The sequence below is a fragment of the Saccopteryx leptura genome, unplaced genomic scaffold (genome assembly GCF_036850995.1).
Source record: "Saccopteryx leptura isolate mSacLep1 unplaced genomic scaffold, mSacLep1_pri_phased_curated manual_scaffold_16, whole genome shotgun sequence".
NCBI classification, from domain to species: Eukaryota; Metazoa; Chordata; class Mammalia; order Chiroptera; family Emballonuridae; genus Saccopteryx; species Saccopteryx leptura.
In genome coordinates, this window is record NW_027095698.1 from 2,156,782 (window position 1) to 2,300,960 (window position 144,179).

Consider the following 144,179-nt stretch of genomic DNA (forward strand, 5'->3'; position numbering starts at 1 on the left):
TACAATGCTCCCTGCTCATTCCTGCAGAGTTCTACCACAGAAACCAGTCCAATCACATATATAACAGACACCCTGGTGAAAAAGCACATACAGAAGTACTGTCACTTCACATGCTCCTATATGACATGGCGTTCATTATTACTAAAGAGAAAACGCACATATTCCATTTATTCTCCCCTTTGAATTTTATTTCATCGAAACGCAAGCAGTACATCCAAATGTTTCATTAATTAAAATCCCAGGCACCTGGCCGCTTGGCTCAGTGGTAGAGCGTCGGCCTGACGTGCAGGAGTCCCGGGTTCAATACCGGGCCAGGGCACAGAGGAGAGGCGCCCATCTGCTTCTCCAACCCTCCCCGTCCCCTTCCTCTCTGTCTCTCCCTTCCCCTCCCGCAGCCAAGGCTCCATTGGAGCAAAGTTGGCCCGGGCCCTGACTATGGCTCCATGGCCTCTGCCTCAGGCGCTAGAATGGCTCTGGTCTCAACAGAGCAATGCCCCACTTGGGCAGAGCCTCGCCCCCTGTTGGGCATGCTGAGTGACCCCGGTCGGGTCGGGCACATGCGGGAGCCTGTCTGACTGCTTCCCCGTTTCCAACTTCAGAAAATAATAATAATAATAATAATAATAATAATAATAATCCCAGAGATCCCTGTATCCAATTCCACCGGAATTGTCTAGAGCACAAAGGGGGCTCCTAGGTCTTTCTATGCTAGAAGAAGTAATATGCTTTCCATTTTACTTACATTGTAGAAAACAATCACTGTGTTAGAAACTCCTGTGAGCAGAGCTGAAGGAAAGTGTGTAGTTATATCATTCGATGATTCGGAAGAGAGAAAACACCAGTCTCTATCCCATTTACAGAGAAGCATCATAAGCAAAACCCAAGCACCAATGGTACTCACTGACACAATATATACCCTTCTGAATTTAAAAGTCCCTAGAAAACATATTCACTAACCATGAAGATCGACCCATGAAGTTTCACTCAACTTGTCACAGAGCAGACTGCTACTGTTTGTCCCATGGACCGATAAATATACAAGTAACATTCAGGGACCACTCCCTTATTGTTGCTACTTAATTTCTCTGCAGGCTTGTACTTACAAGATGATTCCCTGAAGCAGCATTACAAGGCAGTGGCAGCGCTTCAATCCCAGCATGTTCGGAAGGTCTCTGCTCCTTCAGATGACACAATTTTCCTTGCCTCTCCGGATGACCTGATAGGTGCTGGTAAGGAGGAACTACTGAATAGCATGCAAGAGGACGTGGCGCCTACACAGAGCACAGATATGAGCTGCATAGTTCAGCCCAGAACTCAGCACTAGGCTGCACAAGAAAAAAGATGCTCTGAAAGCTTCTGCATCTTCTTTCTTGTGATCAGCACTGAAAGCACTAACTATGGGGTAACCACTTACAGGACTGGAAATGGACAAGGAGAACACAAAAGAACAGTGTTATGTGTGAGAAAATAATGGACGGGGACTGAGGGGATGAAAGTTTTATGAGAGAAACGTGGGAGACTATGGTACTGAGTCAAACAAGGACTAGTTTCTTTACCAGGATTATGTGAAAAGAGACAGGACTTATGAGAGGCGCAGCATGGTAGGTCCTACGCATAGACTGAGGTAGTGTACAACATATCCAGTCGTACACCAACTTGTAGTTGCAGCAAACTACGTTTCAGGTGTGATTCTAAGGTTCTGACATCTCAAAGACCTCACAAAATATTATGATACATGAGTCATCACACTGAATTCCATCAAACACAATATTTTAATATGTGTTACTATATATTTTGGAGTCGAGAGGCTTTCATATAGAATGTCATATGGGAAAGTCACCTTAACTTCTATGACAGCAAGAGTCATGTGCGGTAATGAAGACTCATGTATAATATCACCAGCAATATGTAAATTTCTTTTTGGTACAGACCCGGATAATGTCCAACTTAATATTTTTTTTTTTACTCCATTTCCTATGACTGAATCAGTGGTGGAGATCGAAGCATCTAGTGAGAGAGAAATAGGGAAGAGTTTACTCTCCGATTACTTAACACAGGACGACTCTCCATCCAAGCGTCCCCGTCCTAATGAAGACGGTAAGAAACACACACAGGTGGGATCTGAGCTTAAATAAGCGAGGCTGCTGAGCTGCTCAGCCCAGTGTCTACGGATGTCACTGTCTGCTTCCTCTCTCAGGAAAGGATACTGGACAGAAGGACTAGTTAGTACGAAAGCTTCTGCAGAGGAACACATAAGGAGTGGCCTCAAGGAAGGGGCAGGGAACTCAGAATAACTTTCCACCAGGGAAACCCTGGAGCAACTGTTAGTGACTTGGGGGATTAAACTGACATGTCAGTGGGAGGACAGTACGAACCTGCACGCTCAGATGAACACACACTGACATCCTCACACATTCACTACCCTGTCCTTTTTCAACCAGGAATGGCCGAATTTCGCTTTCTTTCCACTTATCCTCTCAATCACACAAGCCTTCATTCCTCCACACCCTTCCGGTAACTTTCCCCTACTCTAGTAGCATCACAAAGGTAAACACTCACATTCATTCCCTCTAAAGATTTTCACAGTCACCCATGTAAACAATAATTCCAAAAATATTTCACATTTCTTCAGTCAGAAACCCTGATTTACATCGCTTTCTGAGCCTTCCCTAAAAACCTCACAAGCCATGATGGAACTGACCTACTATTGGTTGTATATGTAATCTATAAGTCCGTTCAGCAACAGAGCCTCAGACCTTCATACAGGTGTTCATTCAGAGAGATATGCACCGTCCTCCCTACACTAAGTCTTACCTTCTCACTATGCTCACCAGTCTCACTCCTGCACTGTTCCCATGTGCTGTCACACCACATAACACACATGCACACACTCATTCACCATCACCTCTTATGACCACCAGAGAGCTCACGAGTTATTTTTTAATATATACACTCTGCTCTCGCAGAACATACATACAATGCTCCCTGCTCATTCCTGCAGAGTTCTACCACAGAAACCAGCCAAATCACATATATAACAGACACCTGGTGAAAAGCACATACAGAAGTACTGTCACTCCACATGCTACTACTACATGGCATGGCTTTCATTACTACTAAAGAGAAAACACTCATATTCCATTTTACTTCTGTTAGAGATTTGAATTTCTTGAAATGCAGTTTCATCATAATGTTTCATTAATTGAAATCCCAGAGATTACTGTATCCCCTTCAACCAGAAATTCTAGAGCACTAATGGGGCTCCTTGGACTATATATGGATATGCTACAAATCACTAACATGGTTTCCATTCACTTGCCATTGTAGAAAAACAATCACTTTGTTAGAAATTCCTATAAGAAAAGCTTTAGAAAATTGTATAGTGATATTTTTCAGTAGAGAGTAAACTTAAGTCTATATTCCATTTACAAAGAAGCATCATAATGCAAACTTAAGCACCAATGGTACTCACTGACAGAATAAATACCCTTCTGCATTTAAAAGTTCCCTAGAAAACATACTCACTTCCTTGAAGACACGACACATGTGAGTTCACACATGTCACACAGCATTCTGATACTGTTTGTCCCATGGACTGATAAATACACAAATAACATCCAGTGACCCCTCCCTTATTATTGCTACTTAATTTCTCTACAGACTTGAATTTACAAGATGATTCCCTGAAGCACCATTACAAGGCAGTGGCAACGCTTCAAATATAGAATGTTCAGGAGATCTCTCCCCCTTCAGATGACACAATTTTTCTTTCTGTTCAAGATGACCAGCTAGGTGCAGGTAAGGAGAAATTGTGGAATAGCATGAAAGAACTGGTGGTGCCTAGACAAAGAACAGATATGAGTTGTATCACACACTCATTTGTGAAATACCACATACAGAAGAACTTCCACTCCACATGCTCATGCAAGGAATGGCTGTCATTACTACTAAGGAGGTCACGTTCGTACGGTTGTCCTTCGGCATATTGTGGTTCACTCTTCGTGATCTCACTGAATCATGGATTTTTAATTTGTATATATTTAATTTAGTATAGTGGATTTTTCCCTGTATCACGGGATTTTGCAGTATATAGGTATTTTTATATATTTATTATTTTAATTATTCTTGTGGCAAAATACATGTGGGAAAAGTTAATAACAGTGTGGAAAGCTTTAAAAGAGTGTAGGAAGGGTTCATAAAGCCTTAAAATGTATATTAATGATAAAATAAATAAAAGGTCACTAACGAGGATTTTCACTTATAGCTGCGGGTTCTGGAACCTAACCACTGCGATAGAAGAAGGACCGCTGTAGTTTTTCTTCTGCTTGAAATTTTATTTCCTAAAAATGAAAGTATTATATCAAAATGTTTCTTGTATGGAATCACAGAATTTCCGTATCCCAATTAACTAGAAACATCAAGATCATAGAAGGCCACATTGGAGGTTTTATGGATGCTATTATGACTCACGACATTTCCATTCACTTTCCATTGTAGAAATACAATCGTGTGGTAAGAACCACCTGTGAGGAAAGCTGAAGAAAACAATATAGTTATATCTTTAGGTAGAAAGAAAAGATTAGTTCATTTTCCATTTACCAAAAAGCATCCTAATGTAAACCTGGGCACCAATGATATTTACCAATACAATAAATACCACGTGCATTTAAAAGTTCCCTAGGAACCATATACTTTATTCATGAAGACGCTACCCAAATGGGTTCACTCAACATGTCACACAGCAGACTGTTATTGTTTGTCTCATGGATAGATAAATACACAAATAACAACCATGGACATTTCCATATTATTGTTATTTAATTTCTCAGCAGTTGAATTTGCAAGAAGATATTCAGCAGCTCCATCAGAAGCCAGTGGCCCGGTTTCAAACCGAGGATATTTTGGAGGTCTCTGCCGTTTCAGATGACACAATTTCCATTTCTTCTCAAGATGACCTGATAGATGCTGGTAAGAAGGAAGTACTGAATAGGATGAAAAGGGAAGTGGTATCTAGACAGAATGCAGAGTTGAGCCCATTAGCCATCCAAGGCTGCCTAGGACACAAAAAAGCTCGGAATGCTTCTGCATCTTCTTTCTTGTGATCAGCAGTGGAAAAAGAAATCCGAAGAGAAAACACTTACAGGACTGGGGAAGGCCCAAGGAGATCAGAGGAGAACAGTGTTATGTGTGTGGAAATAATGAGACTGAGACTAAGGGGATAAGAGTTTTCAGAGAGATACATGGAAGATTAGGATACTGGGACAAACAAGGACATGTTACATTACCAGGAATATGTGAAAGGACAAAGGACTTAAGCAAGGCCCAGCGTGGTAGGTCCTACACACAGAACTTGTGGTAGTGAACAAGATATCCGGTCGTAGACCTAACTTAGAGTGCTGACCAACTACCTTTCAGGCGGGATTCTAAGGTTCTTATATCTCTATTGCCCTCCTGAAATATGAAATACAAGATGAGTAATCCCACCGACTTCTATCAAACCCAGAATTTTAATAAGTGTTAATTTATATTTTGGAGATGGACTTTCATATAAAATTTCATATGAGAATGTCACCTTAACATCCATGACAGCAATAGTCATGGGGTTACTGACGACTGATGTATAATGTCACCATCAATATGTATATTTTTTATTGGCACAGACTCAGAATATGTCTCATCTTAATATTTTGTTTTTACTCCATTCCCTATAACTAAATAGTTGTGGAGATCCAAGCAGCTAATGAGTCAGATGGAGGAAACTATCTATTCTTAAAAGATTCATCAGAGGACTACTTTCCATCCATGCTTCCCTGTCCTGTTGAGGATGGTAAGGAAAACACACAGGTGGGATCTGAGCTTACACAGCAATGCAGCTGAGCTGCTTACCCCAGTGTCCACAGATTTCACTGTCCCCTCACGCACAGGAAAGGGCTACCGGGCAGAAGGACTAGTACTAAAGCTTCTTGACAGGGACAGATAGGTAGGGGCCTTCAAGACAGGGCTAGAAACTCAGCACAAATTTCCATGACAGTCACACTGGGACCACTGTCAGTGACTTGTTGAACTGCACTGATATGTGAGTGGGAGGACAATCCGAACCTGCATGCTCAGATGAACACAAACTCACAGCCTCACACACTCACTACCCTGTCCCCCTTCATCCAGGAATGGCCCATTTCTCCTTCTTTTCACATTTTCTCTCAATTACACAAGCCTTTATTCCTCCGCTAGCTTCCCCTACTCTTCCCCTACCACAGTACCATCACCGAGGTGCACCTTTACCTTCATTCTTTTCCACAATCATTTTCAGACTCGCCTGTTTACAAAATCATTTTATAAATAGTTCAATCTCCTCACTCAGAAACCCTCTTGTGTGTTGCTCATTCTGAGCCAACTCTAGAAAACCCACAGGCCATGATGGAACTGACCTTCCATTGGTTGTATATCTAATCCATATGGCCCTCCAGCCACATAGCCTCAGACATTCATACAGATTATCATTCAAAGAGGTATACATCCTCCTCTAACACTGTCTTACCATCTCATTCTGAGATAAAGTCTCACTCTGCACTGTTCCCAAGTGCTGACACACCGCATAACACACATGCACACACTCATTCGCCATACCCTCTTACTACCATGCAAGAGCTCACGAGTTATTTTCTAGAATATAAACACAACTCCATTAGAACATACAAACAATGCTACATCCTCCTTATTCCCACAGAGTTATATCATGTAAATGACTCAAATAATATATATCACACACATTTATGAAATATCAAATACATAATATCTTTCGCTCCATATGCTCATACAAGGCATGGCTGTCATGACTACTAATGAGGTCACACACAGATTCTGTTTCTTATTCTATTTGAAATTATTTTCCCTAGAATCAAGCACTACATCAAAATGTTTCATGTATTGGAATCCCAGAGATTTCTGTATCCCCTTCTACCAGGAACATCAAGAGCACAGAGGGGCACATGGAGGTTTTGTGGCGATGCTAGTAGTGACTCACGTCATTTACATTTATTTTCCATTGCGGAAATGCAATTTAGTGTTAAGAACTTCCTGTGAGGAAAGCTGAAGAAAATGATAGTCATATCTTTAGGTTAAAAGTAAACATGTTATTTTCCATTTACAAAGAAACATCTTAATGTAAACCCAGGCACCAATGATATTCACCGACACAATAAATATCCCGTGCATTTAAAAGTTCCCTAGGAACCATACACTTTACTCATGAAGACACAACCCATGTGGGTCCACTCAACATGTCACACAGCAGCCTGTTATTGTTTGTCCCATGGACTGATAAATAACATCCATGGACCACTTCCATATTATTGTTATTTAATTTCTCAGCAGAGTTGAATTTGCAAGAATATTCTCTGCGGTACCATTACAAGGCAGTGGGCCCTTTCCAAACCGAGGATGTTTGGGAGATATCCTCCACTTCAGAAGACATAATTTACATTTCTTCCAGCGATGATGACCTGACAGATGACGGTAAGAAGGAAGTACTGAGTAAAATGCAAATGGATGTTGGGATCTAGAAATGGCCCAGAAATGAGGTGAATAATTCTGTCCATTAGTTGATATAAGGTTTTAGGAATGGTTCTAGGTTTTGTTAATTTGTGTCTATCTTCAGGAAATCACACCCAAAATTCCCAATCCTACTAATATCCATGAAGCACAAAATTTTGATTGGTGTTTATTTACATTTTGGGATACATAGAATTTTTTTTAACTTTTAAAGAGAGGAAAGATGACATAGATACAGAACCCCACATGTATCCTGACCGGATCTACTTGGGGACGTTAACTGGGGCCAATGCTCTGCCCATCTGGGGCCGATGCTCATAACTGGGGTATTTTTAGCACTTGGGGCATATGTGCCACAGAGTCACCCTTAGCTCCTGGGCCAACAAGCTCAAATAAATCAACTCATGACTGTTGGAGCAGAAAAGAGAAAGAGGAGGGGGAGGGGATGAGAAGCACGTGGTCGCTTCCCATGTGTGCCCTGACCAGGAACGGAACACGGGACTTCCATATACCAGGTACATGCCTGTACCTAGAAATTATTCTTAATATTTATTTATTTATTTATTATGTATGTATGTATGTATGTATGTATGTATGTATTAAATGAGAGGCAGAGACAGAGTACTTCATGTGCTCCAACCAGGACCCACCTGGGAAGCCCTCTGCCGGGCAATGCTCTGCCCATCTGGAGCCACTGTTTCATTGCTCAGCAACCGAGGTATTTTAGTGCCTTAGATGAGACCATGGAACCATCCTCAGCACTCAAAGCCAGCTAGGTCAAATCGAGCCAAGCTGTAGGATGGGAAGAGAGAGAGAGAGACAGAGACAAAGACAGAGAGAGGGGAGGGAGGGAGAAGATTATGGCCTTTCCTTTATACCCTAACTGGGAATTGAACCTAGGACTTTGACAGGTTGAACTGGCTCTACCTTTGAGCCAACTGGTCAGCACCTCTGCAACTAGAATTTTAAATGGAAAAGTCACCTTAATTACTAAGGTGAGCAAGTGCCATGTGTGGTAATATTGCCTGACATAATGTTCAACCATTGTGTATATTTTTAATTTATGCAAACACCAGAAAATGTCTCATATCAATGTTCTTTATTTATTCCATTCCCTAAGAATGGAATTAATTGTAGAGGTCTTAGCATCTAGTGAGACAGTGCGTGAAAACTCTTTATTCTCAGGAGATCTAACGGGAGATTACTCTGTATCCACGCATCCCCGTCTTGATGAGGATGGTAAGGAAAACACACAGGTGGGATCGAGCTTGGACAAGAGATGCTGCTGAGCTGCTCAGCCCAGTCTCCATTGACTTCACTGTCCCCTCAGACACAGAAAAGGGCTATTGGCTCACTGAGTGGTATCATAGCTTCAGCCAAGAGACACACAGGGAGAGTAGCTTCAAGTACAAGGCAAGTTACCTCAGCACAAATCCAAGATAGGGACACTGGGACAGTGGTGGACTGTGGTGATATGTGAGTGGGAGTGGAATCAGAACCTGCACCCACAGTTCAGCACAAACCCACATCCTCACACTCTCTCACACCAGCCCTCCTTCCACCAGGCATGATCCCATCTCTCCTCTGCTTCACTTTTCCTCCCAAATACACACCCTCATCCCCCGTCCACCTTCCTCCTTCTCCAGGAGCATCACATAGCTACACCCTTTCCACACTCCTTCACAAAATCATTATCAGACTCAACCACTGACAGTTAACTCCACAAAGAATTCTCATCCCCTCACACAGATAACCCGTTCTAAATCCCTCATTTTGAGCCAACCATAGATTACTCACCTGATGGGATGATAATAAACTTTGATTCGTGGTGTTTAATCCATGAATGTCCCTCCCAGCCTCAAAGCATCAGACCTTCATACAGATGCTCCGTCCGAGTTCTACACAGCTGCATTCTAACAATCTAAGTCTTAGCATCTCAATCTGAGAACAAATCACTCCTGCCCTGCTTACATGTGCTGTCACACCACCAACAATGCAGTCATTCGCCATCCCCTCTTACCAGGATCAAAGAAGCTCATGTGTTATGTAGTAGAACATACACACAACTCCCTAGAACATAAACAAAATTGCACATTTTCATTTCCACAGTTATACCAGGTAAACAGCTCAAATAATGCATACTACACACAGACTTCTGAAATATCACATACAGATGAACTTTCACTCCACAAGTCACACAAGGCATGGCCTTATATACTACTAAAAATGTCACAAATATATTCTACTTTTCTTCTGTTTGAATTTTTTTTTCATTGAAATCCAAGCATTACATCAAAATGTTTCATGTACTGTAATCCATGAGATTCCTGTATCCCTATCAACTACAAAAGGCAAAAGCACATAGGAGTTTTATATGGTGATGCTAAAAGTTTCGTATGGCACATGTAATTTCCATTAACTTTCCGTTTTAGAAACACAATCACGGCATAAGAACTACCTGTGAGGAAAGCTGATAAATACAATATAGTTATTGTTTTAGGTAGAAATGAGACAGCAGTCTCTGTCCTGTATACAAAGAAGCATCTTAATGCAAACACAGTTACCAATGATATTCACTGACACAATAAATATTCTTGTGCATCAAAAGTTCCACAGTAACCATGAAGGTGAAGAGAGTGTGCATGGAGAGTTCCACTGTCCATGAAGATGAAGGCCGTGTGCATTCACACAACAATCACATAGCTGATACTTACTGTTTCATTCATGAACAGATAGATACACAAATAATAAACTTGTGTATGATTTTATTATTTTTATTACTTTTGTTTAATTTTTTATTATTTTTGTTTAATTTTATTATTTTTGTTTAATTTTTCTACAGAGTTGAATTTACAAGAAGATGCTCTGCAGACCCGGCATGTGGCAATGCCCCAAACTCAGACCCAGCTAGTTTGGGAGATCTCTTCTAGTTCAGATGATATAATTTACATTTCTGATGATGATGATGTAAGATATCCAGGTAAGTAGGAACTATTGAGGAAGATGCAAAGGTAGACTGGGATTTAGAAATGACTGAGTAAGTTTGCCCAGCAGTCGGTACAAGGCTGCCCTGGAAAAAAGGACCTCAGATGTTTCTGCATCTTCTTCCATGTTATCAGCAGTGGAAACAATAAATTTCCAGAAAAAATAAACCCACTTTAAAGGACTGGACAAAGCCCAGACAGATCAGAGAACAATGAGTAATAGACTAAGGGCATGAGAGTTTTATCAGAATAACATGAAAAAATACGTTACTATAAGCCAGACAAGGGCATGGTAAATTATCAGGAAGGTGTGAACGTACAGACAACCTGAAACCGGTGAAAACTGGAATGATCGTCTAGAACTGCAATAAAAGGAGAGTACAGAGATGCTCTGTCAATGACCCCATCTCATCCATATATTTTCATAGCAAAGTGTTCCCATTGGTCTTCTTCCCTCATCGCCCCCACTGGCACTCAGAATACCCGTCATTTATTTCCTTATACTCTCCCACACGAACCTAATTCTCCACGGCATATTTTTCTCCTACCATACAAAGAGTTATACTTTCTCTGACTCCTGGGTCTACATTAGTTATCCTAGTTTTTAAATGTTATAGAAATAGATGGGCACAATGCATATATTGTGTCTGATTCCTTTCACTTATTATATTTGTATAATTTATCCAAGATGCATTTCAATTTAGTTTGTTCATTCTTGATATATGCATACTATCGCATGAATTTAATTTCTTTATTGATTATATTTTTCTAAAATTTGGATTGCTTTCACTCTGGGACTACAAGGAATGGAGATGTTTTAACATTCTATTATATTGATTTGCAATATGACTATTTCTGTTTGATGAATGCTTAAGAGTTAGATTGCTAGATCTTAGTTTCTATACTCTACATTACCCTTCAGGACTCAGTATTCCATTCTTTTATTTCCTAATACAATCACGTGTTATTGCACACATAACCTTACACACTCTTCTCTAAACTCTCATTTATATTGGCTCTGCACACAAAGTCTTTTTTTCAAAGCCCATGTATTGTGTGTCTTATAATCCTTTATTTTCACATCCTCATATTCTTTAATTACTCCCTCACATATACAAATAAATTAATTCCACTGGTCACAAAATGAATAGGCTCAATAATAACATTCCCTATCTAATCCATATAATATATATAAAACACATGCAAAACAATAGTTACAGAAAACACATCAAACACAAAATATATGCTGAAGTAACACACAGAGAAAAATTGCTAACCATCCTCAGTCATATAAAACTCATCTATATTCAGATTCACAAACACCAAATTAATCATCATTAAGCCTTATCGCTGTATTAACCAAAAATTTATTGACTTAAACAGCAAGTATATTGCATTCAAATACAATTTTGCTACAAATCTGAGTAATATACATGAGATACATTCATGACAGATAATAATTTTATACATTTCAATAATGACCAGTGAGCATGGTTGACACTGATATGATACAGTGACCTGGTATTAATGAATAGTTAATTTCTGTAACAATAAAAATTTATCTTTAAATCTCTCTATACATATACGTATGTTGAAAACAATATAACATCAATATAAAAAGGTAGACATGCAGAAATCTTCATAAAAATTACACCACATGTCCCCAATCGTACACTTTTTTATGGGGACATTGAGTTGAATTCCAATTTTTAGTTCCTGCACACTGTCCTTCAGGCATGATTCTAGTTTTGTTATTTCATGTAGACTTTCAGAAAATATCGTATCCAAAATGACTTTCCCAAAGGCATCCATCGAACACAAAATTTTAATGGGTGTTTATTTATATTTTGGAATAAATGAATTTTTAAATGGGAAAGTCACCTTAATTTCTATGAGAACAAGTGTCATGTGTGGTAATGATTCCTGATATCAGATTTCCACACACTGTGTGTTTTTTTTTAATTAACAAACACTAGAAAATGTCTCATATCAATCTTCTTTACTTATGCCATTTATAAAACTGGAATCAATTGTGGAGGCCTCAAAATCTGGTCAGACAGTACATGAAAACTTTTCATCCTCAAAAGATTTAACGGGGCACCTCCCTGCCTCCTCAGATGAGCACAAACTCACATCCTCACACATACTTACAACTGTCCTCCTTCAAACAGGTATGGCCCTGTTTCTTCATCTTTTCACTTTTCCCCCCCAAAACACAAGCCTACATTGCCCATCTATCTTCTCCTTCTCTAGTAGCATCACAGAGGTACCCTCTTACCTTCATTCCATCACATGTTATTTTCAGACTCACCCATTTACAACTAATTTCATAAATAATTCACATCCCCTCACACAGATAACTTGTCTCCTCATTATCGAGAAAACTAAAAGATATTACATGCGCTGATGGAAATAAACTTTCATCAGTTGTCTGACTAATCCACGTGGCCCTTCAGGCACAGAGCCTCAGACCTTCATAGAGATGCTTATCCTGAGAGCAACACATCCGTCCTCTCACACTCTGCGTCTTACATTTCACGCTGAGCACAGGTCCTACTCCTGCACAACAATCACATAGCTGACACTTATTATTTTTTTATGAACAGATAAATATACAAATAACAAACCTAGACCACATCCCTATCATTTTTATATAATTTCTCAGCAGAGTTGAATTTACGAGAAGATGCTTTACAGAGCCAACACATGGCAGTGGCCATAACTGAGACACAGAAAGTTTGGGAAATCTCTTCTAATTCAGATGACATAATTTCCATTTCTTCTAAAGATGACCAGACAGGTGATGGTAAGGAGGAAGTACTGAATAAAATGCAAATGGGGTTGGGATCTAGAAATGGCCCAGAAACGTGGTGAATGATTCTGCCCATTAGTCCATTAGTTGATACAATGCTGCCCAGAACAAAAGAACCTCAGAAAGCTTCTGCATCTTCTTGCATGTGATCAGTAGTAGAAGCAATGAATTTAAAACAGACAAACACACACTTTAAAGAACTGGACTAAGCCCAGGGAAAGCAGAGGAGAACAGTGTTATATTTGAAGGAGTAATGGAAGATGGCCTATGGCTTTGAGAGTTTTATCAGAAGGGCAGGGAAGATTGGTTAGTATACGCCAGACAAGAGCCTGGCATTTTACCAGGAGGGGTGAAAGCACTGACAACTTCAAACGGGTCAAAGTGGAACGATCGTCTAGAACTGAAAGGAGAGCACAGAGATGCTCTGTCCAGGACCCCATCTCATCCACATATTTTCACAGCAAAGTGTTCCCACTCGTCTTCTTCCCTCACCACCCCCATCGGCACTCACCGTCTTCCTCATTCATTTCCTTAAGGTCTCCTACATGCATCTAAATTCTCCGTGGTGTAGTTTTGTCCTACCAGACAAAAAGTTATGATTTCTCTGACTTCTAAGGTCTAGGTTGGTCCTCCCTGTTTTAAATGTTATAGAACTAGACGGCCACAATACATACTTTGTGTCTGGTTCCTCTCATTATATTTGTGTAACTTATCCAAGAAGCTTGTCCCGTTATTTTTGGTGTATGCATACCATTGCATGAATACAATTTCTTTATTGATTGTACTTTTCTAATCTTTGGCTTGCTTTCACTCTGGGATTACAAGAAATGGAGATGTTTTAATATTCTAATACAGTGGTAGTCAACCTGGTCCCTACCGCCCACTAGTGGGCGTTCCAGCTTTCATGGTGGGTGGTAGCGGAGCAACCAAATTATAAATAAAAAAATAGATTTAACTGTAGTAAGTTGTTTTATAAAGATTTGTTCTGTCAAACTTAGCAAAAATCTGACATAAAGTACTTGGTAAGTAATTATTATTTTATGCTTTAACTTGCTGTATATAACTCTGCTTTATAAATTTTATAAAGTAAAGTTACTTCCCTACTTTATAAATCACCATTACTGTGGAACCAGTGGGCAGTTAGAAAATTTTCCTACTAACAGAGATACAAGAGTGGGCAGTAGGTATAAAAAGGTTGACTACCCCTGTTCTAATACATCGATTCACAATATGAACATTTTTCTGTTTGATGAACGCTTAAGGATTAGGTTACTAGATCTTAGTTTTCATTCTCTACACTACTCCTTCAACTCAATGTTCTAAATTTTTTTTAAGTGAGAGGAGGGAGTTAGAAATATACACTCCTGCATGAACCCAACCTGGATCCACCCAGCAACCCCTCTCTGGGCCAATGCTCCAATCAATGGAGCCATCCTCATCACCTGAGGTCGAGGCTCAGACCAGATAAGTCATCCTCAAAGCCCAGAGAGAGAAGAGTGAGATGGAGGAAAAGAGAATTAGAATCACTTCTCATGTGTGCCCAGACCAGGGATAGAACCAGGGACATTTGCAAGCCGGGCTGATGCTCTATCCACTGAGCCAACTGGCCAGAGCCAGTATTCCATACATTTATTTCCTAGTGCAGTCACTTGTTACTGCACATGTAACCTCATACACTCTTCTCTGCACACTCATTTAAATTAGCTCTGCACACAGTGTCATTATTTCAAAGCCTATGTATGCTTGTATTATAATTCTTGATTTTAACACTCTCGCACTCTTTAATTATTTCCTCACATATGCTACTAAACTAATTACACTGGTCACAAAATGAATAGGCTCAATAATAACATTCCATATCTAATCCATGTAATATATATAAAACACACACAAATCCATAGTCACAGAAAACACATCAAACAGAAAATATGTGCTGAACTAACACACAGAGAAAAATCGCTAACCATCCTCAGTCATATAAAACTCATCTATATTCAGATTCACAAGCACCAAACCAATCACATATTAAACCATGACATTGTGTTAATCAAAACTTAATTGACTTAAACACCATACCTGTTTCATTCCACACACTATTTTGCTACAAATCAGAATAATATATAGAAGAGACACATTCTTGTCAGATGATGATAATCTTAAACATTTCAATAATGACCAGTAAGCATTGTTAACACTGAAATGGGGGCAGTGACATCATAATAATGAACAATGAATTTCTGTAACAAAAATTAATCTTTACATCTCTCTACATGCATATATGTATATATCTATATCAATATACATATCAAAATAAATTGGTAGATATAAGTGCAGAAATCTTTATAAAGCTTTCACCACATATCTCCAAATTGTACAGTTTTAAAGGGGGATGTTGAGTTCTTATCCAACTTTTAGTTTCTGCATACTCTTTCAGGCATGGTTCTAGATATGTTATTTTGTGTAGACCTTCAGAAATATCATATACAACATTTCTAATCCTACTGACATGCATCAAACACAGAATTTTAATAGTTGTTTATATTTTAGAATTAAGGTAATTTTAAATGGGAAAGTCACTTTAATTTCTATGAGAGCACATGTCACGTGAGGTAATAATGCCTGACATATAATTTCCACTCATTATGTATTTTTTTTAATTGACACAAACCCCAGAAAATGTCTCATATCAATGTGCTTTATGTATTCCATTCCCCAGAACTGGAATCAGTTGTGGAGACCCCAGCATGTGGTCCCACAGCACACGGATACTCATTACCCCCAGCAGAGGACTTCTTTGTATCCAGGCTTCCCCGTCCTGATGAGGATGGTAAGGAACACACACAGGTGGGATCTGAGCTTGGAGAAGAGAAGCAGCTGAGCTGCTCAGTTCAGTCTCTACTGATGTCACTGTTCCCTCAGACACAGGAAAAGGCTACAGGGCAGACGGATTAGTACTAAAGCTTCTGCAGAGAGACACATAGGGAGTGCACCTTCAAGGACAGGGCAAGGTGCCTCAGCACAAGTTTCCAAAATAGCAACAGTGAAATGGCTGTGGGTGGCGGGTGGACTGTGTTGATATGTGAGTGGACCTGCCCCCTCAGGTGAGCACCTATTCATATCCTCGCACACACTCACACATCTATCCTCTACCTTTTCAGTTTTTCCCCAAATACACAAGCCTTCATTCCTCATCTATCTTTCTCCTTCTGTAGTAGCATCACATAGGTACACTCTTAACTACATTCCTACACACACAGATTTCTAAAATATCACCTACAGGTGGATTTTCACTCTGCATGCTCACACAGGGCATGGCCCTTTTTACTACTAAAGATTTCACACACATATTCTACTTTTCTTCTGTTTCAAATTTCCTTTCCTAGAAATCCAAGCATTACATCAAAATGTTTCATGTATTGGAATCCCCAAGATTCCTGTATCACCATCAACTACAAAAGGCAAGAGTAAAGAGACGCACATGAGAGGTTTATATGGTGATGTTAGAAGTGGCTCATTTCATTTCCATTCACTTTCCATTGTAGAAACGTAATCACATGGTAAGAACTACGTACAAGGAAAGCTGCTAAATACAATATAGTTATTTCTTTAGGTAGAAATGAGAAAGCAGTCTCTGTTCCATATACAAAGATGCATCTTAATACAAACCCAGGCACCAATGATATTCACTGACACAATAAATATCCTTGTGCAGTAAAAGTTCCGTAGTAATCATCTACACTCTCCATGAAGATGAATGGCATGTATTTTTACACAACAATCACATAGCAGACAATGTTCCTTTTAAGGACAGATCAATACACAAATAAGAAACTTGGACCACATCCCTATTATTTTTGTTCAATTTCAGCAGAGTTGAATTCACAAGAAGATGCTTCACAGAGCCGGCACACAGCAGTGGCCCTAACTGAGACCCAGAAAGTTTTGGAGATATCCTCTACTTCAGATGACATAATTTACATTTCTTCTAAAGATGATTGGACACCTGATGGTAAGGAGGAACTCCTGAATAAGATGCAAAGGGAGGTTGAGATCTAGAAATGGTCGAGATGAGCTGAGTGATTCTGTCCATTAGTCAGTACAGGCTGCTCAGGACAAAAAACCCCTCCGAATTCTTTTGCATCTTCTTTAATGTGATCAGCAGTAGAAGCAATGAATTTCAAAAAACAAAACAACAACAAAAAACACTTTAAAAAAACTGAACCAAGACCATGGAAAGTAGAAGAGAACAGCGTTATTTTGGAGGAAATAATGGGAGATGGACTAAGGCAGGGGTCGGGAACCTTTTTGGCTGAGAGAGCCATGAATGCCACATATTTTAAAATGTAATTCCATGAGAGCCATACAACGACCTGTGTACGTTACGCATTATCCAATAAAAATTTGGTGTTGTCCCAGAGGACAGCTGTGATTGGCTCCAGCCCCCCGCAACTATGAACATGAGCGGTAGGAAATGAATGGATTGTAATACATGAGAATGTTTTATATTTTTAACATTTCTTTTTTTATTAAAGATTTGTTTGCAAGCTAGATACAGACATCAAAAGAGCCACATCTGGCTCGCAAGCCATAGGTTCCCGACCCCTGGACTAAGGGGATGAGAGTTTTATCAGAATGGCAGGGAAGATTGGTTAGTATACACCAGACAAGAGCCTGGCATTTTACCAGGAGGGGTGAAAGCACTGACAACTTCAAACGGGTCAAAGTGGAACGATCGTCTAGAACTGAAAGAAGAGCACAGAGATGCTCTGTCCAGGACCCCATCTCATTCACATATTTTCATAGCAAAGTGTTCCCATCTGTCTTGTTCCCTCACCACCCCCATCGGCACTCACTGTCTTCCTCATTCATTTCCTTAAGGTCTCCTACACGCATCTAAATGCTCCACACTGTATTTTTGTCCCTACCGTACAAAGACATAAATTTTCAAACCCTTAAGTCCCAGGATTAGTTAGTTATACCTGCTTTTAAATGTTATGGAAATAGAAGGGACCAATATACATTTTTCATTTAACTCTTTTCACTCATTGTTATATTTGTATAATTTATTGATGTTGCTTGTGGTTTTGTTGATTTTTGGTCTACGTGTACCATCCATGAATACAATTCATTTATAAGGTATACTTTTCTGAGCATTTGGGTTGCTTTCAGTCTGCAACTACTTGAAATATGTGTTTACATTGTATTACATTGGTTTGTAATATGGACACATTTTTTCCGATGAAAGATTGTTAGGTCTTAGTGTCCAGATACTGTCTTACCTCTTTCAGAACTCAGACCTTCATACTTTCATTTCCTAATGCAATCATGTTTCACTGCACACTCAACATTACACTTTCTTCTCTGCAGTCTCATTTACTTTGCCTCTTCACACAGTACCTGTTTTCAATGCATACCTACTCTTTCTCTTATAACCCTTGATTTTCACATCCTCATGTTCATTATTTTTCTATCATATTTTACAGACACACTTATTTCACTGTTCTCAAAGGAATATGCTCAGTAAGACATTCCCTATCAAATACATATACTATATAAAACACAATGTATAATCATAGAAAATAGAATCCATACACATAAATAGGTACTGAAGTAACACACAGACCCAAAATATCCATACCAACCCCAATCACACAAAACTCATCAATATTCAAATTCATAAACAGCTAACCTATCACACACACAAAAAAACTGGCCCAGTAAATACAACATGTTATGAATTTAAACACAAAACACATTACATTCAGCAGAACATTACGCTACAAATGTTAATAATGTGTACGTCAGACACATTTATAACAGAGGAGGATAATTTTAAATATTTTAATAATAACCAGTGAGCATGGTTAACACTGAAATATGGATAGTAACAACCTAATAACAAATTTAATTTCTGTAACAATAAAATTTATCTTTATATTTTTCTATATATATCTATATCAACATAGGTATCAATATAAACAGGTATAAGTGCAGAATTCTCTTAAAATGTGCACTACACATTTCCAAATTATACAATTTTTCATGAGGACATTGAGTTGATATCCAATATTAGTCCCTACATAATATTTTCAGGCATGGATCTTATTTTTGTTCATCTGTATCGATCTCCAGAATATCACATACAAAATTCCTAATCCCACTGACATCCATCAAACACAAAATTCTAGTAAGTATTTATATATGAGGAAAATGGAATTTAAATGGCAAGGTCACCTTAATTTCTATGAGAGCAAGTGTCATGTGTGGTACTGATGACTGACATATAATGTCCACTCCACATGTATTTTTTGAATTGACAGAGACCCCAAAATATGTATCATCTCAATGTTGTTTCTTTATTCCATTCCCCAGAACTTCAATCAATTGCAGAGCTCTCAGCATCTGCTCAGACAGTGCATGAAAACTCTGCATCCTCAGATGATTCAATGGGGCACCTTTCTGCATCCAAGAGTCCCCGTCCTAATGAGGGTGGTAGGGAACATACACAGGAGGGATCTGAGCTTGGACAAAAGATGCCACTGGGCTGCTCAGCCCAGTCTCTACTGATTTCACTGTCCCCTCACACACAGGAAAGGGCTACCAGTCAGACAGACTAGTACTAAAGAAGGACAAATAGAGATTATGACTTCAAGGACAGGGCAAGAGCCACAGTACAAATTTCCAACACAGGAACACGGGGACAGTGGTGGGTACGGACGTGGACTGTGCCAATATGTGAGTGGGAGGGCAATCAGAACCTGCCCCCTCAGATGAGCACAAACTCACATCCTCACATATTCAAATATCTATTCCCTTTACCATGTATGGCCCCATTTCTCCTCCTCTTCAGTTTCCTCCCCCAAATACACAAACCTTTATTTCCTACCTATATCTCCATTTCTCTGGTGTTATCACATAGATACACACTCACACCTTCATTCCTTCACACAGTCATTTTTAAGTCACCCATTTACAACTAATTCCATAAATAATAAACATTTCCTCACACTGATAACCTCTTTGAAATTCCTCATTCCAAGCAAAATTCAGAAACTCACATGCCCTGATGGAAATAAACTTCCATCTGTGGTCTTTCGAATCCATTACTCACTACAGCCACAAAGCCTCAGATGGACCTAGAGCTGCTCATTCCGAGAGCCTCACACCATCCTCTGCACTCTAAGTCTAACCACCTCACAGGGAGAACAGGTCCCACTCCTGCACTACTCACATGTGCTGTCACACCACTCACAAATATGCACACACTCATTCACCATCCTTTTTACCAAATCAAACCACTCTTGAGATATATCCAAGAATATAAACACAATTTCAGTAGAATATATGTTCTATGTTACATCCTCTTTTCCACAAAGTCATACCATGTAATCAACTCAAATAACGCACGCCACACAGGGAATTCGGAACTATCACACACACATGAGCATTCACTCCACATGCTCACACCGGGCCTGGCCAGTTTAACTCCTACTGACATCGAGCACACATCCTATTTTTCTCATGTTTGAAATTTTCTTTCCTAGGATTCCTTCAGATGCCTGTATCCCGGGACTTGGAGCAGTCAGAGATTCCTCCTCTCTGTCCACCTGCTGCCTGTCTACTCCACTCGGTTGATAAGAACAAGCCCTTTATGTCCTCAATGCGTGACACAGAGGAAAGGGTCATGACCATTTACTACATACCTGTCCAAAGGAAAAACGGTGCTAATGTGTTATGGGAAACACAAGAAGGTTTAGTGTGCCCTTCTAAAAATACAAAAATAGAGGAAATGACCTATATTGAAAAGGTCCATAAAAATGTCCCCCTCTCTCACATGTCTCAGAAGAGACACCTAACTGACCACAAGCCCAGCTTAGACACCAGAGCCCAAGGGAAAATGAAGAAGGCTGAGACTCTAGCAGAGCCTTCAGGTCTGGACGAATATCCCAGGGCCAAGACACCTGAGCGGCTGGTGGCCCCGGACCGTGGCTTCAAGTGCATGGCCTGCTGCCGGGTGTTCCCCAGCTTACAGGTCCTGCAGGAGCACGTGGAGTACGGGGTCACTGAGGGCTTCAGCTGCCATGTTTTCCATCGTGCCATGGCCCGTATGAACCGCAAAAAGTGTCAAGAAGAGAACAGGAAACTTAAGAAGGCAACATTAAGATGGCAGAAGGAAAACCATCTTGGATTTAAGACAACCCCTTTCAACTAAACAGACTATTTTTCAGCCCCTGAAAGAGAGAAAGTGAAGTAGGTTAGACTACTGAGGGGCTAAACTTTTTTTTAGCAGCCACAGCACCCACCCTTTTTATGCATATCTACCACCTGCTCTACTGCCATAGCACAATATGAGCTGACAACCCCTTTTCATACTATCCACCACCTTCCTGAGGCAGAAGTCAGGTCATAGCCCCTGAAGGAGAGGAAGCAAACCTCTTTAAACTCTACTGAGGGGCTGTACTTTTTTTAGCAGCCATAGCACCCACCCTCTTTATGTATATCTAGCACCACCATCTCTAGTGATGTATCACTAATATGAGCAGACAACCCTTTTTCATACTATCCACTTTCCTGAGGGAGAAGGCAGGTCACAGCCCCTGAAACGTAGATCATACAGAATTTAAATAATACAGATTGTAATTCTCCTTTCCTGTCCTCACCCTCACATTTTCCTAAAAGTGATCTTTGTTAACAACCTTGCATATTTTTCTATATAGTTGTCTTTAAGAAACACATGCCTTTCCCCTAGCTCCCTAGAACATCCTCCCCCACATAGTAGGACTGGAGGACAAACATTCTTATTATTGAGAGAGGAGCAGGGACGAAAGGAAAAGCAACTATGATCTACAGGAAAGGATGGCACACAAAATGCATGCTCATGACAATCTCCCATGAATCTATCTACACAGAGGTCCACAATGCCACAGTGAAGTTCAAAGCTTAATAACTATAGAAGGGTAAAAGCTACCAACTTTTTAAAAACAAAATTTGCATGTTTGCCTCTCATTTACACTTTTTTAACTTTGTAAATTTCCAAAGACACATTTTAATTTTTGCCACTCTGGCATCTTCAGACTCAGAAAAAAATAAAAATTAAAAAAGTATTATTTATACTTCACAAAACCATACAGGAGAAATGAAATCAAAATAGTTCCACTTTTAAATTATGCTCTCTATAATTTATAGCATTTACACTCTTAAAATGATTAAAGTGTACATCTTCACTAGCATTGTGGACACCTGGATGTATATACATTTAGGTTACCTTGAAACCAATCACGTTGTGCTCCATCCCTCCCCATAGATACATGTATGTGTGAAAATACATATAAATGTGCCAGTGTGCACAACTTGAAGAAGTGAACAGGTGGATTATACTAGCTGTCCGTTTTACCTCACTAGTATTTTTACACCTTCCATTGAACAGCGGCTCCGATTTTGAGCCAAATATGTGGGCAAGTCACAAAGACTAGCCAGGTAAAATCATTACTTCACAAATTGGCTTTCATGATCGACCTGGGGGTAAATATCTATCCATGTTCGACCAATCTATATCAATAGCTTGGGAAATTAAAACAGAAGAGACAGAGACGCTGGAGGTAGTGGCCAGTTATCCTTTGTCTGCAACTCAAATTGGGTGTATTCACTGATGAATCCTTTTTATGTTTTGTTTTGATTTGAAAGACCTGGCTGTTTTAAATGTGACTGTAGTCCACAAAACTCTGCACTCACACTTGAATAAATTTTTGATTTCTCTTTCATTAGCCTGAGTCATTTACTGTTGTTTTTAACATGATGTGCCTTCATTGATGCAAATTAGCTTCAATGTGATCATTTATTCCATTTTAATAGTTGGAATGATCTAATCTAGAAAGGAGTAACATTATATTCCTCTAACTTGATATTGAAACATAAGGGATATACTCACACTCAATTTCCTTGATTAACTAGGATGGGGCATTTAAAATGTTTGGGTCTGTAAACCAAATGACTTCAAAACAAAATCAAGTTCCATAGAGTAGACATGGGTTTAGATTCCTTACTGCTACTTAGCAGCGTTATCTACTTTCTGAATCAACACATCTCATCTTGAACATAGAGGCCATAATACCTGAAATAATACTAAGTGTGAGGGTAAGAAGGCACAAGTAAAAGCATCTAATAGAGGGTCTAGAATAGTTATAGGAAACTTTTCTTTCATTCATTTTTGAGATTTTTTAAAACCTTTGATTATTGGTTTGAATGTGATGTATCTAGGTAGGTTTTACTTTCAGTTTATATAACTTGAGATTTGTTGAGATTTAAATTTTTAAAAATTTTTTGAAATATCATAAACTCACAAGACATGGGAGAAATAGTCCAGAGACATCCCAGGTCCCCATCACCCAGCTTCTCCCAGCGTTAAGAACAGTAGTATCACCTCCAGGACACTGACAGGAACACTGCACTAAACCTGAGGGCAGACCCTACTCAGATTTACTATTTTTTCATGTATACATTCCTGTAGGACTTTATGTATGATTAGGGCATTTTATCACTTGTATAGATTTGTATTGTCATCATTACAAACAAGACACAGAGACTCTGTCTCCTCAGCAGTTTTCTGTCGCCTTTATCGTCATATCCATCCTCCCTTTCTAACACCTGGCATGTCTGCTTTCGTGAATTGTCTACAAAACAACAAAGAAATAGCTTTACTCATATCAGAGATGAAGGTTAATTTCCTTAGTGTACAAAAAGGTCCATGGAAATAATACCTAAAAAAAACAAAAACAAAGAAAAAAAACTAAGAAAATAAACAACCTGGAACAGTTTCACTTAAAAAATACAAATAATTGGCCTGACCTGTGGTGACGCAGTGGATAAAGCGTTGACCTGCACCACTGAGGTCGCCGGTTTGAAACCCTGGGCTTGCCTGGTCAAGGCACATATGGGAGTTGATGCTTCCAGCTCCTCCCCCCGTCTCTCTCTCCTCTCTCTCTCTCTCTCTCTCTCTCTCTCTCTCTGTGTGTGTCTCTCTCTCTCCCTCTCTCTCTCCTCTCTAAAATGAATAAATAAAATAAAATAAAATAAATTATAAAACAAATAATTTACTAACCGCCAGTGGTATAGTACATAGAGCATTGACCTGGGATACTGAGGACCCAGGCTTTAATCCTAGAGGTCGTAGGCTTGATTGCAGTCTCAACCAGCTTTAGCGCAGTCATCAACGTGAGTGTATGTTCATAGACATGATCCAGTGGTCATAGAGTCAACCCCATCCAGTCATGTATGTAAAGCAATCAATTAACAACTAACGTGACGCCACTCCGAGTTGATGCTTCTCATCTCTCTCCCTTACTGTAGGTCTGTCTGTCTCTGTCTCTCTCTCACTAAAAAACAAAACAAACAAAAAATACCCAAATAACCTTCATTATAATTAAAGGTACATAAAATCACTCTTTAAAGTTACAATAATGTTTTTATCTATTGTGTATAAAATTATGCAGGAAAATAAAAACATTATTTATTATTGATGAAAATATAAAAATTTTAAATACACATACACTTTACTTACTTTTACTTATAAAGCTATATTTTATATTTCAATACATATAGATATATACAGATACACACTAAATTATGTTCATTGTGTCATTTCACAAAAAAAATTTTATTACAAATCATCGCAACAAGCTAATTATTTTTCATTACATGACTGGGTAAATATATTATCTTTACAGACTGGAATACTAAAAAAGTACTTTAAAAATGAAACAGGTATAGAAAAAACTCCAAATAACTTTTTAAGTGAAAATTATCTTGTATATACTGTATTCCCATGTATGTAAAAATTTTATACAAACCTAGGATCTATCTATCCATCCATTTTTATTTATTCTTTAAAGGCTAGGATCATTGGGTTTTGAATTTTAAAAGGCGCACTATAAATGTGGAGGTTTGGATATCTGATTTTCTGTTTATGTGATTTTAATTAGCCACTGACTCTAGCCTCAATATTTATTAGTTTTCTAACCTTTTGTTGGACTTCTCCCATTAATCATCCTCTCACTGTTGTATCGATGTAATGATAATATGGGCCGACTGAATTGTTTTCCAGGACATTTCTTTAAAGTTGTGAAGGTTAATGTCTAGTTGCCATTCAGATAGAATTTCTCTCCAAATAAAATAACCACATGGGCTCACATAAATCAAAATAGTTTTTATTTTAGCAAAATTAGGTTTGGAATTGAGGGACAGATTTTTATGTTTGTTTGTTTCTTTCTTTCTTTCTTTTGTGACAGAGACAGAGAGAGGGCCAGATAGGGACAGACAGACAGGAAGGGATAGAGATGAGAAGATGAGAAGCATCAATTCTTTGTTGTGGCACCTTAATTGTTCATTGATTGCTTTCTCATATGTGCCTTGACCAGGAGGCTACAGCAGAACAAGTGACCTCTTGCTCAAGCCAGCGAGCTTCAGTTCAAGCTGGTGAGCTGTGCTCAAACTAGATGAGCCCACGCTCAAGCTCAGAGTTTTGAACATGGGTCCTTTGTGTCCCAGTCCGACGCTCTATCCACTGCGCCACCGCCTGGTCAGGCAGAATTTTTATTTATTTATTTATTTATTTATTTATTTATTTATTTATTTATTTATTGTATTTTTCTGAAGCTGGAAACGGGGAGAGACAGTCAGACAGACTCCCGCATGCGCCCGACGGGGATCCACCCGGCACGCCCACCAGGGGCGATGCTCTGCCCCTCCGGGGCGTCGCTCTGCTGCGACCAGAGCCTCTCCAGCGCCTGGGGCAGAGGCCAAGGAGCCATCCCCAGCGCCCGGGCCATCTTTGATCCAATGGAGCCTTGGCTGCAGGAGGGGAAGAGAGAGACAGAGAGGAAGGAGAGGGGGAGGGGTGGAGAAGCAGATGGGCGCTTCTCCTGTGTGCCCTGGCCGGGAATCGAACCCAGGTCCCCCGCACACCAGGCTGACGCTCTACGGCTGAGCCAACCAGCCAGGGCCATTTTTATTTTTTAAATAATAGTAATTAGGCCCTGGCCGGTTGGCTCAGTGGTAGAGCGTCGGCCTGGTGTGCGAAGGACCCGGGTTCGATTCCCGGCCAGGAGAGGAGATAGACTCCTGTATGCACCCTAACTGGGATCCACCCAGCAACCCCTGTCTGTGGCCGATGCTCAAATCAACAAAACTATCCTTAGTGCCTGAGCCTGATGCTCAAACCAACTGAGCCACTGGACTGGTTGCAAGAGGAGAAGAAAAAGAAGGGAGAGAGAGAGGGCAAGAGGAGGAAATGGTCACTTCTCATATGTGTCCTGACCAAGGATTAACCTGGGATTGTCCATATGCCAGGCTGACACTCTATCCACTGAGCAAACCAGCCATGCGCATAAACTTTAAAGTTTATATAAGGAGTCAAAAACCCCAGAATAGCCAACACAGTATTAAAGGAGAAGAGAGATTTGGAGAACTGACATTACCCAACCTCAAGACTTACTCTAATGGTACAGAAATAAAAAAAGCATTGTGGTAATGGCAAAAAAGAAGACAAATAGGTCAATGCAACAGGATTGAAAGACCAGAAAAGAACTGCATGAATACAGTCAACTAAACTTTGACAAAGGAACAAAGGCAATACAATGGAGCAAAAATAGTCTTTTTAACAAATGATTCTGGAACAAATGGGCATACAGATACAAAAATTCTAGACATAATCTTTATACCCTTTATAAAAAATGAACTCAGAATAGATCACAAATCTGAATGTAAAACACAAAGCAATAAAACTTCTAGAAGATAACTTAGAATGAAATCCAGATGACTGCTGGTTTTGGAAATGACTTTTTGATACAACACAAAGGTATAATCAATCAAAGAAAAAATTGATAAGCTGTATTTCATTAAATATTTCTGCTCTATCAAGGACACTTTTAGGAGAATAAAAAAATAAATGACAGATTTGGAGAAAATATTTTCAAAATACACATCTGATAAGGGTCTATAATCCAATTATACAAAGAAGTCTTAAAATTCAACAGTAAGAAAACAGCACAATTTAAAAAATGGGTCTAAGACCTTAACAGACACCTCACCAAACATCATATACACATGAGAAATAAGCATCTGAAAAGATGCTTTACATCAAATGTCATTAGGAGAATGGAAAATAAGTAAGACATCCCAACACTCTTATTGGAATGGTGAGCATAAAGAACACTGACAACACCAAATGCAGACAAGGATGTGGAGTAACAGAAACTCCCATTGATTCCTAGTGAGGATGCAAAAATGACATTCATTTTAGAAGACAGTTTGGTGCTCTCTTATAACACTAAACATCCTCTTATCACATAATCCAGCAACCGTGCTCCTGGAATTCATCCAGAGTAGCTGCAAATTGAGGTCCACATAAAATCTCACACATGGAGATTTTAATCTCAGCTTTATTATAATTGCCCAAACTGAGAAGCAACCAGGATTTCTTTTAGTAGGTGAATAGATAAACTGTGGTTCATTTAAGAAAACAGTATATTTTTTAGTGATAAAGAGAATAAGATATTAAGCCAAGAAGAGACATGAAGAAAATTAAGTGCATCTTACTAAGTGAATAAAGGTAATTTGAAAGGCTACATACTGTATGATCCCAGTTTATGATACTCTGGAAAGGCAAATCTCTGTTATCAGTAAAAAGCTGAGTGATTGCCAGGGGGTGAGGAGAGGGAGGTTTGAATAGGAGGAGCACTGAGGACTCATAGGGCAATGAAGTTATTCTTTGAATGCTATAGTCATGTATATATGTCATTATACGTTTGTCCAAGCCCATGAATTTATAACAGTAAGAGGAATGCTAATGTATATCACGGATTTAAGTGATTACGATTTGTCATTGTAAGCTCATTAACTACAACAATTATACCCCTCTGGTGGTGCATATTGCTATTGAGAAAGGCTGTCTATGTGGAGGCTAGGGCTATATAGAAATCTCTGTACCTTCTGCTCCATTTTTCTGTTTCCAAAAACTGTTCTAAAAATATTATCTATTAAAAATATATATGTGTGTATATATGAATAAATATGTTAGTGAAAATTAATTATTTTTACAGGTATCAATATAACTGTATTACTAACATAATACTGGGTGAAAAAATCCATATAAATTTCAAAACCACAAATAATTACATGATGCTAAAAGTCCTAATATGGTAACTTGGGGGGGTGCCATATTATGTTAACATAAAGGTTTCTAGGGACATTCAGTGTTTGTTCTATTTATTTACCTGAGTGATAGCTGAACTACTGTATTCATATTGTGAAAAGTTACTGCTGTATATACTTATAAATTATGTACTTTTATATGCATATTATAATTTGGCTGAAATGCTAAGATCTTTTATCTTCATATTTTGTTAGAGTTGTATGAAATTTTAAATGACTTAGTTTCAAAAATAGTTCTATTTCCCTTTCTCCTTTCAGTAGAACTCTGTAACTTTCTTATTTGATTGCTTTACCCTTAAATTTTGAGGAGGACTGCTTCTTTTCTTTTTAACTTTTCATAGATCCACTGCTCATAGAAATATAACCAAACCCTTGCAGCTATACTGACAATTATTAATTGAATGTTATTTGTTACTCCTGGACCTTGATATTATAAAGTACATTTATAGAATACAAGGTAAAGAAAATATAAGTAAGTATTCATCTTCCTAAATTTTTTCATTTTATTCTGAGGTATATTTTATTCAACATAAGTGTCTTAAACTTAAAAATTCCATGTAATTTGCATTCATGAGTTTTTTAAATAGTGAAATGGGTCAAGAAAAGAAAAAATGTGATTAGATAATGTTACAAATGATGCTTGCAAATTTGTGGAGAGTGAAGTTTTTAAAATGAAAAATTCCTAAATATTAAGAATCAATGAAAAATATAATCTGATTTGGAATAGTGGGACATTTTAAATACGTTGTTATAAGAAGCAGATCATTCATAGTGAATATAAGTAGACTAGGAAGTGCTGAGTATATATTACAATTTGTTAGGTAAAAAATAAAGCAGAAAATATGTAGCAAAGATAAAGTGATGAAATTATGTGAGGCCTTCTGTCCCATCTACATTGAAGCAAATGACAAAAAAAGCATTTCTAGAAGAATATATAAGAGAAAAAGAAATTTTCCAAGTAAAAATGTAACCAAGTTTAGTCAGTTTTTTGAAAAAAATTTATTTATTAATTTTAGAGAGAAAGGAGAGAGAAAAAAAGACAGAAACATCAATCTGTTCCTATATGTGCCCTTACTGGGAATCAAACTGGCAACTTCTATTAAAAGACACTCTCATTGTTAGAGTCTAACCAACCAAGCTATCTTGTCAAAGCAAGTTAGGTCAGTCTTAAAAAGTACAGTTTTTACCTTCACAGAAAAGATTTTGAGAATTAAATTTACTAACACAGAAAATTGTAAATAACAGGAAAATGATTACCTTACTTATAACATTCTAATATATGTATTTATAAAAACTTTGTACAAGGATTGGAAAATATTGCTTCTCCAGTGGGCTGAAAAATTTGAGCCAAATTGTCAAAGCTTGCAATCAACCCTCTGGGGAGGAACAATCAATATCCCAGCTCCTCCTTGCCAAACTGTAACTCTATTAACAGGATTCAGTTCATAGAAAAAACTGGGTAAGAATGAACACACTTCATTTAATAGTATAAGTTTTGTTTGAATCTAAGCTGACAGCAAGTGTGTCACTAAATCACAGTTTCAACACATTTTTAACTTCCATCACTGATATACAAATCCTCAAGCTCCTCTCCCCTCTACAAAGGAATAAATTGGCTAGTGAGAGATTACCTTTTTTCTAAACAATCCATTATTATGGGCTCTGTTTTGCTAATAAGGTATGTACCATGAAGAATTTGTATCTACCTTTAAAGAGGTTTTTGAAAGGTACTGAATATTATATTCTAGGTATGCTTCCATGTTTTAAAAGCAAAAAAAATAATGTTGAAAATATTTCTTAGAAAATTTCATTTTTTTTATTTCAAATAATCCAAAATCTGCATACAGTATAGGCATTTAGCCATGAAAAATATTTTAAGTTATCTGAAATCACTTGTTAGAGTTTGAAATAAATAATATATAAACATACATATACATGTATTGACATTCTGACTTTAAAAATCTTGGTATGTGATTTTTACTTACATTCGTAGAAGCTACTTTTTATGTTTGTTTCTGTCTTGCAAAAAGATTTTAAGTCTTTTTCTAAGTATTCATGTATGTGTCTGATATGAGTTTTAAGGAACTATTATATTTTTTATCTCTACTTCATGTGAATTCTTATTAACTTCAAAGGGAACTATTTCAAATGTGGAAGATCTAAGTAACTATACGGAGGAAGTGGAAATCACCCTCAGAACTCAGAGAAATGTTAGCTTCTGAAGTTTAATTCTAAAACACAAAAGCTAGTTCATCCAGTTGTGTTATGTCAAAGATAGAAAGAAAAAAAGAATATGCATTACATATATAAATATATACATAGATTCTCTTCCTAGCTACAACTGTTGCATCTACTAGAAGATGCCATTAGAGTATCATGTAGGATTTATCTAACAATAGTACTAACTTGCATCAAATTCTAATAAAAGAGAGTATTTTGTCTGTTGTCAGGCAACCTCCTTGTTCAATCTCTAGGTCCTTTCAAACTGACCCTGTTTAGCTCACACTATTTATTTTAAAAAAAGAAAAAGTTATTGAGAATCTATTCAGTAGTAGGAGACTGCCACAGGGAGGGGGGGGTCCTAAAGCAGTATTAATTGGATGAGTGAATGCATGAACAAATGTATGAAGGAAGAAAAAGTTTTATATTTGGGGTGTGCTACTAGAGATTAAATAAATTAAGCATCCAGAGATCTAACCACGCAGAGATTCCAGTCTGGTAGATTGGATGAAGAAAAAAGGTTTGAGGAAGTTCAGAGAAGACAGCTCACTTCCAGCTCTGGGGTTCAGAGAAAACTTCAAGAAGATGGGGAATTGAAGATTAACACTGCTGGGGAGAAGATTCAGGCTGGGTGGAAGGACAGTAAATAAAATTGGGTGCATTGAGAAGAGCATGAGTGAAACCAGGGAAGTCAGGGAGAACAGGAAACAGCAAACAAATAATTCAGTTAAAACCAGAACACAGGTTAGCATGAGAATCAAGGGTAAATAAAATGAAGGTAAATATTTATCTACAGATAAATAAGGTTATGTCTTACACATCAAACCAATGTGTGGAATTTTATACTGTAGTCAACAGAGAACCACTAAAATTGGAGGGTAAGGAACAGATGGAGAGTGGTTGACATAATAAGCTTCCACTGCTATGAGCTTTCTATTTTAAGTAGGATGTATTTTAACATTGTAATATTTATTCGTGAACTATAGCAATTAATTTTAATAAAAGGCTTCTCTCAATTTGCTGCCATTTCACCTCAAGAGGCAAGGTGAAGAAAAAGAAAATAACTTAAAGTTAATCAGTTCTGAGACATTGGATAAACTCATTCTGCACTCCAAAATAAAATTTTGTAAAAGAGAGGATTAGGCTCAAGAACTCTTAGGTTTCTTTCAATACTAATATATTCAGTTTATAAAATCCTATTATGTTTAGCCCATTCTCTGAAAAGACACTGTTGCTTTGACTCTGACATTTGTTGAAAGTGACTGTAGAACTTCTGGGACTAGTCTTAAAACACTCCAAGGTTAACTGGAAACTTTAGGTTCCTTATTTTTGTATTCTATTCAGTTTGAACTAATGAAGTTTTTACTTAAATGGTGTATCATAGAACTCTGCTTAGGATCAGGTAGTTTCAGTCAATACACAAATTTCTCAGCATTGAATGGGTCACAATTTTATTATATTCCACCAGCATAATAATGAAATATACATGAAAACCTAAGGTATTCAAAACAAAAATTTATAAGACTATATATACATGTCCTGTCTCTGCATGCTTTCACCTACACAAAGAGTTTTGTTTATGGTATTATAAGAATTTCACAATAAATTATTTTCTCTATAGCTTTTACTGGCAAAAAATAAAACTAAAGTAATATATGATATAAGAACCCTTTCTTGATTGAAAGTGATAAACTGAAAATATTTAAGAAATGGTCTTACCCACTTATTTAGTTTTCAGAAATTAGGAGTTATTTTTAATTTCCCTTAATGCCTGCATACATTGTATTATTTGACACTGAATTTCTCATAGCAGGTTACAATAGGCTTTCCAATTAAGTTGTAGACAAGAGGGTCCTTCACAAAACACTTAATTTCAACTATTTTAGTAAATCCACACATCAGTTTATAGAACTGCTTCTTAACTAAGAAAAATACACATGACCTGAATCTTTTGGGCAATTCATTAAACTGTCACTTCTCTACAGTTCTTTTTTATCCCTAATCTCTAATAGAGTCATCTTTATTACTGAGGAGTTTTTACAAGTGAAGAGGCCAGTGTCCTTTGTTTCACCTACCACCTTAAGTGAGAAAGTATTGTCGGTGCTATTTGGATATCTGAGTTTCAATACAGAACACTACATTCTACATTTTTATCTTAATTTCCTGTTTCCAAACAGAATGATTGAAATGTCTTCTGACTATAGACCTCAGTGAAAAGACTAGCCCATTTCATGTTATTTCCCTCTAATGCCATACACATGGAGGTATACTAAGCAAAATCCCTTAACCTCTGTGGTCCTGTATTTTTTAAACTGCAAAATGGACACAATAAACTTGACTTGACTCCAAGGATACAACCTATGGAACTCAGTAATTTATTATAATTCATTAAAATGCACTTCCAAAATAGAACATACCACCAAAATGCAAAATATTATTAAATATTCAGAGTGAGTTTTTTTCTCTGAATTTATATCGTGGTGCTCAAATGAATATCAATAATGTGAACTCTGTGGGAAACAATTTCAATTATTCATGGGAGTAACGTCTATAATGCGTTGTTGGTGGATATGCTATGCAACCTATTTTAACTTATTCACTATGATAGTTTCTGACAAAAATTCCCTCTCTGGGTAATGTGAAATGAAATGCTTTAGGCAGCTATTTCTTTTAACAACTCTTCATCTGATATACAATTTTATAGGAAAGTTTCTGCAATCTGTTTCAAACTTTTTGTCTTCAGGGAGGCCAATTCACCTGCATCAAACTTTTGTATCCTCAAATGAATGAGAAAGGCTGGAAGACGAGAGGGCTGTGCTAAGAAGGAAAAAGAAAGCGACATAAATCAAGAGAGATAACAGGAAGGAAGATGGCAGCGGAGTAGGCGGACGCACAGACGCCCAGCTCTCACCACCAAACTGGAATACAAATCAATAAGGAAAAATCAGCATGAAAAACCAACTCTGAACTGCAAGAACAGCTCTCAAAAACCAAGGAGCAAAGAAGAAGCCACAATCCTGGTAGGGAGCGCCTGAATCTCCTTTGCTTACAGGAATGGAGCGGGGGGTGGGGGGAGCAGTGAGGCTGAGAGCCCAGAGAGGATCTCACATAGGGAAAAGAGCAGAAACTACTGCTCACAGCCACTTACCTGGCGACCAGGCAGGTGTGTTGAAAGACCAGCTTATCTCCCAAGTGGAAAGGACAGGGAGAGGGACAGACTGTGAGGGGCTAAGGAATGCAGGAAAGGAACTAAAAAAGCTGACTCATCCGTGCTGGAGGCGGCCATAGCTGGGGGAGGGACTGAACCTTTCAAAAAACAGAGCTGAATTGCTTCCGGATCAGAGATCTCCGGACATCTATCCAGCTCCAATCAGCACAAAAAGACACAGCTGAAAACAAGAAGTGGGGAGGAGGGGCAGTAACTCAGGTCTCCATGGAGATCTGAGATACACCTCCCCCTACTGAAACTGAGAAAACATCCTGCCCCCAGTGAGATTAGCTGGCTAAAAAGGCCTTCAGAGTCTCAGGTTACACCCACCACATTCCTGGATACAGTTTCAAGGAAGCCCCTTGCTGAGATCAGTAAAAAGACTATTACCTGTTAAGAAAACAAACAAATCAAGACTTCAGAGCTGCCCAAATCCGAAAGTGGATTACAGATAACAGCTGATACCAACCCAAGAAGACCTAGAAATAACTGAAAACTGGAGGCAGACAACACCAAGCCTAGACTCAAACAACTCTACAAATAAAAATCCCAAAAACTGACAATGAGAAGACAAAGAAGTGCAATCCAAATGAAACCACAAGAGACACCTTCAAAAGATGAACTGAGTGATATGGAAATAATCAAACTTCCAGATGCGGAGTTCAAAATAATGATTGTAAGGATGCTTAGGGATCATAGAACAACAATGGATGGTCACTACGAACACTTAAATAAAGAAATAGCAAGTATAAAAAAGAATCAGTCGGAGATGACAAATACAATATCAGAAATAAAGACCACAATGGAAGGAATTAAAAACAGGATAGATAGAGCAGAGGATCGAATCAGCGAGTTAGAGGACAACTGGAATGAAGGCATGAAAACAGAGAAGAGAAAAGAGACTCAAAAAGTCAAAGGAAGCCTTTCTATATGCCAACAATGAAACAACTGAGAAGGAACTCAAAAGAATAATCCCCTTCACGATTGCAACAAAAAAAATAAAATACTTAGGAATAAACATAACAAAGAATGTAAAGGACTTATATAATGAAAACTATAAACCATTGTTAAGGGAAATCGAAAAAGATATAATGAGATGGAAGAATATACCTTGTTCTTGGCTAGGAAGAATAAATATAATCAAGATGGCTATATTACCCAAAGCAATATACAAATTTAATGCAATTCCCATCAAACTTCCAATGACATTTTTTAAAGAAATAGAGCAAAAAATCATCAGATTTATATGGCACTATAAAAAACCCCGAATAGCCAAAGCAATCCTAAAGAAAAAGAATGAAGCTGGGGGCATTTCAATACCTGACTTCAAACTCTATTATAGGGCCACGACAATCAAAACAGCATGGTATTGGCAGAAAAATAGACACTCAGACCAATGGAACAGAATAGAAAGTCCAGAAATAAAACCACATATATATAGTCAAATAATTTTTGATAAAGGGGCCAACAACACACAATGGAGAAAAGAAAGCCTCTTCAATAAATGGTGCTGGGAAAACTGGAAAGCCACATGCAAAAGAATGAAACTGGACTACAGTCTCTCCCCCTGTACAAAAATTAACTCAAAATGGATCAAAGATCTAAACATAAGACCTGAAACAATTAAGTACATAGAAGAAGACATAGGTACTCAACTCAGGGACCTGGGTTTTAAAGAGCATTTTATGAATTTGACTCCAATGGCAAGAGAAGTGAAGGCAAAAATTAATGAACGGGACTACATCAGACTAAGAAGTTTTTGCTCAGCAAGAGAAACTGATAACAAAATAAACAGAAAGCCAACTAAATGGGAAACGATTTTTTCAAACAACAGCTCAGATAAGGGCCTAATATCCAAAATATACAAAGAACTCATAAAACTCAACAACAAACAAACAAACAATCCAATAAAAAAATGGGAAGAGGATATGAATAGACACTTCTCCCAGGAAGAAATACAAATGGCCAACAGATATATGAAAAGATGCTCATCTTCTTTAGCTATTAGAGAAATGCAAATCAAAACGGCAATGAGATACCACCTCACACCTGTTCGATTAGCTGTTATTAGCAAGTCAGGTAATAGCAAATGTTGGAGAGGCTGTGGAGAAAAAGGAACCCTCATACACTGTTGGTGGGAATGTAAAGTAGTACAACCATTATGGAAGAAAGTATGGTGGTTCCTTAAAAAACTGAAAATAGAACTACCTTATGACCCAGCAATCCCTCTACTGGGTATATATCCCAAAAACTCAGAAACATTGATACGTAAAGACACATGCAGCCCCATGTTTATTGCAGCATTGTTCACAGTGGCCAGGACATGGAAACAACCAAAAAGCCCATCAATAGATGACTGGATAAAGAAGATGTGGCACATATACACTATGGAATACTACTCAGCCATAAGAAATGATGACATCGGAACATTTACAGCAAAATGGTGGGATCTTGATTACATGATACGAAGCGAAATAAGTAAATCAGAAAAAAACAGGAACTGTATTATTCCATACGTAGGTGGGACATAATAGTGAAACTAAGAGACATTGATAAGAGTGTGGTGGTTACGGGGGGGAGGGGGGAATGGGAGAGGGATAGGTGGTGGGGAGGGGCACAAAGAAAACAAGATAGAAGGTGACAGAGGACAATCTGACTTTGGGTGGTGGGTATGCAACATAATTGAACGACAAGATAACCTGGACTTGTTATCTTTGAATATATGTATACTGATTTATTGATGTCACCCCATTAAAAAAATAAAATTATTAAAAAAAAAAAAGTCAAAGGAAACCCTTAGAGAGCTCTGTGACAACATGAAGAGAAATAACATCCGCATCATAGGGGTTCCTGAAGAAGAAGAAAAGGAACAAGGAATAGAGATGTTGTTCAATCATATCATAGCTGAAAACTTCCCTAAATTAATGCAAGAGAAACTCTCACAAATCCAAGAAGCACAGAGGACTCCATTAAAGAAAAGCCCAAAGAAACCTACACCAAGACACATCATAATTAAAATACCAAAGCTAAGCGATAAAGAGAAAATATTAAAAGCTGCAAGAGAAAAAAAAGTTATCACCTACAAAGGAGCCCCCATAAGGATGACATCTGACTTCTCAACAGAAACACTTGAGGCCAGAAGGGAATGGCAAGAAATATTCAAAGTAATGCAGAACAAGAACCTACAACCAAGACTACTTTATCCAGCAAGGCTATTGTTTAAAATCGAAGGAGAAATAAAAAGCTTCCCAGACAAAAAACAACTCAAGGAATTCATTACAACCAAACCAATGCTGCAGGAAATGTTAAGGGGCCTGGTGTAAACAGATCAAAGTGGGAAAAGAATACAGCAAAAAAAGGAATATACCTTTAAAGAAGAAAATGGCAATAAACAACTACATATCAATAATAACCTTAAATGTAAATGGATTAAATGATCCAATCAAAAGACATAGGGTAGCTGCGTGGATAAGAAAACAGGACCCATACATATGTTGTCTACAAGAGACACACCTTAGAACAAAAGACACACATAGATTGAAGGTAAAAGGATAGAAAAAAATGTTTCATGCAAACGGAAGTGAAAAGCAGGGGTAGCAATACTTAGACAAATTGGACTTTAAAACAAAGGATATAGTAAGAGATAAAGAAGGCCACTACATAATGATAAAGGGAGTAATCCAACAGGAAGATATAACTATTATAAATATCTAAGAACCTAATATAGGAGCACCCAAATATATAAAGCAGACTTTGATGGATTTAAAGGGCGAGATCAACAGCAATACTATAATAGTAGGGGATTTCAATACCCCACTAACATCACTAGATAGATCCTCAAGAAAGAAAATTAACAAAGAAACAGCAGACTTATTGGAAACACTAGATCAACTCGATTTAATAGATATCTTCAGAACCTTTCACCCTAAAGCAGCAGAATATACATTCTTTTCAAGTGCTCATGGTACATTCTCTAGGATAGACCACATATTAGGGCACAAAAGTGTTCTCAACAAATTTAAAAAGACTGAAATCATATCAAGCACTTTCTCTGATCACAACAGCATGAAACTAGAAATGAATCACAACAGAAAAGCTCAAAAATTCTCAAACACATGGAAACTAAATAGCAGGGTGTTAAATAATGAATGGATTAAGAATGAGATCAAAGAAGAAATTAAAAAACTCCTAGAAACAAATGACAATGAGCATACAACAACTCAAAATTTATGGGACACAGCAAAAGCAGTGCTGAGAGGGAAGTTCATAGCACTACAGGCACACTTTCAGAAGCTAGAAAAAGCTCAAATAAACAACTTAACCCTGCATCTAAAAGAATTAGTAAAAGAGCAGCAAGTAAAGCCCAAATGTAGTAGAAGGAAGGAAATAATAAAGATCAGAGCAGAAATAAATGACATAGAGGCTAAAGAAACAATACAGAGGATCAATGAAACTAGGATCTGGTTCTTTGAAAAGGTAAACAAGATTGATGAACCTTTAAGTAGACTCACCAAGAAAAAGAGAGAGAGGACTCAAATAAAATTAGAAATGAGAGTGGAGAAATAACAACTGACACAACAGAAATACAAAATATTGTAAGAAAATACTATGAAGAACTGTATGCCAAAAAACTAGACAACCTAGATGAAATGGACAAATTCCTTGAAGCACACAATCTTCCAAAAATCAATCTGGAAGAATCAGAAAACCTAAACAGACTGATTACAACAAAGGAGATCAAAACAGTTATCAAAAAACTTCCAACAAAGAAAAGTCCGGGGCCCGATGGCTTCACAACAGAATTCTACCAAATATTCAAAGAAGAACTAACTCCTATCCTTCTCAAACTATTTCAAAAAATTCAAGAGGAAGGAAGACTTCCAAGCTCCTTTTATGAGGCAAGCATAATTCTGATTCCAAAACCAGGCAAAGACAACACAAAGAAAGAAAATTATAGGCCAATATCTCTGATGAATATAGATGCTAAAATCCTCAACAAAATATTAGCAAACCAGATCCAACAATATATGGAAAAAATCATACACCATGATCAAGTGGGATTTATTCTGGGGAGGCAAGGCTGGTACAATATTCATAAATCAATCAATGTGATTCATCACATAAACAAAAAGAAGGAGAAAAACCATATGATAATTTCAATAGATGCAGAAAAAGCATTTGATAAAATCCAGCACCCATTCATGATCAAAACTCTCAGCAAAGTGGGAATACAGGGAACATACCTCAACATGATAAAAGCCATCTATGAGAAACCCACAGCCAACATCATACTCAATGGGCATAAATTAAAAGAAATCCTCTTAAGATCAGGAAAAAGGCAGGGGTGCCCCCTTTCACCACTCTTATTTAACATGGTCCTGGAAGTTGTAGCAATAGCATTCAGACAAGAAGAAGAAATAAAAGGCATTCAAGTTGGAAAAGAAGTAAAACTATCATTATTTGCAGATGATATGATATTGTATATAGAAAACCCTAAAGTCTCAGTCAAAAAGCTACTGGACCTGATAAATGAATTCAGCAAAGTGGCAGGATATAAAATCAATACTCAGAAATCAGAGGCATTTCTATACACCAACAATGAACAGTCAGAAAGAGAAATTCAGGAAACAATCCCCTTCACAATTACAACCAAAAAAATAAAGTACCTAGGAATAAACTTAACCAAGGAGACTAAAGACTTGTACTCAGAAAATTACAAAGCATTTATAAAAGAAATCAAGGAAGATACAAACAAGTGGAAGCATATACCGTGCTCATGGTTAGGAAGAATAAACATCATTAAAATGTCTATATTACCCAAAGCAATCTATAAATTCAATGCAATACCAATTAAAATACCAATGACATACTTGAAAGATATAGACCACATATTCCAAAAATTTATATGGAACCAAAAGAGAACATGAATAGCCTCAGCAATCTTAAAAAAGAAGAATAAAGTGGGAGGTATCACACTTCCTGATACCAAGTTATACTACAAGGCCGTTGTACTCAAAACAGCCTGGTACTGGCATAAGAACAGGCATATGCATGAATTCAGCAAAGTGGCAGGATATAAAATCAATACTCAGAAATCAGAGGCATTTCTATACACCAACAAAATTTCCGATCAATGGAACAGAACAGAGAACCCAGAAATAAACCCACAGTTCTATGGACAACTGATATTTAACAAAGGAGGTAAGGAAATACAATGGAGTAAAGACAGCCTCTTTAACAAATGGTGTTGGGAAAATTGGACAGCTACCTGCAAAAAAATGAAACTAGATCACCAGCTTACACCACTCACAAAAATAAACTCAAAATGGATAAAAGACTTAAATGTAGGCCGTGAAACCATAAGCATCTTAGAAGAAAACATAGGCAGTAAGCTCTCGAACATCTCTCAGAGCAATATATTTGCTGATTTATCTCCACGGGGAAGTGAAATAAAAGACAGGATAAACAGCCCTGGCCGGTTGGCTCAGCGGTTGAGCGTCGGCCTAGCGTGCGGAGGACCCGGGTTCGATTCCCGGCCAGGGCACACAGGAGAAGCGCCCATTTGCTTCTCCACCCCTCCGCCGCGCCTTCCTCTCTGTCTCTCTCTTCCCCTCCCGCAGCCGAGGCTCCACTGGAGCAAAAATGGCCCGGGCGCTGGGGATGGCTCTGTGGCCTCTGCCCCAGGCGCTAGAGTGGCTCTGGTCGCAACATGGCGGCGCCCAGGATGGGCAGAGCATCGCCCCCTGGTAGGCAGAGCATCGCCCCATGGTGGGCGTGCCGGGTGGATCCCGGTCGGGCGCATGCGGGAGTCTGTCTGACTGTCTCTCCCTGTTTCCAGCTTCAGAAAAATGCAAAAAAAAAAAAAAAAAAAAAAAAGACAGGATAAACAAATGGGACTATATCAAACTAAAAAGCTTTTGCACAGCTAAAGACAATAAGAAGAGAATAAAAAGACAAACTACACAATGGGAGAACATATTTGACAATACGTCTGATAAGGGGTTAATAATCAAAATTTATAAAGAACTTGTAAAACTCAACACCAGGAAGACAAACAATCCAATCCAAAAATGGGCAAAAGAGATGAATAGACACTTCTCCAAAGAGGACATACAGATGGCTAATAGGCATATGAAAAAATGCTCAACATCACTAATCATTAGAGAAATGCAAATTAAAACCACAATGATATATCACCTTACACCAGCCAGAATGGCGCTCATCAACAAAACAACACAGAATAAGTGCTGGCGAGGATGTGGAGAAAAGGGAACCCTCCTGCACTGCTGGTGCGAATGCAGACTGGTGCAGCCACTGTGAAAATCGAACTGCCTTTTGACCCAGCTATCCCACTTTTAGGAATATACCCCAAGGACACCATAGAATGGCTCCAAAAGGAGAAATGCACCCCCATGTTTGTGGCAGCATTGTTCACAATAGCGAAGATCTGGAAACAGCCCAAGTGTCCGTCAGAGAACGAGTGGATTAAAAAGCTTTGGTACATATATACTATGGAATACTACTCAGCCATAAGAAATGATGACATTGGATCATTTACAATAACATGGATGGACCTTGATAATATTATTAACGGAGTGAAATAAGTAAATCAGAAAAAAAACTAAGAACTATATGAATCCATACATAGAAGGGACATAAAAATGAGACTCAGAGACATGAACAAGAATGTGATGGCAACAGGGGTGGGGCGTGGGGGGAGGGAGGATGGGATGAAGAAGGAGACAGGGGTTGGGGGAGGGGAGGGGAGGGGCACAAAGAAAACCAGATAGAAGGTGAGAGAAGACAATTTAACTTTGGGGGAGAGGTATATAGCACAATCAAATGTCAAAATAATCTAGAGATGTTTTCTCTCAACATATGTACCCTGATTTATCAGTTCACTGCATTAAATTTAATAAATAAATTTAAAAAAATCAAGAGAGATAAGTCAAACAGAACCTAACAGTGCTGAACATAGAAACTTATGCCACAGAAATGAAATATACACTAAATGGGCAATTTATTTTTTCAGGCAAGAAAGTTCCATATTCTGAATGAGTTTAATCTCTGAACAAAAAACTGGCATTGGGAAGATGCCATACTTTTTAGATAAAAATGATGTCTACAGTAATCAGAATGGGGTTAGAAGATAGAAAAATGAGAAAAATAAAATAGATAATATGCATATGAAGTCTAACGTTCCACACTGGACAAATTATTTGTGAAATTCTTCATAACTTATGTTTCCTAGGTAGGCATTATTGATGATATATGTAAAGAAACATTAAACTAGAGGCACATTTTTGGAAAATACATTACATTGGGCACAGAAATCTGTACCTATGGAATGAGCCCAGATTTCTATTGTGATTTAGTTGGAAATTCATGAGTAAGATGATCGGTTCTGTATTTAAGTGAAGGATTAAAAAAGTAACAGACATTGGCTGAAAAAAGACATCTCCGTAAGGTTTGTCATTAGAAACCTGTTTTAATGGTACTCTAACTTAACACCATTGCTTCAAGTAAAGACGGTCATTACCCCCAAAACCTACTGTTCTTTTACATACTTCTTAAAAGATAGTTATTATCTGGCCTTATTATTTCACTTTAAATTCTTTTTAAAAAGATATGAAAGAGGCTGTTCATAGCAACATTAATTATCATGTTGAATTCAGGAAATATTCTTAAGTTTTCAATAGCAATTAATTTAGTGTATTATGCAACAATAAATACAACAGGTATGAGACTATAAAGAACTCTTGAAAGTATAATTAACAATTTTGAAAACAATATACATGTATATACACACTTTTATATATAATTATATACATTTAAATATTACAAGGAAATGAAAAAAGCAAAATTAGAGTCTATTTACTTATTATATTTTATTTTTAGATGAGAGGAGGGGAGATAGAGAGACAGACTCCTGCATGCGCCTGGACCGGAATCCACCCAGCAACCCCCACTGGGACCAATGCTAGAGTACTGACCTATTTTTAGCTCTAGAGGCTAACACACTTGGAACAACTGAGATTTCATCCTTAGCACCTGGGGCCACACTCGAACCAATTGAGCCACTGGTGTGAGAGGAAAAGAGGGAGAGCAGGGCGAGAGAAGCAGATGGTAACTTTTCCTGTGTGCCTTCACTGGGGATTGAACCCAGGATGTCCATACACTGAGCTGACATTCTATCCACTGAGCCTCCAGCCAGGGCCAATTAGATCCTATTTAGAAATGTGCAAAATTATGGATGGATTTTAGCTTCTGTAATGTTTTCGAGTTTTAATTCTCATCTTTCATAGGAAAAAAACTTAAGAGAATAGGTACTCAAAGGAAAGAAAATTGAAGCATTTAAGAAGGACCCACTTAGCCCACTAGTACAAGGAAATAAGTGTATTTTTATATTCAAGAGAGATGTGTTTGATTGCCAGGTAGAAAAAGTAGAAAATTTAATTAGATGTTGAGTACCTATTGTATGCCAGACATTGAGTACCTAATGTGTGATTTAACTTTTGCTCATTGAACTTTCACAAGCCAAAAAGACTTGTTTAAATCCCAAAACCGACAGAATACAGATTCAAACTGAGGCCTGACTGAGTCATAGGCCTACCACACTGTCCACATTTTCTCCATCCAGATCAGAGGGAATCCTGGGAAGTGAAACATTAGCTGGGCTCTTCAGGAGGATTCTGACCAGATGCATAGCAAGGAGCAAGAAGAGGCGCCCACCACCAGATCCTGGAGTGGGAAGTGACAGGGAAAAGAGATGATGCCGAGCTACACTTTTACTAACTCAGAATTATATTTGGTACCGTGACTTTAAATTTTTAAACCGCTGACACTTTAAGACAAAACATCCAACATTATACAAAATCAGAATAGATATTTTAATTCACAAGTAGCTTGGTTCACCTGGGGCTTCAGAAGCAAGGCCACACTTCTCTCCTGGGGAGAGAGGTATATAAAGTTCAAATTAAGTATGCTAGTTGGCACCTCAAGGGGAACGTTCTTGATCTGATATCCAAAAGTGCTTCCATTAGTAAGGACTGCTGCCTTTTAGGACTGCTTACTTGGCAATAAAAGAGAGAATAGAAAATCAATGATGAACAAATAGAAGTTGTACAAGACACAAAGTCTCTAAAAGTGAAGATTTACAGATATTTGGACTTCACAATTATGAAATAGTCTCCAGAGAATTAGAAGGAACCCACTGCAAATTCTCCTAATTGAGCTAACAAAATCTTAGGCACATTGGAGCTATTGATCCCTTTTTCTGACCTCCCTGGAAATGGGAAACTTTATTTTTCCCAAATAAAAAACAAAGAAAAGGAGGAAAAGGAAAGAAAATAAAAAGGGTAGCATACAAAGAGTTCTCAATAGAAGACAAAAGGTTCACTGACAGGAAAGAATAGTAGTTGATGTGATGCGTCCCGCATGCACGACGGACGGACGTTCCTGGGGTCACTGGTCTGCAGTTATGTCTGAGACATCTGTTCTCCATGTCCGTATTGTCCCTAGACTTGGCATTTTCTGGAGAAATGGGGGTATAGAGATCCTTGTGCCTAGGGATGGATTTCTTGAGCTATACAGTGCCTATACAGTATAGCATTGCCTATACTGAACAGGCTCTGCTTTGATCTGGCCACAAATCAAGATAAGGCTTGTAGAGCTCTATAACCTCAGAGGCTTGCTGTGTTTCTTATCTCCCTGTTTCTCAAAGCCACTACCCTTTTGATAGAGGTTTCTTTGAAACAGCACTGTGGAGTAATGTTATATGAGTAACATTTTATTTCATTAGATAAAAGCAGCATAGTTATATAGGTATACATGTAGAGGGATAGCCATTTAAAATCTTGTAAATACCTTGTACCTTAAAATACCTTGTACCTTAATCTTAATTATTAATACATTAATACATTGTTCAATTTTGTATCAGTAAAGACAAAATTTAGGGGAAAAAACAACTTGTGAAATTCAGATATTTCATAACTGTCTTGAGGTGATAATGAAATAGGCCATCTTAATTAACACATATTTTTAATTGAAGTAAGAGGATAATTAATGTGTTAATATTCATCTTTTCTCCTCTTATCACATGGGTGAATTTTAGTCAAGCTGTATACATATATTGAAAATATGGGTTTGAGGTATTGTTTTAAAAAAACACCATTTAACTGCAAATATTCTAATTTTGCCTCCTAACAGGTTGTTTTTAAATCGATATTCCCTCACAATCAAACCCTTGATCTGATTCAATGAATGTTTGTACTAGTTGCTTCAGGAAAAGTATGTTTTAAGTATTTCAAATTTGCTATTCTTTGTTGTTTTGATTCATTTTTGTGTGCTGGTAAAATCCTGAGATTTAAATTGCTTGATTTTTTTTTTAATGTAGAAAATGCTAGCCATTCTTCTTGAACAAGTTATTTTAGGCAAAGGACAGAATTCAAAACTTAGGGAAAATGGCCCATTAAAAAAGAAAAAAGAACTATTGCTCATTGCAAATACAATTCCATCATTTGTTCAAAGGAGGTGCTAGTGAAGTTAAATTAGATTAAAATTCTTTTCTTTCAAATGTTGTATGTTTCAAATTATTGATGATGTGATAGGATCGTATCTACCAGAATTCACCATAAAAGTTAATTCATTTTAGTTAGAAGTTTGAATTTCTATGTTCAATATACTAGTAATTCCTGATCTTTTTAAAATTAGATGAGTTGAGATTTTTTAAAAATTTCTTTCTTTGCCTAGTTTTTAGAGTATGCCTAAAACATATCTACTGATTTTTTATAAAGAGTTGCATCACTGGGGAATTTTAAAGCACTAGCAATTCAGCATCAGTTTTCAGAAAGAATGCTAAAGTAGTTGCAATTAGCTGAATATAGAGTTTAGTCAATCATACATAAAGCCTTTCTCTCCCCTCCACTCTTTCTCATCTATCTCTTTATCTACCTATCTATCTATCCATCCATCCATCCATCCATCCATCCATCCACCCACCCACCCATCCATCTACCTTATCTATGTAAAAGCAGGATGACCTGCTTTTCCTGAGAGTCTTCCTATCTCTTCAGAGTGAATTATAACATGGTACATGATACTAAGGCAGTATCCCCTCAGTGTAGCTAACACCTTTTTTATTACCTGTTTTTGTAACAGTTGGAGATCTAAATACTTGTTCAGTTCTTTTTCATTTATGTCTTTTTTTCCCCCTGGAGCATAGTAAGACTAAGGAGATAGATTTTATCTTTTAACTAAACATAAAGTGTGAAATATTAACGGAAAATGGTACTCAAGATTTTGTTAACCTGTCAGAAACTTCTATATCATATGTTAAGTAAAGGAATATAGTATTTAAATACAGCACATTCAATGGGTTACACTTCTTCTGTTAGGAAATCTTATTAGTGATAACATTTTGATGCATTTGTAAATACTTTCTATTGCTTTACTTTCCAATTTCAAGATGGCAGAGTAACAATAAAAAAATCCCATTACAATAAATGGTAATGATAAGAAAGATAAAAACACTCTGATGAAAATAAAGTCACACTCAATAACAAGAAAATGAACTCTTGGTGGACCAGTGTCAAAAAATCAAGTTGAAGCAAACTTAGGATACCCAACCAGAGTAGTAAGCTTAGGTTACTCATGGGAAATTTCAAACACATAGATAAACAGACAGTGAAAAATCAACACCAAAGAAGCTGACAAACTCAGTGAAAGACTTGCACCTGAGGAAGCAGATTTATCAGAACAATAAGAAAAGTGCTTATATTCAGATAGGTTTAAAAAATCACGAAATAAAATAAGATATAAAAATAAATGTGGCTATTAAAATCAACAGAGATCTAAAAAAGTGAAAAACAGATTTTCTAAAAGAAACTTAGATAGGCTTAATAAAAGATAGGACATTGCTGAAGAATGCATTAGTGTCTAGAAAATGAAGCTAGGCTTTCTTCTGAAATGAAACAAAAAGAAATGAAGATTAGGAATATATGAAAAGAAAGTTAAAAAAAGTAAGAAGGACTCAGAAGTTCTACTATCTGTCTAATAGGAAAGAAAATAGGAGAAGACAAAATATTTGAAGAAATAAAGTTAGAGAATTTCAAAGAACTAATGAAAGATACAGAAAAACTCCAGAGTCTTAAACAGTATTTTTTAAAGGCTAGATAAATTATAATGAAACCTTAGGATATAAAGAGAAAAATCTTCATCAAAATAATCATTAAAAAAAAATAATCGGAGATGACGTCAGAGTAATGGCGGGGTAGGAAGCGATACCGATAAATCTCCCCCAAAACTCAACAAGATCTTCAACCAGAAACAGAAAAACCTATACTTGGAGCTTCCAGATGCTTCGCAATACACCCAAAGGTATGACTGAGTGAAAAATTGGCTAAATATATAACCAAACCCCGAAGGATATAGGGAGTAAGAAATGCTCCGCTTTCCTCACTAACCTAAACAGGGCGGCTTTCTCTGGTAACTGTGAATATAGAAACTGAGGCGGGCAAAGGGGGTGAATACAAACGGCCGAACCAGGCCGTGGCACGGAGATCCAAGCCGAGGAAGATCTGATCCTGTGGCAACCCGGGCAATACAAGCTAACACTCGCGCCAAACCCAAACAAAGAAAGACAAGCGGCGCGGCCATTTTACCCGGTCTCCTGGTTGGTGCGCAGTTAGTGGGCGAGAGATTTCTTCCTAGGCCCCGGGAGTCAGTGCCCGTGTTGCCCCATGGAGAGGCAGGGTCAGAGGCCTTTCTGTGGGCCGAGGGCAGAGTCTCTGGGCAGCCCCAGCGCCCTGGGAAAGCCACGCACGGGAGGGAGTGAGAACTAATTCCAATGGTGGAGATTTTCCTTGCCAAGGGTATTTCACTCAGAGGGAAAGCGGCCGGCCTCATATCCTGGTTTGCGCGCGCAGATAAGGAGTGAGCGATTCCTCCGAGTGCCTCGGCAGTGCGCGCCCGTGTCATCGCACAGAGGAGCAGAGTCAGGGGCCTTTGTGCGGGCCAAAGCAGAATCTCGGGCCGCCCCAGTGCCTTGCAAAAGCCGCGCACGGGGACGGAGCGAGACTCAATTCCAACGCTGCAACTTTTCCCTGCGGTCGGGGGTTTCACTCAGAGCGTGAGACTGCTGGCCGGATATCCTGGTCTGCGCGCGCAGCCAGTGAGTGAGAGTTTTCTCCAAGCGCCCCGGAAGTGGGCACCCGCTTGTGTTACCGGACAGAGTGGCAGAGCCAGAGGTCTGTGAGTGGGTGGAAAGCCCGCCTGATTATGCTAGCAGCTCTGACTGACTGAGCCTTACCCAGAGCCCTGTGCTGAGTGGAAATAGAGTGGGGAGTTGCCAGCTCTTTGAGCCTCTTACTATCCAGGCAGAGGCAGCAGCAACCCCATAGCTGGATTATCAGGCTACTAATTGAGGAAGGAAAGACTAGGAGAAAGGCTCCAGGAACACGGACTCTCTCACTGTCGGAGCCTATAAATGCTAATAGCCTCGACTGCCAACAAGACTAAAGCACAATACATGACATTGCCATAGAGACTTATCAACTGCAAACCTCCACCTGAGCGTGGCAAAGGGGCAAAACCCGCGGTACAGAGTCACCGACCAGGAAGAGGGAGAGAAAAGAAAAAGCAAGAAGATAACTTCTCAAAATCAAGAATAATCTGCAGACTTTATAACCTATCCCATTTTATTATATTTGTTCGTTTGTTTCTCTTATCTTCATTCTTGATACTTTTTTTTTTCCTCCTCCAATTTGGCCGATTAACTCTCTACCGGTCTTACTCTCTCCTCTCCTTGAACTACACTACCCATAAGTGTTACATCTCCCATTATCTTTTCTCTTCTCTTCCTTTCACTCTATGAGGGTTGCACTCCAAAACCCTTAACTCTCTCTCTCTCTCTCTCCTTTCTTTTTTCTTCTTTTAGTGGTTCCCTCTTTTTTTTTTTTTCTCTCTCTCTCTTTCTTTTCTCCCTCTATATTAGTTTCTTCCTTTTTCCTTTACATCTCCTCTCATTCAAACCTCAATAACAAACAAATTATCTTATCTGGGACTCAAACTTATGTTTGTGGCATTTTGGGGGTTTTTTGCTTCACCTTTTTAACTCACTAGCAGTGCTCCCATCCCTGGCTCTCCATATTATCTAGTTCTTGTTCCACTAAATACAATAGTAATTTTTTAATTTGTCCCCCCATTTTTCCGTTTTCCTCTTAATCCTCTCATCATAACTCTTAGACAACCAACACCTAAAAGCAAATCATTTTATTCTTGACCCAAATTTTTTCCTTATTTGCTTTTTGTGGGTCCATACGCTCTTTTTTTTCTTTTTTCTTTCTTTCTTTTTTTTTTTTTTTGCCCCTTTATTACTTTTCCCCAATTCAGGCCCTCCATCACAGGCATTGTTTGTTATAATTCACAGTCCACCACAAGATTTTATCAAGAAAGAGGGGAGAGGAGAGGAGAGGAAAAAAGGAGGGGGGGAATAATTTCCTTTTTTTTTTTTTTTAAATTTTTATTTTATTTTATTTTTCTTTATTTCATTATTAATTTTTTTTTAAAAAAACAACTCTCGATTTTTTTTTATTATTTTTTTAAACTTTTTATTCTTTATTAAATCTCATTAATACTATCAACAAAACCACCCTCAGATGCCATTAAGGAAGAGAAAATCGAATATCATGGATACAAAAGAAAGAGAGGTAACACAGCTAGATGAGGAAAAATCTATGGAGAAAAAATTTAATATATTGGAAACCTTGGAGCTAAATGACAGAGAATTCAAGATAGAAATCCTAAAAATCCTCCGAGATATACAAGAAAACACAGAAAGGCAATTTAGGGAGCTCAGAAAACAACTCAATGAACACAAAGAATATATGTCCAAGGAAATTGAAACTATAAAAACAAATCAAACAGAGATGAAAAACTCAATTCACGAGCTGAAAAACGAAGTAACAAGCTTAGCTAATAGAACAGGTCAGATAGAAGAGAGGATTAGTGAAATAGAAGACAAGCAACTTGAGGCACAACAGAGAGAAGAAGAAAGAGACTCAAAAATTTAAAAAAATGAGATAGCCCTACAAGAATTATCTGACTCCATCAAAAAGAATAACATAAGAATAATAGGTATATCAGAGGGAGAAGAGAGAGAAAATGGAATGGAGAACATACTCAAACAAATAATAGATGAGAACTTCCCAAGCCTGTGGAAAGAACTAAAGCCTCAAGTTCAAGAAGCAAACAGAACTCCAAGTTTTCTTAACCCCAACAAACCTACTCCAAGGCATATCATAATGAAATTGACACAAACCAACAGCAAAGAAAAAATTCTCAAGGCAGCCAGGGAAAAGAAGAATACAACATATAAAGAAAGGCCCATTAGATTATCATCAGATTTCTCAGCAGAAACTCTACAAGCTAGAAGAGAGTGGACCCCAATATTTAAATTCCTGAAAGAGAGGAACTTTCAGCCACGAATACTATACCCATCAAAGCTATCCTTCAAATATGAAGGAGAAATAAAAACATTCACAGATACAGAAAAGATGAGGGAATTTATCATCAGAAAACCCCCACTCCAGGAATTACTAAAGGGGGTTCTCCAATCAGATACAAAGAACAAAAAAAAACAGAGCCACAAGTAAAAGCTCCAAGAAGAACACAATAAAACCAAATTTAAACTGTGACAACAACAAAAAGAAAGAGGGGGAGAAGATGGAGATTAACAGTAGCAAAGGACGATGGAGTGCAAAAGTACTCACAAAATAGTTCGCTACAATGAACAGGGTAGGGACCCTTTTCATTATTCAAAGGTAACCACCATTGAAAAAACCACCACAGAAGCACATGAGATAAAAAAGATAGCATCAGTGGAAAGATGTATGGAATACAACCAAATAAAAACAAAAGATAGAAAAACAAAAGAGAAGGATCAAACAAGACACAAAACTAACAGAAAGCAAGATATAAAATGGCAATAGGGAACTCACAAGTATCAATAATTACACTAAATGTAAACGGATTAAACTCACCAATAAAAAGGCACAGAGTAGCAGAATGGATTAAAAAAGAAAATCCAACTGTATGCTGCCTACAGGAAACTCATCTAAGTAACAAGGATAAAAACAAATTCAAAGTGAAAGGCTGGAAAACAATACTCCAAGCAAATAACATAAAAAAAAAAGCAGGTGTAGCAATACTCATATCGGATAATGCTGACTACAAGACAGGAAAAGTACTCAGAGACAAAAATGGCCATTTCATAATGGCTAAGGGGACACTGAATCAAGAAGACATAACAATTCTTAATATATATGCACCAAACCAAGGAGCACCAAAATATATAAGACAGCTACTTATTGATCTTAAAACAAAAACTGACAAAAATACAATCATACTTGGAGACCTCAATACACCGCTGACGGCTCTAGATCGGTCATCCAAACAGAGAATCAACAAAGACATAGTGGCCTTAAACAAAACACTAGAGCACCTGGATATGATAGACATCTACAGGACATTTCATCCCAAAGTGACTGAGTATACATTTTTCTCCAGTGTACATGGATCATTCTCAAGAATTGACCATATGTTGGGCCACAAAAACAACATCAGCAAATTCAGAAAAACTGAAGTTGTACCAAGCATATTTTCTGATCATAAAGCCTTGAAACTAGAATTCAACTGCAAAAAAGAGGAAAAAAATCCCAAAAAAATGTGGAAACTAAACAACATACTTTTAAAAAATGAATGGGTCAAAGAAGAAATAAGTGCAGAGATCAAAAGATATATACAGACTAATGAAAATGACAATACGACATATCAGAATCTATGGGATGCAGCAAAAGCAGTGATAAGAGGGAAGTTCATATAACTTCAGGCATATATGAACAAACAAGAGAGAGCCCAAGTGAACCACTTAACTTCACACCTTAAGGAACTAGAAAAAGAAGAACAAAGACAACCCAAAACCAGCCGAAGAAAGGAGATAATAAAAATCAGAGCAGAAATAAATGAATTAGAGAACAGAAAAACTATAGAAAAAATTAATAGAACAAGGAGCTGGTTCTTTGAAAAGATCAACAAAATTGACAAACCCTTGGCAAGACTTACCAAGGAAAAAAGAGAAAGAATTCATATAAACAAAATCCAAAATGAAAGAGGAGAAATCACCACGGACACCGTAGATATACAAAGAATTATTGTAGAATACTATGAAAAACTTTATGCTACTAAATTCAACAACCTAGAAGAAATGGATAAATTCCTAAAAAATACAACCTTCCTAGACTGAGTCAAGAAGAAGCAGAAAGCCTAAACAGACCTATCAGTAGAGAAGAAATAAAAAAAACCATTAAAAACCTCCCCAAAAATAAAAGTCCAGGCCCTGACGGCTATACCAGCGAATTTTATCAAACATTCAAAGAAGACTTGGTTCCTATTCTACTCAAAGTCTTCCAAAAAATTGAAGAAGAAGCAATACTTCCAAACACATTTTACGAAGCCAACATAACCCTCATACCAAAACCAGGCAAGGATGGCAAAAAGAAAGAAAACTACAGACCAATATCTCTAATGAATACAGATGCTAAAATACTAAACAAAATACTAGCAAATCGAATACAACAACATATTAAAAAAATAATACATCATGATCAAGTGGGATTCATCCCAGAATCTCAAGGATGGTTCAACATACGTAAAACGGTTAATGTAATACACCATATCAACAAAACAAAGAACAAAAACCACATGATCTTATCAATAGACGCAGAAAAGGCTTTCGATAAAATACAACACAATTTTATGTTTAAGACTCTCAACAAAATGGGTATAGAAGGAAAATATCTCAACATGATAAAGGCCATATATGATAAACCATCAGCTAACATCATATTAAATGGCACTAAACTGAAGGCTTTCCCCCTTAAATCAGGAACAAGACAGGGTTGTCCTCTCTCTCCACTCTTATTTAATGTGGTTCTAGCCAGAGGAATCAGACAAGACAAAGAAATAAAAGGCATCCATATCGGAAAAGAAGAAGTAAAGGTATCACTTTTTGCAGATGATATGATACTATACATCGAAAACCCCAAAGAATCCACAAAAAGACTACTAGAAACAATAAGCCAATACAGTAAGGTCGCAGGATACAAAATTAAGATACAGAAGTCAATAGCCTTTCTATATGCCAACAATGAAACAACTGAGAAGGAACTCAAAAGAATAACCCCTTCACGATTGCAACAAAAAAAATAAAATACTTAGGAATAAACATAACAAAGAATGTAAAGGACTTATATAATGAAAACTATAAACCATTGTTAAGGGAAATTGAAAAAGATATAATGAGATGGAAGAATATACCTTGTTCTTGGCTAGGAAGAATAAATATAATCAAGATGGGTATATTACCCAAAGCAATATACAAATTTAATGCAATTCCCATCAAAATTCCAATGACATTTTTTAAAGAAATAGAGCAAAAAATCATCAGATTTATATGGAACTATAAAAAACCCCGAATAGCCAAAGCAATCCTAAAGAAAAAGAATGAAGCTGGGGGCATTTCAATACCTGACTTCAAACTCTATTATAGGGCCACGACAATCAAAACAGCATGGTATTGGCAGAAAAATAGACACTCAGACCAATGGAACAGAATAGAAAGTCCAGAAATAAAACCACATATATATAGTCAAATAATTTTTGATAAAGGGGCCAACAACACACAATGGAGAAAAGAAAGCCTCTTCAATAAATGGTGCTGGGAAAACTGGAAAGCCACATGCAAAAGAATGAAACTGGACTACAGTCTCTCCCCCTGTACAAAAATTAACTCAAAATGGATCAAAGATCTAAACATAAGACCTGAAACAATTAAGTACATAGAAGAAGACATAGGTACTCAACTCAGGGACCTGGGTTTTAAAGAGCATTTTATGAATTTGACTCCAATGGCAAGAGAAGTGAAGGCAAAAATTAATGAATGGGACTACATCAGACTAAGAAGTTTTTGCTCAGCAAGAGAAACTGATAACAAAATAAACAGAAAGCCAACTAAATGGGAAATGATTTTTTCAAACGACAGCTCAGATAAGGGCCTAATATCCAAAATATACAAAGAACTCATAAAACTCAACAACAAACAAACAAACAATCCAATAAAAAAATGGGAAGAGGATATGAATAGACACTTCTCCCAGGAAGAAATACAAATGGCCAACAGATATATGAAAAGATGCTCATCTTCTTTAGCTATTAGAGAAATGCAAATCAAAACGGCAATGAGATACCACCTCACACCTGTTCGATTAGCTGTTATTAGCAAGTCAGGTAACAGCAAATGTTGGAGAGGCTGTGGAGAAAAAGGAACCCTCATACACTGTTGGTGGGAATGTAAAGTAGTACAACCATTATGGAAGAAAATATGGTGGTTCCTCAAAAAACTGAAAATAGAACTACCTTATGACCCAGCAATCCCTCTACTGGGTATATATCCCAAAAACTCAGAAACATTGATACGTAAAGACACATGCAGCCCCATGTTTATTGCAGCATTGTTCACAGTGGCCAGGACATGGAAACAACCAAAAAGCCCATCAAAAGATGACTGGATAAAGAAGATGTGGCACATATACACTATGGAATACTACTCAGCCATAAGAAATGATGACATCGGAACATTTACAGCAAAATGGTGGGATCTTGATAACATGATACGAAGCGAAATAAGTAAATCAGAAAAAAACAGGAACTGTATTATTCCATACGTAGGTGGGACATAATAGTGAAACTAAGAGACATTTATAAGAGTGTGGTGGTTACGGGGGGGAGGGGGGAATGGGAGAGGGATAGGGGGTGGGGAGGGGCACAAAGAAAACAAGATAGAAGGTGACAGAGGACAATCTGACTTTGGGTGGTGGGTATGCAACATAATTGAACGACAAGATAACCTGGACTTGTTATCTTTGAATATATGTATCCTGATTTATTGATGTCACCCCATTAAAAAAATAAAATTATATACAAAAAAAAAATAATCAACTCTTCTGTAAAATTTTTCTCAATTCCAAGTCAGTCACTCCCTCCTTTGCATTCCCTGAGCCTTTTACTATCCATCATTTTATAATACTTATTATTTAAGTACTACATCATGTGATGTATCATTTATCAGTTCACATTTGTTTCTAACAAGATTGATTGTAAGGAAGGAGAAACTGCGTGCATATCACAATGTCTGGATTAGGCACTGATCAACAAAAGGCTGCTAAGTAAGTTGTATTGACAAGGGTTTTACTTGAGATTCATTTGCCATAAAGTCTTAAGTTAAAATCTGAAAGGTGGAAAAAGAACCAGTACTCAACACAACAGCTACATGTTTTTTGCATTAAAATGCTCTGTTGTATATAGTTTTTCTAAAGAAAAAACATTCATACTCTGTAACCTCATCAGTTTACTGCAAGCATTCTTAAATTTCACAAAGATATATGGTCTGACCAGGTGGTGGCACATTGAATAGAGCATCAGACTGGGACACGGAGGACCCAGGTTCAAAACCCCGAGCTTGCCAGCTTGAGTGAGGGCTCATCTGGTTTGAGCAAGGCTCACTCGATCTGCTGTAGCCCCCCCTCCCCCGCCCCATCAAGGCATATATGAGAAAGCAATCAATGAACAACTAAAATGCCACAACGAAGAATTGATGCTTCTCATCTCTCTCCCTTCCTGTCTGTCTGTCCCTGTCTACACTCTCTCTGACTCTCACTCTGTCTCTGCAAAAACCAAACAAAAAAACTCAACCCACAAAAACAAAACAAAAAAATTTCACAAAAATATTTACCTGTAGTTATGACTCCCACAAAGGCACTGATATATACAAGCAGAAAGTGAGGCTGCTAAAGTATGCATTACATATACCTGGAAAAAAAACCCAAAACAAAATTAATTATGTAAGGTAACTTTTTGTAAGACCTAATATAATCAGCATTTTAAAAAAGATGAAAAAATAATTTTGCCCTTATAAACTACTTCTTTTTTTTCCCTTAACACTCATTTCTAACTTTTAAGGTCTCACTAGAGACAAAGAAGAAATACCAAGCCTTTGGCAGAAATTATACAGCACATATCTGCTAGCTAATTTCAATTTCAAGAACAAATGGGAACAGATGTTAGCTATTCAGTAGTGTATGAACCATGTATTAAAAGCAAACCCTTTAAGGTTCAACCTGCTTCTTCCTCAACCAAAATATAAAAAAGCACAGACTGACAAAGGACAGTTCACCGATGGACAGGACATTGAAAAATATGCTACCACATATTCTAGGTACTATAGTAAAAAACAATTTAAAGAGGGTTAAATTTTAGAGAAAGAAGAAGATAGCACTTAAAGGCAAACATTTATCTTGGGGAAGAGGTTTTAAATACAGCATGATGAGAAATAACAGAAGCAGATCTGAGAAGGAAAGAGAAGTGTAACCTAGATAAGAAACTAGAAGACTAAGCTCTTCATCTAATTATGAAGCATGACAGTCTTTTATGTTGATAAAAACAGTGAATAACAGAGTAAAATCTCATTGCTATTTCTACTTCAATGATCAGTAAGACATGCAGTATGAATTAAAACCAAGAATATCGCCATGTATTGTAGAATGAAGACAGCAGAGACCACATATGGAATATTGCACAAGTGATCAGAATATTGTCCAATCAAAAGGTGGAGCACATTTCACCACTTATTGAATCTGGGCTGCCCTTGTAACTTGCTTTGTCTAAGAGGATACAACAGAAGTCATATATGAATTCTGAACCTAGTACTTAAAAGGTCTTGAAATTTCTACTCTTGCTGCTTTTTATCAATAAAATCCTGCAACCAGGCCCTGGACGGTTGGCTCAGCGGTAGAGCGTCGGCCTGGCGTGCGGGGGACCCGGGTTCGATTCCCGACCAGGGCACATAGGAGAAGCGACCATTTGCTTCTCCACACCCCCTCCTTCCTCTCTGTATCTCTCTTCCCCTCTCGTAGCCAAGGCTCCATTGGAGCAAAGATGGCCCGGGCGCTGGGGATGGCTCCTTGGCCTCTGCCCCAGGCACTACAGTGGCTCTGGTCGCGGCAGAGCGATGCCCCGGAGGGGCAGAGCATCGCCCCCTGGTGGGCAGAGCGTCGCCCCTGGTGGGCGTGCTGGGTGGATCCCGGTCGGGCACATGCAGGAGTCTGTCTGACTGTCTCTCCCCATTTCCAGCTTCAGAAAAATACAAAAAAAAAAAAAAAATCCTGCAACCATAATGTGAAATAATCTAGTTGTGGTTGTTAATTTTATGTGTCAACTTGACCGACTCGAGGTGCCCAGACATTTGGTCAAGCATTATTCTGGGTGCATCTGTTAGGGTGATTTTGGAGATTAACATTTGAATTGGATCACTAAGCAAAGCAGATATGAGTATGCTTCATCCAATCAACTGAAGACCTTAATAGAACAAAAAGGTTGAGCTTGAGGGAACTTCTGTCTGGCTGCATCGAGCTTGGACATGAGTCTTTCCTGCCACTGAACTAGAACTGAAACACTGGCTCTTCTTGGGTCTCAAGCCTGCTGCTGGCTTTCAACTGGTCCTCAGGACTTCAGAGTTAAACTGAAACTATGTGGTCAGCTCTGCTGTGTCTCCAGCTTGCCAACTGCAGATCTAGGGACCTCTCAGCCTCCATATCATGTGAGTCAACAGCTTATAATAACGCTTTTTACATACACACACACCCCTTATTGGTTCTGTTTCTCTAGAGAATCCAGACTAATGTGCTAGCTTCCCTGTTGGAAGATGAGACACATAGGACCCAGATTCTTTGGTCAGCTCTGCAAGAGTCTGCTGACCATCTGAAATATAAGTGAAGTCATCCTAGGTCATTCAGAATCCAGTCAACCTACCAGTTACCCAAAGATAAATGAAAGTATCCAGAGATCAGCCCAGCTGGTCCAAACCAGAACTGATGAGCTAACACACAGAAACACGGGCAAAAACAAATGATGGCTATTTTAGGCTACTAATGTTTCAGAATGGTTCTTAAGCAACAAAAGCTAACCGATATACCAGTGGTATACTTACTATTAAAGTTATATATAGAATAGAGTTTGGCCAAAATGAACACAATTTGAAGGAAATTAATTCCTAACTGTAGAATACGCAATGGGGACATTTAGTTATATCACAGAGCAGTATAGGAAAAGAAGTGATAAAATGAAATTACAAGGGTTAAGGTTATTCAAGAGGGTAAAACTCTAGGAGAGGCCACCATTAGGTAAAGCAGAAAATCAAACTAGTGTGATATCTCCACCTGTGAGGAATTTGAGAACCAGATGACAGACTGTAAGGCAGGGGTCTCAAACTCGCGGCCCACGGGCCGCATGCGGCCCGCGGAACAATTTTGTGCGGCCAGCAGACTAATCCACGAAATTCAAAATATTTTGGATAAAATTAAGTAAGTCTAGGGGCCTACTTGTATTTTTCATTTCTCTAGCATCCTAGCTAGATATTAGCTTAGTTAACAGCAGTTGTGATGCGAACTACAGTTTCTGGTCGTTTTGTGACACTGAGTAAACTGCATGTACGATTGTGCTTGTTGTACTGATTTTTTTTTTTGTTTTCAACTGTAGTGAGAAAAGTGTTGCATAACAGTTGCCTTTTGTAGACCTAGTGCGGCCCGCCGAAGGGCTGTGATCTTGCTCTGCAGCCCACATGCTGAGTTGAGTTTGAGACCCCTGCTATAAGGGGAAAAAATGTAGATTCAAAAATAGTCAAACTTGGTCATATATTAAAGTATCTCACTATGTTTGGAGAGTAAAAATGATATATGAAATGTGATATTAATGGTAGATAAAGTGGAGTGGTGATGGCTGGGAAGATGAATGGATGGTAACTATCTATATGATTAGTTTTGCATAAGTCACCAAAGGAAATTCTTTTTCTTTTTTTTTTTTACATAGAAAGAGAGAGAGTCAGAGAGAGGGATAGATAGAGACAGACAGACAGGAACAAAGAGAGATGAGAAGCATCAGTCATCAGTTTTTTGTTGTACCACCTAGTTCATTGATTGCTTTCTCATATGTGCCTTGATTGGGGGGGGGCGGCTACAGCAGACCGAGTAACTCCTTGCTCAAGCCAGTGACCCTGGGTCCAAGCTGGTGAGCTTTTCTCAAACCAGATGAGCCCGCACTCAAGCTGGTGACCTTGGGGTCTCGAACCTGGGTCCTCCACATACCAGTCTAACACTCTATCCACTGTGCCACCACCTGGTCAGGGCTAAGGAAATTCTTAAAAATATATATTCTTGAGACTCACTCTCACAGACAAATTCAGTAAGTTTGGAGTGACATGAACAAGCCAAACATTTAACAAGCACTTAAGGTGATTCTGCTGTAGTCAGAATCATGAGTCACTACCTAGCCTAAAGGAATGACAGACAAGATACCTCATATTATTTTGAAAATATGTAACTTTAAATACTAACAAAGAAATAATGTACATATTATAAACTTTACATCAAAATATTAAGTTTCTATCTCTAAAATACAGCCTTCTGGCTAAGCGTACTGCTAAAGAAATTACTCATGTACTGCATATATACCACTTACTCTTATCTTAATAAAATGGCTAAGTAAGACTTAATAATTAGCACTGGATTAAAAACACCATATTGCATATAAGTAACACAAGTAAGATGAGCCTGGCCTACAACCAGAAGTTTTCTTTAAACAAAATCAATATAACTTGGTAATGTAACAATCACTATTGTATGGTCTGATGTTTAAAATTGTTTTTAAAAACCTTAACACTTATATTTTAGTCTTACTGTAGTATATAGGTAAATTAAAAGACTGAAACCAAGCATACTTACTTTATTGCTTTGGATATCAGGATGAGGTGGTGAATCCAAGTCTATTATGGCATGTAGAACATCGTGTGTTAGATTACTAAGGTGCAATAATGGATTGGCAACTACTGTTTTGCCACTGGCTGTACAAGCAAAGAGGAGAGGTACTGAGGTTTGCTCTGACAGAGGATTAGAAAATATTGGTTCTGATGTTTCCTTAAAAACAAAGGAAAAAAAGGTTAACCAGCCATTCATAGTTATAACCCATTAATTATGTAATTCAAGGGTTTCTTTGAAAAACTTCAAAACAACTAATAATTAAAAGCCTAATGGAAACTTTTTATAGTTAGAAGGGACTTGATGAGGTCAACATTCCAGCAATTATATTGAAAAACCGATGGGACATTACCCTTTTAACAAAAGAAGGTAATCACCTTCATAAGGCATTCCTACAAGAATGTGGAGTATGAATTCAGCATAACACCAAACTGTACTTAAACACAGTCCTTTTTCTCTTACTTTCCTGGACACTCCTGCCCAGTCTGCTTTGCTACTCCTCAACTTCTTTACCTTTGAATACAGAGTATTACATACTCTTGCCTCATGCCCTTTTTATTTAGTGAGCCTATGGCCTAAACCACTCTTTACCCAGATACCTACAGGTGACTACTCACTCATTTCAGCTAGGTCTCTGCTCAAAGGTGACCTTATCAGAGAAGTTTTCTTTATCTAAAGCAACACTCCCTCAAATCTGCTCCCAGCCTTCCCCACATCATTTATCTATTTGCTCAAGCTAAAAGCCCAGGAATTATCCTTGATTCTTACTCCCTCACACTTCATATCCAATCCTGTTCCATCTAGGCAACCTTAGCACTATATTCCAAATCCAACCACTTCTCTCTGCCTCCCTCCTATCATCCAGGCACAAGCCACTATTATCTTTCTAGTTTTTTTTCTAAAATACAGGCTAATTTGGCTCTAAAGCATGTGGTCATATATTAATCCCAAATCAAAATACATGTTGACATGAATATGTGTAGGTATAAAAAAAAAGTGACTAAAAAGGCCTTTTATTTCTACCCCTTCATTAGATAGAGGCTTGTTTGGAAATCTACATACAACTCAGACGGCTAGGAGACTAGAACAACTGAGTACATGGCTTTCATATAAAAAGACATATGATAGTTCCTAATTAAATGATGCTATACCAAAAGCTACAAAGTAGAACCTATTCCAATTAGTACTCCAAATGATGTGATACCTACTATACTAGCTATCAGGCAATTTGGTTCTACCTATGGAAAAATATTTGAAAAGCATATTTCATTATTTTAGATAAAGTTATATAAAAAATTCCATTTTATACTAACCTCTAGAAAAGCTTTATCAGAATGAATTTCTAAAACAAAAAACAGAAGTAGACTCAAAAGAGAACATTAAAAAAATTCTCTACCTTACGTATCTCATGCTCAAGTCAAGAATTTAATTAATTGATTTTTAATCACACCACATATATCAACTTTCTTTTTAACAAATACATTTTTTACTACAAAAATTGTAAAACTGCCTGACCAGGCGGTGGTGCAGTGGATAAAGTGTTGGACTGGGACGTGAAGGACCCAGGTTCGAAACCCCGAGGCCACCAGTTTGATCGCGGGCTCATCTGGTTTGAGCAAGGCTCACCACCTTGAGCCCAAGGTCACTGGCTTGAGCAAGGGGTCACTCGGTCTACTGTAGCCCCCTGGTCAAGGCACATATGAGAAAGCAATCAATAAGAAACTAAGTTGCCGCAACAAAGAATTGATGCTTCTCATCTCTCTTCCTTCCAGTCTATCTGTCCCTCTCTCTGTCTGTCACAAACAAACACACACACACACACACACACACACACACACACACAAAACCAAAAAATTATAAAAACTGATTAATATGCTTCCACCTACAATAAACTGAATTTATACCAGTATTTTCTTCAAAACATTTATATTCAAATGTTTATATATTTATGTTGAATATATTGATTTCATAAAAACAGAAAATCCAAAATCCTTAATTTTCAAAAAACTTATTTTTCTGGAAAACAAAACAAAATAAAACAAAAGTATACATTACTCTGTGTCCCCAACCAAACCATAAAGTTTTAGACCATACCTTCACTTGCTTTGTATTATCCTTACTACCCAACAGTGTGTCTGTACCCAGCAAACACTAATAAAACTCATTAACATCTTAAAAACGCAGCTTACCATCATCCTCTCTGATAGGTTGCTTTATTAATGTTTCCAAAGCACTACTATCATCTTCCAAAATCCAATATGCCATACTCCGAAGAAAAGGATCATAATGCATACTGATATTCAATGTATCGAGTTCACTGACAGGAGAAACAATTCCCAAAATTTTTTTACGTAAAATAGTCTTATATGTTGCAGATTTATCAAATTCAGACTCATAGAGTCTTGCTATTACAAGAGCCAACTGAATGTCGTTCAGTTTCTCAAGACATACCTTCAAAAAGAAAAAGAAATGTTTACAAATAAGCAGGAATATCTTCCTTTTAAAAATTTTTTTTATCTATTGATTTGAGAGAAAGAGACATTGATTTGTTGTTCCACTTAGCAGTGCATTCATTGGTTGCTTCTTGTATGTGCCCTGATGGAAGATCAAACCCGCAACTTTGACATATCAGGGCGATGCTCTAACTGAGCTACCTGGTCAAGGCAGGAGTATCTTTTATTTAAGATAAATTCAACGGACTCACTAATAATTATATGAACACAATGTTTTATTACTATTTGAAAATAGTCAACAAGGATGATTTAAAAAACCCAAAACAAACTGCTTGCTTTTAGCAAGTCTACTTGATAGCATTATGTTAATAACTTATAAATCTACCTGCCAGTACAAAATATGTTTGCAAAAAGAATTGGCCTAATGAGGATATACTGAATCATTATTAATAGCATCAATTCAAATGACATATTTGTTTTATTCTTGGAAGTTTTACTCTTCCCATCCACCTTAGCAGACTAGTGTTTCCAAATTTAAAAGTTGTTTGCTTGTATAAAACTCTGAGCAAAAGGGCAATTTAAGATAGACATGTTGTATCTTAAAAGCTCATAATTTTTTAAGGTTCACTGAGAAATAATCTGTTAAAATTTGCTAACGTTTATCAACCGAGACAGAGCAAAATAAATATAGATTCAAATACATGTTTAAATTGATAGGACAAACTTTTTTAAAATCTGTTCTTAAATACTCTAGAGTCAAATAAATTACCTATCTCTAGCAACCAACAAGACCTGGTTCATCTTAATTCTGTGTAAATAGTATCATTCAAGTTATACGACAAAATTTTAGGTCATTATTAAATTTTATCAATTATTTTAGTCTTGTGTTATTTCCACCAGATTTAAGTTAAAATTAAAAAATGAAAATTTAAGCCCTGAATAAGAGGATGACAGTGCTATTTTTAAAAAGGTTTCGTTCATTACCTCAACTGCATCTCTCAGGCAACCAGCTAAAAGAAAAAATGCTGCAGAATGTTCAAATCTCTGTTTGCCTAACAAAGAAAATGCATTCTTTAAAGCTGCTTTACATCACCTCTCCTCTTCAAAATTGTGTCCAAAAAACTGTGTCATCTTGGTATCTTTTTGGGATCTATAAGAAAGAAAACAGTATGAAAATTTTGAAAGATAACGTTTCTATATCAGAAACGATTTTATGAAGTCAGCCACTTAAAAGTTTGTAAGACTCGAAGGAAACATTTGACAGTTCAAAAGTTACTACATATCTTCTTTTCTGAGCAAAGAATATTTATGATATACATTTAGTTTCTCATGTATATCTGAGATTATTTAAAAAATTCTTACAAAGGCCTGGCAAGTTGGCTCAGTGAGTAGAAGAGCATCAGCCTGGCATGTGGATGTCCTGGGTTCAAATCCTGGTCAGGGCACACAGGAGAAATGACCATCTACTTCTTCAACCCTCCTCCTCCCTTCTCTCTCTCTCCTACTCTCTCTCTCTCCCCCCTCTCCCATATCCAAGGCTCAACTGGCTGGAGTGAGTTGCCCCCTCCCCCAAAGATAGCTCCATGGCCTCTACCATAGGTGCTAAAAATAGCTTGGCAGCAGAGCAACAGAGATGGGCAGAGTATAGCCCTATTGGGACCTTGCCAGGTGGATTCAGCTGGGACGCATGTGGGATTCTATCTCTCTGCCTTCCCTGCTCTCATTAATTTAAAAAAAAAATCTTTCAAAAAACTGTAAAAATTGCATTAGCAGCACTATGAGAAATTATTTTTGAATCCATGTGAAATGCATAATTTATATTAACTTCTGTGTGACTTCACCATTTACATCTCATTAATCACCTTAACCTCCACTGGAACCTAAGGATAAGACTTTGATGATCAAACTCTAAAGAATCTGTACTGATTGAAAAGAATCCTAAGAGATCTAGTCTCTTGTAAAACTGGCTAGAACCATGATTTTTCTCCAAAGGCTGCTGTTCATATGGATTTATCTGGAACAAAACCCAAAACAAATGGTAATCATGTTCACCAAGTCTTGCTGAGGACAAACGAGAAACAAAAAATCCTAAATGACTCAAGTTCAATTATGGGCTCTGGGCCCACGGGCAGAGGGCAGTTTAGGAGGACAGCTTGGCGCAGGAGCTTTTATAGGGCACAGGGTAGATGCCTGTTCCAAACTCCACCAATTTATCTTTCACGCTCCAGATGCAAATATCTGGTTTAGTTCTTTGTTCTGTAGGAGTGTCACAAGAAATTCTTAAAAATAAGCAAAAAAAAATATATATATATTTTCTGGACTGATAAAACCTAAGAGCAAACTATTGATAAAATAGCCTCATCAAAATCTTCTGTTCTGGATAACACCTGGGCTTCTTCCCTATGAAATATCTCCTTAAATACAAAAATAACGAAGAATCTACATGAATCACACTAACCAGAAAAACAAATCTTTACTTCATACATTTACTCCTTATGAAAAACTTTCCATTTTGAAGTACAGTTTTCACACCTACCTATATAATCCCCAAATCACAGCCTTCTTTTTCATTGCAAGGTAAAAAATGGCAGCATCTAAAAGGATCATCCTTTCTATAAAAGGATGCCTTGGCTACCTATAATTAGAAAATATAGGTCAAAATTTCACAGAAACCATTTTCAAGTGAACAAATATATAGTTTTCCTCATATATAAAACTGGCACACATTATCTGTATAAATTTTCAATAATATTAAAAAATATGTATATAAATGCATGCACCTGTATATTACAAATATGTATATTTAACAATTACAAAAATATACTGCTCACAAAAATTAGGGAATGTTTTATTGCTTCATATTCATTTTGAGATATCCCCTAATTCTTTTGAGTAGGATAATTTATAGTGGTGGCCTCCAAGGAGACAGAGAGGTGAGAATAGGACTTTATTTTTCATTACAAGCTCTTCTGTACCATTTTATTTTTTCTAAACATGTATACACATTATTTTGTAAATTTCAGACATATAATATTAAATAAATGCATCAACTAGAAATTTAAGAATTAGAATATAAAGTTTGAAATATTAACATATTTTCAAATATAAAGACTTTAAAATGATATTACTGCTTCAAATTAAAATAATAAAAGGAGAGAAAATATGAAATGTCACTGAAAGAAACATCCTAAATACATATTTTTTACACTAACATAACATATGTAGGCCCTGGCCGGTTGGCTCAGCGGTAGAGCGTCGGCCTAGCGTGCGGAGGACCCGGGTTCGATTCCCGGCCAGGGCACACAGGAGAAGCGCCCATTTGCTTCTCCACCCCTCCGCCGCGCTTTCCTCTCTGTCTCTCTCTTCCCCTCCCGCAGCCAAGGCTCCATTGGAGCAAAGACGGCCCAGGCGCTGGGGATGGCTCTGTGGCCTCTGCCTCAGGCGCTAGAGTGGCTCTGGTCGCAACATGGCGACGCCCAGGATGGGCAGAGCATCGCCCCCTGGTGGGCAGAGCATCGCCCCATGGTGGGCGTGCCGGGTGGATCCCGGTCCGGCACATGCGGGAGTCTGTCTGACTGTCTCTCCCTGTTTCCAGCTTCAGAAAAATGAAAAAAAAAAATACGTACTTACCTTTTCTACACATTTGTGTAAGACGCGGGTATTCCGAACCCACCATCCCACACCCATGGCTCTCAGTTCGGACCAAGTGGGATTGTCTTTCTGCATTGTTGGCAACGTGTTCAGCAGTTCTTCTTCTGCTACTGAATGAAATGCCCAGGCAAAATGACTAGTAGACAGGCCTGAAGAAATATAAAAAATAATGATTATCAGAAATGTTTGCTCCATATTTGCAATAAAAATGTCTAAACTTTATGAGACTCAGAAAGTTACAATTAACTGTTTAGGGCTGGAGGAAATATGGGTTTTTTGCTTGCTTCTCTAAAAAATTCTTTCACTTCAATATTTTTTTACAATGAGCATATATTTTCTATAATTAAAATGTATATTCTTAAAAAGATAAAAAAAATGCTATGGCAAATGCCACTGTGCTGGGTAGTTTTGTTCTCTAGCTATTACGCATGACTTTTTCTTAGAAAACATGAAACAAGGTATTATTCTATAACGGTATGACTCTTCTTTAAAGCTGATTCTCATCTTCCTTTGGCCAACATTTGTACTGAAGATTTAGTTCTATGAATTAAAAAAAAAACACACCAACTAGATTTAATAGCTTGGTGAGAACTTAAGACTATAATGATTCATATCAAAATTTTTTCATACTATTTTAATGGTTTTTTTATTTTATTTTATTTTTTATTTCATTTTTTTCTGAAGTTGGAAATGGGGAGGCAGTCAGACTCCTGCATGCGCCCGACCAGGATCCACCCGGCACACCCACCAGGGGGTGATGCTCTGCCCATCTGGGGCATCGCTCTGTTGCAACCAGAGCCATTCTAACGCCTGAGGCAGAGGCCACAGAGCCATCCTCAGCGCCCAGGCCAACTTTGCTCCAATGGAGCCTTGGCTATGGGAAGGGAAGAGAGAGACAGAGAGGAAGGAGAGGAAGAGGGGTGGAGAAGCAGATGGGTGCTTCTCCTGTGTGACCTGGCCAGGAATCGAACCCAGAACTCCTGCACGCCAGGCCAACGCTCTACCACTAAGCCAACCGGCCAGGGCTTTTCATACTATTTTAATTTGCTTTTTCTTTTCTATAAGTATACATTGTTCATAAATTTATTTTTATTAGCAATTCAACATTCTACCACATTAAAATATCAGTGTTTTCACAATAACTTATTCCCTCTATTTGGGACATTTGACTTATATCTAGATTTTTAAAAATAAGTAGTACAAATATAAAAAGTAGCTTTAGCCTGACCAGTGGTAGTTCAGTGGATAGAGCATCAACCTGGGACACTGAGGTCCCAGGTTTGAAACCCTGAGGTTGCCAGCTTGAGTATGGGCTCATCCCACTTGAGTGCAGGCTTGCCAACTTGAGCGTGGGATCATCAACATGATCCCATGGTGGTTGACTTAGCCCAAAGGTCACTGGCTTGAAGCCCAAGGTGGCTGGATTGAGCAAGGGGTCACTGGCTCAGCTAGAGCCCCAGGTCAAGGCACATATGAAAAGCAATGAACAACTAAAGTGATACACAAGCCTGAGTTGATACTTGTCATTTCTTTCCCCTCCTGTCTCCAAAAAAAAGGTTTTTTTTTTAAAAAAAAACTTTCTTTTCATCCTTAAGGTGGGATTAACAGATATATTCCCATTTTGCTTTTTAGAAAGGTTACTGAGTTTTCAGTACTATAACCAATGTTCAAGTACCTTTTTACCCATTATTAACCTTACATTGGATTTTTTTCTTTTACTTTTGATAGTAAATTGTCACCTTATTATTATTTTTAATTCAGTTTCCTTAATTAGTAAAACACAGAATTTATCCTAGCATTTCTTACTCTTTGTAATTTTTTCTTTGTCATTTATATTGGCCATTTATCTGCCCATAAAAGGATACTGATCTTTCATATTTTTATGAGCCCCTTATATATGACAGATAACAAACTTTATTTTATATTTAAAAAAACTCTGAAGATTCTAGAATTAGAATGTATATATTAAATTCCAGCTCCATCCCTAACTGTGTAACTTTGGACAAGTTTCTTAGTCTCTTGTTTCATCAATTTTCTCATTTATAAAGTGTGAATAATCACAGAACCTACCTTATTATATTGTTGTGAGGATTAAAAAGAAATAATATTGTTAAAGCATTTAGAACAATACCTGGCACATAATAAGTATTATTACCCCTATCATCACCGTATTAGTAAGGTACTTATTTTATTTAAAAAGCATCATTTGTATCAACTATTCTTTCCATTTTTTTTAAAATTTGTTTTCTTTTTTTTTTTTTAAGTGAGAAGCAGGAAGGCAGAGAGACACCTCGACCAGGATCCACCTGGCAAGCCCCCTATTGGGTGATGCTCTGCCAATCTGGAACTGTTGCTTCATTGCTTAGCAACCAAGTTATTTTAGCACCTGAGGTGAGGCCACCACTAAATAATCCTCAGTGCCTGGGGCCAACTTGCTCACATGGAACCATGGCTGTGGGAAGGGAATAAAGAGAGAGAAGAAAGAGGGGGCAGGGGAGGGGTGGAGAAGCAGATGGTCGCTTCTCCTGTGTGCCCTGACTGGGAATCAAACCTGGAATGTCCACATGCAGGGCCAACACTCTACCACTGGAACAACTGGCCAGGGCTTTCAACAATTCTTTCAACCTACTGGCACTAAATGGGATGTTTATTGTGCAGCTTCTATTTTCTCTTCACAGTACATTTTGTTTAGTATTACTGGGTGAAGTCAAAGATTAATTATAAGATATGGTTTTGATGTAAATGGACTGAAATTTTTAAATATCCAGTGCCAAAGAACCTGAAATTTTTACTATACCCAAGTCAATGGAAATAAATAAAAATTTTAAATAAAATATATGTTGTGAATGGACTATTATGCTATATTATTTTAAAATTCCTATTATCTCTCAACCATGTTCAATATTTTCATAAATAAACCTAAATGGAAGAAAAGGGAAAAGGAGGAAGTAAAAAGAGAAACAGACAGAAAGAAAAAGAAAGCAGGACACAGAGACCAGTTAAGAAAGACTAACAAGTAGAGTCCTAATAACACCATTTAAACCTGTAGAACCAATACTGCTGGAAGCAAGCTCTGCTCTTGTACTTCCAGGGCACTGAGCCATTAAATATACTGTTTTATTTAAGTTACCTGAAACTTAAGTATTTCTGTTACTTTAAAAGTCCTGATTAACAGTATCTAACAGTAAGTGAAATGTTATTAAACTATATCTAAAATACACATTAATGTTAACAGTAGTTTTGGGAGTACTCATTTTTTGTAAAAATTAAAAATTGAATATGTATCATCTTCTGTAACAAAAATGTTATTCAAATTTTGAAGAAAGATTTGAATTTAGATAAATGTCAAAAGAGAGAAAAAAGAAAATGTAAAAAAAAAAAATTAAAGAGAATAGCCTGACCAGGCAGTGGGTGGCGCAGTGGATAGAGCATTGAACTGGGACGCAGAAGACCCAGGTTTGAAACCCCAAGGTTGCTGGCTTTAGCACAGGCCCACCAGCTTGGGCAAGGGGTTGCTGGTTTCAGCATTGGATCATAGACATGACCTCTATGGTTGCTGGCTTGAGCCCAAAGGTCACTGGCTTGAAGCCCAAGGTAGCTGGCTGGAGCAAAGGGTCACTTGCTCTGCTGTAGCCCCTTGGTCAAAGCACATATGAGAAAGCAATCAATGAACAACTAAGGAGCTGTGACGAAGAATTGATGCTTCTCATCTTTCTCCCTTCCTGTGTGTCTATCCCTATCTGTCCCTCTCTCTGACTCTCTCTCTGTCTCTGTGGAAAAAAAAAATTAAAGAGAATAAAGTGACACTAATTGGGATTTAATGTATGATGCCCTTGAAATATAACATAGAATATACAACTGACCAATTGCTACATATTTCTTTATTCATTAACTCCTTCCATCTACCCAAAATATTCCACTATCTTTTTAAGTACAAGTAAACATTTCTAAAAATAAATTAAGAAAACTTAGAATGTGTTAAATTTGTCATCATTATCATATCTGAGCTAAAGCAAACTTAAACATTCTCAAGCCTTTCTTCTTCTCTTCTAGCCTTACATCCTTTTAAAATATTACTACCAAAATTACCTTGGTGAAGAAGTTGAGCTCGATAAGCTGGGAGAGAAGTTGTAAGAAAAGTATGAAGTCGAACAGCCAAAAGAAATTTTAATCCACATTCATCAAGAGTTTCTCCACCTATAAAAAAAGAAGAAAGTACTTAGTCATTTTTATTTGTAGAACAATATTTCATCAGCAAAACACAAGTAAATGCTAATTCCAGGAAGCAGTGTATGTATGACACAGCAACAAAAAGAGACAAAACATTCTGAAACTGAAAAAGTTATTGGTTTAAATATTTCTAATATTTCTTTTTTCTCTATACTTATACATTACAAAAAGTAGTTGTTAAATATTTTGAAAAATAATAGAGAATAAATCGACTCAGGGTCTGGGATATTTTTGTAATTGGACCTCCTCTGTCTGAATCTTTCTTCAATTAATGTGACTAAATTTTAAAATAGTTTAACTTTCTTTGTGGTATATGTTATAGAAGTTTCCATATTGATTCAAGTCACATACCCATCCCAATAATCTGCTGCTAACACTGAAAGAAATAGCTACACTGTGGGAAGGCCTGATTTTTACTTGAACAATTAAAAACATAATATGCCTATAATATAGATACATCAAAAATTATATCTACAGAGACATTCAAGTAAATACAAGCTAAAAGAAAGTAGGGGAGCATTCAGAGACAAGATGGCGCTGGAGTAGGCGGATGTACCAACATCTACCTCCCAGAACCAGAGTGGATTACAAACAAATTTTATGAACCATCATCTGGAAAAACCAACTTTGGACTAAACTAAGAGGACTCTTCAACCAAGTATCACTGAAGAAGCCACACAGAGCCTGGTAGGAAAAGCGGAAAAGGGGAAATGCGGAGAGGGCTGCCCAGCTCCCTGGAGCAAACAGCAGCAGGGAGAGACTCGCGTGGCGGGAAGTGAGTTTAGCAGAGGGGGAAGGGTCCTGAGCCCCAGGAACAAAGCCCCAGCCTGTAGCCCCAGAGCCCAGAAGAGGCGTAAGGACAGTATTTAGCTGGAAACAAGTCAGGATACTGTTTTTGAGAAAGAGTCTGATTTCTCAGACCCAGGATCCTTCTTAAAGGGACCGCGCAGAACATCTCTCTCATAACCACCCACCCGGGGCTCCTGGGGATGGGGGGGGGAGAGGAGAGGAGCAGAGTAACAGGAAGAGAGTGTAATCTAGGAGGCACAGGGAGAAGAATTTTGGGAGATAGCCACTCTAACCCCTGGGATGAGTCACCCCCCAAAGCTGAAGTGAATATTTCCCCCGGAAACAGCAATACCAGCAAAGGGAAGCAGGAGAGCAGCCAAACAAGCTCCCCCGCGGCATTCAGAGCAGAGTCACATAGAAGGAGGGAGCTTTGGGGTCTACAGTAGTGAGTCTTAGGGTCTGAGCTGCAACGCCCCCACCCACGCGGCTGAGGGCACGCCGGAGGGCGGGCGGCAGCGGGAGAAAAAAGCGCGGTTCTGCTGGCAGGGGCGGAAGCCAGCTGCCACCACTGGGCTCAGGTGTGAGCTCAATCTTGCCCAGCTGGGGAGAAGGGGGCGTGCAAAAGCGGTCAAGCTCAGCTGCCAGCAACTTGTAATCCAGCCTGCCGGGGGAAAAGGGCGGGAACCCTGGAAAGGGTGGAGACCAGCCCCTGAGCAAGGGCAGAGGAGCACAGCCTTGCCCTGCCCGTGCAACCCAGGCTTGCGGTCTGACTTGGTAGCCAGCTCCTCCCGCGGGGGTGGAGCCAAGAGCCCAGTAGAGGCGGAGTTCCGCTACAGAGCTGAGCTTAGGCACGCAGCCCTGCCCAGCGGTAGAGCCAAGGCTAGCAGCCGTTCTTCGAGTGGGCTCCTCCTGCAAGGGCAGGGCGAAAGCCCGGAAACAGGCGGAGACCTGAAGCTGAGCAAAGGTGCTCGCCAGTGCCCTCAGGACCGAGCATAACGTCACACATGGGGGCAGGGCAAAGGTCAAGGCCACCAACCCTTGTGCACCCGAGCATGTGATCACAACCACTCCCGTAAAGAGAAAATGTGGAGGCAGAGAAATACAACACAAATAAACCAAGAGAAGTCCCCAGAAAAGGACCTAAGTGAATCAGATATAACCAAACTACCAGATGCAGAGTTTAAAATAACGATTGTTAGGATGCTCAAAGACATCAGAACAACCATAGATGGCCATTACGAAAACCTAAATAAAGAGATAACAAATATAAAAAAGGACATTGAAATAATAAAAAAGAATCAGTCAGAAATGACAAATACAATATCTGAAATAAAGAATACAATGGAAGGAATTAAAAGCAGCATGGATGAAGCAGAGAATCAAATCAGTGAGTTAGAGGACACAATAAATAAAGGCACGGAAGCAGAGCAGAAAAAAGAAAAGAGACTCAAAAAGTCTGAGGAAACTCTAAGAGAGCTCTGTGACAACATGAAGAGAAATAACATCCGCACCATAGGGGTTCCTGAAGAAGAAGAGAAAGAACAAGGGATAGAGACTTTGTTCAAACATATTATAGCGGAAAACTTCCCACAATTGAGGCAGGAAAACATTACACATGTTCAGGAAGCACAGAGAACTCCATTAAGGAGAAACCCAAAGAAAACAACACGAAGACACATCATAATTAAAATACCAAAGCTAAATGATAAAGAGAAAATATTAAAAAGCTGCTAGAGAAAAAAAGACTATCACCTACAAAGGAGCCCCCATAAGGATGACTTCTGACTTCTCAACAGAAACAAGTGAGGCCAGCAGGGAATGGCAAGAAATATTCAAAGTAATGCAGAACAAGAACCTACAACCAAGACTACTTTATCCAGCAAGGCTATCATTTAAAATTGAAGGAGAAATAAAAAGCTTTACAGACAAAAAAAAAAATCAAGGAATTCACTGCAACCAAACCAAGGCTGCAAGAAATGCTAAGGGACATGTTGTAGACAGATCAAAGGAAAAAAAGAATATATAGCAAAAGAGGAATACAGTTTCAAAGAAAAAAAATGGCAATAAACAATTACATATCAGTAATAACCTTAAATGTTAATGGATTAAATGATCTGATCAAGAGACATAGGGTAGCTGTGTGGATAAGAAAACAGGACCCATGCATATGCTGTCTACAAGAGACATTCCTTAAATCAAAAGATGCACACAGACTGAAGATAAAAGGATGGAAAAAAATATTTCACGCAAATGGAAATGAAAAAAAAGCTGGGGTAGCAATACTTATATCAGACAAAATGGACTTTAAAACAAAGACCATAGTTAGAGATAAAGAAGGTCACTACATAATGATAAAGGGAGTGATCCAAAAGGAAGATATAACCATTATAAATATCTACGCACCTAATATAGGAGCACCTAAATATATAAAGCAGACTTTGATGGACTTAAAGGGCGAGATCAACAGCAATACTATAATAGTAGGGGATTTCAATACCCCATTAACATCATTAGATAGATCCTCAAGAAAGAAAATCAACAAAGAAACAGCAGACTTAAAGGACATATTAGATCAACTTGATTTAATAGATATCTTCAGAACCTTTCACCCTAAAACAGTAGAATATACATTCTTTTCAAGCGCTCATGGTACATTCTCTAGAATAGAACACATGTTAGGGCACAAAAGCGGTCTCAACAAATTTAAGAAGATTGAAATCATATCGAGCACTTTCTCTGATCACAATGGCATTAAACTAGAAATCAACCACAATAGAAAAATTGAAAAACATTCAAACACTTGGAAACTAAATAGCACGTTATTAAATAACGAATGGGTTAACATTGAGATCAAAGAAGAAATTAAAAAATTCCTAGAAACAAACGATAATGAGCATACATCAACTCAAAATTTATGGGACACAGCAAAAGCAGTCCTGAGAGGGAAGTTTATAGCATTACAGGCATACCTCAAGAAGCTAGAAAAAGCTCAAATGAACAACTTAACCCTGCATCTAAAAGAACTAGAAAAAGAACAGCAAGTAAAGCCCAGAGCTAGTAGAAGGAAGGAAATAATAAAGATCAGAGCAGAAATAAATGACACAGAGGCTAAAGAAACAATACAGAGGATCAATGAAACCAGGAGCTGGTTCTTTGAAAAGGTAAACAAGATCGATGAACCTTTAACGAGACTCACCAAGAAAAAAAAGAAAGAGGACTCAAATAAATAAAATTAGAAACGAGAGTGGAGAAATAACAACTGACACAACAGAAATACAAAATATTGTAAGAAAATACTATGAAGAACTGTACGCCAAAGAACTAGACAACCTAGATGAAATGGACAAATTCCTTGAATCATATAATCTTCCAAAAATCAATCTGGAAGAATCAGAAGACCTAAACAGACCAATTACAACAAATGAGATTCAAACAGCTATCAAAAAATTCCCAAAAAAGAAAAGTCTTGGGCCTGATAGCTTCACAAGTGAATTCTACCAAATATTCAAAGAAGAACTAACTCCTATCCTTCTCAAGCTATTTCAAAAAATTCAAGAGGAAGGAAGACTTCCAAACTCCTTTTATGAGGCAAGCATAATTCTGATTCCAAAACCAGGCAAAGACGACACAAAAAAAGAAAATTATAGGCCAATATCCCTGATGAACTTAGATGCAAAAATCCTCAACAAAATATTGGCAAACCAGATCCAGCAATATATGAAAAAAATCATACACCATGATCAAGTGGGATTTATTCTGGGGAGGCAAGGCTGGTACAATATTCGCAAATCAATCAATGTGATTCATCACATAAACAAAAGAAAGGAGAAAAACCACATGATAATTTCAATAGATGCAGAAAAAGCATTTGATAAAGTCCAGCACACATTCATGATCAAAACTCTCAGCAAAGTGGGAATACAGGGAACATACCTCAACATGATAAAGGCCATCTATGACAAACCCACAGCCAACATCATACTCAATGGGCAAAAATTAAAAGCAATCCCCTTAAGATCAGGAACAAGGCAGGGGTGCCCCCTTTCACCACTCTTATTCAACATAGTTCTGGAAGTCCTAGCCACAGCAATCAGACAAGAAAAAGAAATAAAAGGCATCCGAATTGGAAAATAAGAAGTAAAACTATCATTATTTGCAGATGATATGATATTGTATATAGAAAAACCTAAAGTCTCAGTCAAAAAATTGCTAGACCTGATAAATGAATTCGGCAAGGTGGCAGGATATAAAATTAATACTCAGAAATCAGAGGCATTTTTATACACTAATAATGAACTGTCAGAAAGAGAAATCAAGGAATCAATCCCCTTTACCATTGCAACCAAAAAAATAAAGTACCTAGGAATAAATCTAACCAAGGAGATTAAAGACTTGTACTCGGAAAATTATAAAACATTGATAAAAGAAATCAGGGAAGATACGAATAAGTGGAGGCATATACCGTGCTCATGGTTAGGAAGAATAAACATCATTAAAATGTCTATATTACCTAAAGCAATTCATAAATTCAATGCAATACCGATTAAAATACCGATGACTTACTTCAAAGATTTAGAACACATTTACAAAAATTTATATGGAACCAAAAGAGAACACGAATAGACTCAGCAATCTTGAAAAGGAAGAATAAAGAGGAGGTATCACACTTCCGGATATCAAGTTATATTATAAGGACATTGTACTCAAAACAGCATGGTACTGGCATAAGAACAGGCACATAGATCAATGGAACAGAACAGAGAACCCAGAAATAAACCCACAGCTCTATGGACAACTGATATTTGACAAAGGAGGTAAGGAAATACAATGGATTAAATACAGCCTCTTCAACAAATGGTGTTGGGAAAACTGGACAGCTACCTGCAAAAAAATGAAACTAGACCACCAACTTACACCACTCACAAAAATAAACTCAAAATGGATAAAAGACTTAAATGTAAGCCGTGAAACCATAAGCATCTTAGAAGAAAACATAAGTCAGTAAGCTCTCTGACATCTCTCGCAGCAATATATTTGCTGATTTGTCTCCACAGGCAAGTGAAATAAAAGACAGGATAAACACATGGGACTTTATCAAACTAAAAAGCTTCTGCACAGCTAAAGACAATAAGAACAGAATAAAAAGACAAACTACACAATGGGAGAATATATTTGACATTGCGTCTGATAAGGGGTTAATAACCAAAACTTATAAAGAACTTGTAAAACTTAATACCAGGAAGACAAACAATCCAATCGAAAAATGGGCAAAAGAAATGAATAGACACTTCTCCAAAGAGGACACACAGATGGCCAATAGGCATATGAAAAAATGATCAACATCACTAATGATTAGAGAAATGCAAATTAAAACCACAATGAGATATCACCTCACACCAGTCAGAATGGCGCTCATCAATAAAACAACACAGAATAAGTGCTGGCGAGGATGTGGAGAAAAGGGAACCCTCCTGCACTGCTGGTGGGAATGCAGACTGGTGCAGCCACTGTGGAAAACAGTATGGAGATTCCTCAAGAAATTAAAAATCAAACTGCCTTTTGACCCAGCTATACCACTGTTAGGAATATACCCCAAGAACACCATAGCACTGTTTGAAAAGAAGAAATGCACCCCTATGTTTGTGGCAGCATTGTTCACAATAGCAAAGATCTGGAAACAGCCCAAGTGTCCATCAGAGGACGAGTGGATTAAAAAGCTTTGGTATATATATACTATGAAATACTATTCAGCCATAAGAAATGATGACATAGGATCTTTAGAACAACATGGATGGGCCTTGATAACATTATACTGAGCGAAAGAAGTAAATCAGAAAAAACTAAGAACTATATGATTCCATACATAGGTGGGACATAAAGATGAGACTCAGAGACATGGACAACAGTGTTGGGGGTACAGGGTGGGGGAGGAGAGGGAGGGGATTGGGGGAGGGGAGGGGCATAAAGAGCATGGCTTTTCATCATTTGCCATATTCCCCCTTTAATCTATAGACAGCAAATATTTACTTATGGTGTTCCCACTATAAAGACTGCTGTCTTAGGGACAAATGCTGATAAACTATTTCAGCAGTTCCTCCTTCTTCAAAGACTTATATGTCAACATAGAGCTCCATGTTTCATAGGACATACTCAAGCTCACTCCATGCTCCCTGGAGCTTTAACACAAGGGAATGCCTTTTTTTTCCCTTTTTTCCTATTTTCTTTTTTTTGTTGTTGTATTTTTTTCTTTTATTTATTTACTTTTTGTATTATTCTGAGGATGGAAATGGGAAGGCAGTCAGGCAGACTCCTGCATGCGCCTGACCGGGATCCACCTGGCATGCCTACCGGGGGGGAGGTTATGCCCATCTGGGGTGTAGCTCTGTTACAACCAGAGCCATTCTAGCGACTGGGGCAGAGACCATGGGGCCATCCTTAGTGCCCGGGGTGGCTTTGCTCCGGTGGAGCCTTGGCTGTGGGAGGGGAAGTGAGAGACTGAGAGGAGGGAGGGGAGGGAGAGGGGGAGGGGTGGAGAAGTAGTTGGGCGCTTCTCCTGTGTGCTCTGACCAGGAATCAAACCCGGGAATCCTGCACACCAGGCCAATGACTCCTACGGGTCTACCATATCATGCTTTTTACTTTAAAAAAAAATTTTACATTTCTTTTGAAGGCTGATGAACAGGAGACACCAAATCTTTTTCGCCTGCAAACTACTACCTTCTTTATTAGATACAGCTAATAACACTGTTTTGTCTTTTTCCAAATAGCTCCAGATATATGGAAAAGATTTATATAGGCGGATGGGGATCCTCAAACCCCTCAGCGAGATCTTCTGAGCATGGCTTTTAAGATACCTAGAGGCAGAAAAAACCCAATAGAGATCAGGGGAACTACCAGCTTTTAGGATACACCCTTAAAGGCTCCAACGCCCCAAAGGGGTCTCATAGGATGCCATCTGGGTCCTGCTTCAATAGTGGAAAGGAAGGTCATTGAGCTAAAGCCTGCCAGGCTTACACGCCTCTGCTGTGAGGAAAGAGGGACACTGGAAGGTAGGCTTCCCCCTCGCTCCTCTAAGGGAGGGTGCAGTCTCTTCCAGCCCTGCTCCAGCCACCTATGACCTAACCTTGCCCAGAAAGCTGGGGTTTGCCACTGAAGGCTGAAGGTGCCCAGGGCCATCGGCCCCATCTATGACACTGTGGACGAAACTAAGGTATTTCTTCCAAGAAGCAGGTAAACTGATCTCATTTGCACAAGGGCCACTTAACTATGTTTTGCCTGAATAGTCAGGTTTTTTATTCTTCCCTCAAAGATCTCTGTTGTGGGTGTTGATAGTCCTATTTTCTGCTGCTTTGCTTAGTATATAGTGTTTCCTTTATCCCTCCTACCTCTATGCCCCACTCATATTTCAGGCTGGGACCTACTCCTAATGTAGAGCTCTCCTTCCCCCTTTTGCCAACTTGTATTATGAATCTACCTTTGCCACCCAGCTTAGTGTATCCCAAGGTTCTCTTTACCATGCCACAGTCGCAGAGCTCCAGGGAAAAGCAACCTGGCCTCAACTCCCCAGGCAGAGGAGAACAGAAGTTCCATATCCACGCATGCTTCAAATGGCTTTTCCAGTCTACCTGAATCATTACCAGCTAGAAGCAGCTGTCATTGGGACTTGGACATGAGCTGCAAAGTATAGAATGGTGACAACAATTCCAGCACCATGCAGACTTTTTCTGTGTGGACTTTTCCTGGACTCCTGCTCCCTGTGACAGCTCCAAACAGACTGAACTGTGGTTGGGTTGCATTTATCAGGTATTTGGCATGGTGATGGGGCCAACTTGGACTTGGTGAACATGTTAAGGACACTACTCTTTTATGGATTCTTGCTGTATTGGCCAAGAGTTTGCTTAAAGGCTTTTAATCACTGTAAAAAAAAATAGAAGACTGGATAAAGAAGATGGGGCACATATATACCATGGTATACTATTCAGCTAGAAGAAATGATGACATCGGATCACTTACAGCAGAATGGTGGAATCTTGATAACATTATGCGGAGTGAAATAAGTGAATCAGAAAAAAACAAGAACTGCAGGACTCCATACATTGGTGGGACATAAAAGCGAGACTGAGAGACATGGACAGGAGTGTGGTGGTTACGGGGGGTGGGGGGAGGGAAGGAGGGAGAGAGGGAAGGGGAGAGGGAGGGGTACAAAAAAAAACTGAATAGAAGGTGACGGAGGACGATCTCTCCTTTGGTGATGGGTATGCAGAACTGAATGACAAAATAACCTGGAAATGTTTTCTTTGAATATATGTACCCTGATTTATTGATGTCACCCCATTAAAATAAAAATTTATTTATAAAAAAAATTATATCTACAAGTAATACTTCTTAAAGTAAAAGTGTCACAATTCATGACCAACTTTTAAATTAAATTTTAATTATTATTTTCTTAAATTTATCCCATATTTTTGTTTCAAGTACAATTGAAAGGTATAGCAGACTACTGATCTCTATCTGGCACACCTGGTTTGACTTGTTATTTGAGATTTGAAGGAAATTTTACATTCAAGTTTGTTCATAACTCAGAAGATTAAGAAGAAAATCTGTTCTCTAGGCAAGGAAAAGAGCTAATTTTATTATGCTTATTTTTGTTATTCGAAGTAGGAGTACATATTAATGCTAATTTTTATAAGAAACCTCAATATTATAAAAACCAAGTACTAGTAATGAAAACATGAGAAAAATAAAGCATAAAGCACATACTAGGTATCAAAAGTAATTGTTTAATAAGAATGTAACTTTTGCTAAGCTCAAAGATTCAGGTGAATCTTTAATATCATTAAGCAATTAGGTAAAAATTTACAATGACTGGCAATGAATTTTTGTATAATTTCTATTTCAAATTCTATTTCAGAATCCTATGTTTTAAGTTAATGTGTATCAGCAATTATGATGAAAACCCTTCATAAGCATCACTTTTATATAAATCATTATAGATTTTCTATGAAAATAAGTCAAAATATCATTAGTTTTTTCTCTGATCCTGTACCCAACTTAGTTTTACCTTGGCTTCTGTCTCTGCTTTCTCCAATATCAGTGCTGGTAGTTGCAATTGTATCTGCTAAGGCCATCAAAGACATCTGCTCCATCCTGCTGAGTCCTGGTAAACTAGCATGAAGTAAGTGGCCAGAAAGAACCTGAGCATGCTCAGGACCAAAGTAAGCTGGACTGTACTGTGAAAGGTCAATAACTCTGGGCTTTGCATTTTCTTCATCAGTCTCTAAAACATTACTATGTTATTAAAGTTGAGGTCTGAAAAAGCTCATCATAACTTTCTTTTGATAACTGATTTGAGTTATTTAAGGTACTCTGATTACTAGATTTCTCCAAAGATGAGTAATAGCTATCATCATCTGCCGCAAGTAAGGCATATAAAGGAAGTGGAGGCACAGAATCTATTTCTGTGTAATCTGTATTTTCACTCTTGTTGAATGTCTGCGGGTCTCTGGTGGTGCTGCCACTGGTACTGATGGTGAGAGACCGAAGGCGGCGCTCATGATTGCATTCAACTTCATTCAGAGCCACAACTTCTCCCGCAATGCACTTGACAAGATGTGACAAGATGGCCTTTGCTCTTCGAACTGTGCCAAGATCCATGAGTTCCAAAAGCTGCAACGGATGGTACTGAGGTAAAGTCGGGGAAAGAACATGAGCTGCTTCAAAGAGACCTGAATCTTCCATGTCCACAAAAGGATCAAATGCAGTTTTCTTTCCACAGATTTTCTGTGCAAGACTGGTCATGGATCGAGTCAGAGGTTTCTTTGGAGGATGTAATCCAGAACTTGATGAGTTACTCTGTTTTATTAAACTTATTACCGATGGAGTGTTCCCGTTGCACGAATCTGTTATAACAGGTTCTTGCTTAGAAGATGGCTGCCACTGGGAATAGACGTGCATCTCACAATCCATTCCTACCACCAGGATGCCATCCCGGACCCATGATAAAGAAACAGGAAGAGGTGGGAAGCCTTCTATGGAAGAAACCAAATCCACACTTCGTAACAGTACAAATTTAGAAAGAGGCACAACTTTAGTACTCTCCCAGAGAGGAAATGCCAAGTTTTCCTTACCAGTCTGTTCTGGTACCTTGCCAGCCAGGGGTCCATACATAAAAAGTTTTGATCCAATTCCGACAGTCAAGATATGAGATCCATCTTCTCTAGACATCCAATCTAGGTGAACTAAATGCTTTATGTTTGATGTTATACTCTCTTTACTGGATAAATATACCTCTTGTTTATTATAAGCCACTAAATTGCTATCAATACTAATGCCAGAATCCAACACTGTGTTTAACTCATCTAAATAAATTGTCTGTTCAAGGACCCAACCTGAACCTCCTGTAGATTCACATTCAAAAATACTTACATGCATCACAAAATCCTGGGAAGATCTATTAGATGCAGGCTGCTTATATGCTACTGCTAAACGATTAGTGTGTGCACAGTTAACTTCCACAGGCCTACCAGGTCCAGTTATACTACTACTTCTCTGAAGTCCATCTTCAATAAGTAATGGTTATTCCTCCCAAATGTATATAAGATCCATTTTTCCATCAGTTGATGTGGTAGATTCTCCATCTGTGACTCTGCACCTCCAGAATCTTACTTTATCGTCTGAGCATGAAGTTACCAATAAATAAGGAGCACTGCATATGGGATATATGGAAGAAGAACTGAGATGACCTAAAATAAAAATACCATTAACAAAATGTCAAATTTGGTTAAATATTTCTATTTTGTGTACTGAAGGTATTCATCTTTTGTATGAACTACTGTTAACAACATAATATTCTATATTTAGTTTAAGGGTCAATAGATGAGGAAAAAGCTTTTAATGACATCCAAAGGTATATAAAAAGGGCATTATTATAAAAATCTAGAACTCTGAGAGAATTTAGTTCAATTCCTGCATTTTACAAGTAAAGACCCTTGACTAAATGTGGTAGGTATCTAATGCCTAAATCAGACAGACTACGGCAGAATTAGAACCTGCATTCCAGTCCTGCTTTTCAACTCAACATTCTTTCTACACTTCTTTGCTACTTTTACATATTGTAAATCTAATTTCAGAGATATCAACACAGTTTTAAAAACTTGTCAACATTCATTGGTTCCTTCTTTTTAATATTTTTCAATACAATTTTGTGAATGGGCCATGCTTAGCTAAATACTAAATGGGCCCTCAATGATTAAGGACTATTTGATACAACTGATGCTAAGAAGATTCTTAAGTGGGAAATAATGTTTTCTTGAGATTCATGTAATCAAATACTCTTAATTTCCTAAACCTTTTCCTTAAAGGACCAGATAGTAATAACTAATTTGGGCTTTGCTAGCCATAAGGTTTTCTTTGCAGCTACTCAACTCTGCCATTGTAGAACAAGTGGCCATACACAAAGGTAAAAAAAGGAGGTGTGGCTATGTTCCACTCAAACTTATTTACAAAACAGGTAGGTGGCCCATAGTTTGCCAATCCCTGTCCTAAGCTATTCAACATAAACTACTAATTATGTAGAATATAAATGCTAGATAGAACACATAGTTATTATTTTTTAATGTTTATTTTATTGCAAGGAAAGTTAAAATTTGAAAAAGAATGACTCTTGCATTGACACACTTTAAGAGCTATTATCTTTAGCCAGACAGTATGATCTTCACTACTGAATTCTAATTAAAATAACTTATTTTATTGATATGAGAGAGAGAGGAAGGAGAGAGAGACAGAGATGACAGGAACACTGATCTGTTCCTGACCAGGACTCAAACTGACAACCTCTGTGCTTCAGCATGATGCTCCAGCCAACCGAGCTCTCCAGGCACGGCTAGAACACATATTTTAAAAGCCCATTTCAACATAATTGTACTATGTTTTTTAAAAAAGTCCTCAAGGAATACAGTAATATTGCAAGAGGACACAATTAACATTGTCCATTTCTCTGCACTGTACAGAGAATAAAGAGCTAACCCTTCCTAATAGTTTTAACTAAAAAAATCCTTAAGACTAGGAAAAGACTTTTATAGTAGTCTTGCTCATCTCTAGTTGGCATTCTGTGGTTTAAATTATCAGAGATCAAATGAAATCTGAAAATATTAAACTGAAAACTCTACAAATAAACAATTACTAAGTTTTAAATTACACACCATTCTGAGTAGCATAACGAAACCTCATGCTGACCAGCTCAACTCTGCCTAGAACATGAAGCAACCCTTTGACCACTTACACTGTATATCCTACCAGGCTGTTAGTGATTTAGTAGCCATCCCGGTTGTCAGATCAACTGTTGCAGTATTGCAGTACTTGTGTTCAAGTAACCCTTATTTTACTTAATGACCCCAAAGCACAAGAGTAGTAATGTTGGCAATTAGGATAATCCAAAGAGAAGCCATCAAGTGCTTCCTTTCTGTGAAAAGGTATGTACATACAGGAACAAACAATGTAGGATTCAGTACTATCCTTGGTTTAATGCATCTGCCAGGAGATTTGAAACTTACCCTTCAGGCTAAGGGGAGACTACTGTAGCATATGGTACCGTTTTGCCAAACAAAACAAATTTCTTTTTTCTTCCTAGAACTTCTTTTCTTCTTCCAAACTCAACTGGAGTCAGAGTTAAGTAAGAGGACTGCTTTTAGAAATACCTTCAGTTTCTCTTATACTTGCCCTATTATTTTAATTGGAATTCAGTAGTGAAGATCATACTGTCTGGCTAAAGATATAATAGCTCTTAAAAGTGTGGCAAGAGTCATCCTTTTTCAAATTTTAACTTTCCTTGCACTAATACCTCTTTTTTAAAAATACACAAATAACTAGAATGCAAATGTTATCAGAACACTTTTAATATCCTGCCTGTTAACTTCAGTGATTTGAAAAGATTAAGTACCTGATAACATGGCAACTGAAAAGCATTCAAAGTAATCAGTCAAAATAATAAAAAAATAAGAGAGTAGTAGAAAAGACCAAACCCATACTTTGACTATGAAAATGAAAGAACTGAGTGATAAAATGGTTTTTTTTGCCTTGGTTTTCTTGATATAGTGGTTCTTTATCTTTTGTGTTCATTAGAATCACCTGGAAGGCTTATTAAACAGACCCCAGAGTTTGTGACTCAGTAAGTCTAGGGACAGCCCAAGAATTCTTATTTCTAACAATTTCCCAGGTAATGCTGATGCTGCTATTCTGGATACCACATTCTAAGAACCACTGCCTTAAGAAAAAAAGAAAAAGAAATATATATATAGTATATATATCAGGAACCACACTCACAATCTTTCACAGCACACAGCTCCAGGCAGCACTACCATAATTATTAAAGTTGGCAAATAAGGTGCAACCATGTTATTATCTCCACTCTAGAAACTTTCATTTTGTCTTCACAAAAGGACAATAAATTTGTTTTTGAAATCAGTATCTAAGATTACAACTGGCTAACAAATGTCAAAGTAATCTGAAAACAATGAGAAATTTAAGTGTTCAATTTAGGGTACTTGAAGATACTAATTTCTGTTTCTACATGGATTTAAAAAGACGTAGTTGTACCTCTTTTTAAATACCTAAACACTTATATCGATAGATTACAAAATTTGATTAGTCTTTTTTCACAAAATATACTAACCTGCTGATGGCTTAACACTTATTATCTCAACTCCTTCTGGCAAATGCAACTCTTGGCTATACACCATTTCTGAAGACAGAGTCAACTTGCTGGTACTCTGGAGATTTGCTCTGCAAGCCTGATACTTCTGTAGAAAAGGAGCTAGGATCCTCTCTGGCGAAGAAGAATAATGTTCTTCTGGCTGCCAAACTGTTTCTGATATTTTTGTATCTACTCTTTCATCTATAAAACATAAGAAAAGAACCAACATCAGGGGTTGTGGGGGGAACCCTATAAATATTAAATTGCTGTATTTCATAATCTAAAACTGCCTAATAAAAGATTTAGAAAGTAAACATTAATATGCCACTTTATAACAAAAAAATCAGAAAATCAGTTTGCTTTTTTAATTAACTGAATAAACTATTATCATCACTCAATAAGAATAACTTTAAAAATACACACTGAACTGCCCGATATAATTTTCTATATTATATATTATACTATATTAATTATATTATATAATTTGTTAAGTTAAGCCTATCTAAAGTTAAAAAACAAAAAAGACTCACCCAATGAGACAGGAGTGGACTTTAAATGTAAATTCTACATATGTAACAATGAATGGTTGTCTTGGGTACACTCTATTACAATTAGGTAGAATTTTTCAGAAAATTCATTAGGTGAACTGCCTGTTAGTATTAATGATATTTTTCACTATCAACTAGGATTAATGGACAAGTTATTAAATATACTAAGTTAAAATAACTTGAAATTTTAAAAAAATCAAAATTCTTATCTCTAGTTCTAAATATAAAGTAGAATTACAGAATGGAATAAACTTTACCACATGAGTTTGTATTAACTTAAAACTTTTGACTTTGGGTGATGGGTATGCAACATAATTGAACGACAAGATAACCTGGACATGTTATCTTTGAATATATGTATCCTGATTTATTGATGTCACCCCATTAAAAAAACAATATTATTAAAAGAAAAAATTTTTAACAAGCATGCTATGCTTAAATTTCATTTTTTGAATTGACAAGCTTAAAAAAATCACATATTACAGCCATCAGTAATACAATGTTCACATAGATCATATTAAGTAGGAATTTTCTAAACAAAAATTATGTGATAGGCACTTTAAGTGAACATATGATGACAAAAATAGTGTTGCCAAATATATTTTGAAATAAGACCTATAATGAAATGACTTACTAACAATGTATATCTAAGGACCAATATAAAAGTATTCATCATCCAACAAGTAATTTAGGAAAATCTTTCTTAGTCTAACTGCATAATTTAAGCAGCACATAAGTTGCTCAAAATAAACTAAAAAATCCATCTATCTAAATTAAATATATATAAAATATATCATAAAATCAGTAGTTCATTATAGCCTGAGGAAAAAAAGTTTTAAACTCTAGATTTAATCCAAGCTTTTCTTATATTCATTACATACAAAATTATAAAAAGAAAATTACACTATAGAAACTATAAATTGTAGAACATATAAAAAATTAGCAACTATATTACAGTGCAGTCATTTTATCCTTTTAAATTTTCATAGAAAAAAGTTTCAAAGGAACACCAGGAAAGAAAGATAATCATAAATATATTAAGAGACTAATAAAAAGGCAACTGCAATAATGTGTTCTGGGTGAGTTAAACATTTAGATTACAAGACTTAAGAGAAAGGGAAGGGTAAGGAATTATAACAAAAGGGAAAAAATAGATCTAATTCTGATAATTTTACTAACAAGAAAGAATGCCCAATAATAAAAGCTTCTGTAAAAGATTTCTATTCTTGACATTAAATCAAAATAAGATGAAAAACATAAATCCTTGGGTATATTCTAGAAAATTCTAATAATAAAAATAGTAGTTTTGGGGTAAAAGTAAGAAATCTCTGAATATTTTAACAAAAACTAGGAAAAATACTTAGTTTTAAAGAGGAAAAAAGTTAAAAATTAAAGAATCATAAAAAAGCAAATGGTAGAACAGATGAGGATCATAGCAAAACTCAACCTTAAGCATAGGAGAGTAATTTCTTTAAAAAGTCTTACAAAAGAGGTGAATTGTTAACAATACTAATATTTTATTAATACTTAAGTATAATAAAGGAAAAATAACGAACATTTGTTGATATAAATAACCCTTTATCCTGTGTTGACATCTTTATTTCCCATTTTTTATCATCCTTCCATCATTATATTCAGAAGTTATAAAAACACTGTTTTTGCACAGTTCATGAATTCTCAGGGAAAATGATAGCAGACTAAGTGAAAGCAGTGGCAAGAAACTAGACATTAGATATAAAAGTGCAGAACTCAAAGAAGTACTTCTCGGCCCTGGCCGGTTGGCTCAGTGGTAGAGCATCAGCCTGGTGTGCAGGAGTCCCAGGTTTGATTCCCTGCCAGGGCACACAGGAGAAGTGCCCATCTGCTTCTCCACCTCTCCCCCTCTCCTTCCTCTCTCTCTCTCTCTTCTCCTCCCGCAGCCAAGGCTCCATTGGAGCAAAGTTTGCCTGGGCCCTGAGGATGGCTCTGTGGCCTCTGCCTCAGGCGCTAGAATGGCTCTGATTGTGGCAGAGTGAAGCCCCAAGATGGGCAGAGCATTGCCCCCTGGTGGGCATGCCGGGTGGATCCCGGTTGGGCACATGCGGGAGTCTGTCTGACTGCCTCCCAGTTTCCAACTTCAGGAAAATAAAAAAAAAATAAAAAAAGAAGTACTTCTCAAAGAAAAAGGAAAATGGAAAAAAGAATAAAGAATTTACAAGAGAAGTAAAATAATACTCTGGAACAAATAAAAATGTAGTTATTAATATTACTTGAGGCTTATAACTGACTTTTAAAATAAGTTACACACTATATGGTTGCTTTATAAGAAAAGTCATTTTTGTGTTTGGTTTGCCTCTGTAATTGAAACTGATGACCAAGAGATTGTAGCTTTATTTCCTGTTTTCCTTTATGCAAAATATACAGTTATATTGAGTGGAAGCATTTAAATAAATTTTTAAAACTTTAATTATAAAAGTATTAAGACACATAGCTTTTAAACTATAACTTGAAGTGTTAAGCTACTAGTTAAACTGATAGGTGTCCACATTATCCAAATTGTTAGAGCAGGACCTCATCCATCAAAGAGCATTCATACATTAACAACAAAAACATTCCTATTAAGCTTTTATAAAACATAATTGACAAACCTCCTTCAGTTTTTCCATAGTTCCTGGTTCAGAATAAAAAGATACTGTTATTTATGATAAATAATGCCACAAACTCACTCAGGAAACATTTTAGCTTCAAATAGATGGTATGAAACATATCAATTTCTTCCTAACATACCCTACAGAATATTTCTCATCACATAAGAATTTTGTCTTTACCTTCATCAGATAATATTCTGCCTTTTCCCATACTTTTCTTCTCAAGGTTATTCAAAATGAAGTCTTCTTGAAAAACATGAAGCAGCTGGGTTTTTCGGCCTTGCTGAATGTAAATAAATAGCAACATGAGTTGACATACATGTTATTTACCTAATGATAAGTGGCCAGAAAAAATAATACTTACAAGTTTTGTAATGGGATCTAATGCGATAATGCATCCTGGCCTGGCTGTTGATTGTTGACTTATGATGTTAAACACTTCACCAACTATATGTTTGGTTGTTTTAGGGGGGGAAAAAAGGGATATCTCCTTTATTAAGCAATTAAATTAAAAAATAATAACATAAAATGTCAAATTTCAGGCATAATAAATATGTTTGAGTGTGGCTAAATAAGTTAACAAGTCTCACTATAAACATTCTAGGACTTTACCTTACTAGGGAATTACGTAGAAATGAGTAAGAATTACAACTCAGCTGGTACACAGATAAACAAAAGAAATGCTTGGTGATTTCAAGGGGGAAAAAAGTATTTTATATCCATAAATGTGAAAGATTGACTTTCATCTCATGGAACTGTTCTAAGAATTGATGCTTTTTAAGCATTAATTTTGAGATGAGAAGGACAGAGCTAAAGAAACAAGTTGATAGACTGCTTATACACATATGCTGACTTCTTCAGCCACTTATTCCTGACTGCTATAGTCAAGGTCATATTGTTAAATTGAATCTTCATCATACTTGATCTATCAGCACCATCTGATCCTGGAGATCACTCCCTCCTCCTTGAAATAATTTTCCCCACTTGTCTTCCCTTATACACCACACTCATTCCACTTTTAACAATGGAATGCCCCAGGGTTCAATCCTATCATTAGTTTCCAACTATATTTTCTTCCTTAGGTGATCTCCAGCTCCACAATTTTAAATTTAGATTCTGAAAACTACTTATTTTATCTTCAGACCAGCCTCCCTCTAAATTCCAGACTAGCCCTACTGGATCTTAGATGTCCAACAGGCATCTCAAAATTAACATGTCTAAAGTCAGGCTCTTGAATACCCCTGCTCCTCAAAATCTGCAATTTATACAAACCTCTCATTTTAATTTACGGCAATTCTATTTTTCCTAGTGCTCAGTTACAAATCTTGAAAGGCATCCTCTTTTTCTCACACAAACCCCATATTCAGTCCAATCCTAACTATTCAATGTTCAAAATCCACCCAGATTGGATCAATTCTTATTTTTATAACTACTGCTTGCTACAATTCTAAATCCCTTTGACTCTCTCCTGGATTACTGTAATAGCTTCCTGATTGATCTGATTCCACTTCTGCTTCCCTTGTCTAATCTATACAGCAATCAGAGTAATCCTTTTGAAACCTAAGTGAGAACATATCACTGACATTTTCTTCAATGGCTTCTATGTTATTCAGAGTAAAAGCCAAAGTTAACCATAATTGCTGATGAGGCCTCATATGGTATGGCCGGCCTAACTCTCGGACTCGAACCAGACTATTCTCTGGCTGCCTCACTTGCTCTGCTCCAGCCACATGGTCTCCTTCCTGCTCCTTTACATACCAAACATGTCCTGGACTCAGGATCTTTGCCCTGGCTGCTCTTTATTTCCTGTAATACTCTTCCTCGAAATATCCCTATAGTTAGCTTTGTCATCTCCTTCAGGTCTTTACTCAAATGGAATCTTTGTAATGAGGCTCTCTGACCAGTACCTTACTTGGCGCTCCTTACTGCTTTAGCTACACTGTTGCTCTCCATGGTATTTGTTAATATGATATAATTTTACCGTTTTCCCCTATACCCCCTCATTAGAATATAAGCTCAGATTTTTTTATCCATTTTACACACATCTAAATTTCCAGCATTTAAAATAATTCCTGAGCCTGACTAGGTGGTGGCGCAGTAGACAGAGTGTCAGCCTCGGAGGCAGAGGACCCAGGTTCAGAACCCCGAGGTCATCAACTTGAGTACAGGCTCATCCAGCTTGAGTGCAGGCTCACCAGCTTGAGTTCGGAGTGGCCGGCTTGAGCGTGGGATCAGAGACATGATCCTATGGTCACTGGCTTGAAGCTCAAGGTCGTTAGCTTGAGCAAGGGGTCTCTGGCTCAGCTGGAGTCCCCCGGTCAAGGCACATATGGGAAAGCAATCAATGAACAACTAAGGTGCTGCAACTATGAATTGATGCTTCTCATCTCCTTCCTATCTGTCTGTCCCTGTCTGTCTCTTTTACTCTCGCTAAAAAAAAAAAAATCCCACAAAAAAACCCCAAAAAAGCTATACATGTGGTTTGAAAAAAAAGTTTGTTCTGCAAAACCTGCATTAAAAATAAACATAATTTAGGAATAAAACAGGACTAGAACAGACCACTGGCATCTATGCAATTATGTAACCAGGGCATTAACAAAAACATTAATTGATAGTTGAGGAGACAGCTCCAATCTTCTAAACAGAAAGCTCAGTAGTTTTCTCAGGGAATATTTTAAAATACCAAAACCAAAAATGTGAAAACACTGGCTTGCTGGAGGTGCTGAAACAATGCAGATGGTGGGTTGCTATTAGTTTGGCACAGGAAGAAATGCAACCTATATCATAAGACAAAAGCTTTGCAATGGTGTTTAAAAGATTGCTGCTTGTACACAACCGAAATGAGAGCTTTTTTCTTTCTTGATTAAGATTAAAATTCCACTCCTGTTATTTCAGCTCCCCTTGACGAGAGAACAATTGCAGATGAAGCAACATAACTCTCACATTATACTGCCATTAGTTCTAATTTATCTCTGAGCAAAAAGTACAGTATTACAGAAACTCATATTATAGGACACTAGACTTTCTTCCTGAATAAATGAAAGAAATGACTTCTTTTTAAAGGAACTTAGAATCACTGTAATGGTACAATGCAATTGTGAAAAAAATAAAATAACTAAAAAACATACACAGGTATTACTGGGGAACAATTTTTTTTTTCATTTTCTGTTGCATGAGGTTTTAGAACTGTTTCTATATATGTCTGCATCGCTGATTCCAAATCTGAAATCCGTTTTTTGGTGCATGCTCTAGTTTTTATGCAATTTTATTTCCTTTTGTTACAGTTAATGGCATGCATTGGTTTTTAAATTGGAGTTAAAGGGCAATGACTCTTCGATTGAACATAACCACAAGGCAATTCATGTTTTACAAACATCACTTTAACATAATTGTAGTTGTTTTTAATGTAAAAGTTATTATCTGATAAAAAAAACACCCTCTGATTTTGTTTTAAGATTGAATCATGGCTTCTTCAAGTAGGCGTAACTGTAAGAATAGTCCTGACACCTTCTGTTATATATGTGGCTGTTACATACTTCAACATCAAAGGCGAAATATTTCATCATTTGTGACACATGCATATATTGCCTATTTTCAAGTTCCCCTTGGCGATCAAGACAAGAATTGGGCTCTTCATATTGTATGTCATAATTGTGAGGAAATGCTTCATGACTGGACAAAAGGAAAACGCAAAGGAATGCCTTTTGGTATTCCCATGGTTTGGCATGAACCTAAAAACCACAGCAGTGACTGTTATTTCTGTCTGTCCATACAAAGGACATCGGCAAGAAAAAACAGCATATGACCACATATCCTAATATTCCTTCAGCAATATGACCTATCCCACACTCTGAGACACTCCTGGTTCCAGTTTTCAATGGTTTTATTTCTTCTAAGGATGAAGAAAGTGAACATGGTGATCAAGTGTATTTTGATAAAATGCATGAGGAAATGGTTGTAGAATCTAAAGGGACTTCTTCTGATGCCAAGCAGTCATTAACCCCTCAGTAGTTTAGCCAACCCGAATTGAATGACTTAGTAAGAATGACATAAAAATTGTCCTCAACTTTCTGAAGTATGAGGAGCATAACTGGATCATTTGTGTGGATCTTGAAATGGTAAATTTCCTGCTAGGACAACAGAGAGGTTTCACGAAGTATCCTTGCTTTCTGTGTTTGTGGGACAGCTGAGCTCAGGAGAAACACTGGACACAGAAGGAGTGGCTGAAACGTGAGGCTCTGGAAGTAGGGATGCAAAATATTGTGAATGAACCTGTAGTTAATCAAGACAGGATCAATTTTCCACCACTTCACATCAAACTTGGCTTAATGAAGCAGTTTGTTCAGGCTTTGAATAGAGAAAGTGAATGCTTTCAACATATTATTTCTGCTTTTCCTGCCTTGTCCTTCGAGAAGATAAAAGCAGGTGTATTCGATGGACCTCAAATTCGAACCCTCATTCGTGACGAAGAATTTGCCAGGAAGATGAATAAGGAGGAGAAAGCAGCATGGCAGTCTTTTGTGGCAGTTACAAAGAACTTCTTTGGCAACAAAAAAGCAGAAAACTATGAACTTCTGGTTCAAAGGATGCTGTTGGCTTTCTGCGACATTGGATGGAACATGAGCGTTAAGATTCACTTCCTGAACAGTCACCTTGATAAGTTTCCCGAAAATCTTGGAGCTGTTAGTGATGAGCAGACTACTGCTGGAGCATCCAACGAGATTGTCCTCAACAAGTACACAAATGCAAACTTTTGCCTGAATAGAATTTAAATTGGTTTTGTGCAAATTTTATAATTAAAATAAGTGTTTTAATATGTTCTATTTTGAAATTGTAGACCAGGGGTAGTCAACCTTTTTATACCTACCACCCACTTCTGTATCTCTGTTAGTAGTAAAGTTTTCTAACCGCCCACCAATTCCACAGTAATGGTGATTTATAAAGTAGGAAATTAACTTTGCTTTATAAAATTTATAAAGCAGAGTTACAGCAAGTTAAAGCATATAATAATAATTGCTTACCAAGTACTTTATGTCGGATTTTTGCTGTTTGGCAGAATAAACCTTTATATAACAACTTATTATAGTTAAATCTATCTTTTTATTTATACTTTGGTTGCTCTGCTACCACCCACCATGAAAGCTGGAATGCCCACTAGTGGGCAGTAGGGACCAGGTTGATTACCACTGTTGTAGACAAATTCTGATGCAATCATATCTTTTAGTGTATTATTGTATTTAATGTATTATATAAATTACTATATTTTCACAAACATGATGCCCAAGAAGACATTCTACTTCATTATGTTAAACTAAATGTTGAAAATTTTACAAATAAAATAAAAACCTAAAATCTTGAATTGCAAAAAACTATAGTTTACAGAAAAAAACTAATGTCAGATTTGAGATCAGCACACTCGAATTAGGTAAGAACAAGTGTTTTTGTGGATGCAACAAAAATTTTTTCCCCAGTGTTATAAATTATGTCACAATTTTTGAACAGGCCCAATAAGTATGAATTAAGTGTCTAAAAATCATATAATATGCTTAGTTTTGAAAGCTATTTACTTACAGAAATTTCAGGATTGGAAAGCTCACATAGAAGTTTCTTGGCATCAGTAACTGCTTCATATAATCTCAGGTATTGTCCACCACTGGCTACAAAACTCGCACTAGGAGAGTTGCAGTATGCACCTACAAAGCAATTACAAACAGTTAAAAGTCAACTCTTAAACAATAATGTCCAAAATTTAAATTTATTAAAACAAAATCAGAATGCTTACCTAAACAATAACTGGGTATAAGAGTGGGCAGCCATGCCACATTGGAAAATGCAGAAACATGAAGAGAATTAATCCGGGCAAGCTCTGAAACACCTCCAGAAAAAGACAATGGCCCAACTGGATCAACCCTCCAAAGAATTAGTTCACTATAAACTGCACTGGGGTCCTGAATTTTCACATCAACAGGGCTTTTCTTCTGCTGTGCCAAATCTTCAGTATTTACAGCATCATTGGGTTGTTTCTGGTTATCAAGATCTGGTGTCCTTAATGCATTATGGTGTGATGTTGTCAATAATAATGGTAATACTGAATGGCAAGCTAAATCATTAAGATGAAAGCGATGACCACAATATCTGGATTTGTGGGAAATACTGAGAACTGCAGAAAAAGCAGATTCCTCGGCAAAACTGACTAGCCACTGATTCAGAGAGCCATCAGCATGCTTTGAAATCATCATAACATTAGGGGTAAAAATACTTAATTTTAAGCTATTAGTTGATTTGCTGTGGCCAGAAGAGATAAGCATTGATGCGGAACGTGTGAGGCTAGGAGGCTTTTGTTTCCCTTGCTGAATAGCCAAGTCAACATTCTTGGTACAGGCATACATCACTATGCTTTTACAGAGAGAGTTTGCATCACCTGTGGGGAAAGCTACAGGAATTCTGGAAACAAAGGACACCTAGAATTAAGAAAGTGAGCATTAGAACACATGACATTTTATAAAGCAGTATTACAAAACTGTACCCACATTTAAAAGGAAGTAGCTCTTCAGAGATCTTAATAATAGTACCTGTACTTGACGAAACATACCAGGCTGGTATTCATCCAGCCAATCCACATGCCAAACCAGCAAAGAGCCATCCATGGGATGTATACTGAATAGCATGTCTGCATTTTTACTCCATTCAGACAGAAGTAGTTCAATCTGATGATCAATGGCAGCTGATGGTAATGGTATAAAACTTGAGTTCGGTACCATTTTATCACCACTCAATTCATTCTTTTCATGATTTATTTTCAGATCATCAACATCATCATCCATTTCTATAAGCAAAAAGGTTCATGAATCAAGTAAATATAATCAAGCTATTACTCTAAATAGAGATATATCTTTAAAAATGCATTCAAGATGAAAAACATAATAGTTTTCATAAATTAGAAATGGGCTCCCCTTTAGAAATAACCTTGCTCCAGGAATATAAGGCCACTATGGTTAATGGAGTAATCAGAAGGGCTTTAGACCTGAGTCAGTGGAGTACTGGTAGAAGGGTTATTATTAAACAGGAAAATAGGTAAACTGGTTTCTAAACCCAGATGTATACTACAATTAACTACTTAGCAGTGAGACCCACTAATTCTCTGGATCTCAGTTTTGCTTATGATAAAATGAGGTAGTTGGAGCCAGCGCTATAATTGTGGGCTGAATTTTAAAAATACATTATTGGAATGTAATTTTCACTTTTTTCATAACTAAGATTTACCAAATCCCGAGTCTGTTATACCACCTATCCTCTAGGTATATGCACTTATAACTGATAGGACATTTTATTTTATTTTATTTTATTTTTATTATAATTTTATTTTTTTAATGGGGCGACATCAGTAAATCAGGTTACATATATTCAAAGATCAACAAGTCCAGGTTATCTTGTCTTTCAATTATGTTGCATACCCATCACCCAAAGTCAGATTGTCCTCTGTCACCTTCTTTCTAGTTTTCTTTGTGCCCCTCCCCCTCCCCCTTTTCCTCTCCCTTTCCCCCCTCCCCCCGTAACCACCACACTCTTATCAATGTCTCTTAGTTTCACTTTTATGTGATAGGACATTTTAAACAAATACATTTACGGTGCCCAATTTTCAGATTTTCTTCAACACATAAGTAATTAAAAATAAACTGGTATAACAACTTAACAAAGGTAAATATGTATATTCTGGCCTCTATTCAAATACCCTGATCCCTATTCCTGTTTAGGAATAGAGAGACTTTCATTTTTTTTTTTTTTTACAGAGACAAAGCGAGAGTCAGAGAAAGAGATAGACAGGGACAGACAGACAGGAACGGAGAGAGATGAGAAGCATTAATCATTAGTTTTTTTGTTATTGTTTTTTTTTTAATTTTTTTTTTACTTTTATTTATTCATTTTAGAGAGGAGAGAGAAAGGGAGAGAGAGACACAGAGAGGGAGAGAGAGAGGAGAGAGACACAGAGAGAAGGTGGGGAGGAGCTGGAAGTATCAACTCCCGTATGTGCCTTGACCAGGCAAGCCCAGGGTTTTGAACCGGCAACCTCAGCATTTCCAGGTCGACGCTTTATCCACTGCGCCACCACAGGTCAGGCTTAATCATTAGTTTTTCGTTGTGACACCTTAGTTGTTCATTGACTGCTTTCTCATATGTGCCTTGACCGTGGGGCTACAGCAGACCAAGTGACCCTCTGCTCGAGCCAGCGACCTTGAGTCCAAGCTGGTGAGCTTTGCTCAAACCAGATGAGCCCACGCTTAAGCTAGTAACCTCAGGGTTTTGAATCTGGGTCCTCCACATCCCAGTCCAACACTCTATCCACTGTGCCACCACCTGATCAGGCTAGAGAGAATTTTTTTTTTTTGTATTTTTCTGAAGCTGGAAACGGGGAGAGACAGTCAGACAGACTCCCGCATGCGCCCGACCGGGATCCACCCGGCACGCCCACCAGGGGCGACGCTCTGCCCACCAGGGGGCGATGCTCTGCCCCTCCGGGGCATCACTCTGCCGCGACCAGAGCCACTCTAGCGCCTGGGGCAGAGGCCAAGGAGCCATCCCCAGCGCCCGGGCCATCTTTGCTCCAATGGAGCCTTGGCTGCGGGAGGGGAAGAGAGAGACAGAGAGGAAGGAGTGGGGGGTGGAGAAGCAAATGGGCGCTTCTCCTATGTGCCCTGGCCGGGAATCGAACCCAGGTCACCTGCACGCCAGGCTGACGCTCTACCACTGAGCCAACCAGCCAGGGCCTAGAGAGACTTTCTTAAAAGAGACTCTCTAAAATGTTAGACTGTTTACCAGATTTTAAAAATTGGTCAAGACATACAAATCATTAAGAAAAAAATAATTCAATAGAAAATCACGTAAAGAGGAAGAAGCAGCAAACTACGAAAGGGCTAAAATAATTCTGGTCAATTTGCATTCAAGAAAATGCCAAGTAAAACAAGTTGGCATTTTCCTCATATTGGCTGGCAAAACGTAATATAGTATATAGTATAATAGCAAGGACATGAAAAAAAGATATTTGAATGTACGTAGAGGAAGTATAAACTGGTAAACATTTCTGGAGGTCAATTTGGCAGAAGTTACTATGCTGTACATCTGAAATTAATCTGAAAATAAAATTTAAAAAGTTAAATTAAAAAAAATATAACAGAGCCTGCCCAGTGGTGGCACAGTGGATAAAACATCAACCTGGGGCTCTGAGGTCCCAGGTTCAAAACACTAAGGTTGCTGGCTTGAGTATGTTTTCATCCAGTTTGAGAGAAGGGTTCCAGCTTAAGTGCGGGGTTGCTGGCTTGAACATGGAATCACAGACATGACCCCATGATTGCTGGCTTGAGCTCAAAGGTAGCTGGCTTGAAGCCCAGGGTCACTGGCTTGAGCCCAGGGTCACTGACTTGAGCAAGGGGGTCACTGGCTCAGCTGGAGCCCGACAGTAAAGGCATGTACAAGAAGCAATCAATAAACAAGTAAAGTGCTGCTACTATAAGCTGATGCTTCTCATCTCTTTCCCTTCCTGTCTGTCCATCTGTCTCTTTCTTGAAAAAGTAAAAATAAAATAAAAAAGAAAGAAAGAAAAAAAAACGTATGGCAGAAATTATCGAAACTTATTGAAATTTAAAATGTTTATACCTGGCAATTCCATACTTAGGAATCTATGCTATACAAATTTAACACAATGATGAAAAGATGTGTCATTGTACCATTAATCAATACAGTGAAAAACAATTTAAATCAATTTAAATACCATCAATAAAGTTTTCTCTTAACATTGAATACTCAGGCGCTATTAAAAAAGATGGAATTTAAAAAGCAAGTTGCAAAACACTATTTTTGGTTTAAAAATGAACTCTCATAGTAGAATTTTTTAAAAAAACTGCCTATATGAATACGTGTGTAGGAAGATAGAAAAGAATAAATGTAGGACACTCAATAATATGGAAACTTTAAACCTATCTATACCATTTGATTTATTTTCCTAATGAGCATGTACAATCTCATAATTAAAACTTTTTAAAAACAAAAAGATGTATGAACCACAACCTATGGCAGAGATGGCTAAGTGGCCACCACAAATCTGTGCTTCCTACTTCTTAACACGGAATGGCTGGTGATCCAGTCAGGATAGAATGGCTGGTTATCCAGGTCAGGGACCGCATGGAGCCTGTAACTAGCGCTTTCCAATGAAATAAGAAAATGATTATGTGCCAATTCTGAATCAAAATTGAGAAACAGCCATACTGTCTCCTCTCTTTACCAACTGATTAAAGCTAAAAGCACAAGAGTTTTAGGTCCTAGTGTAAAGCTTCTCAAACTTTAATGTACATAACAATCACCTGGAGATTTCCTCAAAGTATGGGCTCTTACTTAGTAGTTCTGGGTAGAACCTGAGCTTGTGCCTTTATTTATTTATTTATTTTTTTAGAGCAGCAGGAAGAGAGAGAAACAGGAACATTGAGCTGCTCTTGTATGTGCCCTGACCAGGGAATCAAACCAGCAACCTCCACACTCCAGGAGGACATTCTGACCAACCAAGCCATCTGGCCAGGGATTAATTATTTTTTTTTTAGATTTTATTTATTCATTTTTACAGATAGAGGGGAGAGAGAGAGAAGTGGGGGAGGAGCAGGAAGCATCAACTTCCATATGCGCCTTGACCAGGCAAGGCCAGGGTTTCAAACCAGTAACCTCAGGGTTCCAGATCGATGCTTTATCCACTGCGCCACCACAAGTCAGGCTTAATTTTTTATTTTCTTTTATTGATTTTTAGAGACAGAGAGAGGAAGGGAGAGAGAGTAGATGTGTGCCCTGACCAAGGATCAAACCCACAACCCTGTTGTTTCTGGACAGTGCTCTTAACCAACTGAGTTAATGGGCCTGGGCCAAGATTGTGCATTTCTAACATGTTTCCAGGTACTGCCAATGCTGCTAGTCCACAGACAGTCCTTTAAGTGGCAAGGCCCTAGGGGGTGACTAAGCCTATGTATGGAGATGTGTGAATCACTACATCACTAGTAGAAGAAACAGGAACCTAGAACAGGAACACATACCCTAAATCAGGGGTCCCCAAACTTTTACACAGGGGGCCAGTTCACTGTCCCTCAGACCGTTGGAGGACCGGACTATAAAAAAAAACTATGAACAATCCCTATGCACACTGCACATATCTTATTTTAAAGTAAAAAAACAAAACAGGAACAAATACAATATTTAAAATAAAGAACAAGTAAATTTAAATCAACAAACTGACCAGTATTTCAATGGGAACTATGGGCCTGCTTTTGGCTAATGAGATGGTCAATATCCGGTTCCATATTTGTCACTGCTAGCCGTAACAAGTGATATGATGCACTTCCGGAGCCGTGACACATGCGTCCCGCATTACCGAAAGTAGTACTGTACGTGAGCGCCCCGCGCTTTGTGGCACCGCCACATACAGTACTCCAGGAGCCATCCTGTGCTCCTCTCACTGACCACCAATGAAAGAGGTGCCCCTTTCGGAAGTGCGGCGGGGGCCGCATGCGGACCACAGGCCGTAGTTTGGGGACCCCTGCCCTAAATTACTAAATGAGCTAGTCCATGTTTGTATTAATGCAATGGCAATTTTGAAGTTTATTTCTGACAGTGGCTAGTGTTTCCCTATTATTAAAATGTTTGCTATTTTGAACAAAATTTACATTTTTTATCCTTCATAAAGCTTTACCTTCATCAGATTTTACATCTGTCTGATTCAAGTCTGCTACACTGGCCTCAGAAGATGGCTGTTCAAAACGTTTTCTAAGTTGCTGTAAAAAGACTTCCATGGACAAAGTAAAATGTAACTCTTTATTGTTTAGCCAGTGTACCACAAAAGGTCCACTCTTCTCTTCATGTTCACTTAGAGTTAAAGATGTAATAGAAGGAAGAAGTGGAATGTCTGTAAAGAAAAACAAAAACACAATTAAAATTTCTAACACAACATCCAGGTCTCATTTTTTATTGACTGCTCCATTTATCTTTAAACCTCTGCAATACATTTTTTTAATCTATAAATAAGACTCTCAATATAAAGTCTGCCACTTATTATTGATAACAGATTTAATGGTAAATTTAACATACCTATTATAAAGGAGATAAAATTATATATTCTAGCTAATGTATAATAATTTATTTTTATATTCATATATTTTCCTTAATTCTAAAAAATTCTCATTGAGAAACATTTGTAATTTGTAGACATTGTAATAAGTCTTAATTTATATATACACTGTGTTAAGAAACATATTTTAACCTGATCAACCAGGCAAAACTCATCATTATGACATCAAAGGAATCAGTGATTTAACTGCACAACAACTTTCCTTCTTACTTAACAGACTGAAATTTCAACTTTTTTAATGACCCCGCCCATCAATACAACTCTAAGACACTGCTTATTTATTAATATCAAGATTGATGTTGGAAAGTGAAAAATTGATGTTCCCTTCTTATATTCAAGAAAGGCATTCAAGAAGAACCAAATCAGCTATAAAAATATTGTCCCCTGGTATTACTTTCGATATAATTGCTAAATTAAACATTTTGAAGTACAAATTCAAAGTAAGTTATGACAATCCCTAATTAATAGAGGTGAAGAAAAAAATTTGTCTATCATATTAAATGACATCTAAGTGTAGCTCATGCTGGTATCTGCTGAAGAGTAAAGGCTGAAATAGATTCAGGGAATGTAGTCTAATTCTATGCTTCCTGAGAGCAAGGATCACATGTTTTTATCACCCTTCTTTCTCCACTTCCTGTCACTATCTTCAGTCCCTATACTGGCACTGACTAAACATTCAATAAAAGCAGTGAGGGACTTAACTGCCCATTCCATTGTTTCTAGGTGATAAACACTAATGCAGGGATTAAGACAGTGGCCTGCAAGAATCCTAATTGGTAGAGTTTTCTGATTTTTGATTTATAATCAACCCCCAAAAAATCAGGAATGCCTCTGGTAGATGACAGACTTAGTTGTTAAGGTACACAAGGAGAGACTAATGCTGGCTTTTAGTAGAAGCATTCTGGTTTTAAAAACAAAACAAAACAAAAAACACATTTCCTTGTACTGACCTCACTTAAAGAATTTGATTTAAGTCATTTTTTTATGAGGAACGTTCATGGAAAGAATATCAAAAACAGAACTAAGAGAATAGGCTCTTACGAGCTCCTCTCCTGTTTCTATTTGGCAAATAAATAAGGCCAAACCTGAGAGAGGGGTTTTAAATAAGAAATAGAGCATCCAGAAAGGTCATTACAAAAGATCTATAATTTCAGGAAAAAATTTTGTCTGTCTACCTGCTAATAATATTTTGCTTTGATTTGCTCTGTATGTAGAGATTTTCTTTAGGGACCTACAATCTAAGGAACATTTTAGATATTTCCTTATTGAAAGGAAGTCAAAGAGATGCTCCACTGGAAGTAAGGCCCTTAGCCTTTTCCAAGTGAGAATTCAAGCTTTCTATAATCTAAAAATATTGTCTTTTACTCAGAGAGACTCAAAATTATTCCACAAATCTTAAAGTTACCTCTGGGTATTATAAACTTTGTCAGAGTGTGTGTGTGTGTGTGTGTGTGTGTGTGTGTGTGTGTGTGTGTGTGTGTAGATACATTTTTTCCACTGGTCTTTATTTTTAAATTATTTTTACATTGAAATTATTGCAGTGACACTGGTTAACAAAACTATATAGGTTTCAGGTGCAACACATCTTATATACACCGTGTTGTCAATGTATATATTTTGATAAAGGTACTGATTTTTTCCAAGCCTGTATACCTTTTTAACAAAAATAATAGCACTCCCCTTTACAGTTTCTTGGCTCGTGAATTCTTTTAGAGCTGGGACTGTTGTCAACCAAATAAAAGAGAATCATCAAATACTCTTTATTCCTACCACAAGTATCTCTACATTTTAATTTATCAAAGCACTTGTCACTTTTATTCATATAACTAATGGATCATATTTATCACTGTTTCTTTGAAGAATGCAAGATAGCAAATCCAGTGTGCTATAGGAAAATAGGTGATGTTAAATTTATGCTTAAGAATATCCCATCAAAAAAAAAAAAAAGAATATCCCAAATACATAAAAACTTCAGATTAATGCTTATCTTCTGGGAGAAGTAGGGTGCAAGAAAGATGAAAAAGGCTTTTACTATTCATTTTCTATACAGATGGCATTGATGATAGGCAATTACTGTTTTAATTTTTTTCCCAGTAATATTCTATGGTTCTACCTTAAATGTCCCAGCTGTGATCAGTTGGGGCTTATTTATTTATTTATTTGTTTATTCATTCATTTTAGAGAGGAGAGTGAGAATGAGAGAGAGAGAGAGAGAGAGAGAGAGAGAGAGAGAAAGGGTGGAGGAGAAGGAAGCATCAACTCCCATATGTGCCTTGACCAGACAAGTGCAGGGTTTTGAACTGGCAACCTCAGCGTTCCAGATCGAAGCTTTATCCACTTCACCACCACAGGTCAGGCCTGTGATCAGTTGGTTTTTAAACTCACAGAAAATATTTCCTAAAATGAGCACTTATTTTCATCAAATTTATAGACAGATCCAGATATTCTAGATCTGTCAATCTAATTGTACATATTTGACTACAGAAATGAGATTCTTAATTCTTCCAGTTATAACTTCTATATATCTCTGCTCTATTTCAGAAATGGCTCCAAAGATTAAGTACTACCACATTGGTTTTTTTTCGTTTATTTCTTTTTTTTTTTTTGTATTTTTCTGAAGTTAGAAGCAGGGAGGCTGTCAGAGAGACTCCCGCATGCACCTGACCGGGATCCACCCAGCATGCCCACCAAGGGGTGATGCTCTGCCCATCTGGGGCGTTGCTCTGTTGCGGCTGGTGCCATTCTAGCGCCTGAGGCAGAGGCTATGGAGCCGTCCTCAGCACCCGGGCCAAGTTTGCTCCCATGAAGCCTTGGCTGTAGGAGGGAAAGAGAGAAATAGAAAGAAAGGAGAGGGGGAAGAGTGAAGAAGCAGATGGGCGCTTCTCCTGTGTGCCCTGACTAGGAATGGAACTGGGGACTTCCACACGCCGGGCCAATGCTCTACCGCTGAGCCAACCAGCCAGGGCTCTACCACATTGGTTTTTAACAACTACACAATAATTATAAAATCCTAATCTGTGATAAGTATTAACTCTGATCTTAATTTGTGAATACATTAATAAAGTATCTCAATGGCTTATCAAGATCTTAAATCACAAACCATATATAGCCTTAAGGAACAAAGAAATAAACAAAAGTCTCATTTTGTGTAGCTAGTGAGTTGGCTATAATGAAAAATTAACAAAGAAAGTCACCTTCAATTTTTTTTTACCTATTTAAAACTAAAAAAATAACTTATTATCAAATCAATCTACTCAATTCCAAAAACCTTTTCTGAACAGTGCTCATTACCCGTGGCAGGGTTGATGCTGGTTGCGATATGAAAGTGGCAAAGTGCATTAGCATGCAGCGGAGCGTTCCTGTGGACATGATGTGGGTCCTGCTGATGCGGCAGGTATCCCGTGTGTGATACAAAGGCCAGAGATCTCCTCCGACCTCTACGGAAATGTCTCAGATTGACCTGTGTGAATAACAAAGTAAAACTAATGCCTATACTGTCATAAGGACATATGCATAAGCTATACAGTATTGTTAGACATTACAGATATTCTATTTCAGATGAGTTTATATGTACAAATAGCTTTCAGTAGTTTTGTATAGCAAATTTGAAACCTAAAGAAGCTTAGAACTTAAACTGACCTACTCTGAAATATCGCACAATACATTACAATTTTATTTGGTTTTATTTCCTGATAATTAATTTTCTGAACTTTAAGTTTTGGTTTTACAATAATGTGTCTGTGGACAATGACATCTCTATGTATACTGTTTTCTTTGTATCCATGGCTTACTCCCTATGACCACAAAGCACTGTATAATATTACCATAATTAATTAGGGTGGTATTTCATAATTTACAAAGCATTTTCAGATAATCTCATTTGATCCACTGCATAATGGTCCAGGAAGACATTGCAAATATTGTTATTCTCATCCTTCAGATAAAATAGTTTATACAGAATTCAAGGTCTAAAAGTAGACAGATTCCTAACTGTTGAGTCTCCATGTATTATATATTTAATAATATTCTGAGTCATTAGAACACTATTATAATTCATAAAGTTGTTCCATAATCATAGCATTCAAAGATAAATCATTTTTAGATCACTTTGTTTTTAGTATTAAGAATGAAAAGAATCTGCATTATTAGTCTATGTTCAATTAGTACAAACATCAAAAACTGACTTTTACTTTCTACACTACTTAGTAAAATAAATACTTCCAGTTTTGAGAAGATCTAAAGATAATCGTAGAATAGAATCTGACAAAACTACTCTAATCATTCCTGTAATTAAGACAGGACAAAACACCCCAAATTCTAAAGAAAATTAATAATTTTGAAGTCACACCTTTGCTTCCTCAGACTTTGTTATTTTAGCTAAGATATGTATAAGCATCCTTTTTTTATAATTAGTTAAACTCAGATTAACTTCATGATTATAATAGCTGTTTACTGTAGACAAAATCCTTAAGGACATATTTTAAACAAAATAAAACTGAAAATTTTTTGAGATTTTCCTAAGACATATTTTTTAATAACTATCCATATGACTTTGAATATTATGACCGATATTACAAAAAAGGCAATTCCATGTACAAAATGTTTTAAAATTTGTAGGAAATAAGATCTAGCGAGAACACTCACATTAAAGTATTTTGAACTCGTTCTTTACTGGAAGAGTTTCTCTCCAAGTTATTTGTTAAATTAATTGGTTCGGTCCAATGGTTGATGTCACCTCCATGTAGTAAACAATCATTTGGTAAAAATGTCTCTACCCAGAGACGACACACATTATCTTTGCAGCAAGTCAACAGTACATTACATACAGAAGCCCTAAGGAATAAAAATATTTTAGAGGCAAAAATATAAATTCCCATAGTATCACATTCTACAATGTTTCTATTATAATGCACACACACAGCTAAAGTACCAATGAAGAAAATATCAATGCACATGTATGCAATATTTTTAGTCAAAATTACAACTGAGTGGGTATTTGATTTCATCACAACAAATGCTTGCTAACCTATTTCTTTTCTGCCTAGAATTTGGTAGTTCTTTTTTCAATAATCTAAGATTTTCCTTATTGCTAAAGAATAAAGACTGAAATTGTGCCATAATCCCTCTTAAAAAGAAAAACACCCAATTACATCTATTAAACTTTTTAAATTTTCTGATCTATTCAGTGAATGGTTATTTGAAATACTTCATAATGATTCATTTTTACTTCCTGTGCAGGCACATGCACATTGGTGATTAACAGGCTACATTAACTAGTACACTTATTCTCTCCTTGCCTAACATACATGCTGAAAGCAGTCAAGTGTAAGAACAGAAAATTAATGAGGAAAGACGTACAGCCACCTCCTCCCTGAATCATTCCTGATTGTCAGTGAATTTACTGTCTTGCCACCCCACAAAATAAAAGCAAAACTAACTGCACATATATTAATAAGCATTTGATGCTTATGGAAGCATCAAAATATGAGGTTGAAACCCCATCAACAAAAACTACCTCCTATTGGGACACTCTGAAATTTTAGAAAAAAAAGTCCCAATATCCTGTAATAGACACTCTTTCAAACATATTTTTTTAAAAACAATCAGTAGAAGACTTCTATCAAGTAACTCAGTACGTTAAACTAAATAAAAAGAAATAAAAATATTCTGTAGCAGTCGCTTTGTTAAATATGTCTACCTGATCATAAAAGAACCATAGCAAAGGGGAAGAAAAGGGAGACAGCATGTTTTGTCTTGGTTGCTCTTCCCTTCAGCTTTCCTCCTCTATGCTCTCATCTGTCTCCTTCCTGCCCTCTTCCTTCCCTTCTCTGTCTACTCTTCTTTCTCCCTTGCCACCCACTCCCTGGGCTTCTCTCCTTCAATTCTCAGCTTCTCCTCTCCAGACTAACCTTCCTTGCTATCTCTCTGCCTTCTTTCCCTTTACCTCTCCCCCCTTCCTACTCCTTCCTTCCTTTTCAAACTATTTCTTCTTTCCCCCTCCTCCATCCTCTCCCTCCTCCTTCATTTTTTTCTCCCTCTTTTTTTTTCCCTCTAGTCCCCTATGCCCTTCTTCTATCCCCCTTCCTTCTCTGTTTCTCTATAATACATTCACACACAGGCAGTGGCAATGAGATCAAGAGTAAACAAACAGAAACAGAAGAAAATATATCAAAAGGAAATATGGAAAGTTCATGGTTCATAGTGCCAATCGGTAGTGCCAACTGGCAGGATGGAAAGGCTTACCAAGGAAAAGCAGAAAGTAGGAGACTAAAGGGCTAAATAGACAGCAGTAAGAAAAGGCATAAGAACTTAGGCAAGGGCAGCAAATTAAGCAAGAAAGGTACACAACTCAGAAGCAAGAAGAGGGCTTTGACCCTGAATGGGTGACCCCATGTGATTTTCCTCACCTTACAGGATAGCTAACCTTACAGACAGTCAGTGTAAACAGCTGGCAGGTAATATATAGGCAGAGCATGTAAGAAACACTCTGATCTGTTTGAAGCATTTCTCTGGCAAAATCTTCCTTTCTCACTTCTTCATTAGGATATCTAATGCTTTCTTCAATGGCATATCATACTCAGGTATAGCCAAAAAATAAAATAAATAAAAAGGTATAACCTTAGAGAAGGCAACCATGTTATGGGTGTATCACCCCTCCTATTTTGATGTAACAACAGGATAACACAGTTTGAAACTAGTTGTCTACACTAATTTTGGGAGGTTTCTAGAGGATATAATCAAATCTCCCAATCTGTCCTACATTTTCAATTTTTTAATTAGTAAAGAAGTATATGCTTATGACAAACACTTCCCCATTATTCTCTCAAGCCAGCAGTCCCTTGCATACTATTACCATTTGGTTGAGTATCTTAATTTTATGTGAAAAACAAACTTCCCATATTGCCCAGAGAAGATGCCATATCTTTGATGGGATGTCTCTCATTCTCATAAGAAAGTAACAAAAATGAAAATGAGAGAGCTCAGGGAGATTAGCTGGTCTTAAATGACATAGATCCAAAAGTAAATTTCTGGAGACCTCTAAAAGATGCCATAACTAACAGAAAATTATAATTATATATCACAGCTCCCTATGATGCAAAATTTAGTTGTTAAGAGCTCTTGGGGCCTTTTTGCCAACACTGAGTGAACTAGGTTAGGAGCAGACCTGATTTCTCCTAAAAGATACAATATTTTTAAGCCTCTTTTTTTAGAAGGCTGGTAGCCTAAACATCAGTGAATGAAAACAATTGGATATATTAGAAGAAATTAACCTGTGAAATGATGTAATCTTTCAAAAGATACTTCTAAAAGGCTCACAGTTCATGATGATAGCTATTTTTACTGTGATGATTTACAACTTTTAAAGGAAGAGTTAACATATGCCACAGCTCAGTCTATTCTAAACACATTTTTACATGTGTGGGCAATGATCTTAGAGTTACTAAGCAATAGTTCTCAAAGTAAAGCTGGGATGAGGGGCTTTTGGTAACAATATAGGTTGTCTACAGCACTCTTCTTTAGCCCAAAGACTGACACATCCTCCTAACAACAGAAGCATTACTGTTTCCAGAGTATACTACTCATATTCTTTCCTATAATGGGGAGCTGGGGTAAGAATAATAACTGTCACACCAGAAAATAGCTCAAAAGCTAGGTAAAACAATAACGGATACATGTTATTATACATTTGTCCGTAGAATGCACAACACCAAGAGTGAACTGTAATGTAAACTATGGAATTTAGATGATAATACCGTGTTTATATAGGTTCATGAATTCTAAGAAATGTGGAGAATGTTGACCTGAGGGGAAGCTATGCATTTCTGAGAGCAAAGGATATATAGGAAATCTCTATACCCTCCCCTCCATTTTGCTATGGACCTTAAACTGATCTAAAGAAGTCTTAATATATATATATATTATATTATTATATATATATTGTAAATCTGGGTATATTCTGCTGCCTCAGAAGAACAAAACTGAAGTCAACAAATGGTCCAGGCACACTACCACAGATCAGTTTAGGACACTACAAGTCATAAAGGGAAAAACTGTACTGCTCCATGGTATGGTCAAGTTGAAAATGGCCATGTGAAATAAAAAAGGGATTTCTATCCATACTTAAGTAATCTCCATAACTTACTAAGTACAGGCAACAATTCAATGGGATATCAAGTCTTGTAAGTGCTACAGGGAAGAAAGGAAGTGCTTGTATATGCACGTATAGGTTAAACTAATACCTAGTTCAGGGCATCTTAATGTATAACCCACTCTCTTTTCCTCAAAGATGTTGGATATAATTAAATAAATGTTTGAAGTCTCTTGCTATGTCCTCTCAATAAAGCTAGGGGTTGTTTGTTCTTGCTTTTTTTTTAACCGGAGGAGATACACATAGACGGTACTAGAAAAAGTAATGAAATTTGAAAAAGTCCATGCAAACAACAATATGGAGAATAAGTAAGGGATACAAGAATTGGAATCATAACATAGAGAAGAAAAAGATGTACAACTCTGTAGAAGTAAATTATACTTTCACATGGCTTTCCTCTTAAATGTCAATCACAGCTGACCTGTGACCAGAAGTTTGCAAGTCATGGACTATCTAATATTACTTGAATCTTCATAGGTAAAAGTCCTATACCTATGAATTTTCAAAGTAAGAAAAGTAGTCAAAGTCCCAAAGATGATGTTTTCTTAATACATGAGAAAAATTACTAATCCACTGACCTAGGCATATATTTTCTGGTTTTATGCCAGGAAAATCCATTTACAGCTCAAGGATGGGCCAGATATACAAAAGAAAAGTCAATTTCCCCTTGGAATTGTTTTTCTGAACTTTTATCTGGAGAGGTAACAGCTGTCCGCCAGTTTTCTACATTGTGCCATACCTTTAAAAGACAGTCATCCGAAGAGAAAAAAACAAACAAACATGGAAAAACATCCACATCAGATTTAATGATTAAGTTAAATAGCAAATGTAAGATTTTTCTCTCCAATCACAGAAACAGGGATGGGAAAAGGGGTTGAGCATGGAGGAACTGAGAGGAAAACCTCTGATTCTGATACTTTTGTATTAGCATTCCTTATGCAAGGGTTGGTTCAAGGAAAATTCTAGTTACCATACAGTATGGAAAATAGAGTCATTCAGAAAAGACTGAAAGATAAGTTACGGGTTCTTTTTCCACTTACCCAAATATCAAATAAGAAAGCATTATCACTAACAGATTTACAAAGACTAATAATGTCTGAAAAGGGCAGTTTTCATGAATTATCACATGATGTACAAAGAAAATATTGAAGATGATAATAAGCATTTAAAAACTACTACTATATAAAATAACCTAAGTAAAATAAAAATTGCACCTCCTAATCTGGGAAATAAGGGAACAAGAGAGACTAAAATGTACCAGGTTTTACTCTTAAGCCATAATTGCATTCCCACCTTTAAAGTCAATCAGAATAACAGCTCCACTCTCCCCTAAAAAAAACCTCACTGAGGATTTAGAGTACATATCTCATATTCTTAACCTGCAGAAGGCTTTGAGCAATGAGAACAGTAACTTCAGTTGTGCATTAACTGCTCTGTGAACCAATAATAAAAAATAAAATATTTTCAAAGAAATACATTATTCTAAAATCAATAGGTAATGACAAAGAAAATTATTACAAATGTCCTTCTAGAACAGTGGTTCTCAACCTGTGGGTCGCGACCCCGGCGGGGGTCGAACGACCAAAACACAGGGGTCGTCTAAAGCAATGAGAATACATTCTGAATCTAACTGTAGCAAAATTACAGTTATGAAGTAGTCACCAAAATTATTTTTTGGTTTGGGGTCACCACAACATGAGGAACTGTATTGCGGGGTCATGGCATTAGAAAGGTTGAGAACCACTGCTCTAGAAAGTCTGTAATTTCTTATATCTTAATCCTTAATATATGTCAGCTTAAAGATAATATAAATAGTGCAATAGTTCATTGATAGTATTCTATTGGTACAAGCAAGACACCATGCCAATCACTTTACTTCTACTGTCTAAATTAACCCTATGATGAATGATCTGAAGTAGGGTTTTTTTTATCCTCAGTTTACAAATGAGAACGCCAAAGCGCAAAGAAATTAACTATACTGCTCACAAAAGTTAGAGGATATTTCAAAATGAATATGAAGCTATAAAATATCCCCTAATTTTTTGAGCAGTATATTTACCCAATATCAAAAAGCTGGTAAATGGCAGTTTTAATAACGACAGATTACCTTTAAGTCTATGCTATTTCAATTATACCATACTGCCTTTAAATAAAGTCATATTGAACCAAATTTTACTATTTCACATTTTAAACAAAATATTTTCAACTTAAATAAAAAAATAAAACTCTAAGTTTTTTGAAGTTTCAAATAAACCATAAACACAATCTGTCAATAGCATTTTCATAAATTACCTTCCCAGCAGTGGCAAAAAATTCCCCATCTGGTGAAAATTTCATTAAATAAATTTGGGAAGCAGTTCTGTAAATTAAAGATATAAGGAATAATTATTAAGAAAAATTCAATGAGAAAGCAATATTACTCCATAAACAATATTCAGCAATATCTTCAAATAACAAAATTTTTGATAACACAAGTTTTACACTTACTTTTAAGTATAGCTCATAATTATAAATTTAAAAATATAACTAAATTAAATATAAAGATTATTTTTATGTAAAAATACTCATGTATAAGAATCATGCAAAGAATAACTTATCAGTCCTTAAAATTTAAGAGTCATAGCTCTCATTCCCTTAGAATGTGAAAGAATGGTTATATTTTTAATCTGGATATCTGATTTCCAGAACCGTAAATAATCTGTGTTCCAAAATACATTTTCATGGACAAACTAATATTTTAAAAAGCATTCCGCTTTATGGTAGCATGTGACTAAATACAGATTACGTGTGGGTTAGTGACCGTCAGGGACTGAGCCTTCCAGCTTCACCTATATACTTGGTGAGGACTTGCTCTTCTTCTCCAAGGAGTTTTGGCTCCTTTCTGTTCACAGCCTTTCCCTTTGGCTACTCATAAATGTTGTTCTCAAGACTCTCACTATCTTTGCCTTCCTTTCCTTATCCAAGTTCTTGCTTAGATGCATCCTAAAATTATTTGTAAAGCAGGCCAGAGATTAATTCAGTCACAGTTCATTCCAAATACAAATATTTTTTTCCTGACTTTAAATGTAAAAAATACATACTATAAAATATTGATACAGATGAATAAGAAAAAAATAAAACCATCTTTAGTTTCACCGATACCATGACACCAATTCTCAGGCAAAACCACACTTAATATTTTAATATAAAGATTTCCAGATGCATCTGTCTGCTCTTCCTCTCTATTTACTATGGGAGGGTGTGGGGGAAGAGGGTATAGAAACTGAGGCCACATCAACAGTTTGCTTTGCAACATTTACTTATATAAATATACATTATGGACTGACCAGGTGGTGCCGCAGTGGATAGAGCATCAGACTGGGATGCAGAGGACCCAGATTTGAGACCCCAAGGTCACTGGCTTGAGCATGGGCTCACCAGTTGTAGCTCAGGGTTGCTGGCTTGAGTGTGGAATCACAGACATGACCCCATGGTCACTGGCTTGCGCCCAATTGTCACTGGCTTGAAGACTAAGGTCACTGGCTTGAGCCCAAGGTTGCTGGCTTGAGTAAGGGGTCACTTGTTTTGCTGTAGCCCCCCATCAAGGCACATATGAGAAAGCAATCAATGAACAGCTAAGGGAGACTAAGGAGCCGCAACAAAGAATTGATGCCTCTCATCTCTCCTTCCTGCCTGTCTGTCCCTATCTGACCCTCTCTCTGTATCTCTCTCAATCTCTCTCTCTCTCTCTGTCACACAGAGACACACAAAAGATATATTATGAAGTTTTATGTATCAATACGTGTAGACTTCCATTATTTTATTGACCCATGCTCAGAGCCAATAACCTTGGGGTTTCGAACCAGCAACTTCAGTGGTCCAGGTCAATGCTTTATCTACTGTGGTACCACTGGTCAGGCTTCATTTCTTGATATAAAGTGAGATCAACTCTTCATATGCTTATGATTCATATGTATTACCATTTAAAATATTTCTCTTCATTGTCCATTGTTGTTCACTATTGAGATATCTGTTTCTTTTCTAAGACTTTGGTTTAAAAAATATTTCCTCTCAATTTTTTGTTTGTTTTTTTTTCTTTATGGTCATTTTGATTTATAGAAACTTTTTATTAATACAGAAAAATGATCAAGTTTTTCCTTTCCTTTTCTTTCAGTTTCTAGTTTTGGTGTCATACCTAAGTCTTTCCCTGACTCTAAAGCAGCACTTTTTATTCCATTACAATAGAACATAAATGACAAACGTTAGCCATATATGTAAACTTCCTAGTAGCCACATTTTTTTTTTTCATTTTTCTGAAGCTGGAAACGGGGAGAGACAGTCAGACAGACTCCCGCATGCGCCCGACCGGGATCCACCCAGCATGCTCACCAGGGGCGACGCTCTGCCCACCAGGGGGCGATGCTCTGCCCATCCTGGGCGTCGCCATGTAGCAACCAGAGCCACTCTAGCGCCTGAGGCAAAGGCCACAGAGCCATCCCCAGGGCCCGGGCCATCTTTGCTCCAATGGAGCCTTGGCTGCGGGAGGGGAAGAGAGAGACAGAGAGGAAAGCACGGAGGGGTGGAGAAGCAAATGGGCGCTTCTCCTGTGTGCCCTGGCCGGGAATCGAACCCGGGTCCTCCGCACGCTAGGCTGATGCTCTACCGCGGAGCCAACCGGCCAGGGCCTGCCACATTTTAACATAAAAAGAAACAGGTGTGAAATTAATTTTTTAAGCTAAAATAGATGTCAAAAATATTATCATTTCAACATGTAGTCAATAAATAATTGACTATTATACACGCTTTGTGCTAACTTTTTGAAATCCAGTGTGTATTTCATACATATAGCAGATCTCAATTTTGGGTTAGCTGCATTTCAAGTATTCATCAGTGATATATGGCTAGTTGCTATCAATACTGGATATTCACCTATATTTCTAATATTTGTTTCATTGTATAGAAATTCAATTTGTCCTTCCTTTGAAATTTATTTTGGTGCCAGATATAACACAGACTCTAACTTCATTTTCACATCCATAGAGCTAGTAATTTTGCCCACTTATGTAAAATACCACCTTATATATCAAATCTCCATGTATACAACTGGGTCTAACCCTGAACCTCAAACTGTCTGTTCATTTTTTTCCTCTCCTCATATTTCTTTTTTTTTCTTTTTTTTTCTTTCATTTTTCTGAAGCTGGAAACAAGGAGAGACAGTCAGACAGACTCCCGCATGCGCCTGACCGGGATCTACCCGGCACGCCCACCAGGGGGCGACGCTCTGCCCACCAGGGGGCGATGCTCTGCCCATCCTGGGCGTCGCCATATTGCGACCAGAGCCACTCTAGCGCCTGGGGCAGAGGCCACAGAGCCATCCCCAGCGCCCGGGCCATCTTTGCTCCAATGGAGCCTCGGCTGCGGGAGGGGAAAAGAGAGACAGAGAGGAAAGCGCGGCGGAGGGGTGGAGAAGCAAATGGGCGCTTCTCCTGTGTGCCCTGGCCAGGAATCGAACCCGGGTCCTCCGCACGCTAGGCCGACGCACTACCGCTGAGCCAACCGGCCAGGGCCATATTTATTTTTTTATCTATAAATATTTTAAATTCTTTTTAATTGAATGAAGGTGACAGTGGTTAATAAAATTATACAGGTGTACAATTCTATAAAACATGATCTATATTCTATTGCAGGGGTCCCCAAACTTTTTACACAGGGGGCCTGTTCACTGTCCCTCAGACCGTCGGAGGGCCGGACTATAAAAAAAACTATGAACAAATTCCTTTGCACACTGCACATATCTTATTTTAAAGTAAAAAAACAAAACGGGAACTAATACAATATTTAAAATAAAGAACAAGTAAATTTAAATCAACAAAGTGACCAATATTTCAATGGGAACTATGCTCCTCTCACTGACCACCAATGAAAGAGGTGCCCTTCCGGAAGTGCGGCGGGGGCCGGATAAATGGCCTCAGGGGGCCGCATGTGGCCCGCGGGCCGTAGTTTTGGGACCCCTGTTCTATTGTATACTCATCGCCCCACGTCACATCTCCTTCCATCACCACTGATCTCCCCTCACCCTCTCTACCTCTCCTGCCTTCGCTCTTGTAATCATCACACTGCTGTCTGGGTCTGAGTTGTTTTTTTTCCTTTGCTCAATCTGTCTACTCATATCAATTAAAAATTGTTTAGAACTTTGGTTAAAAGAAAAATTACAATGGGATTTTGACTAAAATGATATTTAATATACAGATTACTTAGGGAAATATATACCTCTTCACAATAGAAAACTTTCATTCAAAAGCGTAAGTGTCTCTCTCCTTTTGTATAAATTAGCAAGTTCTATTTAATAATCTTAATATAGGCCTTACACATTTCTTTCGTTTCTTTGTAATTGTTTTATTCAACAAGTAAAAACAAATAAATCTGTAGAACACAGGCAATGGTAAATCCTCTGTATATAGGAAAAGTCATGTCACAGAATAAAAAGTAATACTTTTTACGTCAGTGTGGTTTTACAAAACTAAAATGCATTTATAATAAAACCACATGGAACAGGCTTGTTGGGTTAATCCCCTCATTAATTGCTTACTTGCAATGCCAAATGCATCTCCAATCTCCACAGTGAAGATCTGCTTTATCCAGATTTCCATCTTCAGTCGGCTTCTCCAAGGTGGAATCAGACCAGAGTTGCAAACAGCTAGAACCAGTTAAAAGACGATTGCCTAAAAATATATATGTTATTCACCACTTATTATTTAAATATTTAGTGAGTTACGTACTGAATAGTTTCATATAATACTATAAAGATAAAAACAACTTCTAAAAAGTCAAATAAGAAGATTAGAGGGAAGGGGGAGTAAAGTTGTATTTTAATTTTGTTGAAACAACTTGGGAAAAAACAAGATTTTATAATCTCTCATTCAACAAATATTTAATGAACATCTTCTCTGTACCAGACACTGCCAGGCACAAAGGATGCCATGACGAATGTAACACTGTTGTTTTCATAATGAGTTTACCTTATGTAAAGAAATACTATGAACAGATCATGAAGACATGCAAATTCAAATATATGCCCAAGAATGGCTTGACTGGAAAAATAAATAAGGTTGGGAAAAAAATCTGAAGACAGATTATGAAACATTTCTGATGCTCATAAGGAGTTTGGAATTTGTTGTAGGTATGTGGAATTAAAGGTTTTTAAGTGGGGGGAGGGAGTTTACATAAGTGGATCTGTATTTTAGAACAAGGGGTCTCAACTGGGGTGAGGGGTATCAACAGAGATACTTAACAAGGCCTGTGAACCTCCCTTCAATAAGATATGCAAAAGTTACATGTACAGTATGTGCATTTTTCTAGAGTGACAGTCCATAATTTTCACCATACTTTTAAAGATTCCAGTACACAAAGAAGGGTAAAGATCCATTTTAGAAAGGAACTCTAGTGATAGACAAGATTAGAGAAAACATAAGACAGAGAAAAGTGGTTAATTGTAATAATACTGATAGAAAATCATGAGAATCTAAATCAAACATTAAAGTACTAAGCAAGGATTTGAAAGCCATTTCAAAAGCAGAATTTTCAAAGCTTAACACCAACTAAAAAACAGGAATAGACAATAGGTTTCAAGGACATATTTCAGCTTTATGACTTAGGTAACTGAGTAGAATGCTGTGCTATCATCCAAACAAACAAACAAACAAACAAAAAAGATAAAGAGATGCAATTTTGGCCAAAATGCTGATAATAAATAAAGCATTCATCTTGGCAATTACGGCCTATACACTGGTGTCTCTCTGGAAATACATTTTATTTCAAAAGGAAAGTGGGTCTCTGGCAAAACATAGATGTTAGGTCAAAAACCCTTGTGTCTAATTCTCAAATAAATCACTGAATTAGCATGTGAACTGGATCTAGTTGGGCAGCTTTTGAGTTTCAATTTTCTCATCTATAAAATTAAAAATCTATAGAGTTGTGGTAAGGATTACCTATAATATGTATAATGTATTTAGCACAGGCTTGAAACTTAGCAGAAGCTCAATAAATAGTAACAACTAGGGGAAAAGTCTCACAGGCAGATAAAAATAGCACAGAATGTATTAATGAGACTTTCCATTTAAATATGATTACTGGCCCTGGCCGGTTTGCTCAGCGGTAGAGCGTCGGCCTAGCGTGCGGAGGGCCGGGGTTCGATTCCCGGCCAGGGCACACAGGAGAAGCGCCCATTTGCTTCTCCACCCCTCCGCCGCGCTTTCCCTCTCTGTCTCTCTCTTCCCCTCCCGCAGCCAAGGCTCCATTGGAGCAAAGATGGCCCGGGCGCTGGGGATGGCTCTGTGGCCTCTGCCCCAGGCGCTAGAGTGGCTCTGGTCGCAACATGGCGACACCCAGGATGGGCAGAGCATCGCCCCCTGGTGGGCAGAGCGTCGCCCCTGGTGGGCGTGCCGGGTGGATCCCAGTCGGGCGAATGCGGGAGTCTGTCTGACTGTCTCTCCCTGCTTCTAGCTTCAGAAAAATGGAAAAAAAAAATAAAATAAATAAATAAATAAATAAATAAATATGATTACTATTCCACTGTTTAGCTTACCAACAGACACAAGTTTTCTTTTTGAGATATAGTTAGCAATAATATTATATTAGTTTCAGGTATGTAACATAATCATTAAATAGTTATATATATTGTGAAATGATCACAATAAATCTAGCTTACATCCATCACTACACATGGTTACGACTTTTTTCCTTCTAACAACTTTTGAGATCTACTCTCCTAGTAACTTGCAAATAAACATACAGTATTATTAATTATAGTCACTGTGCTGTATATTATATCCCCAGGACTTATTTCTTTTATAACTGGACATTAATGCCTTTTGACCACCCTAATGTAGTTTGGCCACTATCTACTTCCTATCTCTGAAAACTACCAATCTGTTCTGTGTATTTCTGAGTTCAGTTTTTACAAGTTTTCTTTAACATAAACAGAAAATAAAATAATTCCATGAAAGATTAAGAATTTACTACAGAATACAAAATAATTAATACCTGGTATAGAATGAAACAAAAGTAGGCAAGGTATGCTATAAAATATATTGATTTGAACACAAAGGGCAGAGGTGTGGATATTATAAAAGGAAGAAAAAACATAAAAACCTAGAACAGAAAGTTATGATTTCAGCAAAATACAATAGTGGTTTCTGAGACAACGCAAAAAGCATTATAGTCATATTAGTATCATCATTTGAAAAAAATTTCTTTATATCCCAGTACCTGGCACATAAATATGTAAACACTGATCAAAACCAAAATACAAATATTTCAGGTAAGATATTTGAAATCATATTTATAAATAACTACAAAGTTTACTAATAGCTCCCAAATATTTATTTCAGCTATAATGTATTCCTCAACAAATTCTAAATTTTAAACTTCTGTATATTAAAAAGAAAAATAATAAACTTTTATGTGAATTTTAACTCAATCATAGTTCAAAAAGCTATTGTCAAGTCACTAGTAGATATATTAAAAATAAGTAATTACCTTTTAATACTACTCTGTAATGCTGATTTTAGAGGAATTTAACATTCATGCTATCCTCTAAAACCTTAGTACCAACAGACCAAGGGTACAAAAATTATCACTCAATTCAAATATTAAGGGTTTTTATTGCAGTTAATATGATACTTCAAGTAACCAGTTTACTTGCTAACAATATTTCTATAAGATTATATCATTTACCAAATACTTCCCTATGTAATGCCTTCTTTGATCACTGAAAAACTATTTTGTGAACTACAAATTATCTTAATTTATGAATTACCATTCTTGATCTATTAAGTAATCTGTTTATGATCACAAAACTAGTCAAATATGTAACATTTATTGAGAGCTTAATATATCCTGGGTCCCTAAAAATAACTAAAATACTGAAACAAATAAATTTCATTCCTTGTCTAATAAAATAAAATAAAACAAACCATGTAAACAAATAATTACAACAGACTATAGTGCCATAACTTAGCAACTGTAAATTATCATCCAAATAGAACACTTGTGAAAGTAGAAGGTAACACATTTAATAATTAAATGAGAATAACAGGCATAAACTAGGACCTACATCACCCTATCCACAATCACGCTATGCCAAAATCTTGTACTAAATGTTGAATTCGAACCCAGCTCTGACCTCTTTTCTTTGTATGTATAAAATATACATGCAGGTTACCAGCTATTATACATAAATCTTAAAATCTCATGAGAAGAGACATTTTAAGACAATGTATGATTTTTAAATAAAAATCTCAAAGATAATCTCTTTTTTTGCCCAGTGGGGTGGGGGGAGAGAGAGAGAGAAAGAAGAAGGGAGAGAGATGAGAAGCATCAACTCATAGTTGCATCACTTTCGCTATTCACTGACTGCTTCTCATATGTGCCTTGACCCTTTGTTTAAGCCAGCAACTTTGGGCTCGAGCCAGTGACCTTGAGCTTCCAGCCAGCAACCTTTGGGCTCAAACCAGCGACCATGGGATCATGTTGGTAATCCCACACTCAAGCCAGAGAAACCACACTCAAGCTGGAGAGCCCTCACTCAAGCCAGATGAGCCCATGCTCAAGCCAGAAACCTCATGGTTTCCAACTTGGGACTTCAGTATCCCCCTATCCACTTTGCCACCACCAGCCAGGTGATAGTCTTCTCTTATAAAATTTCTGGCCCTGGCCAGTTGGCTCAGAGGTAGAACATTGACCTGGTATATGGAAGTCCCAGGTTCCATTCCCAGTCAGGGCAGACAGGAGAAGCGATCATCTGCTTCTCTCCCTTCCTTTTCCCCTTCACCTTTTCTCTCCCTCTCTCTCTTCCCCTCCCACAGCCGTGGCACAACTGATATAAGCATGTTGCCCCCAGGCTCTGAGAATGGCTTCATGAAGCTTCCACCGCAGGAGCTAAAAATGGCTGAGTTGCAAGCATCGGCCCCAGATGGGCAAAACATCAGCCTCAGATGGGCAGAGCATTGGCCCCCCGATGGCGATCACCAGATGTATCCTAATCAGGGTGCATAGGGAAGTTTATTTCCCCTCCTAGAGGAGGAGGCAAAATGGTTGCCCTCCCGGAGGAGAAGGAGGCAAAATGGCTGCGCCTTCCAGAGGAGGAGGCAAAATGGCCGTATCTACATACACATCCATATACAGGTATTGGTCTGGATGGGGAGCCCTATAGACCATGGCTCTGACAGCAAACAAAATTGGAAGGTCAAAAGTGCCCTCTGTGGGCTGTCCTACATTAAATGCAGGCCAGCTGGCTCAAGGTCCAGAGGAAACCTGGACTCAGCTGCAGACCTCCGTACCCGAGCCCTCCTCTGGAAATCAAAAAATTCTTCAACAGGCACTCGAGCGGGATCCCGGCACAGACTCCTGTTGTCCCATCTCAGATGACTCAGGAATAATGAGAAAGGGTAGGATACAGGCAACACACACTATTAACACAAGGAACACACTTGTCTCTCTCACACTCAACTCAGTCCTTCCAGCTCAGACAAAACGCAGCGCAGCGCAAAACGGATTCCTAATGTGACCTGTCACTCCAAAATTAACAAATCCAAATATCCAAATTTCAGAGAGCGGCATCCCGCTTCTGAAAGCCCTGGGTGGGTTACCGGCAGCGTCCCACCTACCACCTCAGGATTGTGTGCTCCAGAGCCCAAAAGCCAAACCAAATGAGGATCCTCCGTGAATACTTACTCAGCTCGAGCTGCCCTTCCGGTTTCCAATCCAAAACTCCGCCAAGGGATCATCCCGGGCGAGCCTGCATCCACCGGGTACGAGAACAAACATCGGAGACTTTCAGGAGTTTAGATGTTACTTTATTGGCCAGTTTAACCTGCGCAGGGGCGAACTCCCAAGATGTCCGGAGACACCGTGCTCATGAGGAGCTACAAATGGAAGCCGCGCCTGGCGCTTACAGCCAGGTCCTTATATATCCTAAGTGAGCAAGCATTTACAGAAGCAGATGTGGTACTTTAGCTATTGCCTAGGGAGGTCGCACGCAGCATAGCAATAGGGGCCGGTTTTAGCATAGCAGCGAATTTCAAACATAAACTTCTGATAAAGGCCACTGACCTTATAGTTACACTCTTTTTTTTTTTTTTTTGTATTTTTCTGACGCTGGAAACGGGGAGAGACAGACAGACTCCCGCATGTGCCCCAGCATGCCCACCAGGGGGCGTCGCTCTGCCCCTCCGGGCGTCGCTCTGTTGTGACCAGAGCCACTCTAGCGCCTGGGGCAGAGGCCAAGGAGCCATCCCCAGTGCCCGGGCCATCTTTGCTCCAATGGAGCCTTGGCTGCGGGAGGGGAAGAGAGAGACAGAGAGGAAGGAGGGGGGGGATGGAGAAGCAAATGGGCGCTTCTCCTGTGTGCCCTGGCCGAGAATCGAACCCGGGTTCCCCGCACGCCAGGCCAACGCTCTACCGAAGAGACAACCGGCCAGGGCTCTTTTTAAATTATTATTATATTACTGCCAATAGTTACACTCTTGGCAGCCCCAGCATATCAGTAATCCCTGAATCTAAAACCGGCCTCCGTGGGTCACGCTGGGCCGAGCCGGGCTGACTCAGGGACGAGCACCAACCGCCAGCGACGCGGGAGCCTCCCTGACTCACCGTGAAGTGCTGGTCGCCGACGCTGCCCACGGAGAAGCAGTGGTCGCCGGGGTTCACAGCCCCGGTCAGCACCTGGTGCAGGTTCGTGGCGGCGCCCTAGTCCTGCAGCGGACACCGCGGCCGGCTCATGCCCGGGATCGGCGGCGGCTTCCTTCCCTCCTTCCCTCAGGGGCGGCGGCCGCTCTGGGGCGTGGACCGCAACAGCGACGGGCGCCGAGAGCCAGAGCCGCTTGGCTGGGGCCAGCAGCTCATCCCCAGCCGGGCAGGGAGGCCTGGAGGGGGCGGGCCGGCGAGGGGCGGAGCGCCGTGCGTCCGCGCACCTGTCACAGCCCGCGCAGAAACAGGTGAAACTCCGGTGGACTCAGCGTCCACAGCTCCCGCCGACACACCGGCCGGGAAGGCTGCGCTGTCTACACACTTCTGAGCCCGTGTGGCGTAAGCAGCACCCGTTCGCCCTCTCCGCCTCCAGGGGTCGTCAAACTTTTAATAAAAACCGCCGACTTTTGCAGTGCTGGTAGACCTGGTCCCTACCGCCCACTAGTGGGCGTTCCAGCTTTCATGATGGGCCAATCGCGGCGCTGTTTGGTTGCACGGTAGGGACCAGGTGGACCAGCACCGCAAAAGTGGGCGGTTTTTATAAAAAGTTTGACGACCCCTGCTAGGGCTTAATCTGACTGTTGTACCAGAGTTTAAAACGGAGACGTGCCTTAGAAATGGAGTTGCAGTGTCCTGATAGAAACTACAAGTCCCAGGATGCACCGCTCCCTTAGGCGTCTCAAGAGTACTCCCAGTGAAGGTGACTCTGGAAGTGTCTCTGTCCCGGAGTATTATCAGTACGTGCGGGTCCAGCTAGCTGAACACTGAGTTTGAAAGGTTTGAATTTAACTTGACAGCTACCTAAATGTATTCACCTAAGTTTATCCTGTCGTGCTGTAATAATCCTGTCTCAGTCTTGTGTTGAACATTTGCTTTGGAAAAACCTAATTCCAAAATGATTATAGTGACTCAGCTACACTTGTGAGCTTACAACTTTCCTTGTATTTTGACACGTTTTGCATTATTTATGATAAACACTTGTTTATATATCTCCTCCCATATACTGTAAGTCTTTTAGGGACAAACTGTCCTGCTTATCTTCGTAGTCCCAAGTATCTGGTGCAGTGCCAGTTCCAATTTAAAATTTTTAGTTCAGTAAATGTTAAATGAATCAATGTAAACAGGAACTCTCCACTTAAAAAGAGTAGTTTTTTTAATTTATTCAATTTATTTTAATATATTTTTGTTGTGGTAAAAAAAAAAATCCTTCATACTAGTACTTGGATGGAAGGAGTACTAATAATTTTATTTCATTTTGCTTTACCTAAGTTTTTTTGCAATGTACATTTACTTTGTTCTGAAGAAGTAAAAAATTACTTTAAATAACAAGTTTAAGAACAATTTCTTTTAATTGGAAAGATGTAAATGAAGTCCATTATTTATGCCAGTCTCTTCATAAAAATGAGAAATTTAAAACTTAATTTGTCATTTAATAAAACTATCTTATTGAGTATTAGCATTCTTACAGTTTAATTTGTATTTTAATTGTTAATTCAATTTTTACTCAAAGTGGCTTTAAGTTAACTTTATATTTTAGACCCTAAAGCAAGATTTTTCAATGTTCTACATAAATTGTGTATCTGGCTCTGAAACTTAACATGTTTACTCATTTCATTCTCCTCAGTTAGGTTTTGAAGGGCATGCAGTGTAGCAGAACGAAATAAATGACATGGCCTGGTAATTAAGAAATCTGAGATTTATTTCTTCTGATCTTGCTGTGCGACCTTGGAAAGTCTTAATAACTTTGACACTCGTTTTTCTTATTTGTAAAATTAAGTTTAACCTGATTATCAACAACATTTTGCTTGGCTTTCTCATCTCTGCACTTCTAAGTACATCTCTTTATTAAACTCCTTGAAATAGACTACCTGAGTTTAAATTCTGGCTTAACTACTGCCTGACCAGGCAGTGCGCAGTGGATAGAACGTCGGACTGGGATGCAGAAGACCCAGGTTCCAGACCCCGAGGTCGCCAGCTTGAGTGCGGGCTCATCTGGTTTGAGGAAAAGCCCACCAGCTTGAACCCAAGGTCGCTGGCTCCAGCAAGGGGTTACTCGGTCTGCTGAAGGCCCACGGTCAAGGCACATATGAGAAAGCAATCAAAGAACAACTAAGGTGTTGCAACGCGCAATGAAAAACTAATGATTGATGCTTCTCATCTCTCTCCGTTCCTGTCTATCCCTCTCTCTGACTCAGTCTCTGTCTCTGTAAAAAATAAAAATTAAAAAAAAAATTCTGGCCTAACTACTCAGAAAAATTACCTAACCTTTCTGTGCTTTACTTCTATATAAAGTGAGGACAGTACGTAGTAGATTTTTTTTTATTTTTATGGAATTATCATGAAGAATAAGTGAGAACAGTATTTGGCACATTCACAGAATTCAATGGATGTTAGCTATTTTATTATTATTTTTAAACCTGACATTTTAACATATATTTACTTTTTCTAAGGTTTTTTTTTTTTTTTTTTTTTTTTTTTTTTTTTTTTTTTTTTTTTTTTCGTTTTTCTGAAGCTGGAAACAGGGAGAGACAGTCAGACAGACTCCCGCATGCGCCCGACCGGGATCCACCCGGCACGCCCACCAGGGGCGATGCTCTGCCCACCAGGGGGCGATGCTCTGCCCATCCTGGGCATCGCCATGTTGCGACCAGAGCCACTCTAGCACCTGGGGCAGAGGCCACAGAGCCATCCCCAGCGCCCGGGCCATCTTTGCTCCAATGGAGCCTTGGCTGCGGGAGGGGAAGAGAGAGACAGAGAGGAAAGCGCGGCGGAGGGGTGGAGAAGCAAATGGGCGCTTCTCCTGTGTGCCCTGGCCGGGAATCGAACCCGGGTCCTCCGCACGCTAGGCCGACGCTCTACCGCTGAGCCAACCGGCCAGGGCTCTAAGGTTTTACAAATAGTGTCAAACCTCAGTCCAAATCTAAACTTTCCAGGGATGTTTAAGATTTCCACAAATGCTTTTGAGGCCAACCCAGTCTGTACCCAAAACTGTGGGACTACAAAAGCTATTGAAAAGCGAGGACATTCTTTTGCCTCTCTTTGCTGTCAACAGAGTTGACTACATATTCCATTAGCAAAAAGTATTTATGCAAGAAAAGGAAAGGATAGTAATCTAGTACATACAGCAATGGCGAATCACTCACAGGAAGAGAGCAAGAAGGAAGTTAGAGAGGAAAAATAAACATTACGGGGAATTCATAGGGACTAAGGTTCTGAAAACTCTTCCACGGCCCCTCCTGATTCCTGTCTTTTTTTTTTTTTTTTTTTAGTTTTTATTGATTGCTTCTCAAACACGCCTTGACCAGGGGTGGGGGTGGTGGAGAGGTAGGCTCAAGCAGAGCCTACCCCTTGCTCAAGTCTGAAGTCAGAGACCTTGGGCTTCAAGCCAGCAACCTTGGGAGCGTGTTGATTATCCCATGCTCAAGCTGGCAACCCCACACTACTCAAACTGGCAAGCATGAGCTCGGGCCACTGTGCCACCACCAGTCAGGCCTGATTCCTAGAATTAAGGAATCTGTCATAAATTTTGACAACTCTTATTTATCAGAAATACTCTACTACTTTATTAAATTGCCCATTAATCCACCTACCTTTGATAGACAGCAGAATGAACTATTTCAATGAAACAATTGTTTGTAATTTATCTATTTCCTCTACTAAAACTCTGGCCTGCTGTCTGATTTTATACAGCCTTTGAGTTAAAAATAGTTTTTACATTTTTAAATGGCTGAGGCCCAGGCCAGTTGGCTCAAGGGTAGAGCGTCAGCCCTGCGTGTAGATGTCCTGGGTTCAGTTACCGGTCAGAGGACACAGAAGTGGCCATCTGCTTCTCTCCCTCTCCTGCACCCCCTTTCTTCCTTCTTCCCTTCCTGCAGCCAGTGGCTCAGTTGGTTTCAGCACATCAGCTCTGGGCACTGAGGATAGCTCCATGTAGCCTCTGCCTCCGAAGCTAAAAATAGCTTGGTTGCGAGCATGACCCCAGTTTGGCAGAGCACTGGCCAACAACCCCAGATGGGTTGCTGAGTGGGTGGATCCCAGTCGGGATGCATCCAGGAGTCTGTCTCTCTATCTCCCCTACTCTCACTTGGAAAAATATAAAATAAATAAATAAATGGTTGAAAGAAATCAATATAACAATAATACTTAATGAACCTGACCTGTGGGGGCGCAATGGATAAGGCATGAACCTGGAGCACTGAGGTCACAGCATCGAGACCCTGGGCTTGCCCAGCAAGGCACATATGAGAAGCAGCTATGAGTTGATGCTCCCGTTCTCCCCTACTCCACCTTTCTCACTCTCCTCTCTCTAAACTCAATAAAAAATTTTTTTAAAATTATTTTTAACTAAGCAAGGAATATTGATGATACATGAAAACTATGTGAAATTTGTATATCCATTAATAAAATTTTATTGGAACACAGACATGCAGAATGTCTATGGCTGCTTTCACACTACAACTGCAGGACAATAGTTTAACAGAGACCGTATAGCCAGCAAAGCCAAAGGTCTACCGGAAAGTTCTGTCCGTTTTTGGAATAAAACAAAATACAAATTTTTCTGACTTAATTCATGGGGCACCCATCTTGAATATTTTCACACCAATCCTATCTTCCGAATATGGTTTGAAATGGTTTGCTGAGCTGAATTAAGCCTTTCTGCAATCTCTGATGCTGTCAGAAAAGGATCTTGCTCCAACATGGTCTTAACAACATCGTCATCAATCAAAGATGGTTGCCCAGAACGTGGCTTATCAGAAAGGTCGAAATCACCTGTTTCAAATTTTTCGAACCATCTTCTGCATGTCCTATCAGAAACTGTACCTTTACCAAACACTTTCAATAAATTTCTGCATGCTTCTGTAGCATTTCTTGTTGAAATTCGTAAAAATACAGTGGCGTAAATGAACTTTATCAGTAGCCATGGGTACACTATCGCTTCACACATAAGACTAACGTGAATCAACTTTGTTTTAGTTAATTTGCTACGTCAGTATGGATACATTAAGTGATAAAAATAGAGAGGCACACATGTGCCAAATAAACATGTGCTTACGTATCGAAACTTGTGATAGAGACGGACAGACTTTCCGGTAGACCTTATATTTACTACTTGGCATTTTAGAGAAACATGGGCTGACGACCAGCCTGTAAGAAGGACCTGCTCTGTGAGCTATGAAATAGGTTTTGCTATGCAGAAGTGTTGTTGTACTGCATGTCAGCTTAATTTGCAAAACATTGAATGTTAATGATTACACAAGTATCTTTAAATATATCTATTGTGTGTATCTCTGATTCCCCGATATTTGTTATAGTGCAAAGTAAATACTCACTAATAGTTGAATGCAAAGATGAATATAAACAAAATCGGACTCCCATATATATAAAAATTTTCTTGGAAGAACTATCCCAGAGAGATGGCTATAGATAATCCCCTTACTTCCAAGCTGCTGCTCCTCCTAGATCACACCCTAATGTCCTTCGCCTCTTCTTCACAAGGGTCCATTTCTAAATCTAGTCCTTACTTATACAACTTGAGTGTCATTCTGACCTTGTGGCAAAACTAGTAAGGCAAGGAAATGGAGAAGAAGGTAACTTATACCTGTCTGCTTTTCATCTTCCCCTCCCTGGACTCTACTGCCCAGAGACACAAATGCACTTTCTAACACACACACACACACACACACACACACACACACCACAGGGAATTCTTGAATCTAATTATTTCCTGAACTATAATTAGATTTTATTAATCTTTCCCTTGAGTGCTCAAAGGCTGTGTGCTTTTGTGTATTATTCTTTAGGGTTTTTTTTTACTTTATTTAGTTTTATTCTAAGAACTGAAAGGGGAACAATGGCTGTAAAAAAAAAAAAAGGAAGTCTTTTTAAAAAAGTAAACTTCTGTATATTTTGCATTATTACTAGCAGTAAAATCTCTTAGAAAACCAAAGTGCTGCAGTTTCTGGGACTGCCAGGCCAAAGAGAAGTTATGCTTTCTTCAGTGCTGATCTTAAAGGGGAAAGGGAGACTTTTATTAAAGACGCAACATGATGACAGTAACGGGAAAGGCAACAGGCTAAACTCTAAGGTCCTCATGAGGAAAAAGAAGCATATAGGAAGCCAGCTCAGATTTGACTGCCTGATATCCTTGTGATTCCTCTCTTCCTGCTGCCCTCATCCTAAACTCATCAGGATAAATCCCTGTCCTCCCAGGGCGTGTGCCACAGGAGCCAACAATACAAACTTCAGTCCCCACTGCCAACACCCAATCAATGAGGGGGGTTATAAGTAAAGGGAATGAATCCCTAATCTCATAACTAAGGCTAAATCAGGGGGACTGTGCTGCTGGAATTTCACACAAGTATTTCAAACTCATCTCATAAAAATAATATATGAGGTTTCTGTGCAAATAAGACACTGACTCCCCCAGGAACTTGCCTATACTGCCAATAGTAACCTTGCTATAGCAAAATCAACCAGGAATATTATAAGTTAAATAGATATTTGAGCAATGATACAGGACCCTAGTCATCATTTATAATGTTATTATAGAAAAGTTAATTCCAATACTTCTAAAATTTGGAGATTGCCATTAAATAAAGTCTCTTGGCTCACTATTGCTCGGCTGGAGGGCTGTCTACCTTTAAGCATTTAAAGGGCAGTTATTTATAAAAACCACTGTTTATTAAACAACTACTCTACACTGTAATAGGTATTTTGTTACCTTATTTAAATTGCAGCAACCTAGAAGGGCAGTGCTTGAATTCAAATAATTTAACAACCAGTTCTCTGCCCTAATGACCATTTTAAGTACAAGAAAACAATATACCAAGAGGTAGTTTATTATTTCATGCATTTAATACTTAAATAGGAACAATAATAGTACATGAAAATATGTTATAAGAGTTTTAAAATATTAATGAAAAAATATTAAATAGTACCTTACAAAAAAACAGTAAAATTGTTATTTAAGATATTTCCATATTACTTCTTGATTGGCATCCTCACTTGCAATTTTCTTTGCTTTTATCTGAGTATCATCAGCTGTGTGATTTATCCTTAACCATGTTTTCACTGTAGGAGTTGGATCCCATCTCTTTACCTATGAACAGCTTAGAATACGCTGTTGCACAGATGAACATTAAGTAAGAGTAAGGGTTGTAAATTTGTGATTTTCACATTGGTCAGCTGCCCAGGCATCCACCTTAGAGAGAACCCTGATTACAAGTGCCATTTTAACAACTGGTTTGCTGAAATCAACAAAAAATTAGGTATTGGTTTTGCCAAACATGTGTGAACTGGCTGAATCCTACCACTGTGTAAGGGTAATATCTCTGTTTTACAAATGAAAAAACCTAACCTCAAAGAGATTAAATAACTTGGCAAAGTCACATTAAATTTGTATCAATTCACCATCCAAGGATTTGAACTCAGATCTCTTGGGCTGCAAAGGCTAAGTGTTCTTTAAAGACCTCTGAACCCCAAGGTGAATACAACCAGAGTCTACCTCTTATCCTCTACCTGGAAAGGGAAGAAGAGACAGGAAAGGTGAGTTGATTTATTTAAAGTGGGTCTTCAGGATTCTCTGGTGAAAAAATAAAATCTTTAAAAAGTTTTCTCCTTTTTCACAATGAAGGGAAGCTCATTTCCTTACCTTGATCCAGTTCTAAACTATAAAGGCCAGCCTTTGTTATAAGGTAAAATAAACAACTCCAAAAAACCCCCTGACACTCAGCCAATTAGGTAAATATTAACTTGGTTAAAGGCAAATACTTCTGGGGAAGTTTTTGAACCACCAATAAATCACACACATTAGTTTGTCTTTACCACGTGTGGCTCTCTTGTGCCTACTGGAGTTTTCATTAGGAGGAAGCAGAAGTCAAGAGATGTTATTTTGCTTTTCCTCTCTTTCTCCACCATTGTGGTATGTATGGTTGACTTTGTTCCTTTCCATGTCTTGTTACAAAAACTTTCAGGATCAAATAATTACTGGCTGTGAAGATGGGGCCATGATGAAGAAAGTGGCTGCAGAAGTCAATGTCACTTTTGAAGATCAACAAAAAAATAATCAGATTGACTAGGAATACAAGTAGAATCATAGACCTGAAGGAAGAAAAATGTAATATAGAAACAACTCCAAACTTTAGAAGATGCCTGTGAGGATATGCTTGCAGATGACAACTGCCTAATGGTACCTTATCAAATTGGTGATGTTTCCATTAGCCATTCTCAAGAGGAAACACAAGAAATGTTAGAAGAAGCAAAGAAATATTTACAAGAAGAAATTGATGCCTTAGAATCCAGAGTGGAGTCAATTCAGGTGTTAGCAGATTTGAAAGTTCAATTATTTGTAAAATTTGGGAGTAACACAAACCTTGAAGATGATGGAAGTTAAGCATTTTTTATTACTACTTTAAAAAATTTTAATACACTTTAATATTGTTTAAATGATCATTTCCCTTCAAATGATATGAAAAGCAAAACTTAAAAATCTTTTTTATTTATTTAATGGAAACTTGCCTATTTGCACATCTTGCTTATTTATTTTATATTTTTAAAAGAAGACAATCTTCATGTATGTGTTTTTCATGACAGTATGTCAAGTTTAGGAGTTTTTTGTCATCTTATTGAAATCAGGTAAGGGGAAAAGAGTAATTACTGGCCAGGAAACAATAGCAGAATTGTCCCATTCTCGAATAGATTCAGATGAAGTCTGGTAATAAAATAAGATACAACTCCAAAAGGCGACATCGGGGAAGAACCAAGCTGTGTCAATAAGGAATCACATGTGAGATGGCGCACAAATTTAGACTATTTCAAGGTCACCTACACCTTACTGTCTGGACAGTTGAACTTGCTTTATTGGGAAACTGATTTTTCTCTTTGTTTCTTTGCTTCTGCACAAGTAGGTTGGTTCAATAATAAATATGAGAACTTTTGTTTTAAAAAATAAAGAAGTAATTTTGAAAGGGAAAGGAGAGGCCATAGGAAAGACAACAGCAAGGAGTTTTGTTTAGTCAGGAGCAACTTCTGGGCAGTGGACTCTGGGGCAGGAATGAAGAAGAGAGACTATCCCCATCAAAACCTCAGAGAATTAGTTTATGCATATTGACAAATTTATTCTAGTGTTTTATGAAGAAGGCAAAAACCCCAAATAGCCGACACAATATTGAAAGAAAGGAACGAAGTTGGAGGACTGACACTACCCAATTTCAAGGCTTATTTTAAAGCTACTGTAATCAAGACAGTGCAGTATTGGTAAAAGGATAGACAATGGGACAGAATAGCCTAGAAATAGACCCACATAAATATAGTCAACTGATCTGTGGCAAAACAGCAAAGGTGGCGCAGAGATAGTCTTTTCAAGAAATAGAGCTGGAAAAAACGGGCAGCCACATGTTAAAAAAACTAGACACAGACCTTACCTCCTTCACAAAACTAACTCAAAATGGATCATAGACCTGGATATAAAATACAAAACTATAAAACTCCTAGAGGATAACATAGGAGAAACTAGATGACCTTGGGTTTGAATGTGACAGATACAAGACCAAAGGCATGATTCACTAAAGAAACAGTGGATGAGCTGGACTTCATTTAAGTAAAAAACTTCTGCTCTGTGAAAGACAATGTCAGGGAATGAGAAGACAACCATAGACTGGGAGAAAGTATTTGCAAAAGACACGTCTGGTAAAGGACCTATCTAAAGTATACAAAGAACTATAAAACAACTATCTGGTTCAGAAATGGGCCAAAGACATTAATGGATACCTTACTAAAGAAGATATACAGATGGAAAATAGTATATGAAGAAATGCTTCTCATGATAAATTATCCAAGAAATGCAAATTAAAACGACAATGAGATACTACTACACATCTATCAGAATGGCCAAAATCTGGAACACTGAATGCTGACAAGGATGTGGAGCAACAGGAAATCTTATTCATTGCTAGTGAAAATGAAGAATGATACAGTCACAGTGGAAGACAGTTTGGCAGTTTCTTATAAAACTAAACTTACTCATGTCATATGATCTATCAATCGTGTTCCTCAATATTTACCCAGAGGAGTTGAAAACTTATATCCATACAAAAATCTGCAGACAGGTGTTTACAACACCTTTATTATAATTGCCAAGATTTGGAAACAACCAAGCTGTTCTTCAGTGGGTAAATGGGTAAATGCACTGCTACATCCAGACACTGGAATGTTACTCAGTGCTAAAAGAAATGAGCTGTGCTTTGGCTGGATGGCTCAGTTAGACCATCGTCCCAGAGCTCAGAGGTTGCTGCTCAGAGCACAGGTCTTTGTTTCTGTCTCTGTCGCTCTCTTTCCCTCTCCCCCTGCCTTCTTCTCTCTCTAAAATCAACAAATTAAAACAAAAATAAATGAGCTATTAAGCCATGATAAGTCATGGAGGGACCTTAAATGAGGAATATTACTAAGTGAAAGAAGCCAATCTAAAAAGACTATATACTGTATGATTTTAACTCTATGACATTTCTGAAAAAAAGCAAAACTGTGGAGACAATAAAAAGATGCTTATTTTTAATTCAAACGTCTATTCTCAAAATGAAATTGAGCCTACTTTGAAAGCCAAATTTCATGAGACACTGCATTCCAGGATAGTACTTCACCCTGTACAGATGTGTCCCTTCTCCTGCTCGCCCTCGGTCCAAGTCCATCAAACTGGCTCAGTTGTGCAATTCTATTAAGACCCTCTTTTGTCTTACATTTGACATATGCACTTGGCCTGCATATTAGCTCCCCTGGGGGGAAGAATCCTTCCCAGACGGTATCCCTGCCATTTCTAATAAACTGTTTCAGATTTCCCTCTGATATCAGCTCTGATATTCTGTTCATTCGGACCTCAGAAGATCTTGTGACTTCTGAGGTTATCTTATCCTTCATAACAATGTAGTTGTTTTGTATCAGAACAAATATCTATAGATTTTGAAAAATGAATTCAGTTTCAATATTCACTGAGTTATGCTAATTCCCTAGAACCTGAGAACTTTGGTTGTTCTCCAAGAAATGGTCATCTATCATGTTTAACTTGCTTTTCATGTTAAAAAATGTATGAGTTTCCTCTTTCAGCTCTGGCAGAATTATCATTTTACTTCAGGGACCTTACTGGCACAGTAAGCACCCCCAGCTGCAAAGGGGCCACACTCTTGTCATGTTATTCCCCACTGCCAGTGTCAGCCTGAGAAATGGGGTGATATTTTGCTGAAATACATCTCTGCCCCATTTCCCGTACTGAATGACAGTGGTCTTCAAAGAAGGGTATGGACACTCCCCAGGGTAACACAGCGACATTATAAAGTGTGAGGCTGATGTGTACATCCTCAACTTCTCTATGTGCACATTCCTAAAACTGACTTTCTTGAGACAGTACCTGAAGTCCTCACCCCTTTCACAAGACACTTAAAAGTCACTTTAAAGAAAAGTATCTATGGTAAATCCTACCTTGGTGCATTTTCCCAAGTGGCCAAACTGAGTGGCCAAACAAAGGAACAAGATGGACACTTTATTTATTTTTTTTGTATTTTTCTGAAGTGAGAAGTAGGGAGGCAGAGAGACAGACTCCCACATGTGCCCAACCAGGATCCACCCAGCATGCCCACCAGGGGGCGATGCTCTGCCCATCTGGGGCAATGCTCCATTGCAGCTGGAGCCATTCTAGCACCTGAGACGGAGGTCATGGAGCCATCCTCGGTGTCTGAGCCAACTTTGCTGCAATGGAGCCTTGGCTGCAGGAGGGAAAGAGAGAGATCAAGAGAAAGGAGAGGGGGAAGGGTGGAGTAGCAGATGGGCACTTCTCCTGTGTGCTCTGGCCGGGAATCAAACCTGGGACTTCCACACACTGGGCCAACGCTCTACCACTGAGCCAACCAGTCTAGATAAACACTTTGAAGCAAGGTTTTTTTTAAGGTTAAATTTTTATTTTTTTAAATTTATTTTTCAATTACAGTTTAAATTTAATATTATTTTTATTAGTTTCAGGTGTACAGCATAGTGGTTAGAAAATCAGATACTCTTCAAACTATTCTCCTCAATATTTCTAGAACCCAGCTGGCCGCATACATGGTTATTGCAATATTATTGACTATATTCCATATGCTGTGCTTTATATCCACATGACTATTTTGTAACTACCAATTTGTACTCCTTAATCCCTTTTTCACTCAGTCCTCCCACCCCACCCCCTCTGGCAACTATCAGTCTGTTCTCCATATCTATAAGTCTATTTCTGTTATGTTTGTTTATTTATATTGGTCTTCGGACTCCGCATATAAGTGAAATCATATGGTATTTGTCTTTCTCTGACTGATTCATTTCACTTAGCGTAATACCTCTAGGTCCATCCATGCTGCCACAAATGGTAAGATTTCCTTCTTTTCATGGACAATTAATATTCCACTGTGTAAAGGTACCACAACTTTTTAATTTACATTTTTGTTAATGGGCACTGGGTTGCTTCAGTATCTTGGCTATTGTAAGTAATGCTGTAAGGAACATAAGGATGCATATAGTCTTTTTTTTTTCTTTTTTTGACAGAGACAGAAAGAGAGTCAGAGAGAGGGACAGACAGGCAGGAAAGGAGAGAGATAAGAAGCATCAATTATTTGTTGGAGAATTTTAGTTGTTTATTGATTGCTCTCTCATATATGCCTTGATCAGGAGGCTACAGAGCGAGTGACGCCTTGCTCAAACCAGCCAGCAACCTTGGGCTTAAGCCATCAACCTTTGGGCACCAGCCAGTGACCATGGAGTCATGTCTATGATCCCACACTCAAGCCAGCAACCCTGAACTCAAGCTGGATGAGCTTGCACTCAAGCAGGCAACCTTGGGGTTTTGAACCTGGGTCCTCAGTGTCCCAGTCTGACACTCTATCCACCACACCACCTCCTGGTCAGGCAAGGGTGCATATATTCTTTCGAATTAGTGTTTTGGGTGCTTTTGAATATATACCCAGAAGTGGAATCACAGCATCATAAGGCAGTTCATTTTCAATTATTTGAGATCACTCTGTGTACTGTTTGCCATAGTAGCTGTGCAAATCTGCATTCCCACCAACAGTGAATGAGGGTTCCCTTTTCTCCTCATTGTCTCCAACACTTGTTATTTGTTGATTAACTGATGATAGCCATTCTAACAGGTGTGAGATGATGATAGAGCATTATGGTTTTAATTTGAGTTTCTCTGATAATTAGTGATGTTGAGCATTTTTTCATAGACCTATTGGCCATCTGTATGTCCTGTTTGGAGAACATATAGGTCCTCTGTCTACTCAAGTCCTCTGTCTATTTTTTAATTGGATTGTTTACTTTTTTGGTGTAGAGCTATGGAAGTTCTTTATAAATTTTGAATATTAACCTCTTATCAGATGTCATTGGTGAATTCTTTTTCCATTCAGTTGGTTGTCTTTTTGCTTTGTTGATGATTTTCTCTTGATGTGAAAAAATTTTTTTTTGTTTGATGGAGTCCTATTCATTTATTTTTTCTTTTATTTTCCTTGCCAAGGAGAAATATCAGAAATAATATTGCTATGAGAAATGTCAGAGATTTTACTACCTATGTTTTCATCTAGAAGTTTTATGGTTTTAAGTCTTACATTTAAGTCCTTAATCCATTTTGAATTTATTTTTGTGTATGGTGTAAAAAGGTGGTCTAATTTTATTTTCTTTTTTGCATGTATTGTTCCAATTTTCCCAACACCTTTTATTTAATAAGCTGTCTTTACCCCATTGCATGTTCCTAAGTAAGGCATTTTAACAATCTCTCCTAAATTTATTTCATTATGGGATGCATTCTCAATAAGTTTTTTATGTTTGTGTGTAATAACTGATCATAATTTAATAAATGCATGTTGTTTGACCACAATATATAAATAATTATTGTAATAATAAGTCAATTTAGAAGGAAAATATTAATACTTAAGAGAGTTAGGTCATAGGAAAACTTTAAATTTATATAGTTATTTTTGTTCTAGAGAAGTATGATGAGGTAAAAGACTCTAAAATATAATAATATATTACATTAGAACACATTTCCTTTTAGAAAGTGAAAAAGATATATAATTTTTTAGGACAAGAAGAAATGATGCAAAATTTCTTACTATTAAAAGAACTTATTCTTTCATATTTGAAAAGTAGTGGGAATCAAACAACTATGTATCCCATATTTTTAAGATACATTTAAAAGATCATTTAAAAGGTTTATTTAAGGTGTCAATATCTGTAAACTGCTGGAAATTACATCCTTTGGAACATTTAAATATATATTAAAATTTTTTATGTGACAATGTAAAAATGGGAAAGGTAGTATATAATCTGAAGAGTGTTGTTACACTGAATCTAGGTATGAGAGAGAGAAAGAGGAGAAAGAGAGAGAAAGAGGAGAAAGAGAGAAGAGAGGAAGAGTTTGCAAATATTCATACCTGTAAGTTGAATGGCATATTACTGTGGGATCATTCTAGAGGTTAAAATACTGTAGCCTTTTAGTCTAGAAGAATTAAGTCATTTTACCTAGAATTAAGTCATTATAGCCCAATATAAAAGAAATAATTTGAAAGACCGTTCTCAGTCAATTTCCACCTATTACATCCAAGCCATTATATCCAATGTAACAGAATTCACTGTAGGCTTAGACCCTGTGATTTTGACAATACTCACGAGAAGTACTATACTCAAAGAACAGTGAGCAGGCCAAAGTATAGGTAGAGGCAACCAAAACAGTAAACATACAAAGAAAAAATATAGCTATAAATTTCTGCATGAAAGGCCATTTAAAGATGTCAGAATAGAATATTTGCTACAGAAGAGGGATGAGTTTGACAGTCTTCCTTGCTTTATCTCTGAACATCTCAGTTTAGCTTTTAGACCCTCATGGTAGAAACCTGATTATGTCAATTCAAGTAAACTATGCCAGCCCCAGAGGTTTATTCCCTTTCCCCCCCCTCCCAGGTTCATTTAAATAAACATGCTGTCCTTATACCCTCCTACCCCTCCTTCTTCTTCACTTCTTTCTGAGGGAAATCTATGGTTTGTGTATGGTCTGCTGGCATCAGGAAGAATGGAGCATCAAGTCCTGAAAATTCTCTGTCCCTATTGGCCTCTGTAGAGCTATAAATTGCCTCATCTGGGTCTCACTATTCCATGCTGGCATTTGGTGTGAAGTCTGCAATTCTGCATAGCCACAGATGGACAGGTCATGTTCTCTGAGTCTTTCTCAGTCTAAGGTAGGACTGGGAAAACTGTGTCACACATCCCCAGGGGAGTTCTAGATATGGCTTAGACTCACACTTACATAAACATGCTTTTAATTCCTCTATATCAATGCCTTGACAGTATAAAATGGATACTAGCTATTCCCAAAGAAACCCTGGATCTCCTGAAAACATTTGGAAATTTTAAACCACCCCAAACCATGTCATCAGGCACCACTTACAATCTTAGGTAGCCAATCCTAAGACTGCCTACCCTGCCTTTCCAATTCCTCCCCATGAAAATCAAAATAAAGACACTTGCCCACAGTTCTATTCCCTCTCTCTGGCTCCTCAAGTCCCGGGAATCTTCCCAAGTGTTTCCGTGTGGCATGTTGTGTTCTCCCCAGAGAACTGCAAGTCTAAGGAAACTGTAAAGCTCCTCTGATTTCTCTTCCTAGATCTGTATCTGGGTGCACTTTACCTTACGCAAGGTAACGTGGACAAAACAGAAATGGGAGCAGTTTCCATGGTCCCGTGGCTGGGAAGGAGGGATGGTACCTAGAGAAAAAGGACATTCTATTAGGGAGGAAACTGTGTGTGGGAGGGAAGGTGGGTGCTGAGCTGGACAACAGCGTCGAGTTTAAGACGCAGGGAACTGAGGCAGAGACCAGTTTCATCTTCTTCTGTAAAATGTTGCTAAAACTGCAAAATAAGTCTTTTGACTAAAATTAGTGAAAAGAAACAGATAAATAAAGCAAAGTGGATGTGCACTAAGTTGTCATTCAGCAAATTAACCTAGAATGGACATAATTGGTAAAAAGAAAGACTAGAACAGGGGTCCCCAAACTACGGCCCGCAGGCCACATGCGGCCCCCTGAGGCCATTTATCCGGCCCCCGCTGCACATCCGGAAGGGGCACCTCTTTCATTGGTGGTCAGTGAGAGGAGCATAGTTCCCATTGAAATACTGGTCAGTTTGTTGATTTAAATTTACTTGTCCTTTATTTTAAATATTGTATTTGTTCCCATTTTGTTTTTTTACTTTAAAATAAGATATGTGCAGTATGCATAGGGATTTGTTCATAGTTTTTTTTATAGTCCAGCCCTCCAACGGTCTGAGGGACAGTGAACTGGCCCCTTGTGTAAAAAGTTTGGGGACCCCTGAACTAGAATATAAGAAAGATTTAGTAATTGTCCTCAAGGAAATGACTTAATGTCAAATGTTGGATGTCATTGTAAACAAGCCTTTTAAAGATCACTTTTAAAGCAATACAGTGAGTGGTTAGAGTATGGCATTCATAAACACATAGGCACCAGACAAATGAAAAAGAAAAAAAATAACGGTCCCAATGTTACACAAATGGATTCTAGTGGCTTGGGATAAATTTCCAGTGACAGCATCATGCATGATTCAAAAAGAGTTGCATCTCAAACAACTTAGAGAGAAGTGAAGGTGACATGCCTTACAAAAGTGCATTAGAGAATTCAAAAAGAGGTTTTAGTGATGATGAAGACACAATGTCAAAGGTGAATGTGAAGAGCATGGGAAAAATGAAAGTAAAAATAGCATGTCTGTAAACTCACACTAGTTTATCTAATGAGATTTTAAACATGTTGTACACATAAATTAAACATAATGACTTTAGACTGTTCAATCTATAGCTCTCAAAGTGTACTTATTCATGTTTGAAAACAAAATTAGATTTTCCCATGAGAAAGTAGAAGGTCAGGGTCACTTCAGAGATGAAAGTTTATAGCAAGTGGCAAACACAAAGGGACATACTCTCGTAAGCTCATATGACAAAGCACATGACATGTCCTAGAGAGCCAGGAGGCTGCTCTGGAGAACCACTACTTAAAAGTCAAGAAAGGATGAATAAGAAAAAAAGGAAAGAACGCTTCCCCTCAAGTCACAAGCAGGTACAGAGTCCTGGGGCAGAAAAAGACCCAGTGCTGGGGCGATAAAAGATGGTTGTGGCTAATGAACAGGGGACAGAGGGAAGTGCAGTAAAAGATGAGGCTGGAGTCAGAGGACAGACAATGCAGAGCCAGTGAGAGATGCAGGTGTTTTCATCTGAATGAAATGACGCCAATGAAGAGGCAGCAGAAATCCAAGCAGCAGGTGCTGGTGTCTTAGTTGGCAAGGCCAGATTCCAGATCACACGGGCCCCGCGAGCCATGGGAAGGACTTAATGGATGTGGGTTTAGATTTTGGTTGGGTTTGCTTTTCCGTTTTGTTTTGCTAAAGTGCAATTGGGAAACTATTGAAAGGTAGCAACTGTTAGAGTGAACTGATCTGACTAGTATGTCTAAAACATCCATCTAGTTCCTGGAATAACCGGCAAAAGGGCAAGAATTTTTAAAGGGAGGCTGACTGGATGAGTGTCATCCTGGTTCTATCTATATTCTTGGTGGGTGCTTGATCATGGGGGTAGCAGCAGAAATAAAAATAAGTAAATGCATTGACCAGAGGGAGGGAGTTTCAAAGGTGCCTCCTTTGAGGTGAGTGAGACTTCCTGCCTTTGCACCTTTCGTTCAGTATCAAAATGAACAATATCATGTTAATATACTGTACATCACAGGCATGGAAACTTTCATGTTCCACACAGTGAATAAACAAAGGAAAGTTCCAAGATACATTGCAGAATCATCCCATTTGTTCCATGGGATGTGGAGTTTTGAATGATTGTCACGGGACATATTTGGAAGAAAGGATGACTTACAGTGTTCCACAAGGAAGCCCTGTGGTCATCACCTTGTTGATGATGCTCTGAGTTGGAAACCAGTGGATCAAAAAGCTCATCCCGAGATCCCAAATCCAAGGAAAGGTACTAAAAGATTAAAACTGCTGTGGCCCAATAGAGAGGACATCCTCATGCTGCTAACGTTCTGAGAAGATAGAATCATTTTCTGGAAGAGAAGGCTGGCTTTGATACAGACCCCTGAGCACGAGAAGGAAGGTTTCATGCTTGTTACCTGTTTTGATGGCCTCTCATGTGAGTCAATATTTTTCCTCCATTGAGAATACTGTAAGATGGAGCCTTGGGAGCAGGTGGAGAATGTCTTTGTAGACAACATTGGAGCCACAGGCAGTCCGCCAGCCCCACACCAGGAACGGGCACCCACTAAGAACCCCAGGCTATCCATCATTTACACAGATGCTGAGCAAACAATGCCCCATGTGGAGAAGCACATGGGTTTCTGTAAGTGTTCTCGCTTGTGGGAGAAGGGAGAAAATATACCCCTGACACATTCAGCAAACAGAGAGTTAAGCATTCCAGGCCATCTTCTCTAATGTGTAGGTAGTAAAAGAGTCAAGAAGGTCACATCTGGCTGCATCTGCCTGACTTATTTGTATCGAACAGATTGCTACAGGGTGTTTCTTTCTAGTCTCATTATGTGTGTGTAATGCCAATGAAATAACAAGAATGAAAATTAAAAAGGAAAATATCTGCCCCTGTTGGGTTTAATCTCATTAGCGCAGAGTCAAATGATTAGTCCTAAAAGGGCTCCAACAGGCAGCAAAGACAGCATTAAAGTTGCAAATACCTTTACGTCAAGATGAGCTAATGAATCTGAATGGCTCACTTAGTTGAAGACACCAGAGCCATTCCTATAGTAAGTCCATATTATAGCTTCAGTGGCATTGTGTCTTAGTTGAACAGCAGGCAGATGACCAAAACATGTCCTACACTTCAAACCCGTAGCATAGACTACTGTGTGCCAGGCATTTTAAGGACAGGTGTCATTTTTCCGTGGGTTGATTGTGAAACCTGGGAGATGCTTACAGTGCCCAGTAGCTTACGATGATCTTCAAGCATGAGACATTTTTTTTCCTAATTAACCAACCAGCCAGCTATAAATTTGTCAGCAGCACTGAGTAGCTCTCAGAGAAAAATGCAAAATGGAAAGGTCTGTCCAATTCCAGCCTCAGAGTGCATTAAAAATGAAAGGACAGAGCAGCTGGGAAGCACAGCAGCTGACGCTGGTCCTCAGCTCAGCCTCAGCTAGAATACCAGACTGTCCGTCCTTCAGAAAGTCTGAGCGACGTCAGCCCCAGCTGTTTGAATCAAGATGATTCGAGAAGCAGCCTTGAAATGGTAGGCTATGCAAAACCTGGCCAGGCCCAGAGGGTTTTTCTCAGTGACACACTGACATGTCGCTTTACTTTCAAAGTGCTCTTATACCTACTCCTATTGTACCTTCACCCGAGAAGCAGTGAACACAGGTATCAGGCCAGTATTTCAGAGGGAGAAAGTGAGGCACAGATACGAACCCCAGCCATGTATATTGTCTTTAATTCATTGTCCCGCTGAGTTTCCAGGCCAAGGAAGCCAGGCACACACACACACACACACACAAACATCAGTCTAGAGAAACCTTCACCTGGTATGCAGCATGGACATCACGCCCTCCCTGCCTGGTGCTGAAAAAAAGTACTTAATCTCCTCGGGATAGAGAAAATTGGATGTTTTTCCAGGTGAGGACTAATAAAAAATAAATTTCATGATCACATAACCCAGAGTTAGGCTTTAGGGGGGCTTCTGAATCCCCTAAAATTATATACAAAAGTGTGGAAAATGTGTGTGTGTGTGTGTGTGTGTGTGTGTATGTGTGTGAGTGATTTCATGAGGATAGCTTTGTCAGATTACCTACCTCCATGATATGGAAAGGTTAGTAATCCTGAACTCCACATGAGAAAGGACCCACGTTATTGTGGAGAGGCTGAAAAGAGAACTAGACCCTCCACCTTCTTGTGGAGTTAGGGGCAGTGGAGGGAGGAGGGCTCTATGTGAGGTGACAAGATCCTATACATCAACACTGGAACACGGTCAGCTAGTCAAAGTGATGGAAGCTGGGGAGGGCAGGACGCTCTCGGGGGGCACTGCTCTGCGCTGGGATGGACATCGGGACACAAGGGTTGGACTGCGATAGATGCGCGTTTGCCAGTGTTAACCATGTGATCTTAGCCAAGGTATTTCCTATCACTTAGGGTCAGTTCCCTCCTCTCAACAATGAAATAATAAAAATATGAAAAAGAAAAGAACCAGTCTCAGCATTATTACAAGGATTCAGTGACACAAATCAAGTTCCCAGCAAATAGGAGACCTTTAATAAATGCTGGTCCACTTCCCCTTGCCCTGTTACAGTGCCTTAAGAAAAGATAATAAGAAGAAAAAAGAAAGGAAGGGAGGGGAAGAGGGAGAAAGAGAAGAAAGAAGAGAGAGAGAGAGGGAAAAAAAAGAAGTAACCCTGCCCCTGGGTGTGAAAATTGTAAGGAATTAAAACAAGAAACCAATCTGTGGCCTGAAAAGAGAATAGAGAGAAGAGACTCAGAGGCTTCCCAGAGTCATCCAAGCAGTGGGCGGGGCCTCGGGTGCTGGACCGGCTCCCACAGAGGGAACCTGCACAGCGGGACTCGACCCCAAACCTCGGGCTTCCTCCTCCAGGGACCTTCCCATCCTTCTACCCAACTCCTGTTCCCACACAGCTTTTTGTTGTTGTTGTTTTCATGTTTACATTCTATCCCTCCCCATTTAATTATAAGGCTAAACATAGTTTGCAATTAAATAAGAAGATCTATTACTTTAAGCAATAAAAGGTAATGTACCTGTATAAAATAATATCCATATCACAAGCCAACTGTCAGAGCAAAATAAATGAGGCAGCAAAGAGGCACCTGTAAATAATGCCACGTGGAACAGCCAATGCACAGGGATTGACACACTATCGGGGGAGGGTTTCATCAGAAAAGGAGGATACGAGACAAGTGTCCTGACTCCCCATGCCAACCTGGGTGGCGGGTGGTGATCTAATACAGTACTTTCCAACACTCCCTGCTTTCTGTGCCCTGGATTCCCTAGGACAGTTCCGATTCTAAATCGCATAGTGTACAGCTCCCTTGAATTCCTTGCCAGAGCGGTGGAAACTAGAAGGTCCTTGACATTGGGCCTCACAGCAGTTGAAGGCCAAGAGGCTGCCCCTGGGTGGTTCTGACAATGAGAGAAATCTCACCTTGAAGACGGGGAACAGATGGCGCAGAGCATGACAAGGAGTCCCGGCCTCATGGCACCTAGAGAGTAACACTAGGGCAAGATGCAGACCAAGCATGTGCTCACACACTGCTGGGGTAGAGTTCTTTCTTTCTTTTTATGGTAACTGATACACCATGCTTTTTTTGTTTTTGTTTTGTTTTAAGAAATAAAGGTGAAGTTCTCACTTTCCTTCCTTTTTCCCTAATCTGGCAGTGATTTGTTCTGACCTATGTATGTTGGCAATTTTTACTTCATCTGCATATCTCTTAGTATTTATTACAGAAAATACTCAAACTAGCCCATCAGAAGACTCATGGATAAACTATGATCATAAGTCAATACCAACTATCCTAGCTTATTCAGAGGACCACAACAACATAAACTACTAGTAGCTAAGTTGCCTAGATTTATTAGAAGCAAAATAAGAGTTACGTTCTTTCCTAAATATATAGTGACCCCTACTCTCCCAGCTCATACAAATGCATGGACACACGCTGACCTCAGAATTAAAGTGACCTCGAGATAGGCAATGTAACACTGTTTATTTCTCTGGTGACTGTCATGGGGACAGCAGAGGGACAGAGCCTAATAAGGTTTGGAGTGACTGGAGAAGAAGGAATCTGAAAGTACTGGAGTCCCCAAGAACTGCAGGGGGGCGGGGGACAGAGGGCAGAATGGCGGGCGGGGTCTGAACACCAGTCACTGCAGGGGGTGTGAAGCTGACAAAAAACACAAACCAAGGCGGACGGTGCAGCCCGGGCCCTCGCCTTCCTATAGCCTCTGAAAATACTGCGGCCTGGGCTCTGCTTCTCTCTCCTGTTTGGGCTGCCCTATTCCTGGCACTCTGCTACACCTGCATATTTTCTACCAGGTGAGCCAGAGAAATTCACTGTCTTAAATTTTGTTTGGTTTTGTTTTCAACACAGTACTCAGAAAGTTCCTGTCGGATCTATTCCGGGACCTGACAAGGGGAAATTTGAGATGCAATGCTTTCTGATTTGGAAATAGATATTCTGAAGGTAAAAGAATGTTTTCTCCGTTGTACATAGCAGGTGCTAAGAACATAGTGACAGTCCTGGTGGGATGGGAGGCAGTTCTTCTATCGGAGTGCACTGACATCAGTTCAATTATGATCTGTGTGGAATAAAAGAGGCTCCTTTGGACAGAATTTCAACAGAAATTCCACTCTCAGCAAACCTGCCATAGATTTGCCTCCAACAAGAAAATGATTGTGTCACGTTTGTTCGGCCAAGCAGTAGCAGAGAACAACGAGGTCTCTGTATACACCTGTGAAATAACACCCAGAAAATGCCAAAGCAGCTGGAGGACTTTAACCTTTAATGAATATTTTGAAGCTCTTTTGGATAGAGGGAATAACTTATGTGCCAAGTAAATAAAGGGAAATCTATCCAACGTGTAGCATTTGGGAAAGCAGCAGACGGGGGTCTCAGTAATGGGCTTTGGTCCCTCACGTAAGGAAACATAATCATTCCATGGCCACTGAAAATGTTTCTGGGGTTACAAAGTCAAGCAACCACTAACAGATGTGAAGCTTGGTGGCCCTTGGCGTGACATAACAGCACATGGCTGAGGCTTGAGATCATGACAATCCCAACCACAGCGCTTCTGGAGCGCTTGCTCAAAGGCAGGAGTGACGGGGACTCCCCAACAGATGTGAAACAAGTGCTGGACATAAAACTTGAATTATTATTCACTTACTTACTTCTCAATTCAACTTTTATGAAGTAGACCTTTTAAGACACAGAGAGGTTAAGTAGCTTGGCCAGGATCACACAGCTAGTAAGTGCCAGAGCCAGGATTCAAAGACAATCTGATAGTCTGATTCAGAGGTATTCTTTTATCCATTATACTATTTTGGGGTCATTTGGTAACACCAAACTTGCATTTAATCCTTTTTAGCATCCTGTTTATTCCTCTAAAGCAATCCTTTCAGAGGATAAACTGTGAGTAACTTTAAGGAAATTGCTTTAAAAAAATCTTATTTCCTT

The 144,179-nt window shown here is 38.2% G+C and overlaps 1 protein-coding gene and 1 pseudogene across 1 annotated transcript; one reads left to right on the forward strand and one right to left on the reverse strand.

The window, feature by feature from the left end:
- Nucleotides 1-1,960: 1,960 nt before the first annotated feature.
- Nucleotides 1,961-116,900, reverse strand: LOC136386841 (dmX-like protein 1). Its single transcript, XM_066357968.1, is given in 26 exon segments — nucleotides 1,961-2,007; nucleotides 24,446-24,719; nucleotides 55,830-55,906; nucleotides 59,872-60,063; nucleotides 62,094-62,355; nucleotides 63,342-63,507; nucleotides 64,894-64,955; nucleotides 64,957-64,992; nucleotides 65,988-66,157; nucleotides 70,098-70,205; nucleotides 80,089-80,318; nucleotides 80,320-81,769; nucleotides 84,697-84,918; nucleotides 85,248-85,367; nucleotides 88,073-88,175; nucleotides 88,257-88,339; nucleotides 93,460-93,585; nucleotides 93,675-94,353; nucleotides 94,465-94,718; nucleotides 99,615-99,827; nucleotides 103,341-103,509; nucleotides 104,690-104,882; nucleotides 108,777-108,956; nucleotides 110,492-110,557; nucleotides 114,767-114,899; nucleotides 116,885-116,900. Coding segments are annotated over 23 exon segments (5,067 nt in total). The 3' UTR covers nucleotides 1,961-2,007; nucleotides 24,446-24,719; nucleotides 55,830-55,906; nucleotides 59,872-60,037.
- A 12,030-nt stretch (nucleotides 116,901-128,930) lies between these two features.
- LOC136386835 (prefoldin subunit 4 pseudogene) lies at nucleotides 128,931-129,316 on the forward strand (annotated as a pseudogene).
- The last annotated feature ends 14,863 nt before the right edge of the window (nucleotides 129,317-144,179 follow it).